The sequence below is a fragment of the Rhineura floridana genome, chromosome 3 (genome assembly GCF_030035675.1).
Source record: "Rhineura floridana isolate rRhiFlo1 chromosome 3, rRhiFlo1.hap2, whole genome shotgun sequence".
NCBI lineage: Eukaryota > Metazoa > Chordata > Lepidosauria > Squamata > Rhineuridae > Rhineura > Rhineura floridana.
This window is the reverse complement of record NC_084482.1, coordinates 88,607,615-88,742,549: the sequence shown is the minus strand read 5'-3', so window position 1 is coordinate 88,742,549 and position 134,935 is coordinate 88,607,615. Positions and strand designations below refer to the sequence as shown.

The 134,935-nt window shown below is 42.6% G+C and overlaps 1 protein-coding gene, 1 long non-coding RNA gene and 1 pseudogene across 6 annotated transcripts; 1 reads left to right on the top strand and 2 right to left on the bottom strand.

Annotated features, from left to right (window-relative positions):
- Positions 1-18,501: 18,501 nt before the first annotated feature.
- Positions 18,502-24,550, bottom strand: LOC133380151 (toll-like receptor 13; annotated as a pseudogene).
- A 397-nt stretch (positions 24,551-24,947) lies between these two features.
- Positions 24,948-117,926, top strand: ARHGEF37 (Rho guanine nucleotide exchange factor 37). Of its 4 annotated transcripts, XM_061616843.1 has the most exons (15): positions 24,948-25,083; positions 60,522-60,757; positions 60,832-61,013; positions 78,101-78,309; positions 79,403-79,526; positions 82,118-82,265; positions 88,821-89,020; positions 95,062-95,192; positions 97,546-97,650; positions 100,264-100,374; positions 101,758-102,087; positions 104,023-104,151; positions 106,196-106,391; positions 113,143-113,315; positions 115,248-117,926. In XM_061616843.1, the coding sequence occupies exons 4-15, from the start codon at positions 78,109-78,111 to the stop codon at positions 115,479-115,481; spliced, it is 2,082 nt and encodes a 693-aa protein (XP_061472827.1). In that variant the 5' UTR covers positions 24,948-25,083; positions 60,522-60,757; positions 60,832-61,013; positions 78,101-78,108; the 3' UTR covers positions 115,482-117,926. The 4 variants fall into 4 exon arrangements, with proteins under 4 accessions (XP_061472827.1, XP_061472829.1, XP_061472825.1 ...); XM_061616841.1 differs by lacking the exon at positions 60,832-61,013 and having other exon boundaries at positions 24,949-25,083; XM_061616845.1 differs by lacking the exons at positions 60,522-60,757; positions 60,832-61,013.
- On the bottom strand, positions 103,618-113,223 carry LOC133380154 (uncharacterized). 2 transcript variants are annotated; one of them, XR_009761373.1, is made up of 3 exons: positions 113,004-113,223; positions 106,959-107,110; positions 103,618-104,244 (listed from the first exon to the last, which is right to left on the bottom strand). It is a non-coding gene; the product is annotated as an uncharacterized LOC133380154 (long non-coding RNA). The 2 variants fall into 2 exon arrangements; XR_009761372.1 differs by having other exon boundaries at positions 113,091-113,223.
- Positions 117,927-134,935: the final 17,009 nt, after the last annotated feature.

Here is a 134,935-nt window from a genome sequence, read left to right as displayed (position 1 = left end):
CACAAACCTATCTCCATTTGTTCCTCACTTGAGCACAACCTAGCCATGTTGTTTATGGTGGTCCAAATGATGTGAGTGTGACTATTTCTGCTGATTGCCACTTGCAGTAGGCACATTTGAATTTCAACAACTCAAATCAAATCAAGATCAGTTATGAGGAGTTTTCTCAAGATCTCCAAAGTACATGTTGGGGATCTCCTTAGAGACTGCAATCACAGTGCATACATTGGGCTATAAAATAAATAAATAATAGAGAGATCTTTATCACTCTTGTGCAAGCTGGGCACATACCAGTTTTGCGTGAGACCTCAGCATTTCTTTTTAAAAGAAAAATAAATAGAAATGGTTATTCACCCCACTCCAAAACCACAAGCATCCATTTTGCCCATTGTGAAACATGTTTTAGATTTGTAACATTTATTCTGCACTTTTTCTGCACTTTCTGGATTTTTTTTTAAGTGCATGTGTACAGGTGCAGAAATACCTGCATGTGTGTCCAGAATGGGAATAGGGTAGTGGAGAGGGGGAGGAGTGATTGTGGAGGTTGTTTTTTTCTTTTAAATAGTTATAGAATATTTGAAAGTACAATTGGTCTGCATGCAAGTCAATGGAGCATGAGTTTGTGCATGCAACTGAAAGCTCGTTTTGGCCTGGGAGAAGGTCAGAGGGGACAATTTAAAAAGCAGCACCTCTTACTTGAAATCAGTAGCAGTTGGTATAGTGGAGCCTCCCTGCAGACACCAGCATCGCTGCAGTATATCAGAATGGGACTTTGGGGGCTGTGCTGATGCACCGGCAGGAGCTTCAGATGGGCTCCACCGGTGTATCTGCACAGCTCTGACCTTGCCCAAGCCCATGCCTGTCCAGGTAAGCTGTAGCAACACTGGTGTTAGGAGGGTGGCTACACATCACCATATTGAGTGTGACTGCCTGAAATATAGCTGTGGACTCCACTGCAGGGCTGCTGAAAACTGCTCTCTCTACATAGATCTCCAGCCTTCAGCAGGGGTATTAACAGTGAACTCTATGCTGCAGGTTTCTTGTTCTTAGCCCAACCTGCAATGTGGGATTAAAACAATAGACAACACTGCAGGGTTGTTGTTATCTACTTGCTCAGCTTTAGCCCAACCCCCAACCTATTATAGTAGCCTAATACCGCTGGACAAAACTGCAAGGTTGTTGTAAACCACTCAAAGCCTGACCTGCAGTATTCAGTGTAAATGAAATGCTGTCTCCTAGCCATAGCCCCATCCATCCTGCAATATAGGGTCACACCTGCAATTGCTTTGGAATTTGTTAGCGTGTTTTTTTAAAAAGTTTCACACTAAATCAGAGCGGAGTTAGAAAGAGCAGGAACTGGTCTCTGCTCCTATCTTTTGGGGGGCTCTTTTTGGGATGGGGTGGAGTGGACGTAGTGGTGCCCAATTACAGTTACTTTAAAATATTTAATTTCACCATTGATTTTCATGGACAGCTCTCACTTCTGCTTCTGGGGACATTTAAAAATACCTTCTCAGTACAAATCAGGAAATGACCTATCCAAATAATGGTTCTTTCTACCATATCTCTGTCTATCCTGTTCTAGCCACTCCATTCTAATCCCCCCTCCTACCTAGTTGCTAGATTTTTCCTCTCTCAGCCTCAACATTCCATACTATTATGGGACTCCTTGCCCCCTTATGGGTTTTTTTTATCTGTATTTCAGATGTTTTGTACTTGTGCATACCTCAGGATTACCCCAAGTCTACCAGTGCCTCTCTCATGTGCGCAGGTGGTGCAGGTTTGGCTATATTAAGCGTGGGCACAAGAAGACTTGTATGGATATTGCTATATAGATACTGATACATTTATTTTTCTGTATGGTGAGACGTACTAATTGTTAATCCAATGAAACTGAATTGTCTTGAAGCATAATCACACTGCTTCCTTCTTATCCTAAGTAATTAAATTTTTAACATTATGCACATCATTAACATCCTCTTTTTCTCACATGTGATGTGGCTCTTGAATAGGCAAAAACACCTGTCTGCTTGCACTTTGCTTTCTCTCTCTCATCACACAAGCATGAGAACACAGGAAGCATCTGCCTAATGAAACAATACATGCCTGGTGTAATGCACAGTAAACAATAAGTGCAAACAATATTTGGAATGAATATGCTAAGAAGCAAAATCTTAAAAGAAATGGGCCCAGTCCAGAACATTGGATCTAGGACTTATGGCCAAACTAAAATGTCTAGTTTGATCCTAAGGAGGAGGTCTAACACATAAAATGGATTTAATAGTCTCCTGAGATTTAAAAATGAAAAAGGTACAGCAGGCTACAAATATGATCAGAAGAAAAATAGAAGAGGCTGCTTAAACTTTTCCTGTCATTGTTGGGTTTTTTGTTCAAAATGACTCCCCAATGCATCTGTTGGTGAAAAGATTTAAGCCTGGGCCAAAATCCCCACCTCCCAGTTTCCTGAAAATTCCCTTGCTGAAAACATGGACCAATTTTCTACTGCTTTCTTGGGATGGAATAAATCCCCCCCTCAAAATGGGGGGGGGGCTGTCCTTACCTTAGTAAACTGTATGAGAAGGCCAAGTATTTTCCATGTGTCTCATTTTTCTAATAGTGCCACAGGGCTTTCTCCACAGGGTCTGCACTTCCTGGAATGTCTTTGGACCAATGCAATGTGACTGTGTCCTAGAACAGTCGGTCATGAAACCAACTAGAGAGGTGGCAACCTTGGACTTAATCTTAAAAAGCACCCAGGACCTGTTGTGAGATGTAGATTTTTTGAACTGATTAGGAACAGTAACCAGGGCCGGCTCCAAAGGACGGCCAGGTGGGGCCCTGGCTGAGGGGCCCTGGGGCTACAGGGGCCCCTGAGGAGCCCCTCTGCTAACTTTCTGTGATTTGCAGCAGAATCACTACCGTGGATTGCACAGCAAGAGCTCCAGAGCCCCCGGCATTCCCTTGCTTCTTCAACCTACTTTTCTCGGCTGAGGCAAGATGGCAGCAGAGGCTTCAGCCCCTTAGGGAAACCTCAGCTGCCATCTTGATTAAGGGCAGCACTGTGTGCACAACAGCCAAAAAAGGTAGGTTGAAGAAGCAAGGGAATGCCGGGGGCTCCGGAGCTCTTGCCATGCGATCCTCGGCAGCAATCCTGCCATGAATCACGGAAGGGGAGCGCTGGGGCCCAGGACATGCTTGTGCCCAAGGGCTACGGCATGTCTGGGGCCGGTCCTGGTAGTTTCCCTGCAAACAAGTTAGAAAGAATGCTGAGTAAATGGATAACTAGAAGCAACCTGTGTTGGACTTTCTTGGCAACTGCCGATATTGTTGATTTTGATATGGTTACTGTCAGCAGGGATGTGTGCACACATGTGTGCCATCAGCCAAGATGGCAGCAGAGGCTTCAGCCTCTTAGGGAAACTCGGGCACCATCTTGGCTAACGGCAGCGCTGCATGCGCAACCGCACAACAGCTGAGAAAGGTAGGTTGAAGAAGCAAGGGAATGGCTGGAGCTCTTGCCATGTGATCCGTGGCAGCAATTCTGCTGTGAATCGCAGAAGGGGAGCAGAGAAGCCCCTTGGGGCACCTGTAGCCCCAGGGGCCCTCAGCCAGGGCCCCACCTGGCCGTCCTTTGGAGCTGGCCCTGGAAACTACACAACATCGCATCAAGCAATTGTTATCTCTCAGTTCTGGTGCATTTGCAGCTGTCTTCATGGCAAAAGGTATATGGCAAATCTCTGTGCCTGAAACCTTTTTCTGGAAGGGACTCTGAGGAACTGAGGCAAGTAGTGGCCACAAGAAACAAATTTCTTAGTCTTAGTGACAAATTAAAAATTGACAGATCACCAGATGGCATCCATCTGAGAGTTCTCGAAGAACTCAAATGTGAAATTGTTGATAGTTTAACAAAAATATGTAACTTCTCTGTAAGATCAGCTTCCATACCTGAGGACTGAAATATGTCCAATTGTTATGGGCTGGCCCTGTATGTATTTCCCATCTAATATTCTTTATAATATATGTATTAATCCTAATGTATAGGTTATTATATGTCCAGAGATGCAGACCTCCTTATAGCCTTAAAAAGGTAAAAAGGGAAGAAGTTTTTCTGATCCCTTCTCCTTTGTCTAGTTTTGGGCAGCCAGCCAGTGTACTGATAATGGCTACAGCTGCCTGTGGACATGTAGGAGCCAGAGGAGAAAGCTCCTTATATGGTGTGAACAACACCCGTTTCTGGTAAAACTGACTAGTTGTTATGATGAAGTCCCGTTTTTTGTTGTGCAGGCGGCATGACAAGGCTTTTGCTGCCTCTGGCAGGAGGCACATAGAGATGGCAACTGATAAGAACACAACTGTGGACCATGATTCTTATAAAATGGAGAGGAGTTTCTTCATTCAGGATCAATCCTACAGACTGATCCAACGTACTGCTATGCTACTAGCTGAGAGGTCCGAGGCTTACACAAGGGTGAGATTATTCAGTTTCTTTAAAGATAGAAATGTACTGAAATGTACAAACAGGGAAATGTAATTGGAAAGATGTTGATCCCTTGCATTATGTTGATTCCTTGCAACATAACTTCACAAATATTGCAATGTCGTTTGTGTAATGTCTAAGTCTGAATTAATAGCACATTATACTGTAAGATTTGTTAAATGTATACTTAATGTAGACGCCTAATACTGTACAAACCTGATATAAGACTGAGCTGTAATATGTAAGAGATCTACTGGTTAAGGCCACTGTATGTCATTATGTGTGTATAACCAGTCAAGATTCTGCCCTGACCTATATGATTCTGATTTACTGGCTGAAGCCAGATACATACAGCATATGTATAAAGAACAAATAAATATTGTATGATGTATAAAAAATCTTCTGCTGTTGAAGTTCCATTAGTTTTCCTCAGATATCCCTAAACCGTAGTGTGTTCGTTATTTGGTGGAACTTTGACTGTAGTTCGCCCCTAGACCAGCCTTTCCCAACTAGTGGGCCGTCAGATGTTGTTGGACCACAACTCTCATCAGCCTCAGCCAGCATTGCCAATGGTCAGGAAAGATGGGAATTGTGGTCCAACAACATTTGGTGGCCCACTAGTTGGGAAAGGCTGGCCTAGACAGACCGAACTGCTGGCAAAAAAGTATGGAAACTCAGGTGACCATAACATTTGTCATATAAGTTGTCTGTGTAGGTATGTACTAGCGGAGTATGCAAGAACCCTCAATCCTATGCTTGTACAAGAAAGAGTTGGTTCGAGGCCATCTCACAATGTAACACCAATTTTTATAAAGGAATCCAGACAGAATCTGGGAAATTACAGGTCAGTTAACTTAACATCCTCCGTGGCGCAGTGTGGTAAGCGGCAGTAACGCAGCCGAAAGTTCTGCTCACGGCCAGAGTTCAATTCCAACGGAAGGAGGAAGTCGAATCGCCGGTAAAAGGAGTCAAGGTCCACTCAGCCTTCCATCCATCCGTGGTCGGTAAAATGAGTACCCGGTATATGCTGGGGGGTAAAGAAAGGCCGGGGAAGGAACTGGCAATCCCACCCCATATATACGGTCTGCCTAGTAAACGTCACAAGACATCACCATAACAGTCGGAAACGACTCGCACTACAAGTGCGGGGACACCTTTACCTTTTAACTTAACATCTGTTCTGGGGAAAACAGTGGAAAGTATTGTTAAAGATAAAATAACTAAGCATACAGAAGAACAAGCCTTGCTAAAGCAGAACCAGCATGGTTGCTACAAGGGTAAGTCCCTTCACATTAACCTTTTAGAATTGTTTGAGAACACCAACAAACATACAGAGATGTTCCAGTCAACACTATGTACTTATACAAAAAGCTTTTTATAAAGTCCCTCACCAAAGACTCTAGAATAAGCTTAGAAGTCATGGAATAAGAGGAGGGGTCCTATTATGGATCAGTAAATGGTTAACAGCATGAAGCAGAGGGTAGGAATAAATAGACAGTTCTCCTAATGGCAGGACATAGAAAGTGGAGTCCCCCAAGGATACTTAATACGACCTGTGGTTTTTAACTTGTTTGCTAATGATACCCAATTGTTCAGGGTGGTTAAAAAAAAAAGGATCGTTTAAATTCCAAAAGGATCTCTGCAGACTGGGTGAATGGGCAGTAAAATGGTGAATGCAATTCAGTGTAAGCAAGTGTAAAGTAATGCAGGCTGGGGGAGAAATTTTTTCACATATACACTAATGGGGTCTGAACTAGTGGTGACTGATGAAGAACGAGACCTTAGGGTCATAGCAGATAGCTCAAAGATGTTGATTCACTGTGTGGCAGCTGTGAAAAAGGTGAATTCCATGTTAGGGATCATTAGGAAAGGAACTGAAAATAAAACTGGCAATATCATAATGCCATTATTCAAATCTATGGTGTGAACGCACTTGGAATACTATGTACAGTTCTTGTTGCCACACCTCAAAAAGGATATTATAGAGCTGGAAATTGTTCAGAAAAGGGCAACCAAAATGATCAAGGTCAGAAGACACTTGCTGGGGAGGGGGAGCCACAGAATTAGCTTCCTGGCAGGTGGATCACTGTTGTTTATCAGGAGGGAGAGTAATGAGGCAATATAGAGGTTGGTGCCGTGCAAATTCACTGGTGGAGCCAGTTGGGTGTTCCTGCTAGTGCGTTTGCACCATGCAACTTCCCCACTGCCTTGCCCCCTCCTTCTAGGTAAGCAACAGGGACCCACCTGCTGGAAAGGTAGTGGAGTGGCTCCGCCCTGCCTGGCAAGCCACCTGATCAAAGGGCTGGGGCAATGCTCCTATGAGGAAAGGTCACAACATTTGGGGCTTTTTAGTTTAGAAAAAAGGCAAGTAAAGGGGGGGATGTCAGAGGCGTATAGAATTCTGTGTGGTGGGGACGCCTATGAGGAAAGCTCACAACATTTGGGGCTTTAGAAAAAAGGCAAGTAAAAGGGGGGCATGATAGAGGTGTGTAGAATTCTGTGTGGTGTGGACTGGAGAAAGTGGTAGGGATAAATTTTTCTCCCTCAATAGTAGAATCCAGGGCCATTTTATGAAGCAGAATGCTGGAAGATCCAGAACAGACAAAATAAAGTAGTTATTAATACAACATACAGTTAAACTATGGAGTTCTCTCCTATAAGATGTGATGGCCACCATCTTCAATGACTTTAAAAGATTAGAAAAATTTGTAGAAGATAGGGCTATAAATGGCTACTAACTATGAGGGCTGTTTTCTGCCTCCACTGTCAGGTGGTATACCTCTGTAAACCAATTGTTGGAAAATACCAGTGGGTAGAGCGTTATTGCACTCAGGTCCTGCTTGCAGACTTTCTAGAGCATTTTCCTGTCACTTTCCTTATCACAAAAAGTTATTTTGGAGGGGTGGGTTTGTTATGCGAGACCTCCCAGTTAACAACCTGAGTTTGCTGGTATGTGATTAAGTCCCACTCAAAAATAGCAACAGTCTGGAAGTGCCCACAGACCTTGATGAAGCGATGTGTATGTGTGTATATGAGTCCTTTTTGAAGGATGTGGCTACTTGAACCATTTGAGACCCAGTATGCAATAATTAGTTCCTCTGTGTGCTCTGACAGCTTAAGCACATTTACTTTAATGTATGTGTACAGGATACATGTGTGCCTTCAGATGTGTAAAAATATTAAGAACTATTGCATGCATATCTGCTTCGCTGCAAGAATATATGTTTTACTGACCTGCTTCTGAAATTCTGGTGAATGTTCCCATTTACAGTGGTACATTTGTTTAAAAAGTAAGATTGGAAGTGGAGCTCTGTTACTTTCTGTACCATCTTCCTTCTGCCATAATCTAGAAACACATATGGATATGCACAAAGCACTTCCATATACTTGTGGAGGGGGCTACTGCTTTTCCCTTCTAGAGGTAACCTCTCATACCTGCTAGAACGGGTGTTTGGGGGGTAGCTTTTGGGTGGAGACACAGATGCTGTGGTAGAAAGCAGTGGGCAGGAAGCTCCCATGCAGAGCCTGGATATCATATATACTGTAGATGTCTTTGGATCTCAGCCTATACTTACACCCTGTTCTTCCTAGGAAAGTTGAAGGCAGCTTACACAGGGCTGCCAGTGGTTTCCGATCCAAACACTAATCAGATCCATATCCACAGCTTCCAAAATTCTACAGTATCAGGTGCTTCCAAGTCATTATTTAAGACACTGCAGCAAATCCAGGCAAAGTGGAATGCACAGCAGGAAGTAGGTCATGCTTATATGGAAGTTCTTAATTTTTTTTTTGACACTTCAGCACTAAAATAGAAACAAGAGCAAAGCAGCAGAGGACAATTCTTCTGGCTGTGCAGAGTGTGATCACTTCTTTGGGCTCATGGTTCTTTCTATCTCCCACACAGATGGAGGGGGTCCTCCTCTTACAGTCTCACTGAACTGGTAACCAAATTGTGTACAGAGAGCCTAGACAGCCAAACTCAACGGCTCTTAAATATTTGGCTGCAGTTGTCTGCTTCTATGCAAGGAAACAACTGCTGGATTATGAATATATTTTTAAGGATACCTATAGCTAGGAAGCCAGTTAAATTAAATTGTTTCAATCATGCACTGATAAGGTACACAAACAAAAATGCAAGTTATCTCCTTTGGAATGTTTCTAGTGATAAATATGGATGATCTCTATTCATTTGTCATAATGTTTTGCCAGTAATCTGAGCTCATATATGTTAACAAAGGGTTTATTTTCTATGTTTGGTCAGTACTCCATACACATCCAATCTTGTCCCTTCCCACTACTGTTCTCTTACATGATGATTATATATATATATATTAGGTTAATATAATTTTCATTTTCATGTAAAATAAATAAATAAAGACATATGTAATAGAACTGTGTATATATATATCTGTCTGTGCATCTGTATACTTTTTAAAATGCCTTTATTTGCTTCCCAGTTACATTGTTTGGCTTTCTTTCTCTTTGTGCCTTGTCAGGTCCCCAGCTTGAGTCAAGGAGGCTCAGGCTGCGATCCTATACACACTTACATAGGAATAAGTACCTTTGAACTCAGTAGGGCTTGCTTCTGAGTTGACATGTCATAGAGTTACTTTGTTAAATAAATTAACGATATGTGTCTGACTTGAGCTTTAAAAATTGTAGTGAGTTATATTTGGCTCCTCAAATTGCCTGCTATTTTGAGACTGCTTAAGACCTTTATTGCAGACATAATGGAATGAATTATGGTGGTAGAGTGGTGGAGTCTTCCCCCCCGCCCCCCTGCCCCCACCCCCTGCCCCCTGCCCCCTTTTTTTGGCCAGTCTATACTAGTGTAATTTGATGTATCCTCACATCCTTGATCAGCTACCAACTTCTCTGAATTGCATTGGCAATATGTATGCAGCACTGACTTCTATAGATGATTTTGGTGCATTCCTTCTGGGAGTTCTCAAAGCAGCTGCTCTAATTTAGCAGTACATTGTGAAGCTGACAAGGACTTTCCAGCCCCCTTACACCTTCTTTTTTTAAATTTTTCCTCACTTTTGTTCTAATTCTCCAGCAATCTCTACCTCACATCCTCCTTTTGTCAGACTGGCTATTCAGAGAACTGCTCATTGCTCAGGGCTTAATATTTTTTCATGTATTTGTACTTCTGCTTTGCATGTGTGTTAACTCTCCCTGACTTCTCAGAATAATGATGGCATAAAAATCCAGTTTAGTAAATAAATACAGTTTCAAGAGTCACCAAAAATGGATTTTCAGGGATGGTAGCAACATCTTTAATATACAATCTCCAGTGGTAATTTTGTTGCTAAGCAGGGAGCTCTTTTACCATAATTTACTCTTGTCCATCTTTGGACCATGATGTGCAAAACGTTTATGGTTGAGAAGCACATAAAGCACTTATGGGTGCTCTTTATGAGATTTGGGCCATTTGAAAGTTGTTGTCGCTTGAGTCATGCCTACTTGGAGGATCAGGAAAAACAGGTCTTCACCTATGGGCCTGTAAGTAGACCATATATGGGTATTAAAAAGCAATCCAACTCACATGGCTGCTTCAGATTTACAGTCTTGTATAATACTGCCACCTAATGGATACTTGCATTATTGTTTAAATTATTTCTGTTGACACACAGGCAGAGGGATATAACTGCTACAAAACCTCTAACCCTACCCCTACCCTTCTTCCCAAAGCCACTTAACACCTTCTCCAGGTCTATAAAAAAATCTCTCCACTTTGATGTTTGTTTTGGTAAATATTGCATGATTAGCAGACAGAATCTGTGAAGAAGTTCAATATAGTAGAACCCAGAGCTTGGAAAAGTTACTTTTTTAAACTACAACTCCCATCAACCCAATGCAGTGGCCATGCAGGCTGGGAGTTGTAGTTCAAAAAAGTAACTTTTCCAAGCTCTGGTAGAACCTCCCTATAGCGCGTTTCTCTGAACTGCAGATTTGGATATACTGTGGGTATGAAAACGTCCCCCGAGTAAAATACTGTTTACAGAACACGGCTTTCGTTATAATGCAGAAGCCCTATAACACAGGCGTATCTTTTGTCCCACGACCCCCACATTATAGTGAGGTTCTCTGCTATATTAGGAAGCAAAGTAGCTTCCTAGTAAACATTGTAGAATAGTTAAGTATTTATATGTGGCCTTTTCCCATTTTATATTTTATTTAAGCATTTGCATTTTGCGTTGCTTACATTTATCTCAGAAACAAAATAACAAAGCTGAATCAGTAATGAACTGACATGGTGAAAGTCTTTAGTCCTCGCTAAAGCCCCCTCCTTTTTCTTGTGCATTCATGATTATTTGTGCTCATGATGGTATTGGGGCAGTTATGCACGATCCTGCTTTCAGTTCTCTTTGTGCCTGCTCTTGTTGCCTGTCCTGTAACTTCCTGCAGAAATGTTGTAAATACCACAAATGATCTGGTTTATTTTTTGTCCTACCTCTGTTGCACAGTAGTGCAAGAGTGCCCCTCCAGACTGTGGATGAGTGAGAAATGTGATAAAGGCAAACTGTACAACAGACTACCCCACAGTTTGCACGTTTGCTGTCTTTGTGGAGCGGTCTTGTTTGCTACATGCTTTTTCACCTTACCCCCCTTGGCGATACTGGATTTTTTTAAAAAAGCAGTGACTATGACAACATTGTTCTTGAAGACATCTTTGATCTGAAGTTCTGAAATAGGTATTCCCTTCAAATTCTGTGTCATCGATGTGATGAGGGAAGCCATTAACATTCATTGTTTGATTCTTAATCTGTCTCCCCCTTGTGTCTGTTTTGTAAAATCTTTGTGACTTTAGCTAAACTCACAATTCTTTACTAGACTGTTGCTTCGGGCAGGCAACTACCTCCACACTGAAAAACTGACAGAGGAATGGGAAGAAAGCAAAATAAGTTAGTTAACTGTAGGTCAAATAAGTTGGTTAATTGTTGGTCAAACAGGCTAATGGTGTAAGGTCAAGACAGCAGAACTCAAGGCTTGAACATAAATTGGGTTCAGTGTTCAGTTTTCAAAATTACATAACAAAACCAAGCTTGGGGGGGGGAATCAACTGTATAAGCCTCATTTATTTATGTGTGGGGAGACAAACTTTTGTCCCCTCTCCTTGAACAGACAGTAACCCTGAGGCAAGATGCCTACTTGATGGACAATTACCTGGCTCATTTAGTTTTGAATTTTAAAAAATGCAAGCCATTGTTAGAAAACAATAGTGTTATTTTTTGGCAATGGAAAATGACAAAGTGGGAAAAGCAGAAGACAACAAAGGTCTAACACAACAGGCTGTAACTAGTTGCCAGTTTGTCAAAATCAAAAAGGCAACTAAACTGGCACCAAACTGCAAACTATATCCCTGTTCTAGACAACAGTAACGCAGTAACACTGGGGAAGCATCACAGAACAGCTAATAAAGCAGAATGGTGTGTGGATGGTCCAATATAAATCTACCACTAATGCACTATTATTGCATAAATGGCATGCTGAAGAATCCAGATGCAAAATACAAACAAAAAAAGCTTAATGGCTTGAATAGGATCAAACTGAACGTCACAAATAGGGTTGCCAGGCTCAGGGCCTGATAATGATTCTGTATCTTTAAGAGAAGAGAAAATTCAGCCAAGTGCAGGTTTTCTTGCAACACTGTAATGGGAAAAACCACAAGGTGGAATTCTCCCTTCCCCCTGCACAACTTTTAAAGATACAGAAGAAGACCTCTTGGCTGACAGGCCTGGCCTCCCAGAGGTCTTCTGTATCTTTAAAAGTTGTGCAGAGGGAAGGAAGAATTCCACCTTGTGGTTTTCCCATTACAGGGTTGCAAGAACACCTGCACTTGGCTGACTTTCTCTTCTCCTAAAGATACAGGATCAGTCTCAGGCCCTGAACCTGGCAATCCTAAGATGGGGCAGGCCTCATTTCCATTTGTGTGGAAGCAAACAGTTGGGGCACCATTTTAACTATGGCTGCTTGCTTATGACATCTTTATCTTTGCTTATTTTGTTCTCCACACAACACAGGAGTGGGATACTGGCTAGTGGTGGCCCCAGGGAAGAAATGGCAGAAAGTGAAAGAGATCACATTAATTGAGGAAAGAGCCTCATTTACTATCAAATTGCAAAAAAGAGTGGGAGAGGCTTGTTCTACAGTTTGGGTTGTGGAAATATTACAATTAAGGTTCTGCATGCTAACTTTATTGCAATCCTCTGATGTGCTGTAATCTGATTCTTTGGATTCTTTAACGTGTATTGATACACTGCAATGTGTTTGTCTATGGGGCTTTTTGTGTGTAGGTATGGGCCCCAGAATTATTAAAACAGCAGTTCCACTGTGAAAGCTTAGCCACAGTGCAAGCTCACTTCTGTGACCTTGTTTACCCCACTTAATTCCTCTGCTTTCTCTTCCCTTTGCATTCTGTGAACAGGATTCTCAGAGATCACAAGCAAACCAAATTAGCCCAGAGGATAAAGACCCCACAAAGAATGTTGGTATGTAATGGGTACGTACAACATGCTTTTAAAAATATATCTGTGAACCACCTTTTTGTTCACACACACACGCATCACAGTCACTTGGTTCAGTATTAAAGCAGTACATTTTAATTACCACGTTTAAACATTCTTTGGAAACTAGCTCCGTTTTAAACATTTCCTACTTCATGCATGCTCATGCATGCTCATGCACACTTCTGCATGCAAAAATAGCACTGAATAACTTGTGGAAACGTGGATATGATTAATGCTTACTGAGTCAGTGAGGATTTACATTAGCACTCTATTTGTAGAAAGCCATTAGGATACAATACCTTGAAAGGTAAGCAACAAGAAGCTGTTATCAATCACTTTTCTTGGAATAATAACAACAATAATAGGAGGGTATTATTTCCTACCTTTCTAACTGTGGATCTTTTGTTTCTTTGTGTCGATGTATCTAGTCAGGCACTGTAGCAAATCCATGTTATAGGGCTTCTGTGATTTGATCCACCAACACCAAAAGGAGTTGAGGGGCAATTCCCTGTCTCTTAGACACCAGATGAGCCAAACACAGAAGGGACCTCTGTTTCTCTGTTTGTCTGGGGCTATGTACTAGGGATGTACTAGAATTCCGCCCAATTCGGATTTGGTGCCAAATTTTCCATTAATTCATTTATTCTCTATCATTGCAGATCGGATATTTATGTAGTGATTTTGCGTGGATGTTTTTGAATACAGGTGTTGTTGTTTTTTAAAAAACTGACTCTAAAATATTGATATTAAGAATTATAATTTTATTGGTATTTCCTTTCATTTATTGAGATTTCCTTTCAAAATATTGAGATTTCCTTTCAAAATATCAATATTAAGATCTATACATAATTTTTGCGAGGGGAAAAAAATGATAAAAGCAGTGGCTAGCAGACAAAGAATGAACTCAAATCAATACCAGCCTGTTAGGTTGATGGAATGCTTTCAAACTGGCACTGGTGATGAATCCCATCCCTGCTGTGTACACATTAACCTGCTTGTAGTGGATAAACATAGTTTTTCTCAACCTGGAATTGTTCATGCTCCTCCTCATGCTGCTTTAAATCTAGATTGATCCTACATCCTGTTCTCCACAAGGATGGGTGTAGTTACTTGATAGGCATTTGAAAACCTTCCCCTTCTGGAAGGTTTGGACATATTTGATTGTATAGATCAAATGATTAAAGCATGAAGAGTCCCAGGACATCGGTGTCTCTGGGGGCATGGTCCAGGACATTAAATAATGTGTTTATATGATCTAAGTTTTGTTACTAAATGTACTGTTCTAGGCAAAAGAGTCTCATAGTCAATTCACACATTGCACTGAAACATGATTTTCACTAACCGTAACTTAGAACCAAACCATAGTTTGAGCTCATGCAAGCAAACTGTGGTACAGAGCTGTTTGTCTGCTTTCATGATCCCTTTACTCAGTACTTCTGTTTCAAGGTGCAGTGGCTAGCTGTAACTATATTTTATTTATTTATTTATTACATTTATACCCTGCCTTTCTTTTCATGATAGAAACCCAAGGCGACTTCCATATGGTTCCCAGGCGGCCTCCCATCCAGGCACTGACCAGACGTGACCCTGCTTAGCTTCAGCAGGGAGCTGGCCTTATGTGCCTTCAGACCATAGCCTGGGAACTGATTTTGTCAGTTCGGACATCATGCCAAACTATGATTAGCATAAACCATTGTTTGCATACCTATTTCAAACCATAGCTTCCAATTCCTTTTGCTGGCTGTTTGCAAACCATGAGCTTGCAGGATGGCCATGTGCCCTACTTAAAAATACATGCCTCTGTCTGAAGAGCTGTTAAGACACATTTCTGTTTGAAGGGCTGTTTGATCCAAGACTAGTTTAAAGATAAAGGGTTGTATTCAACTCTGTCTATGGGTGAGTGGAGTGGACCTCTAGTTGTGCAATGAGGCCACCTTCCTCTCTTCCACCTGAAGGCCTCCACACACCCTCCAAATGCAAGACACATATATCTCCTTTGTTATCTCCCTGGGTCCAGTGCACTCCTAGCTGTAATTCAGTCAGCTCTGCCCATCTCCTGGGACTGTTCATGCTTTGATCATTCTGTCTATGCAACCAAATATGTTCAAACCTCAGCTGTATCACTCAGAGGGCTGCAAAGAGTCAACAAACCAAGTGGTCTATCATCTTTATAGAACAGCCCTGATAGCAGATGGAGTCAGAGAGGAGAAACCTGAAATAATTAATTCTGCCCGGATTCGGAACCTAATAAAAAGAGAGGCTTCCAGATTGGGACTTGCTGTCTATTATTTATTTATTTATTTTGTATCCTGCCCTTCCTCCCAGTAGGAGCCCAGTGCAGCTAGTTCCTCACTAGATGATGGTGGTGCTTAAAATCCATGCTTAAGATCTTTATCACAATGTGTGCAGTCATGGATCCAAATCCCTTCAAAACTCATATAGCTGGGTGGATTGGGTCAAAACCCACAGAAGTAAAATTGCATTTCCCATGCTTCTTCATACTTATCCAATTTGGGTCATTTTAAAAATAGTATATTTCACTTCTTTTTAAATTGGGTTGTATATCCAACACTACTGTTTGCTTGCACAACAGATTTCCATTTGCAGAGTGGAACTTCCCCCTCTTCTTTCCCCTGCAGTCCCCCGTGCACCCTCAAAAACCAGGCGCAGATTTTAGGGACACATGAGGAGAGGGAGGGGACATCCTATTGCACAAGTGGAATGCTGCTGGTGCAGCATGGAATACAACCCAGTATTTTTTAGGCTGAGTGCCTCTCCGCTCTACTGTCTTTGTTTTCATGAAACCCTTTAAAATAATACATTAAAAATTGAGTGAACCCAAGCAACTCTGTCACCTGTACCAATGACATCCCGTTTTAGAACCTTTTCTTTTTGATATGTGCTTGCATTTTTTTCCTTTGAATGATGTGTGTTTTCCATTCCCATCCCATGCACTGGAGCACATGGCTCCTGCACATTTTTGTTCAAAGGTGAGAGACAGCTATTTGGCGGGGGGCAGCAAAAGAAGCTAGCCCACCTGGACTGACACTCCTACAGTATATCGTTGCATGCTACACCTTACGTCTTCTAGTACCAAGAATCTCCCAGCTTCTGCATTGTTATGACCAGCAAATTATACAGCATCCTTGCTCAGTTTTGTAAGTTTTATCATTATGGAGCTGGCATAATTGGGTGAGCGAGAATTCAGTGCCACTGCAGCAACTTTGTTAACATCCACGTGCTTTTGCATGTGGGATGTTGTGCTTCCTACACAGCTTGCAGAAATGTAGTTCTTTATGTATAAAATTAGCTCTGGGTGACTGGATGTGCAAACTTGGCAGGATACTGCTGTCAAGATGCCCTGTGTTAACATGTACAAACACTCTCTCCATTCCTCCCTCTCCCCCACTTGCCATGCCGTTGTATCAGTATGATGCCCTTCATACAAGGTCACAGCCGGAGCTAATAGCTTCCATTCAGGAGTAGATCTGTGGCTTCTCCATGGCTTTGGCTGGTGCATTACTACAGGAGACAGAGGGTTGTTTATTGGGTTACTTTAGAGCTGCCAATTATGTTTTTGGCTGCAAATGAAGAGAAGCCTTTGTGCTGTTAGAAGTCAAATTAGTACTGTCTGCAGGGACAGAATTCAGAGATAGCTGAATTATAAAGGATGTTGGAAGGTCTTGCCTTGAAAAAGTGTACAGAACTTCACACTTTGTTCACTTTGGGTAAAGGTAGCATGTGTGTTTTGTTTTGCAAATGCAATAGACACGTTTTTACATTTAAACATAGAGGGATGGGAGAGAAATTTGGTTCAGTTTCATATTTGAATGTGAACCAACTTAATTTGCACTTCCCAAAACAATATGTGAATGGAAACACAGATATCCTTCAAAATTCACAAATATCTGAATTCTAAAATACAGTTCTCCCCCCACTCCCCAAAAATCTGTATGTTAGGGGAAAGTTTGCAGATGTTGCATATATCAATGGGAAAAGATGCAAAATGTATTATATTAAGGAAAATTACTTTAAAAATGTGTATATTAGGAGAAATATGCAATAAAATGCTGATAAAATTTTCTGATTTATGAAAAAGTATGCAAACTGATGCCCAAATATGGCAAACTGAATTTATTATTGGTAAATGAGAAATGGAGAGAATCCGAAATGGACAGATTCATCCATCCCTACAGTTTACCTTTGGAAGCAAGCCTTTAAAGACAGAGTTCCCAAACTTGTGATATCTGGGGTATTGTGTTCCCCCACCCCAGATTAAAATTAGATGCATAATTTGCTTGATGCTTCCACACAGCAGTTTACTGTGATGCGGTGCTGCTCATGCAAGCAAGTTTCAATCAGCATTCACATAACAGATGTCCTCATAAAAATGTTCCATGTTATTTTTTCCCATTAATTCCTGATTGAGGGCCTCCTGCAGATACCATCTTATCAGGAGGTTCATTCCGCACAATATAGGAAACGGACCTTTAGTGTGGCAGCACTTACCTTGTGGAACTCCCCCTTAAATATTAGACAGGCACCATCTCTGTTATCTTTTCAGTGCCTATTGAACACCTTCCTCTTTCAACAAGCCTTATCCCAGTCTGCTTTTGCGTTGGAATTGCTTTTTAATATGCTTTTCAACTTTTTTTTTAAAAAATATTTTTTAACCTTTCTTTTTAAAAAATGTCTTCAAAGCTTTTTTAAAAAAAATGTTTTTAAAGTTGTTTTGTTTTAATGTATTTTAATGTCTGTTTTTATGATGTTGTAAAGTGTTTTTAGTGCTTTTGTTTGCCGCCCTGTGCTCCTGCTGGGAGGAAGGGCGGGATATAAATCAAATAATAAATAAAATAAATAAATTTACCATGTCTGCAGAAACGTTTTTTAAAAACCACAGAAATGGTAAATCTGCATTAAAGCAGCAGGGGCGGGGGATGGAATATGCTGTGGTGGCATCTGATGAGAACAACATAACGGGGATGCTATGCAAAACTTACCTGCATGAGCAGTACTGAATCCACAATAAACTGCTGTGTGGAAGTGCCCTCAGGAAGATTTTTTTTTTCTTGATCAGTTCTGGCATGGGCAAGCATCCTCCTTGCAAGATGGTCCTGTTAATATTGTGTCCGAATGTCCTGGCCTCCCTTCTCTCCTTTGCCTAGTGATTTCTAGGATTCCCTCATGCCTGTCAGCTGTAGTGCACATTGCACCAGAGAATCCCACTAGTCCCCCCCACAACAACAAATGATGTTGCTGTGCAAACAGGTAGCGAGAAGGGAGATCAAAGCTGGATGTGACCTCTTATTTGAGGAGTGTAGCACAATGGATGCAATAGCTTAAATTTTTCACAGCACACTTCAGCTCCTGTCATAGTCTAATTGTTTGTCTTTGCACACAGTATGAGAGCCACTGCTTTAAGGACACAGAAAGAGATAAATAGATTCAGTCATGTGGGTGTGTGCAATTATCTTGCTTTTCATTTTTAAAAATTCCCAAAAAGGGTCACAAATTTAAAAATGCAGCACAATATAAACAGCAACAAAAATTATGTAGCAGGTAAAAATCAGTAGGAAACAGCAACAAAATCATGAAGTGGCAATCAGTATGAAAATATCCCAAAAGCACATTGGAATAAGTTTTTTACACTGCATATTATTCAGTAAGGCCAATGTTCTGTATTCAGAAACAATGTACACTGTGGGGTTTGGAAGAATGCAAATAACTATCCTAAATAAGCAGAAAGTGGCATGAATTATTGACCTTGCAAAACATCCCCGTCATCCCTGCTGATTAGAAATTATTTTTAGCTACAGATAAGCAGCTTTTAAGTCTCTTTGCCAATGTTTGATAGTTTTAAGTATAATAGTATAAGATTTTTGTCTTCCAGAGAGAGGCATCATGCCACAGAAACGGCAAATGTTTTCAGGTTCATGGCTATGATAGATGTTAAACCATTTTGTTGAAAATCACAGGAGTTAATCTCTTTACTATTGATTTCAGATTAGAAATAGATCTGAACAATAACAAAAGTCATTCAAAAGTCCTAAGCAATTCTCCTTTACCAAGACAAGGGTATTTTCCCACTCCTTGTTTACTTATTTCCAAACATGAATTTAAGAAATTCTAACAGCAAAGTTTGGTAAATAAAACTGTGCAGCTAAACATTTCTGAATCTATAGTTTTGGGAAAGGATTTATAAGAGCTTAACTGCCATTTTCTGTTTGTAATAATGGCATACAGAGATAGAAAGAATTTTGTTAATTTTATTTTGGTATTGCCAAGTTAGTTGGCAGTATGATTGTTTTTTAACTCAGACTTTCTGTTTTGGTCTTCTGTTCACTATTTTGTGTGTATGTATGGGTGTGTCTCATTATAGAACAAAGTGTGGTCTGGTTACATATGGCGCAATCACAGTTTAGGAATGTCATTGTTTTGATTTATGTACCCACCATTTACAGTCACCAGACTAGTGCTACACGTCTCCTTTTCTTGCCCAGAAATGTGCATTACAATCCTATGTATGTTTACTCAGAAGTAAGTCCCACTGTGTTCATGGGACTTACTCCCAGATAAGCATGCACAGGATTACAACCTGCAATCCTATGCAAATGTACATGCAAACTAGAACTAGCTAATATTACTTCTATGTAAACATGCATATGATAAGATTGTAAGTTTGACATCTAGAGTCTCCCAATTTAACTTTTTTCTTCAGATACACATAGTAAAACAAAGCATGAAAATACAAATCATGTACAGGATCCTGCACAAAGCAAATCTAAATCAACATGGGATCTGCATTCTAAGACAATGCTTTCCACTTATTTTCTTCCAGGAAAGAAAAATGTTCATCACAATTGGCCCTATGAAACATACTTGCTGGGGGCAGAATGGTGTCTGTATGTGCCAGTGATTATAGTTGTGATCTTTTTGTGATGCTACTGTATACAGACTTGTATCAATCAGACACATTATGGATAGACAATAGATTTCCCTACAAGATTCTTTATGGAACTGTACCAGGAACAAATCTAGGCAAAATAGGATGCTCATCCTCTTTTTCTTCACCGGTCTTCATAGCTATATTGAGCTTAAGCCAAAACAATGGAATTTCCTTCTCATCCTGTGGCCATCTGAGGTATGTTTTCTTTTTTATCAATTTTCTCATTCTGTGATAGGGAGACAGGTACTCACTGGGAATGTCCTCCAGAAAAATGAGAAGCAGTACATCCTTGTTCTCATCAAACAGGCGAAAACTTGCCACCTGGATCTCCTTGGAGCACCACTCACTTTCCATGTAGTGGCGACTTATGATACAAATGGTCTTCTTGCTGGCATAGATGTTGTTTACAATATTTTCCAAGATGGACCGTCCAGGCTCAAAATCTCGGTGATGGAAGCAGAGCTTCCAATGAAATTGGTCTTCTAGTACTGGCAGGAGGTCATTCATCACCCACTCTTCATTGTGTGCGTTGTAAGAAAGGAAAGCATCATAATCATATTCCATGTCTCGCTCCTTCCTTTTTTCCCTCTTGTCAATAAAGTATGCAAGTAATAGGTAGTAACTATAGATCATGTGCAATCTCCATTGATAAAACAAGCAGATAAGCATCAATAAAATGACCGCAATGGTATTTGTGATATACAGGATAAACGCATGGTCTATTATGCAAACAGAGGTCTGAAAGGTCCACAATTTCTGCCCCTTTTGTGCTGGAGGGGAACCACAGGTGTACTGGTAGAAATGGAGCACCTGAGTTTTAGGATCTTTTAGTGACCAGTTGAGGAACATTTGATTACTGCAGCAGCAGGGGAAATAATTTTGCCTGAGATCTAGAAAAAGGAGGGCAGGCAAAGCCCTTATTTGTTCTTCTGTGATAATGTCTATTTGGTTTCCAGCTACTCTGAAGAGGGTCAGCTTGGAAAGGTTACTATGGGAAATAAAGCTGAGTGAATTTAGTCCATTTTTATTGAGATGGAGTTCTTTCAGGTTTGGTACAGGCCAAAATAGTGTACTGGTAATAGAGTTAAGAGCATTGTCACTCAGATCAAGCTCTTGGAGTGTAGGGGTATATTTAAAAGTCCTGGGATCCAAGAAAGAGATTGCCGTTGCCTGCATGGATCTGCACAATGGACTCCAACCCTTGTAAGAAATTAACTGGAAAATTCTTGAATCCATTATGTCGTTGGCTGTTTATGTTTAATTTGTTCAAGGACTTCAGAAGCTTAAAGGGTGGGTTGGCAAGCATTTTGGAGGACTCATAATTGATATAATTGTTAAAAAGCTGGATGTCTACTAAAGAGCTTACCCCTTGAAAGACTCCTTCTTGGAAAGTGTCTTTGGTGACCTTGTTGCTACCAAGAACAAGAGTCTGCAGATTACTCAAACCTTCAAAGGCTCCAGGTTCTATAGTGGCAATCTGATTGTCTGCTAGATTAAGAAAAAGCAGAGAAGTAAGATTCTTAAAAATGCCTTTCCGTAATGAATCCAGTTTATTTTGCCTTAGTACCAGAGTTTCCAGCTTCTTTAAGCTTCCTGAATAAGGTTTGTTAATTTCTGCTAAAAGATTTTCCCCCAGATTCAATTCTTGCAGTCTGTGCAGATCGCCAAAGAGATTTGGGTGGACATGAGAGATATGGTTTCCGGTGATAGAGAGAATCTTTAAATTATATAGATGGGTAAAGTCATCTGGGAGAATTCTATGGATTGTGTTAAAACTAAGATCTAGGCTTTCTAATGATGTAATGTAAGAAGTAGCTTTCGGTACCATAGTGAAATTGTTGTTTGTCAAAGAAAGAACTTGCAAAGAATGCAGGGACTGAAACGATGTCATTGGCAGCATATTCAACTTGTTAAATGCCATATTCAGATACCTTAGATGGGTGCAGTTTTCAAAGGCTCCTTCTTTAACACTTGTGAACATATTGTCTTGTAAGTTAATAGTTTCAACATTTCGGTGCCATAAACATACCTGCTCTATAAGTCCATCTGATTCAGTCAAGTTTAACTGGTTTAGGTGGATAGCCTCTAGCAGGGAACAATTCATCTTTTGGATTACCTCTGATGTATCTGATAGTTTCATAGTGATTCCTCCTAAAAATAATGTCTTTAACCCTTTTAGGAAGCAAGGGTCTTGTATCAGCCATATAATGGAGACCTCAGGGATAGAGGAGGATAAATCGAGTGAAAAAAGGTTTTGTAAAACTGGAGTTGTAACCTCAATGAGAGAAATTGGATTCTGGGAAGCATCCAGTTCACGAAGCTGTCCAGGTACACTAATGATCTCTTTGGATGAGAAGCTTTGCAAACCATTGTCTTTGATGTGTAGCTCCTCCAGAGACTCCACATTAAAGACAGCATGAATAGCATTCAAGGCATGCAATCTATTTGAAGATAAATCAATTACCTTTAATTTATCCAAATGGGCAAAGGCAGATGGTTCAATCTTGTATATTTGGTTGTTCCCAAGCAGCAAAATGGTGAGATTTGTGAGCCCATCGAACATGGAGCTGGAGAGAAGAGTCAGTTGGTTTGCAGTGAAGTTCAAGAACTCCAGGTAGCTTGTGTGTATGAAAGCACCTTCTTCAATGCGATTTATTTTGTTCTGAGAAACATTGAGAACTTGTAAGTGACTCAAGTTGCTGAAATCACTCTTCCCCAGACTTGAAATTGTATTCTCAGACAAATCCAAAAAACAAAGTTTGCCAGGCAGTTTTGTTGGGACATTAGTCAGCTTCCTCTTGTAGCATAGAACTTTTGTTCTGTTACCTAAGGTTTCATGGACCTCACAGTTCTCAAATGAGTAAGGGGTCACCCCTTGGTCTTGATTGAATAAAAGGAGCAACATCGATACAAGCCTCAGAGAAAACATCCTCGTCATTGTTTTACTGCTCCCTGGAAGTATGAGAACAAAATGGGTTAATTTCTGCTGTGAAAGATGTGTGTTCCTATATCTGAAAGTGAAATTCAGCTACTTACAAAACAAGAGGAAATGTTCCAAATGAGGAACATAAAAGGGCTAGCTCTACAAATGACACTACGGTTTGCTAAGTTATTAGTAAGGATTTTTGTGTCTTGATTAATTAGTGAAATGGAATTATAGAAGTCTCCCTGATCTGGATCCTTACCTGGTTTTAAAAGTAGTATGATATGAGAAACCTTCCATAATTCTGGTACTGACAATCCACAATGCCATTAAGTATAGTTACCAAACTAGGTAGTAAAATATCTACATATGGCTTATAAACTTGTATTTTAACTGTAGGAAATTGCACAGTAAATAATCTCAGGAGATATTTCCTGCAACCTTATCTACCCCCCAGACTCTCAGATTTCTTCACCTGCTCTGCTTTTCTGCTTTTCTGGCCTTGGCACTTAAAAATCCATGGCTTTTCCTGGCTTTTCAGCTGTGTCCTCCATTTTATCTTTGACTTCATCAACACTTGTCTCAAGTGGTTTCAGGGTTCCCTACCACCACCAACCTTCTTCACTAATTTGATGTGCATCTTTGCCATTATTAATTTCCACCAACAGCTTCTGACCAACCTTATAGAGTTTTAAAACCTTTGGACCCATGCCAGGGACTCCCTCATTCTCTCTTGCTGGCCCATGGCTCACCTCATAGTTTTTGATGCCAAAATAATCATGCAAAGTTTTTTTATTTGCTTTGCAAATTTATGGAGGTTATGCCCCCCCTTTTTTCCAAAAAGTTACAGATTTAGATCTCATTTTCATTTAGGTACTATTTTTATTAAATTTTGCTAGTCAAGCCACCATCTTTTGGTGGTGACATCACTCTCCCTTTTGTGTCAATACAATTCATCATCATATTATTCCTAAATTATTTCAGATACTCATACTAGAACGCGGTTTGAAGAGGTGTGTCTTTGCTTATTGCCCAAAAGGAAAACAATGATGTGACTAGACACATCTGAGTAGAAAGGCTATTCTGATGATATTGCTTGATGGCAGGTATAGTAAAAACATACAGTAGATGAGCAGATGTAAGGCCTGACAGGCCCCATATTTGGGCATGGGAGGAACTGCCACGGACCCACCTCCAGGGTCCATTCCATATAGTGAATCTGCATAGTCTAGTAGTGACAATTGTGAGTTGTTAACCTGAAAGTCCCCAGTTCAGGGGACCTCAGCTAGGCAGTATTCTCTCATCCTCAGGCCTTCTACCTGCAACACTGGCCTATCTTACAGGGTTATTGTAAGGATTACAGAGATAGTGCATGTAAATATTAATTAGGCTTCCTAGAGCTACACTTCCAGTGGGCGAAAAGTTAGATATGCAAGCACCCACACTTTGCATTTGAAAGAAGTGGAATTACTATTATTTATTGAATTTATATCCTGCCCTTCCTCCCAAAGGCAACAAACACATGAAACAACAAAACAATTTAACAACAACGAAAGGGCTACCAGTTTATAGAGCCATTTCTTCTCTGCAACTTTGGCCAAGTTTTGAGTACAGTACTGATTTACTTTGGCTCAGCCAATTTTTTTTCTCCAGAAGTCAGAATACCTGTTTCCAGCTTTGCTGTCCTGAGAGTCCACAAGTACAATAGTTTTCCAGTTAAAGTAGGCTTCTCTGTTTATCAAACAACTTGCTTGATAGGTTTGCTAATTTCTGGACGCTGTCATACATGGGTGGTGCAATCCTATGTATGTCTACTCAAACATAAGCCCTATTGACTTCAAAGGGGCTTACATCCAGGTAAGTGCATAGAGGATTGTAGCCATAGTGAACCATTTTGTTCAAGGAGCACATTTTTGGCAAGAAACAATAATTTGTATGTACAGCAGGGACACAATATCTTGGGTCACAAGTAAACATATTTTAAATTGCATCAGCGAGAATGTTGCCTGTGGAGCTTGTGCTCTAACAGGCTCAGCAAGATTTTTTTCTCCTTCATAATGCCTCCTTTGCAAGCCTTCCATTCCAGACTTTTCAGCCAATCGGAAAACAGAGATCGGATACTGCAAACTGAGAGCGACTCCAGGAAGCTAGCCTTTTAGCCAATGTGGAGCAAAACATGGATGGTTAACAAGCGAAGGTATCAGAAAGGAGGAACACATCTAGGGTAAGCACCTGCCTGTACTTGTGTTTTCAGAACTTCAGCTGTAAATAAAATGCTCCAAGGGTGCTTCCAGACTGACACTGTTTTGAGGTGAATAAACTAGTGGCACATTATCTAATTCTTGTACTGCTGAAACTAAGCAGGTCTGGAACTTTAAGCTGCCTAGATGCAGTAGCAGATGCATGTTTCAGAGGAATACATATTTCACAGCAGGTATGATGACATAATTTCCTGCAGTTCTATGTGCTAATCTTCTGCCTGCAAATAAATAACTCAGGAAGCTTGTATTATATCAAGACAGACTGTTGGTACATCAAGCTCAGTACAGTCTATACTGACTGGCAGTGGCTCTCCAGAGTTTCAGGCAAGGGTCTTTCCCAGCCCTTCCTAGAGTCACCAGAGATTGGACCTGGGTCCTTTCATATGCAAAAGGTTTTCTCAGAGAAAAAGCCACCAGATAAACTTGGTAGAGGAAGACAAGGTTTCATTAGTATGCACAGGTAACTGTTTAACTGCCACTTTTATTTTGAAAAATTCCAAAGCCCACTTTATTATGACAATCCAAAATGTCATAAAATAGTAAACAAGGTTTTGAGCACTTCAGAATTCCTCATTGGACTGGATGTTAAGCAAAGCGAGGATTAGGAGAGGAGGAAAACAAGTCTTCTCATTGAAGCCATAATGCCTACTTCAGTCAAAAGTTTATTTTTGTGCAAGCAGTTCTCTGAGCTTCAAGTATATATCATGCAATTATTTGTTGATGTAGCAGACATACCTTAAGTATCAGCAATATGTAGGTGTACTGCAGAGCATGGAAAAGTTACTTTTTTGAACTACAACTCCCATCAGCCTAATCCAGTGGCCATGCTGGCTGGGGCTGATGGGAGTTGTAGTTCAAAAAAAGTAACATTTCCAAGCTCTGGTTGTAGAGATCAAGGTACAAGTGTGAGCACGTATCAATTTATAGATGGCAGTAACGTTGACAGATATCTATGTGCTGCTGTAACTGAGCATGTATGTTTCCTCAAATAGCTTTACCTACATCTGGCACATCTCTTGTGACTACAGAATGTCAGAATGATTTATGTAAGATGTTATATTTCCTTGTTAACTTACAAACCAGTGTCCTGTAAATAAGCCAAGCAGATGGAATTTGTTCCTTTATTTACAGTAAATTTGTTTTGCCCAACACATCCAAAGTACTTATGCACTGACCTGTGTCACATATATAGAATTGTTTATGTCATTCATTTGATGATCTCCATAAAGTCTTGAAATAGCTCACAGCCTGATTCCACCTTACCAGCAGGCATCAAGAAAATTGTGTTAAATCTGAGCATTTCAACCTTAAGTTCTTTCTTGGCTAGCAGAGGTAATTGTTCTCTGCCTTACTGATGTTGTTATATATGATGAGTAATGCAAATAATATTATGCCATTTGCAATTAAGCGTCATTCTTTCCAACAGTTGTAAGAAGCATGTGGTGCATAGACGTGGTTGGGCTGTGAGTGGGTGGCATAGATATAGCCATTGTGCTTTCCTTTGTGCATTCTTCATAGAAAGCAGTGCAAAGTGTTGAATGGAAGAAAGTGTCTTTGGTGCATAATTCAATACAATAGTAGCACAAGAACACAAGAAGTGGGAAGGCATGAGGGGGTCCATGTAAGCCTAAAGCCTCATAGGAAGAAATGTTATTAAATAGACAAGAGTGGATACACATTTTAGCTGCCAATATTCATCTTTCTAAATAGCATTATTAGCCTGGTTTTTAATACAAAAAGTTAGTCATCTACAACAAAGAAATGTAGCATTGATTGAATGTCACAGTGTTGAAATGTGTTCATCATATCCTGCAGTTTTGTTTAGTGGTTAAAGTATCATGCTACATTTAAGGTTGTTTGATGGAACATCTGAGTCATCATGTTCTGCATGCCAGGCTCTAGTTAATCTACAGTTTAGAGTGTTTACAGGAACAAACAGCATCAGTGGAATTCAAGGTCACTATTGGCATTTTGGATGTGTATAGGACACCTGTTATTAGGCCCATTTCTGTGCTGTCAAAGAATGCAAACTATCAAGTTTTTGCAGAGGCTTTTCTTCAGGAGGAAATTCCTGTTCTGTACAAAAGTTTATGAAGTTAAGAGAAAGTGGGGCTCTTTCTCAATAGAATCTTATTTCTTGTGCCAAAAAACTATCAAAATACCGTAAGCCTTGCCACAGATGCGCGCACATCCCTGTCATGAGCCAAGATGGCAGCAGAGGCTTCAGCCCCTTAGGGAAATCTCGGCTGCCATCTTGGTTAAGGGCAGCACTGCGCGCACACCCGCACAACAGCTGAGAAAGGTAGGTTGAGCAAGGGAATGGCAGGAGCTCTGAAGCTCTTGCTGTGCGATCCACAGCAGCAATCCTGCCACGAATCGGGGAAGGGGAGTGCCGGTGCCCAGGGCAGGCTTGTGCCCAAGGGCCCTGGCATGTCTGGTCCCGGCCCTGGTAGGAAGGTAATACCTGAACTAGGTCTAGAACCTGGTTCTCTCTCCATCTTATTACCTAACAGGGTTTTGTTGCTTTGAGTTGTATCAGTGATAGTAACACTGGAAGCTGTACACACAGTTTCCAAATCATGTGAAGTATTAGTTCCCCTCTGTTCAGCACTGGTTAGGCCTCATCTTGAGTGCTGCGTCCAGTTCTGGTCTTTGCACTTCAAGAAGGATGCAGACAAACTGGAACAGGTTCAGAGGAGGGCAACAAGGATGATCAGGGGACTGGAAACAAAGCCCTATGAGGAGAGACTGAAGGAACTGGGCATGTTTAACCTGGAGAAGAGAAAACTGAGGGGAGATATGATAGCACTCTTCAAGTACTTGAAAGGTTGCCACACAGAGGACGGCCGGGATCTCTTCTCGATCATCCCAGAGTGCAGGACACAGAATAATGGGCTCAAGTTGCAAGAAGCCAGATTTTGACTGGACATCAGAAAAAGCTTCCTAACTGTTAGAGCCATACGACAATGGAACCAATTACTAGAGAGGTAGTGGGCTCTCCAACACTGGAGGCATTCAAGAGGCAGCTGGACAGCCATCTGTCAGGAATGCTTTGATTTGGATTCCTGCATTGAGCAGGGGGTTGGACTTGATGGCCTTATAGGCCCCTTCCAACTCTACTATTTTATGATTCTATGAAAATATTTATATAAGCATGACTTTCAAATATGTTTATGATTTATACAACCTGGAAAGATATTTATAGTGCAATCCTATGTTTGTTTACTCAGAAGCAAGTCCCAATGTATTCAGTGGGGCTTACTCCACCAGGGAAAACTGTACCCTGAAGTGATGAGGAACTTGTTCTTTTAACAAGTCTTTTTTTATCCCAGTCTCTGTCTGTGCTGGAATTGCTTTTTAATATGTTTTTAAACCTTTTCTTTAAAAAAATGTTTTTAAAGCTTTTAAAAATGTTTTTAAAGATGTTTTGTTTTAATATATTTTAAAGTCTGTTTGTATGATTTTTAAAGTGTTTTTAGTGCTTTTGTTTGCCGCCCTGGGCTCCTACTGGGAGGAAGGGCGGGATATAAATCAAATAATAAATAAATAAACTTCATTCATTTTTTTAAAAAATCAGTATTAGTTTCCTACATAATAAAAACTGTGATAAACCCTTAAAAATAGGGTTGGAGGGAGAGATAAAGATTTACAACACAAACACAAGTCTGCGCTATGTTTACTCACAAGTCCCATTAATTTACAGCACAATCCTAACCATGTTTACTCAAAAGTAAGTCCTAATGGAGTTCAATGGGGTTTACTCCAGGTACATGCTTTACTCCCAGAAATGGCTTTTCTCCCAGAAAAGCAGATATTGGATTAAGTACTTTCATATTTCATAGCCCAGGGTCTGACTCTTGGACAGAAGAGGAAAAAAAACGTTAAGCCATATTACTTACGCAAACTGCAAAAATCTTAAAGCCACCATTTTCTGACGTTGAGCCTAGGCATGCCTGGATCAACAAGTCACAACTCTGGCTTCATTGGCTGCAATCCTGAAAGGGCAGGGTTACAGTCAGAGCTTTGAAAAGTTACTTTTTTAAACTACAACTCCCATCAGCCCCAGCCAGCATGGCCACTGGATTAGGCTGATGGGAGTTGTAGCTAGAGCAAGGGTCTGTAAAAAAAAAAGTTGCGTGGGGGGGCGATTTACGTTTTGGTGTGTATCTCGGGAACTAGACCACCTAGAAACTTACTTTTTTTAAAAATTGAAGCTGAGAGTCCGGAGATTAAGGGATGCTAGCCAGAGAGCCGGAGGGCCCCCCCAAAACCGGAGACTCCAGCCAAAAACCAGAGATTACACAACATGGAGGCAATTCTGGCTGGAGGTGAGAAAGGCAAGGGCGGGGCCGGAGAATACAGCCATTTGCCGGAGATCTGGCATCCCTAGTTATTACTGCTACTACTATTTCAGTTTGTATCCTGCCCTTCTCCCAAAGTCCCCCAGGGCAGCATTACACAAATTGTATGGGCTCATAGAATCATAGAATAGTAGAGTTGGAAGGGGCCTATAAAGCCATCAAGTCCAGCCCCTGCTCAATGCAGGAATCCAAATCGAAGCATTCTCGACAGATTGCTGTCCAGCTGCCTCTTGAATGCCTCCATTGTCGGAGAGCCCACTACCTCTCTAGGGAATTGGTTCCAATGTCGTATGGCTCTAACAGTTAGGAAGCTTTTTCTGATGTCCAGTCAAAATCTGGCTTCCTGCAACTTGAGCCCATTATTCTGTGTCCTGCACTCTGGGATGATCGAGAAGAGATTCCGGCCCTACTATATGTGACAACTTTTCATGTACTTGAAGAGTGCTATCATATCTCCCCTTAGTCTTCTCTTCCCCAGGCTAAACATGCCCAGTTCTTTCAGTCTCTCCTCATAGGAGTTTGTTTCCAGTCCCCTGATCATCCTTCTTTGCCTCCTCTGAACCTGTTCCAGTTTGTCTGCATCCTTCTTGAAGTGTGGAGACCAGAACTGGATCCAGTATTCAAGATGAGGCCTAACCAGTACTGAATAGAGGGGAACTAGTACTTCATGTGAATTGGAAACCATACTTCCGTTAATGCAGCCTAATATAGCATTTGCCTTTTTTGTAGCCACATCACACTGTTGGCTCATATTCAGCTTGTGATCAACGACAATTCCAAGATCCTTCTCACATGTCGTATTGCTGAGCCTAGCATCCCCCATCTGATAACTGTGCATTTGGATTCTTTTTCCTAAGTGTAGAACTTTGCATTTATCCCTGCTGAATTTCATTCTGTTGTTTTCAGCCCAATGCTCCAGCCTATCAATGTCCTTTGAATTTTGTTTCTGTCTTCCAAGGTATTAGCTGTGCCCCCCAATTTTGTATCATCTGCAAATTTGATAAGCATGCTCTGTACCTCCTCATCCAAGTCGTTAAAAAAAATGTTAAAGAGTACTGGGCCCAGGACCGAGCTCTGTGGTACCCCACTCGTTACTTCCGCCCAGTTTGAGAAGGAACCATTGATAAGCACTCTTTGAGTATGATTCTGGAGCCAACTGTGGATACACCTGACAATTGTTCCATCCAGCCCACATTTAGCTAGTTTGCTAATCAGAATATCATGGGGCACTTTGTCAAAAGCTTTGCTGAAGTTGAGATATATTATGTCCACAGCATTCCCACAGTCTACAAGGGAGGTTACCCAATCAAAAAATGAGATAGGATTAGTTTGGCAGGATTTGTTCTTCGTAAATCCATGTTGGCTCCTAGTAATCACTGCATTGTTTTCAAGGTGCTTACAGATTGACTGCTTTATAATCTGCTCCAGAGTTTTTCCAGGGATTGATGTTAGGCTGACTGGTCTGTAGTTCTCCTTTTGCCCTTTTGCCCTTTTTTGAAGATAGGGACAACATTAGCTCTCCTCCAGTGTCGGAAGGCAGAGCTGGGGTCACAATCCCGGGGAGCTGGATCCCGGAGAGTTGGGAGAAGAGTATTCGGATGGATGGCAGAGGGTAGGGGGAGGAACTTCCCCCCTTTGGAGCGAAGACGAAACAGAGGAACTGCCAGTGATAAGGTTGCTTAGCAACGGGGAGGCTGAGCCCTCCCTGGACATTCTCACGCCTCCCCCTCTTTCAGGCTCAGAGCAAGAGGGGAAAGAGGGAGGGCTGCTCACAGCTGAAAAGCGGGGAGGCAGTTTACCATCAGCCCCTCCCCTATCCCCATCCTGGAATCGGAAACTTCAGAAGAGGAGGGGGTGATGCTTCCCCCCTCACCGCGCACACGCAGACAGCTGAAAAGACAGGAGAGAAGGGGGGGAAGGCGGGCAGTACCTGAGGGGCAGTTAAGGAGGAGCGAAAGATTGCACGCCCGTTTGGCCCCTTCTTAAAGAACAGGCGGGAAGAAGTCCCTTGCTCTGTCAACTTTCTCCCAATGCCGCAGGACCTGTATCCCTGTATTGCTTCATGAGAAAACGCAGTCTTTGTTTGGACATTACCCTAATAAAACACGAATTAACTACAACCGCTGGTCTGGTTCCTGAGTCACATCCTGGGCCTGACAGCTTGACAGAGCCACCTAAATCACCCTCAATGCTCTCTTCACTTGACTGGGACAAGATGTCAAAGGGAGCAGCGGGGGGGACGAACCCCACTTCTGAGACGGAAGAAGTGAAACTCTTGAGGACTAAGGTAGCTGATTTGCAGATGGATGTTCAAGCCCTGCTAGCAGCAGTCAAGGCGCTGAAGACGGATAATCAAACCTTGAAGGCCACGATACACCAGATGCGAACAGCCCCTCCAGCTGCCATAGTAAAGGTTCCCATTGGATTGCCCCCAAAATATGCGGGACAAAGTGATCAGTTGGCAACTTTCGTGGCTCAATGTGAGTTATATCTGGATGTCAGGCACACGGAATTTCCAGACGATGGGGCTAAAGTGGCCTTCGTGATTAGCCTCCTGGAGGGAGAAGCTGCAAAATGGGTGACTCCGTATCTCGTGAGAAAGGATACTGTCTTAAGAAGGTACAGAGGATTTATACAGGAGATGACCGAGATGTTCCAAGACCCGCAAAGAGCTGAAACAGTAGCGCGGCAACTAGGCGCTCTGAAGCAAGCTAAAGGGACTGTTTCCAAGTACACTAACGCTTTTAAAATTCAGTCCCAGGAAATTGGTTACAATGACGCCGCCCTGATGTTTATGTACCGGAGTGGATTAAATGCTGAAATCCTGGATGAGTTGGCCAGGACCTCCCCCCCCGCTGACCTACCAGGGCTCATCCGGCTATGCCTACAGATAGATCACCGGATGGAAGGAAGGCGCCTGGAAAGGAAGCAGGAGGTCCCGAGATACTCAGCCTCGGCATCCAGCAGCAAGACCCTTCCCTCTGCAGGGATGGCAGGTAATGCAACTGAGGGACAGGGAGGGGCTAGGCCAAGACTGTCGGAAGAAGAAAAGGAAAGACGCCGTCGGGAACGTTTATGCTTTTATTGTTCAAAGCCGGGCCACGTGGCCAGAGACTGTGGACTGAAAGGGGGGAAAGCTGAGCCGTCGGGAAACTAGAACACCCAGTCCACGTGCAGGCCGGTGGACTGGGGGCAGCGTTGTATAAAGGCCCCCCAACGATCCAACCTCCCTCAAAGGGGGTGTTGGTCTTGCCTATTCAGATTACAACTTCCAGAGGAGTGGTGTTTAATTCCACTGCCTTAATTGACAGTGGAGCCTCCACAAATTTTATTGATGCAAAGTTAGTCAAGCGTCATGGAATTTCCCAGTGGAAACTGGACGCTCCCTTAGCTGTGGAGACTATCGATGGGAGACCCCTGAAGTCAGGAGGGGTGACACAAGCCACGGAGGAAGTGAAACTTCAAATCCCTGGGCACGAAGAGTTCATTTCGCTATACGTGTCAGATCTCTCGAACTTTGAGGTGATTCTGGGAATGCCCTGGCTAGCAAAGCATAAGTTGGAAGGAGGCGGTGGTGTGGTTCACCTCACAGTATTGCCAGGAGAACTGTCAACCTGAAGGAATCAAGAACACCTTAGCGGGGGCAGTGCAAGAGATCGAGCAAGTGACCCTGCCGCCAAAGTATGAAGAATTCAAAGATGTGTTTGATGAAAAAGAGGCAGAGACTTTACCCCCCCACCGCCCTTACGACTGTGCGATTGATCTAGTGCCAGGAGCCAGCATCCCATCAGGGAGAATCTACTCTCTCACAGAGAATGAGAGGGAGGCCCTGAAGGAATTCCTGGATAAAAACCTGAGGCGAGGATTCATACGCCCCTCACAATCCCCTGCTGGAGCGCCACTATTGTTTGTGAAAAAGAAGGGGTGGAACTCAGACCCTGTAACGACTATCGCGCATTGAACCAGATCACCATCCCCAACAGCTACCCGCTGCCCCTGATCTCAGAGTTGCTGGACCGACTGCGCTCTGCAAAAATCTTCATGAAGTTGGATTTGAGAGGAGCGTACAATCTGATCAGAATGAAGGAGGGAGATGAATGGAAAACAGGATTCTTGACCGCTTACGGACAGTATGAATACCTGGTCATGCCGTTCAGGCTTTGTGGAAGTCCAGGAATTTTTCAAAAATTCATGAACGATGTGTTTAGAGACTTGTTGGACATGTATGTAATCTGTTACTAGCTATTGCTAGTCGGGCGGTATATAAATTTAATAAATAATAATAATAATAATGATATCCTGGTGTTCTCAAAGAACCAGGAAGACCACGACCAGCATGTGAAGACGGTGTTGAAGAGACTGAGAGAAAATCACCTGTATGCTAAATTAGAGAAATGTGGATTTGACCTCAAGTCTCTAGACTTCCTTGGATATCGAATCTCAGCGGAAGGCATGGAGATGGACCCAGGGAAAGTAAGCTCTGTCAACTTTCTCCCAATGCCGCAGGACCTGTATCCCTGTATTGCTTCATGAGAAAACGCAGTCTTTGTTTGGACATTACCCTAATAAAACACGAATTAACTACAACCGCTGGTCTGGTTCCTGAGTCACATCCTGGGCCTGACATCCAGTCATCTGGCACTTCACCAGTCCTCCACGATTTTGCAAAGATAATAGACGCTAGGATGCAGTTTGGCCCTGCCAATTTGAACTTGTTCAAAGTGATTAGGTATTCCTTGACCATTTGTCTAAGCTCCAGTCCTGCCCCTTCTACTTCATGTTTCCCGGGAGGGTCACAGATCCTTTTTTGGGAGAAGACTGAGCCACAGTAGGAATTGAGGACTTCTGCCTTTGTCATCTGTTATCATTTTGCCATCCTCATTGAGTAGCTGTGCCACCATTTCTTTTCTGTCTTTTACTATGGATGTACCTGAAGAAAGCTTTTTTGTTGCTTTTAGCATCTCTCGCTAACCTCAGCTCATTCTCAGCTTTAGCCTTCCTGACACCATCCTTGCAATTCCGTGATACCTGCCTGTACTCTTCCTTTGTGGCCTGGCCTTATTTCCCCTTCCTGTATGTGTCCTTTTTTGTTTTCAGGTCATCTCTAAACTTTTTATGAAGCCACTTTGGTTTCTTCTGCTGTTTTTCCCGTTTTCCTTGTTGGAATTGCTTGCCATTGCGCTTTTAGAATTTCCTTTTTTAGAAACTCCCACCCATCTTGGACTCCTTTTCTCATTAGGGTGGCTTGCCATGGAACCGTACTTACAATTGTTCTGAATTTATTAGAATCAGATTTCCTGAAGTCCAGGGTGTGCGTATGGCTACTCTCAGCTTTTGCTTCTGTTAAAATCAAAAATTCAAGTATGGTGTGGTCACTTTCCCCCAGAGTTCCCATAACTGCCACTTCATCCACCACATCTTCTCTATTGGTTAGAATCAAGTCCAGGATAGCTGATCCTCTGGTTGTTTCCTCCACTTTCTGTAGGAGGAAGTTATCTCCAACACAAGTCAGAAATTTCTTGGAGGGGCCGTGTTTGGCAGAATTTGTCTCCCAACAGATATCAGGATAATTGAAGTCCCCCATTACTACTACATCATGCCTACTCCAAACATTGGCAATTTGCTTTTCAAAAGTTACATTCTCGTCTTCTCTTTGATTGGGTGTTCGGTAGTAGACTCCAAGCACCACATTCCTTTTATTACTTGCCCCATTAATTTTAATGCAGATACTCTCGGTGGAGCTACCAAGCTCATCTTCCTGTATTTCTGTCTAGGGATATATATTTTTAACATATAGCACGACTCCACCTCCCTTTTTATTCCGTCTGTTCTTTTTGAACAAGTTATATCCTTCAATTGTTGTATTCCAGTCATGGGAGTCATCCCACCAAATTTCAGTTATACGTATCAAGTTGTAATTACCCTCCTGTATTAAGAGTTCAAGTTTGTCCTGCTTGTTTCCCATGCTCTGCACATTAGTATACAGACATCGAAGACCATGTGATTTGTGGCTTGGCTTCCTTACTATATTTTTCTGAGGACTGTTACTGGGCCCTATTAGAGCCAATCTCTCTGTTCCCGTTACTGTGCACAAGCCTTCATCAGTTGTTACCACCAAGTTTACATCTCCTTCCCCCTTAGGATTCAGTTTAAAGCCCTCTTGATGAACTTTTCCATGCTGTGGCCAAACACACTCTTTCCAGTCCTTGTGAGATACAACCCATCACTTGCCAGCAATCCATCTTCCAGGAAGCATAGCCTGTGGTACCAGAATCCAAATCTCTCATGTCTGCACCACCTTCGTAGCCATTCATTCACATGGAGTATTTTTCTTTCCCTTTCTACTCCTCTTCTAAGTACTGGAAGGATGGATGAAAAAACTATCTGGGCCCCAAAGTCCTTGAGTTTCCTTCCCAGAGCTTCAAAGTCTGATGTGATTTCTTCATAGCTCCGTTTGGCAGTATCTTTGTTCCCACATGGATGAGGAGAAAGGGATACCTGTCGGTGGGCTTGATGAGTGATGGCAACCTTTCCATCACATCTCTAATCTGTCCTCCTGGTAGACAGCATATCTGGCAAGTCCATGGATCTTCTCGGCATACTTGGGTTTTGATTCCGCGCAGTAGGAAGTCTCCCACTACTAGTACTCTTCTCTTCTTGTTGTGGGGTGTGGTTTCATTGCCTCTGCTTGATTTAGCTTCAGCCTCTTGCTCGTTCTCGCATGGGGTCTCCTGTAATTCTTCTACCACAGGCTGTCCTCCAGTCTCATCCTTGAGTGGTTGAAAGTGATTCCCTAGTTCCACTGGTGAAGGGTGTCTTCTAGCTCTTCTGCTCCTGTCACTCTTTCCTATGGAGTTTCCTCCATTTCGTTGTTCCTCTCCAAAGCAGTCTCCTCTTCTGCTACCACATGCTGTTGCTCTTCCATCTCTACTTCTCTTTTCTGCTGTTTTTCCAGAGTACTGTCTAAGAACTCTTCATCTTCTCATAGTCCTTGTGTGGCCACCCGCTGTTCCAGGCCTCTTACTTTTTCTTCCAACAGTGCCACGAGCTTGCACTTGTTGCACGTGTACGCCATGTTGTTCTCAGGCAAGAAAACAAACATGGCACACATCTTGCAGGTCACAACCACTGGAGTATCCTTCCTATTCATACTCTCTTCTACCTTTTGTTTCTGACTACTTGTTTCGGAGTGGCCTGTGCTTTGCCCTGTCCTACTTCAGGGTAAACTTGAGAGTCCCACTGGCATGCGGTGTGCTATATAAGTAGAATTAGTAATTTTTTTTAGGGACCTCCCCCTTGACCTCCCCTGTCAAACTCCTTTGTCAAACTGTCGAACTCCTGTTTTCTCTCCCTGTTCCCTCAGTCTCTGAAAGCTGGCTTGCTTGTATCTCCTCTCCTGTGGACCAGCTGAGACAGCTCCCTCTGCTCATCTACATGGGAACATTTCTTCGTAGGAAATACACTTCTTTTACTTTCACTTTTTATTTGCATTTTTTGCATTTCCGGCTCAAAAGTTAGCTGTCAGTTGCTTCTTCCCATTCACACAAGCAGGCATTCCTCTGGGGAGGATTAGTCTCACCTTTCCTTGTGGCCCTGCCCTCTATTTATACATTTCCACTCCCTCTGGTTGATAGGTGACCAAGCATGCTTAGTCTGTTCTACCAAGTACAGTAGGTTCCTTTAACAAAAAAGCCCAGAAGTGTGAATATCATGTTTTCCTTGGTAGGATACAGCTGAAATACAAATTTTTGTTTCAGCAGTGATATATTTTGTGATAATAAAGGCTAGCAGAATGGAGGACAGCAACTGGAAGTTGCTTGTCAGCCTATAGGAAATAAAATGAATGAATGGAAGAGGAGGAAGTGGGTGTGGAGAGGGGAATGATTGACAACCCACCTAAAAGCATCAGAGCAAAGCATCTGCAAGCACTAGAGAAAGGGAGTGAAGATTTTTTTCCTTCCCTTTTCGTATTATCAGTAGATTGGGTTAGTACGGATTTACAGGGGGAAAACTGCATAATAGCTTCTGTTTGCTGGTAACATCATGTGAATTTAAAGGAGATGTGAGTAGACCAAACACACAGTAAACCACCATGTAGATGAGCCCTGCATCTCAGAAAAGGTTAATTGTTCTTCTCATGTTCAAATGTTCCCTAGGAAGAGGGATTGAATGTTAAACTACTCTGGGAATTGTAGCTGGTGGAGGGGAATAGGAATCTCCTAACAACTCTCAGCACCCTTCACAAACTACACTTCCCAGGATTCTTTGGGGGAAGCCAGGGCTGTTTAAAGTGGTATGACACTGCTTTGAATGTATAGTGCAGAGGGGGCATAATCTGAACATTGGAAATATGTCTCTCCTTTGCAAATCTTTATACGTCTCAGAGGTGTTGTTGAGAGTGCCCCAAGGGGCCTGATCTTTTGTGCTACACCCTAGATCTCCTAAGCTTTCCCACCTTTATTAAAAATATGATTTTATTTTGTTTACAGAGTTGATGGACATGTGGCAAAGCACAGACTGGTGAGACCTCAGGCACCCACCATTTGATCAGGGGCTAAATTGGCATCTGCAGATTTATATTATGCGCCTGAGCTCTGCTCTTTTAAATATCTAACAACACTCAGATATCAACACATCACACCGCTGTGTCTCATTTTAGGCAGTAATAAAGTTTTCCTATATCACTACCTTGCTATTCCACTTGATGTGTAACATACTTTATGGGAGGCTCCATTTCTTAGATGGCTAGATAATTTTCTTAAATCTTCAGAGTGGCTACTTGAACAACATCAACATTTTATTGGTTAAATTTTAAGAAGTTGTGTTAAAGAATCATATAGGGGGTTCTTCCCCCCACAAAGCCCATAAAGCTTTGAAGGTAAACAGAAGTGTGATATCAAATTGTCCAATTCTCCATTTCATATAGAATGGAGGGTACTTGAAAAGCAATGTCCTCTACCCAACCAAGTTTAGATTTAAACCAGTGTTGTGAAGATGAAGGCCTCTACATCTTCTTACCACTGGATTTAACTGCCCAGTCTTTGCATCTTTTTTGCCATGTCTCTGTCTGCCTTAAGATGATGTTAAAATCTGAAGGCACTAATCAGAAGGAACCCTTTTAACAATAGAGACACCTGCATCCTTTGCACTAAGAGGAAGAAAGATGGTTAAATCATACTTGTTTAGCATCTTTTAAAAATATGATTAAGGGATGCTGAGAGTTCAGCGGAAGTTCCTAAATAATATAATTCTTCCTTTAAAAATGCATAGTGAGAGAGAAGCAAAGCCTTTAAATGGGGAAGAGGTAGGGGAAAGATTTATCTTTGCCAGGTATTAATCATCAGGCTCTGCCTGTAATCCCCAGGCTTTTTGCTCATCATTAAACTCAGATTGGTTCTAATTTAACTGGACAAGCTGTCTTACTGTCTAATAATACAAGGCTCCATGGACTTTTCCAGGATGATCATCATTTTACTGTGCAATAAATGTGCACTTATTACAACATATTCAAATGTCTGTCCCCCAACTGGCACCTGGGTTGTGTGGAAAATCAGCATTTGCCAGCACTAACACTGCGTTGCTTAGAAAACCTCCATTTTCCCTCTAGCTAGGACATCTATTATGATAAGTTTTGTGTCAAATGTTACACTGATGTCACAGACTGCTTGTGCATGGCTTTTATGATATCATTGATACTAAGCAGCAAACACCCCTTCTTCTTCTTCTTCTTCTTCTGAATTATTTTTGTTAAATTTATGCAATAGCAGCACACAGAAATATGGCACTGATCCAATAACAGAGGAAATAGAAAAATACATTCATTTATTTCAGAAGTACCTGAAAACCATGTTCTATCCCATCAAATGAATTAGGTCAGATATAAATTAAACAACCCCCCAGCCTACCCCCTCCATGGCAAGTACAGGAATAGACTATATATAAAGAGAAATTAGCAAAAGTACAATTACAAATAAAAGTAAATCCTGGTAGTTCAGTTACTGTATTGGCAAAATTAATTTAAAAACAATTTAAACGTTCCCATATGCATTCCATATTAGGGGATATTGAGATGGAAGATCACAAACATTGTATTTTTGATTAACATATGTTACAAAAGGATACCACATTTTAAGAAACTTATCTTTTTTGGAAATTCTTCTCACTGCTCTCAGTTTTGCCATTAATTTCTCCATGAAAGCTAGGTACCATACTAAGGTTGGCACCCCCTCCAATGTGTTGCTATTGTTATTCTAGCACCCATTAAAAGATGTCATGTCTTATTATTCAAATCTTTATTAACACCATCAAATTAAAATTAGAATTTCTTAATTGTGGAGTCATATCTATAATGTGAATTACTCGCTGAATGCCTTCAAAAACAGCTGTCTAAAACAGTTGAGTCTGATTGCAACTCCACCTCATATGGTGGTATGAGCCATTTATTGTACAATTTCTCCAGCACTTAAGGGAATAATTATTGTTTATCCAGGAGAGCTGCATTGGAGTGAAGTAGCATCGGTGTGGTATTTTTAACATCATTTTACAATCTTCACTGGAAGAAGTATTGATCAGTAATTTGTCCCAGTGTTTAACCCAATCACCTTCATCTATTTCTATTGACTAATCTCCTTCCTGTACACTCTTAAGTCCCAGTAAAAAGTATCTTCTCCAAAATTTAGTAGCCATTCATAAAGTTGTGAAACTATTCCCTCGTCTCTATCCCTTGCTGCCAATATTATATGTTCAAAATGTGATGGAGGTGCAGTAGCTTGTGTTCTGATATTGGAGCAGTTTAAAAAGTCTGACACCTCCCTTCAGTGCAAACACTGCCCTTCCTAACCACCAAGTGCAGTGCAGAAAGCTTGTTGAGATATTAAGTTATTCTTAACATAAAAAATCCATCCATTCCTAGTCACTGACACTGAATCATCAACTGGAACACCAGTATAGCTCTCAGAGAATACAGTCTGGCAGGAGGTGGTCTGTCTGGAAGGTCCCTACATTCCAACATTTAACTGGAGTGGGATGTCCCAGAATCTGGAAGCAGATCTTAACATGTCCCAGAGTGCTCTAGAGAGCCATATATCAGGTAAGCATGGCGTAGGTTTCCCTCCTACCTGTAATAGAGGCCAGAACCCGGGGAAGATGAGCAGGAAGAGTTTTGGAGAAGGGCTGGGAGGTTAGGGCTTTTCCCAAGGGCTGAAAAATTCTGTTTAGGGAGTTGTACTGTGACATTAGTGTCACTCAACCCCAACGTGGTGCCTACAAGTGACAGACACGGTACCTCTTTGGTGCCTGCTGAGACCCCCTGCCCCTCCCAATTTTTTTAAACAATATTTTAAAAAATCCTTGGGTGGCACTGGGCCACCTTGAAAGCAAAGTACAGATTTCCAGCCGCCCCATTCTCTCCCTCTCCCTTTCCCCAGAATGCCTCAGGGCCTCATGTGGGCTGGTGGTACATACTGCTGTCAGCCTAACTTCTACACTTGGAGGGCAATAGGATTCCAGTTAATTCAGAAGCCAATCACAATAAGACACGAAAAAGAAATAGCATAGATGTTATATATCAAGAGACGCATGACATGGAGTGACATCATTGTCCCTAGGCCCACCGATCTGTGAGCATTCAAATGCAGAGATAGGAACTATGGTGAGAAGGAACACTTTGGACAAACAGAAAATAGCCAATGCTAACTGCAAAGTTGAAGTGGTCCATGAATGACACACCTCCTCTCAGAACATTTAAAGGCACCGTACTGCTGGGCTCAGGCACAAACACTTACCAGGAACCTCAACTTCACAGTGACAACTGGGCTAGCAAAGCCCAGGTATCCACATAGGTAAGGAAAAAGGAGGTTCACAAGGGAGTAGGAGCCCATACCCCTATCTCCTGACAGAGCTTGGAAAAGTTACTTTTTTGAACTATAACTCCCATCAGCCCCAGCCAGCATGGCTACTGGATTGGGCTGATGGGAGTTGTAGTTCAAAAAAGTAACTTTTCCAAGCTCTGCTTCCATCCATACCCCCAAGTACTCCAAGGTGTGCAGAGCAATCAGATACGCATAACTGCAGATTGTCTCCTTAGCAGTATAGAGGATCTGTCTTCTGGTTAAACAACCTTTCCCTTACTTAATAGGTTGTAGCAGTATTTCTCACATGAGGGGAGCAGGGTAGGGTAGAGCTCAAGCAATCACCCAGTTACAAGAGCTTTGGGTAGAGAAAGGCCCCCACTGACGTCCTGTCCCGGAACTCAGGCACATCCCCACCATGCACTAGGGCAGGCTGAACTCTGACATTCTGTCCACTATTGCCAACCAAAAGCTTGTTACTTTTTCTTCCTTATGGGATCAGAGCCAAAGCTGATACAGAGGAGAACAAGCAGTGACTCATGATGGAGAGTTTCAATGCAGCTCTGTATATTGAATGAATACTGTCTCAGTGACGGCATAATCTGCCCTGGCAGGTGAAACTCCAAACAGTATCAGGGGACAACCCATGGGCAGCACCGTAGGTGGCAGCAGCCTACCTCTAACATGCACTTGCCTCCCCCAAAGAAGCACCCAGTCACGATAGCTGTCTGTTGCAGCTGATCTCTGTTATTCTTTGAACATCTTGTCTTTTCTCCGCAGGCAATAATTGAGCCCACTCAGAAGCAAGTTATGTTTTCCCCCTCAGGGCCTTGTATATATCTCAAGTGAAGATTACAGCAGCAACAGCAGCCATTGGGAAATCAGCTGTTCTTATGTAAGGTTGCCACTTTTTTACTTCCCTGGGCTTCTGTACTTCTTGGAAGTGCATGTCAGGCAGTTGCAATAGTACCCAACATGGGTGACTCTTCTGTTTTCCATGCAGCTTTCAGAGGCACAGAAGCTCTACATGAACAAAAAGACTGGCAACATCATGTTTTTCATGATGCTGTCAGATCTCACTCCTCCTCAGTTATGGTTCAATAAAAGCTGTGATGGCATCAGCTGTGTTCCTGTTAGGGATGGACAGAACTGTCAGTTTTGGTTTCTCTTATTTTTCTAATCTTTAAGTTTAGGACTCCACATTTTTGCATCAGTTTGCAATTTTTCACAAAAGTCCTCAGGCCCGCTGAGAGCTGGCATTGGGCCCGGGCAAGATGCATAATCAGGCTCTCCTCCCTAAATCTTCCTACAAACCAAATGTCACTACTTTCTTTAAACAGGTTTTTAAGCAACTTAGGCTTAATTTAGGGCAAGAAAGATTAAAAATAAAGGAAAGAAATTGATCAGAACAGAATAGTTAATATGTGTATTAGAAATATCATTGTTCACAAACCCAAGTGAAAATAAATAAACTTAACATTTTTAGTACTACTGCATTGCTAAACTACTTAATTAGTAATGTTAACACAGATCTGTGAACTGGGGTCTGCTACTAATAGTTCTGGTCTCAAGGTATATGCTTCATTTGTTTTTACTTAACACTGATATACTGTTTCATTATAAAAAAATTCTGAGGCAGCAGCAATTCCTTGGGACAGAAAGGGTTGTCACGGAGGCCGAGTTGTCACCTTGCCTCCCAACTCTCTGGCCTCTGTGAGAGCTGGGATTTGTAGTTTTCTGGCATCTGGGGCTTTTCTGCCTTGGTGGGGCATCCTTGGGCCAAGTGTCTGCTTTTCCTGCAATATAGACAGAGTCCTTCTTTCCTGCGCTTTCCCCTCTCCTCCTCTGACGTGCGGTCTGGCCTCGCTGATTTGCACAGGCTCCTCCGCTGATGGAGTTGAGGTCCCCATGCTAGGTGGATTGCGCACGCGGGGGAGAAGTAACGATGCCTGGGTATGGGAGGTTTCCGTTCTATGCTCCAACTGACATCCTTTGAGCTGACTGTCTATTTGCATACACAACTGGATCAAGCCCTTCAGGGTGTTTGGTGGAGTGGAGTGTGCCAACTCGTCCAGTACTTCCGAACAAAGTCCATTCCTGTAAAAGTACATCAAGGCCGGGTCATTGTAATCTGTTTCTTGGGATAAGACATGGAATGCATTGATATACACCCTCACAGAACCCTTTCCTTGCTTCAAGGTTCCCAGTTGGCAGGCAACCATCTCCTTCCGTTGGGAATCACGGAACATTTCAGACATGACAGTCATGAAAGCTGTATACTGTTGCAAAACAGGGTTGTTTTTGATCAGGTAAGGGGTGGCCCATTTGGCCGCCTCCCCCTCCAGGAGGCTAATGATGAACGCCACCTTCGCATCATCTGTCAGAAACTCAGCTTGGCATACGCGAATGTACAATTCGCACTGGGCTAGGAACATGGCAAACTGGTCACTCTGGCCACCATAACGTGAAGGTAGCCCCACGGGAGACTTGACCGGAACTGGTGCTGCAATGGGCTGTGCTGCCATCCTCTGGGCAATCAGGGGTCGAAGGTTCTGGTTCTCAGCTTGCAGATTCTGGGTGATGAGTTGGAGGTTCTGGATCTCAGCATACAAGGTCTCAAGGGTGACTGGGATTCCCCCTGCTGCGCCGCCATTTTCCTCTATGTTATCAGTCATGGGAACATCAGAGAAGAGGGATGGTGGCTGAGTCAAGCTGTCCTGCCCAGAGTGCGAGTCATGAGACGGAGACGAGGATGAAATTAATTCTTGTTTTATTAGAGTAATTGAAACATCAAAGGCAGTGTGCTTCATAGACTTAGTTAAGCTAACTCACTACTGTCCCTAACTAAGCTACATAAGCATACTCTGCAGCGTGTGAAGAAAGTTGACTCAGCACTCAGATCAGGGGGGCGCTGCCTTAAGTAGGAAAGGTCTTTGCCCGTAATCTCTGACTCCTTCAAAGACTCTCCCTCTGACCGAAGCACTTCTCACGACGTCTCACGCGGGGTGAGGGGGGGCACCTCCGCCAGCTTATCTGACAGTACAGGCTCGATAGGTGCTGGCTCAGCTTCAGGAGGCGGGGAAGCATTTGAAGTGTCAGGAGGGGAGCTCAGGGGGGATGGAGTTGGCGTGCATGCCAGGACATTCCCCAGCGGCTCTGTTGGGGTGTCTGGAGTTTGAGCAAAGTCTTCTTCGGTGGGAGAACTGTCTGTGGGAACTGGCACAGTGTCAACCACACCCCCTCCCTCATTGTCCTTGAAAGTCTCAACACCCTCTGATTCTTCTTCTTGCCCTAGCTGAGGGAGCTGAAGCTCATCCAGCCCCCCTCCTTGATCCCCCTGAGGGAGCTGGGGCTCGACAGAGGGAGTGTAACCCCATCCAGAGCAGACCACAACTTATCCATCTGGTCTAGAGAACACTAACAGTGCCTCAGTCCTGTCTGGATTAAGCTTCAGTTTATTGGCTCTCATCCAGTCCATTACTGAGGAAAGACACCGATTTAGCGCATCCACTGCAACACATGCAGATGTAAAGAAGCAGAACTATGCATCATCAGCATATTGCTAACAATGTATTCCAAAACTTCAGATGACCACACTCAGCAGTTTCATGAAGATATTAAATCACATGAGGGATAGAATCAAAGCCTGAACCCCACTTTGAAGTTTTCACTGGGCCGAACAGTATTTCTCAAGCACCACCCTCTGAAGATAACCATTCAAGTAGGACTGAAACCACTGTAAAGAAGTACCACCCACCCCCAACTTGGACAGCTGCTCCAGAAGAATATCATGGTTTATGGTATGAATGAATATTTATTTGCGGTCATAGACCCGACTTGTTATGAGCATAAGATACAACAGGATTAAAATACAAAGGATAAGATAAAATAACAGTGTAAACTTTCAAATATATACATATATATACAGGGAATTTCAAAAATAAAAGAGTACTTTTCCTAGGGGAGCTTAGAACGGATTTGTTGAGCGGCATATAAGAAATTAGCGACTTTCAATGTGATTTCTCTGTTATTTCCTGAAACAAGAAAACGTATCTTGTTATCAGGAGTCAGCAAATCAATGCTCTGCAGCATGTTCTCTAGGTATTTAGAGCGTATGGAATCGTACATTGGGCAGTTTAAGATAACATGAACAAGTGATTCCACAGAATCTTTCCCACATGGACATAAGCGTTGGTTATAGGGGATCCCCTTGTACCTTCCCAGGAGTATTGCAGAGTGAAGAGAGTTGAATCTGGCTCTAGTGAAAGCTGCGCGAAGCTTTGGAATTTCAAGGAAATCCAAATAAGAGGCTTGCTTAAGAGGTTCAAATTTCAGTTGGAAATATATAGGTGAACAAGTTTTGGTAGCTTGTGTAATGGCTGTTTGGAAGTTTATATCTCTAAGCCGCGTACGGATGGCAAGTTTAGCCGAAGATAAAGTTTGGGACGAGAGGTATTCAGGTGATAAGCCTATCATGCGGAGTTTGTTTCTTATGAAATTATTCCAACTTGAGGAATACGTATCTCCCCAGATATGGGTTAAATAACCCGGGGGTGGATCGTACGATACTCTAGCCCAGTAGTTTGTAGTAAGGAGCCACGCATGACATTCCATGGAAAGCAAACCAGCTTCAAGTCTGAGGGCAGCATGGTTTATGGTATTGAAAGCCGCTGAGAGATCAAGGAGAACAGTCACATTTCTCCTGTCTCTCTCCTGACATAGGTCATCATACAGAGTGACCAAAGCAGTTTCCATGCCAAAACCCGGCCTGAACCTCAAGTGAAATGATCCAGAAAATCTGTTTCATCCTAGAGAACTTGGATTTGGTGTGCAACCATGCTTTCAAAAACCTTGCCCCCAAAGGGGAGATTGGTAACTGGTTGATAATTATTTAAATTTTCTGGGTCCAGGGAGGGTTTCTTAAGGTATGGTTTTACTACTGCCTCCTTTTAACAGGCAGGGACCACCCCCCTCTTGCAAGGAGGCATTAATCACCTCCCTGCCACAGCTAGCTATCCACTCTCTGCTTGTTTTTATTAGCCATGAGGGGCAACAGCGTAGGTGATTGCCCGGACCAAACCAAGCACCTTGTCCATGTCCTTGAGCCTTACTAACTGAAACTGATTCAACACAACAGGACAAGACAGTGTTCTGGACACCTCTTGAGACTCATGTGTTATAACTGTGGAGGTCCTGGTGGAGAGAAGTGATTTTACCCTCAAAATGCTTTGCGAGTCACTGCTGGTTCCACCACCTCCTTTTGGGCAGAGCATAAAAGACCTTGTATATAGGCTTGTTAATTATCATTTGAATGGCACTTTCTCTCTTCAATGGCTCTGTCCCTATCAAATAGGTTGTTTGCAGGCTGCATTTGGGCTATCAGGGGATTCAAGGCTCTTTCTATGGAGAGCCCAGGAACATGTGGTTGCAGGTGTCAGTTGTTGTCTTGCTAACCATTGAGCCATGGGAGGATCTGATAGGCCAGGTGCTGTGGGCTCTTCCTGGGAGTGTGCTTGTGCATTATGTTTGAGAGATGGAGTGAAATGGTTTCCATGATGTCATCATGTCACTGTTGCACATTAATTGCTGCCTCCCTTGCACATGCAATTTGAGGGTAGTGTGAAATGTTGTGATTAGCAGGTAATGGTGGAGTTACCAGGGATGCTGTGAGAGTGGCTATCAGTCTTGCTACATTATCTCATCATCACATTAATGTCTACTGGTTTTGCTGGCATAGGTATGTTGACCAACGTAGTGAGACCACAGGATTGGCTTCTAAGTCCCCCACCCCCATCATGCTGGATGTGAGATTTCCTGAGACAACCTTGGGGAAACTGTGGGGAGTCAAATAAATGGAAAGCATTGGACTAGGAAAGGAAGCTCCTGGAAAAAAAAGAAGTGGCTCTGTGCTGGAAGCAACAGACCATTGCAGTTAATTACAATGTGAAGATATGGTTTCCTGTCATCCTGATTAGCTGCATTTAAACAGCTCAGTTGTGAGACCCTTGGAAGGATCAGGGGAAGAAGGTTAACAGCAACCATTTCTGCTCTGGGAGAGAATGATGGGGCTTTCAGTTAAGATTTTCTATTCTTTTATAAAGTTCAAATGAGAGGGGAGAGATGTGAGACACAAAATACATTTAGACTACATTGAATTGTGTGGGTGGTGATGAAATTAGAGGAACGGTTGCTTAAAACCCTGAAAGATAATGTTCTGAGTGCAGCTCTGATCACCAAAGAAACCTTTATGATGTATTAAATGGGCAGACATCAGAACAGCTAGGCCTATTACAGGCTCTCAGCCCATAAATAAACCTCTTGGAACTACAAAGGTGGTATTTAATATGTTCTACTCACCTCAACCCCCCTACACTAATATCCATTGACCTTTCCCTTTCTCTCTCTTGCTGTCTATGCTGTGGCCCACACAATTAGGGTGGTTAGAGTGGTGGTAGGGATGGGAAGATCTGTCAGTTTAGGTTCTCTCTCTTTCTCATTTTTCCAGTCTGAAATTCAGTTCTCCACATTTCTGCAGCAATTTGCATTTTTTTCAAAAAAAATTCTTATGAAAATTCACCAGCATATTAGGGTGTATTTCTCCAAATAAACACATTTTTGCATGCAGTTTTGGCTAATGTACACATTTTTGCAAGCCGTTTCTCATCGTGTAATGCATTTTTGAAAGTTGTCACTTAATTTCTATGCATACTTTCCCCTAATATATGTATTTTTGTGACCATTGGTTACAAACTGCATCATAAAATTCGAATGTGCAAATTTTGAAGTACGGCTGTGTTTCGGTTCTCATGTTGTATCAGAAAGTGTGAATTTGACAAATTTGGCTTGAAATGCAAACTGAATAGAAATTCTCACTCATCCCTAAGTGGTGGTACCACAAGGCACAGTCTTTTCCCTAGACTTTCAGTGTATTTTTATGTGTGGAATAAGTGAGAATTCTTAGATCTGAGTACAAAACCCTTATTGTGCATTAATTAATCTTCATTAAAACAATGTAGTTGCATCCATTCATCCCTAAGGCTTCTGCACACAATCAAAATTCAAAAGCTTTAATCAGATTAATCAGTTTATTAACCATTATGCAGCTCAAGCCATATGCAGCCTTACTGAGGTATCCCATTGACTTCTGAGTGCTTAGGATAGTTTAAAGCAGGAGTGGATATGTTGTCAGACTCCAACTCTCATTAGCCCCTGCTTGCATGGCTAATGACTGGGAATAGGAGGAGCCTAGATCTGGAGGGTCACAGGCTAGTACCCCAGTCCCTGATTAAAAGCTTTATTAGCTCATTAATAGGCGGAAAACAACTGTTGGCTGAAAGTTAAAGGCATTGCTTTTCAAACTATTTTGATGCTGGTGTGGCACTGAAACAGGAAAAAGAAACAAAAATGTAAAATGTAAGAAGCCTTTTCCACAAAGTATCTCTCCATGGAAGAATAATCATCACGTTTTTAACATATTTTGCACAATTTTAACAACTGTCCACAACTGTGACAAAAACTTACTATTGTTGTGTATAATGCAATTGAACTTTGCCACTTCTTCCTGCTTACATTTTGCTTGTTTTTGTCAGAACATGGGATTGAAAACAGGTTGAATTTCCAATCTCAAAACATTTAAATGCATTAAAAATTGAGTGTATCAAGTGATCAAAACGCCATGTAGGGGCAGGGTATTCTGCTTTGGAAGAAAGTTATGAGTACTAGTCATTTAAGAGGGCGACATCATAACAGCATTAAATGGAACATCATCAAAGAGGTGTTAAGACCCTATTTACCCTGTTTGGACGTGGTGTGCTAATAATCTTGCTGCTGTGATTAGTTACATCACTTACATCACACTTAGTATGTACTCATCTCTGTGTTAGGGAGGTCATTTTAATGTTGGTTTTCACAGTAATCATTTTCAAAGCCAAGCCAAGTATCTCAAGATCTTGATGTTCTTTCAAATAGTTGCTTATGCTAGATCATGTGCACCACAACAGTTCGATCAAGCATGATTTGCTGGGGTATTAGTAATGTCGCAGAGACGGACAGATGAAATAACTGAACTTCATCACCATAACTTTGTTAAGGGTCACATTTTAAACTATGCATTTGCTGATGGACTTCAACTAGGTACTCTGAATAGCTGAATAGGGTGTACATGGACCAAAGCAACTAACTGGCGCATAGAAGCAGCCCAATACTGCTGGATTGATGAGACCAGCAAGATAGATATTAAGAAAAATGTCAGCACTGGATACACGTGAGAAAGAAAAATAATAAGAGAATGGGTTAGTATCGTTTCTGGAAGACTCAAGAGTATTTGAAATAATAGGAACAATCTCAGTAAAGCTGTAAAGGAAAAATATTCAGTTGGTGTTCAGCCTGGTAATGATGCATGATTCAGAACAGAGGGTGATGAGAAAATTGGACAAGAAGATTGATCACAGAGATGGGCTAGTTGAGGAAAATATTAGGAGTGAGGTGAACAGATGGCACAGACTATGAAATTAAACAGAAGAGCTGAGAATTCAAGAAAGGATCAATGGAGAACTCAACAAAAGAAGACTACATTGATCTGACTTCATAATGAGAATGGAATGCCAAAGAACCCCAAATCTGAGCTTTTAGACTGCATTGTGCATTAATAAATGGGCAAGGCAAAGACCAAGAAATATGTAGATTCTTGTGATTAAGAAGGCTTGCAAATAAAATTGGAAGGCACAAGACAAGCAAAAGCTGTAAATGTTGTTGCATATGGTTGTTCCTAGTGTAATTGCTAGACAGATGAATAGGATAGATAGTGGTGAGTGGTGATTAAAGAGGCAAAGAGTAACTTAGCTGACCTGCAAGAAAAAATGACAGTGATAGATTAGGTTGTAAAACCACTTTCCACAGAAATAGCACAAGCATCATTGGTTGGAAGGTTTAAAACTAGATTCTCACACAGCCTACTGCCTGCATAACCAAGGTCTCTTTTGAGCCCAAGGATATATAATAAGAAAATAGGCTTATGCAACAAACTACATTTATATCATGACTACCCTTACTTTGTCTGGTCATTTGTACTGACCATCCCAAGGCTTTTAAACCCAATTCTAGTACCTCATTCAGTTGCTGGCTACTGTCACCCTCTACACTCTCCCTGTTACTCTCTTCCTGTGACAAACAAGACCATTCTGATACTAAAGGTTAAGTGAACCAAACACTACTTCTTACTTTTGCTAGTTCCTATGGTCAGTCAAACTTGTTTACTAAGCATTCCTTCAATGATTTATTGGGTAAAAACCAGGTACATGCACAATCTGATCACCAGTGTGGAAAGCAATGTGGGCAAGCGGGGGGCAGGATTGTACTATTTCTGCACAGGCCTTTCACTTGGTGGTCTTCTTCTTTCAGTGTTGTATCTACAATAATACCAATGTGTAAGATACTAGATCAGCACAATGGCTGTGTATTGCAAAGTGTGTGGTGTGAGTTTCAGCAATCAATTATGCACAGTTAGCTCATCAGAGCCATTGTTTGGGCTATAAACACACTTCAATCCCTGTAATAACCTCCTGCTTCCAAAAACCAGGGGAGGCACTTAGCAAAATGATATATGTGCTGTGATCGCTAATAATCACTTCCTATTTCCCTTAATTCTTCTAGCACCTTTTGAACCTTGCTTTATTATGTGATGTTGCCAGATATTAGGGGATGACCTCTTCAGATAACTTTGTCTTGCATGAAGGACAAAAAGTCCATTTTGTCTTTTTTAAATGTATGTCATATACCACTAGTTTCATCGGGGCCCCTCTGGTTTTAATATTATGGGAAACAGCAAGTGTTTTTTCTAGTTAGTTTTCTGAACTATTCATAATTTTAATCTGGCAAACTTCTCAAAGAGGCTCTGGTGATCCACTGGTTGGTCTCAACTGACAAACCTGGGGATTTCTGATTTAAGGCCAAGCTATATGTGTCAGTGGGAATCTTGTCACTGGTTGTTGTTTTTGAAGGTTTAAAAAAAAAAATTAATAGCAGTCACAGGAGACCCAGTTGTCATCAGGACCTCGGCATAAATAGAGTTTAGAAATAAATAAATATTTTCCAACCCTGCCATAGGTCCCAATGAAAATTAACTCTCTGCACTTATTGTTAGCCCTGGAAAGAAAGTTCTCGTAGGCCCCAATGTGTGTGGAAGGGTGATTTGTATAATGCCTATTGCAGCAGGGGAGAAAAAGGTTACCCCCCCTCTTTTATGCACACTGCAGTCCTAATGGAAATCACCCTCTCATGCCTAGTATCAATTTTTTTTAATCACTGATGAAACTCCTAAGGACACATTTGTCTAGTTTGGCCCTCAGAATATAGTGATATGTAATAGAAGCAGACATGTACCCAAAGCAAAATGCTAGATAAAACCATCCCTGAATGTGTAGATTGACAAATCCTATATAGCAGGTACTTCAAGTCTTTAGACCAAGACTCGCCAACATGGCATCCATAGGCACCAGTGTGCCCATCAGTGTCTTCTATGGTGCCCACAAAAACCTCAATAAATATCCCCTCAAAAATCCACAATGCACAAGAAACCAATTGCTCTTCCTGGTCAGTTCCTATTTGCGCTAGTTACTCCTCCAATTGCATCAGCTACTCCTCCAATTAGCACATACCCCTTAGATATGGCCGTGTTTCATTGGATGCCAGGATTGGATACCCATCTATTATGAACAGAGAGGAGAGGTGCAAAGAGCATCTCTCTGTGAGTTGTACCTTTTCCCTATTGATGGGAACAGCTGGTGGGGGAGCATGCCCACACCATTTTTTGTGATCCTGTCTCTTTCTGCTCTTTAAGATGTGGCAACCATTATGCCATGCACCCATGGTAGCCATTTTGTGAACCAAAGTGTGCCCATTGCACTTTCTCAATTCCAAAAGTTCAAAATGTGACTACTGGTGCAAAAAAAGGTGGCAAACCCTGCTGTATGCCCTCCTTATTGCCCAGTCTGTTTTGCAATCCTTGCTTGGCTTTTGTGTGCTGTCAGCAGTATCTCCTTGTAGGCCTGTTTTGGGATTGTTTTTGCAAAACTAAATATTAATTCACTAATAGGCAAAAAAACTGCAGTTTAAGAATGTACCTATAGCCCACAGATATTTCTATCCAACTTTAAAAAGCAGGGAAATTGGGCAGCTATAGTGAATGCACCAGGGGAGCAGGAGACCTGACCTCCTCTCTGAGATATTGGACTGCCCTACAAATTGGTCAAAATGCAAACACAATTTGGGTTGGTCTTTCACAGTCCAATCCACTTGCTGTGTAGCTTGCAAGAATTTGGTAACATGTGCCTCTGAGCATATGGTGAGTGGTGGAAACACCTGCCATTTCCAAAGATGGAGAATTATATTCTTGTATGTTTGTTGGTGTTCTTCTTACTTTGCTTCTTTCCTGTGTTACTAATGTTTCTGCAGAGAATCTAAACTAGAAAATTTTATTTCCCTCATTATTCATCCTAGAAATCTGTGTCAAATTTATTTTTATTAATTTCAATGCCTTTTTATTGGTCAATGTCACATGATGGTGAAGACAGCCTTTTGTGTTTCAAATTGGAGGTTATGTTCTATTTCTATTTTGGGTGCATTAACAGTGGAATCTGAAACTGCAGTTTGATGTGAAATCAGACTGATTACAATATGTTGCTACTTCAGCAATGACTCTAGCTGTTAGAAAAAAGAGGATGCATGTTTTCAGCCTGCTATGTTTGTTGCTGTTATGTGCCTCCAAGTCAACTGCGACTTGTGGCGATCAACTTCACGACAGGCAGTAATTCAGGAGGTAAAGTTTAGCATCATCACCTGTTGCAAAAAGCTGTAGCTCCTGAACTTCCTTGTTGCACAGCTGTCAAAAGAACAAGAATTCTATGAATGTGACAAATCTTTGTTGTTGTTATGTGCCTTCAAGCCAATTACTACTTATGGCGACCCTATGAATCAGTGACTTCCAGTAGCATCTGTCATGATGTTCAGATCTTGGAAGTTCAGGTCTGTGGCTTCCTTTATGGAATCAATCCATCTCTTTTTTGGCCTTCCTCTTTTTCTACTCCCTTCCGTTTTCCCCAGCATTATTATCTTTTCTAATGAATCATGTCTTCTCATTATATGTCCAAAGTATGATAACCTCAGTTTCATCATTTTAGCTTCTAATGATAGTTCTGATTTGATTTGTTCTAACACCCAATTATTTGTCTTTTTCGCAGTCCATGGTATCTGCAAAGCTCCAACGCCACATTTCAAATGAGTTGATTTTTCTCTTATCTGCTTTTTTCACTGTCCAACTTTCACATCCATACATAGAGATCGGAAATACCATGGTCTGAATGATCCTGACTTTAGTGTTCAGTGATATATCTTTACATTTGAGGACCTTTTCTAGTTCTCTCATAGCTGTCCTCCCCAGTCCTAGCCTTCTTCTGATTTCTTGACTATTGTCTCCATTTTGGTTAATGACTGTGCCAAGGTATTGATAATCCTTGACAAGTTCAATGTCCTCATTGTCAACTGTAAAGTTGCATAAATCTTCTGTTGTCATTACTTTTTGACGTTCAGCCATAGTCCTGATTTTGTGCTTTCCTCTTGAACTTTCAATAGCATTCGTTTCAAATCATTACTGGTTTCTGCTAGTAGTATGGTATCGTCTGCATATTAATATTTCTCCCTCCAGTTTTCACACCTCCTTCATCTTGGTCCAATCCTGCTTTCCGTATGATATGTTCTGCATATAGATTAAATGAATAGGGTGATAAAATACACCCCTGTCGCACACCCTTTCCGATGGGGAACCAATCGGTTTCTCCATATTCTGTCCTTACAGTAGCCTTTTGTGCAGAGTATAGGTTGCTCATCAGGACAATTGGATGCTGTGGCACCCCCATTTCTGTTAAAGCATTCCATAGTTTTTCATGATCTACACAGCCAAAGGCTTTGCTGTAATCTATAAAGCACAGGGTGATTTTCTTCTGAAATTCCTTAGTCCACTCCATTATCTAACGTATGTTTGCAATATGATCTCTGGTTCCTCTTCCCTTTCTAAATCCAGCTTGGACATCTGGCATTTCTCGCCCCATATATGGCAAGAGCCTTTGTTGTAGAATCTTGAGCATTACTTTACTTGCATGGGATATTAAGGCAATAGTTTGATAATTACTGCATTCCCTGGGATCCCCTTTCTTTGGAATTGGGATGTATATGGAACGCTTCTAGTCTGTGGGCCGTTGTTTGGTTTTCCATATTTCTTGACAGATTTTTTTGTCAAAATGTGGACAGATTCAGTCTCAGGAGCTTGTAGCAACTCTATTGGTATGCCATCTGTTCCTGGTGATTTGTTTCTTCCAAGTATTTTAAGAGCAGCTTTCACCTCGCATTCTAAAATTTCTCGTTCTTCATCATACAGTTCCTCTGTGAAAGAATCTGTCATCCGGGCATCTCTTTTATAGAGATCTTCAGTGTATTGCTTCCATCTTCCTTTTATTTTATCTCAGTCAGTCAGTGTGTTCCCCTGTGGATTATTCAACATCCCTACTCTTGGTTTAAATTTCCCTTTCATTTCTCTAATCTTTTGGAACAGGGCTCTTGTTCTACCTTTTTTGTTGTCCTCTTCTATTTCTATACAGTAACTATTCTCTTTGTCCCTACGTACTAGTCGCTGTATTGTTGCATTTAGGGTTCTGACTGTGTTTCTATCTCCTTTTGCTTTTGCTTTGCTTCTCTCTTTAACCATTTTAAGAGTTTCTTCAGTCATCCATTGAGGTCTTTCTCTCTTTTTTATTGTCTTTTTGCATTCTTTCCTGATAACGTCTCTGACTTCATTCCATAGTTCTTCTGGTTCTTTGTCAACTAAGTTTAAAGCCTCAAACCTGTTCCTTATTTGATCTTTATATGCTTCTGGGATGTTATTTAAATTGTATTTTGGCATTATGATTGCTTTGTTGTTCTTCTTTAGCCTTACTCTGATTTTCGATACGACCAGTTCATGATCTATAGCGCAGTCTGCTCCTGGTCTTGTTTTTGCAGAAAGTATGGAACTTCTCCACCTTCTGCTATCAATTATATAATCAATTTGATTCCTATATTGACCATTTGATGTCCATGTGTACAGTCGTCTTTTCAGTTGTTCAAAAACTATGTTTGCAAGAAACAAATTATTGGCTTCACAGAATTCAATAAGTCTTTCTCCTGCTTCATTTCTGTCTCCTAGGTCCCATTTCCCCACAATTCCTAATTCTTCTCTGTTCCCTACTTTTGCATTCCAATCCCCCATGATTATCAGCACATCTTGTTTTGGTGTGTGATCAATTTCTTCCTGTACTTCTGCATAAAATCTCTCCAATTCCTCTTCTTCTGTGTTTGACGGTGGAGCATAGACTTGGATGATGTTATGTTGATAGGTTTCCCATTTAATCTCATTGATATAACTCACTCAGACCTTGTGTTGTAGCTCCTAATTGCTCTTGCTACATCACTTCTCACTATTAAAGCAACCCCATTTCTTCTTAATTTCTCATTTCCTGCATAAAATATTTTGTAGTTGCCTGATTGAAAATGTCCCATTCCTGTCCATTTTAATTCACTCACACCAAGTATTGTAATGTTGATGCGTTCCATTTCTTGCTTGACAATTTCTAACTTTCCCTGGTTCATGCTTCTCACATTCCATGTTCCTATTGTGTGCGTCATACAACTCCGGACTCTCCTTTCGCATCTATGTGCATCAGCCTCTGGGCTTCCTTTCGGATTTGACCCAGTGGCTTCATTAGTCACATGTTTAAACCACTTCATTTAAGGCAAGATGGGCACGGTCAATTAAAAACATAGAGCACATCTAGAATTTTGCTAGAATATATTTCACCTCCCACTGTTTTATCTTCTGCAAATTGAGACGCTCCTGATATCCACTGGAGACTATTCTGCAGAAGTGCCATTATTCCACAATTATGTCTGGAGTTTTTTTAGTGTAAATTTTTGCAAAGTGTTGCTGTACTTCACATATTCAGAGAAATAGAAACAAAAGAAAATGATTTCCTGTAGAAAATTCACTAAAATTGCAAAGTAAATCAGACATATTTAAAATGACCATCTGAACTGTATCAACTGTCTTAATAATGTTGCTTCCTCCCTGCTGAAACAAGATCAGCACAGCACATGTCTTCTTTCTATTATTTGGGCTGATTGCAGGTGTTGCCACCACTCACCATATGCTCAGAGGCACATTACCAAATTCTTCCAAGCTACACAGCAAGTGGATGGGACTGTGAAAGACCAACCCAAATTGTGTTTGCATTTTCACAAATGTGTAGGACAGTCCAATATCTCAGAGAGGAGGTCAGGTCTCCTGCTCCCCTGGTGCATTCACCATAGCTGTGCAATTTCCTTGCTTTTTAAAGTTGGATGGAAGTATCTGTGGGCTATAGGTACGTTCTTAAACTGCAAGGTTTTTTGCAGGGCCGGCTCCAGGAATGCCGGGGCCCTTGGTCATTTGCCTGCCCCGGGCCCCTCCGCTCCCCTTCTGCGATCCGTGGCAGGAGCCGTCCTACAGATCGCAAGACAGGCCAAAGCTTTCGAGCCACCCGCCGAGCCACCAGCCATGCCCGCCATCACCCCCTTCACCTACCTTGCTCTGTTGCTATCTGCGGCTGTGCACGCTGTGTGTGCAGGGTTGCCATTATCACATGCCAGTGTGCGCATTGCTGCCATCAACCAAGATGGCAGCAGAGGCTTCAGTCCTTTACTGAAACCTCGGCCGCCATCTTAATTGATGGCAACCCTGTGCGTGCAATGCGTGCAGCCGCAAAGAACAGCAGAGCAAGGTAGGTGAAGCAGGGGGATGGCGGACATGGTGGGTGGCTCGGTGGGCGGCTCCTATCCTGCAATCCGTGGCAGGGGAACAGAGGGCCCCTCAGGAGCTCCTGTAGCTCCGCGGCCCTCGGGTCAGTGCCCAACCTGGCCGCCCTTTTGAACCGGCCCTGGCTTTTTGCCTATTAGTGAATTTCTCTGCTTTTTAATCCAGGAGGGAAGAAATGGGATCCTGTGCAAGTTTGCTGAGAATGGATTGATCATTTGCTTATTGAGTTCAGTGAGATTTACTACCCTGCAATCATACTTAGGATAGGTGAAACTGACCACAGGGGATGGGGAGGGGAGGAGGAGGAGCAAGGAGGGGAGGAAGGGCAGAGGGGAGGAGGGGGGTGGGAGCAGGCAGGAGGGGGAGGGGAGAAGGTCAGGTTTGATTATTTGCATGTTTATTGAGTTCAGTGGGATTTACTCCCATGCAATCATGTTTAGGATAGGTAAAACTGACTGGGGGGAAGGGAGGGAGGGCTGGACTGGGCAGGGGAGGAGGAAGAAGGAAGAGGGGAGGGGAGGAGGAAGGGAGAGGAGAGGGGAATGAAGGGGTAGGAAAAACTGACCATGGGGGAGGAGGAGGGGGAGGGGGAAAGGGAAGGAGCATATTGGAGGGGGCCAAAGGAAGGGGGAGGGGAGGGCAGGTTTGATCATTTGCATACTTATAGAGTTCAATGGTATTTAGTTCCGTGCAATCATGCTTAAGATAGGTAAAACTGACCATGGGGAGGAGGAAGGGGAGGGGGAAGAGGGAGGGAATAGGAGGGACAAGAAGGAAGGGAGGGTTTGATCATTTGTATACTGTACTTTTTGAGTTCAATGGGATTTATTTCTGTGCAATCATGTTTGAAAATGGAAATGGACTGCCTTGAAGTCAGCTGGACTTATGGCGACCCTTTGAATAGGGTTTTCATGGTAAATGGTATTCAGATGTGGTTTTACCATTGCCTTTCTCTGAGGCTGAGAGGCAGTGACTGGCCCAAGGCCACCCAGTGAGCTTCATGGCTGTGTGGGGTCTCCCAAGTCATAGTCCAACACTGACCAGGGGGAGGGGGAGGGGAGGGGAGGGGGAGGGGATTGGATGGGAGGGCACTGGGCAGAAGGGAAGCCCCTTTCCTTTCCAAAAGGAAAACATTGTGTATAGTATCATTGCTTTTCAGCGTTTCCCCCACCTTTTTATTCTACAGCAGGCACATGTAGCCTCCCACACAAATTTAAACCAAAGCTGTCCCTGGCCACATCCACAACAGACCTTTATTTCACTTTGGACAGTCATGGCTTCTCTCAAAGAATCCTGGGAAGTGTAGTTAGTGAAGGGTGTTGAGAGTTGCTAGGAGACGCCCTGTTCCCCTCACAGACCTTCAATCAGAGTGGCTGACTGTTAAACCAGTCTGGCCACTGGAGCTCTGTCAGTGGAATAGGAGTCTCTTCTCAGCACCCTTCACAAACTACACTTCCCAGGATTCTTTGAGGGAAGCCATGACTGTCTCACTGAAATCAAAGTCTGGTGTGGGTGTGGCCCCCTGATTAGGCAAGCCCAGCAGCTTTGAGTCTGGCTTTTAGAACACTGACAGTTGGTTCTTACGGAGCATGCCTGACATTATAATTGGGTTCAAGCCAAAATTTCTTAAATTAATTAAAAATCAGCCAGGCATTTTTTAACTTTTAAACTGCAGAAGATGAAGGTCAGAGCATGGGGCAAGGTCCTTAACAGGATTACAGGTACTCTGTGAACATGGCTGATTTTTAATGAATTTCAACAGATTATGAGAACTCTGAGAGAAAAAAGTCCAAAAGGGCTCTGGGGTTTCATAGAATCGTGTATCGCCATGAAAATTGAGAGTGCTGTTAAGCAAGTGTTTCTGAGTTCAGGACTATAAGTTTTGTAAGGTTTTGTTTTGAAATGAGCTTATGGAAAGCATCAGAATGGCATGGCGGGTATTTTCAATTTAACATTGCAAACTGTGAAAATTCCACGCTGGCTGTAGTATACAGCCACTCTTATGGCTGTATAATCTGCAGTCCTCCATTTGCACTATTCCAGTGTCCAAGAATGCATCTATTGCTCAAACTTTGAAAATGTCAAAATCAGTATGTTCTTATTAGTTGCCTTTCTCCATAAACCTATGCTTAAAGTGAATCATCAAAATAAAAAAGCAAGCAGAAGCAACAATATAGCTAAAAACCAACAGCACAAAACATAAAAGAAAAATAATCAAACCAGAGAAAAGCAGCTACATATGACAAAGAGCAGTGTCGGGCTAACAAATCCCATGAAAATGATAAAAGTTTGTTAAGTGCTGACATTAGATTTCAGATTTCATTAGTTTTCAGTGATGATAACACAAAACAGGGAAGATGAAAGGCAAATTCAGCATAAGGCAAATGTGCTGATATCAGTGAACAGGTCCTCCTGTAGTTCACAAAAGGCCATCACTGGAAGAATTCTGGGATGTGATGCTAGTCCTTCTCTTCAATCTTCCTAGGTCACCTTGAGGAAACCTTCCTAGAGGGGCGGCCAGGCACACTAGCATAAAACCATTGAGAGAGCCAGCTAGACCATGATAAAACTGTGCAATCAGATCAGAGAACCTTGGCTGCTCATTTTTAGAGTCACCCTCCTGCCCCTGATTATCAAGATGTGAAAATTTAATAAACATGAATTAAACATGAAAACTTCCCCCATCCACTGGTAAATTTGTGCTCCTTCCCAATCAAATCTGTTTTGATTTGGGGCTGTTATGGTGCAAATACCTGTAATTACCAAATGCTCAGAAATCAACCTCTGGGGAGAGGTTATATCCCCACCTGTAAGGCATGGCAGCAGGAGTACAGGTCGTTTATTTTTTAGGGGTAGTTAAAAAGCGAACCATGTTAGTTCATGGCTGTCATAAAGCCCCAGAAAAAGGCTTGTTAATAAAAGTAAATGAAGCTACCCAGGGATGTTGTGTCACGGCTGGATCATGCTGAGAGATTGGTTGCCAGTTAGTAAACAGGCTTTGGGGGAGTGCTCTGGACAGACTGCCAAAGCTTGGTCAGCTCAGCTGAGTTGCAGTGTGCGGCCCATACCACTGGTGTCTGATCCCCACCGAATTTTCCTACTTTGTGTGAAGGTGTTTGTTATTTCCTCTACTCCCTATGTCAGGCCTAGTTATTGGCTTCCCAAGACATTTCACTTTTATCCAGCAATCTGTAGCTGGCCTGCTGCCGCTGAGGCAGCTGTTGCCTTGGCTGCGTTCCTTTTTTGTGTTTTTTGCTGCATAGGGAATCCTGTGAGCAGAAACACTCATCAGACTCTCTCTTGGACGTCTACAGCCTTGTGACTGCAGCAAACAGTGCCCGGAGAGAAAGAGAATGGCAGCGAGGGAACGGAGCTGGGCCTGCTGCACAGACACTTGCACACAGCTGAGTGGGCCGGTTCTGTCGACACACACAAGGCTGTGTTGCTGCAACTGGAATGCAGCGGGTTTATCATTAACTCCCTGAAAGGCAATGGCGGCGGCAGCTGAGGCAGCTTGAACAGACTTGAGAAATCCCTGGCTAATTAGCAGGTAAGAATTAAATAGGCAAGAAACCAAAGAACTCGACAGCAATGGCTTTGCTGACGGTAGTTATTCTCTGACAGGGCAGGGGCCAAGTCCTTGGAAATGTGTGTGGCTCGCAAAATCTACAGGGCAGCCATTAATCAGGGATGGCTGTCTCTTCCTGCATGGATGAGTGGAAAGGCTGCATAACCACATTCCAGATTCTGCACGTTCACTGCCTTCTGGGGAAAAAAAGAGCAGGCATCTGTCACAGGAAGAGGAGGTAAAAAGGAAAGCTGCTGTTTCTATGATTTGCATAGAGTCAATAGGTTTGCCACCATTTACTTTTAGGCTGGGCTCTTGTGCGTTTAACAGCAGCACAATATGCAGAAATTCAACAGGTGCAGTTGAGTCATAGAATTGCAGTGTTGCGGAAAGCAGCACCTGTTTCTAGTTCTTTGCCCCCTGTCAATTATTAACGACATGGAAACCCTGCCAGGATTGGTAATCCAACTTTGTCTGGTAAGCTACCATAAGGAGGTATGGTTACCAAATGGATGATAACAGATTCCTTCTGGCCTGGTTTCTGTGCAGTGCTTGTACATGTTCACAAACATCATGTGTTGCAGCCCTGTTGGCACTGGAGTGGCATGTTTGGAAAAGTGAGGGATGGCATGTTTGCATGCTTTCCCACATTAAGAAGTCCCAGTATCAGGAAAAATAGTACGTGTGAGAGGACTATATTCATACTCCCTGACACACTTGGGTTTTGCAGGCAGGTGAAAGCACTCGGTCATGAAATCCTCTGAAGTGATATATTCCCAACAGGGTTGAACTACATGCTTTCTCTAAACATGCTGATAGAGTTTGTTATTGGGCCCAAGGCAGAATACTAAGCTTACTATTCAGCTGTGAAAAGTGTTTATACTGGACCTTCTCGCCCTCCTTTTTGCCATATGTTGATTGAAGCGGCTGGAATCCATATCTAACAGGGTGGCTCTCGGGCATACAAAGGGCTATTAACTGTGACCAAAATAACAGAACAGTTAAGTAGGAAAGGTAGTACCAGTCTTGTATTGACCAACGTTCCATCCACCCTGTCCCATCTGCAAGGGCACAGTTCTACCAAAGTTACACATTTGCAAGTCCTCGTAGATGCCTTCAGTGAAAGAACTAGCTGGTTAGTTCAGATCAATATGTGAAATTCATCCCCCACCCTTCACATCTTTTTTGCCCTTGCTACTCCCGTATTGCGTTGCCGGGGGGCGGGAGTTCTGTCTCCACAGTTGGAGGCAGTATGCCCCTGAACACTGGTTGCAGGGAATCGCAGGTGGTGATCATGTGCTCAGGTCCCGCTTGCTGGTTTTCCATAGTCATCTGGTTGCCTGCTCTGATAACAGGATGGTGGACTAGATGGCCCTTTGGCCTGATCCTGGAGGGCTTTTCTTATGTTCTTTATGCTGCAGTTACAGTGGAAGCCACAACTGGAAGAATTCCCTTTCGATGCAGCAAAGAGAGTTGCTCTTTAGGTCCAGATTCGAGACCCAACAACTCTTGTTTCCCTTGTTGAGAACCCAACAAAACTGTATTTATCTTTTCACTTTCTGCGCCTTTTGTCCTCCTTACATCAAATGTGAAGTTTTGGGCAAGCCCTAATGTTTGTCTTATTTCCCCTTTTCTTCCTGTCCCACCACTCATAGTTTCCCTATGTGTAGGAAAGAGATTTCTTTATATTCTTGAACCTTCTGTGGGGAAATCCAGAACATAAATGGTGTCCCTTTGGGAGGAAGAGCAGGATATAAATTTAATTAATATTACTAATAATAACAATAAATCTTCATTTAAAGAAAAATATTTTTTCAATGTACTCTAAGGGTACAAAGAGTTCCTACAAATAAGAAGACTCCATAGTCTCCACGGGTCTTATTGGTGATCATCAAAATGATCCCTGACATGCATGTGACCTGTAAACAAACGCAAATTCATTTTGAGTTTAATTTTGTCCTAATTCCACAACTAGATTGTTAAAATTCCGGCAACAGTTCCAAAATTTCCACTGTAAAGTGTCCCATTTAGCTTAGAATACTTTGGTCTGCTTGACTCTCGCCCACCCCCACATCTTCCTTGTACACATCATTTGGCCTCCTTCGGCCCAGCACTTGACAATGGCTTCAAAATTAATTGGTGTTCCAGGTAAAAACAGTTCCATACTCTGGTGAGAGTTGATTCATGTTAGACTTTGTTTCTCTTGATGATCTTCTTTCAAGAGTCTTGCCTTGACAACGTGATTCTGGTTGGAACATTTTGTCTGTGCCTCTCCCTCTTTCACTTTGAAAACAGCATTATACAGAATTCAAGGAATAAACTGTCTGATTCATTTCCTTCCATTTTCTGCCAGCAGGAAGGAAACAGGACAAAGGGAGGAGGCATGTTTCTTGCAATAAACAAATGTTCCCACCTCTCTCTTTTTCTGTAACAAACAACACAGATTTTAAAATCAACCTCTTACTTCCTCAGAAATGTCTTTCAAGAGTTGATGGAGAGGCAGCCTCTGAACACTGCAGCTAAAGTCCTTATGAAGCAACGTGATTATATTTTCAGATTTTTTGATGTTTTTATTAATTCCTCCCACACACCAAACTGCATATCTTATTTGCTCACATGACAATGATGACAAAAGGCACAATCAAATAAAGCAGTCGCATTATCATCATTAAATGCCCACAGGTTACCAAATTAGTTTAATCAGACATGTAGATCTGTTGACTCCTAACGTACTATGCACTTTGGTAGTTATTAATACAGTGGCAGCATTTGCACATCACATTAAACCATAGTTAAACTTAACTATGCTTTAAAGGCAAATGTGCAGTGTGCTGATACACAGAATGGAAACTGTGACCACTTTATTCCTCCCCTGCTGCTAATGCTATTAGAAGCTAAGCCATGGTTTGGCTTAACATTATGTCCAAATCCAGGCATCAGGAGTGTAGTCGTCCAGGGTTCCAGGGTGTCTTAGACCCCTACCTTTTTTGGGAATAGAGTCAGCAGGGTCCCTAAGTCTTCAATGTCCTTTCCTGCTGATTGGAGCCAATCAGAGTGAAAGGAGGCGAGTCAGTCACTGAGAAGACTCTTCTCAGTAGCTAACACACTCCCCTTTCATGTTGGTTAGCTCCTAGAGACCTCTGTTGAGAAGGCACGTGTGGGAAGGACTAACGAGTATGGAGGTGATGACGGAGAGCAAACAAGCAAGGGAAAGTGGAAAAGGAGGTGGGGGAAGAGAGAACTTGGGCTGAAGCAGGGGGGTGCTCTCTCTCTGCAGCATGACTTCCAGTTTGTTTGCTTGTTAACAAGGTTCTTATTTTCAGTCTAGTAAAAGGAGGGGGGGAAGATGTGTAGTTTTGTTCCAGCCCATAGCCAGGAGTAGTAGGGGGGAGGAAGGAAAGAGAGGAAAAAAATACATTCAAGGAGTGGGGGAAGTGTGTGTGTGTTTGATGATGTTTCAGCTTTTAATTTTCATGTGTGTGTCGTGCATGGTAAGGTGAACTGCAAATGAATATGCCTAAGTGTGTGTGTGGTGCAGCCAACACTAAAGGTTAGATCCAGCAATTTCCATGATTATGTTTCCTCCTAAAACTCATAAGCTCTGCCCAAATGCAATTACTCTGAGTCTTAGTATGGCAAACAAGAAGGAAAACTCAGCAAAGGAAGTTCCTTACCTTACATTTGCCCATGCATGTGCACATAAAATAGTAGATCCAGCTGAAATGCAACACATGAAGATCTGCATTGATTGTTGCAACGCATCGCTAAGCGCAGCTACTCCATACAAAGTAAGAGACTGAAAGCTCATTCTATTGTATAATAATCATAGCAGGTTGCATAATCTTAGAAGGGGGTGAGGCTGTGCAGGGGCATCGTTGTGAGGGGGCATGGCGTGACTGTCATGAAGGGACCCTGCTTCTGAATTTGCTACTACACTATTGCCAAGCACGTGGTTTGTCTTCCTCAAACAAACCATGAGTGGTAAGCCAAGAACAAACCTTGGTTACAAGCAACCTTTTTTTTCCTTAGGCCATATTCACACCATACAATTATTCCACTATTATTTATTTATTTGCGTTATATCCTGCCCTTCCTCCCAGCAGGAGCCCAGGACGGCAAACAAAAGTACTAAAAACATTTTAAAACATCATAAAAACAGACATTAAAATACGTTAAAACAAAACAACGTTAAAACATTTTTTAAAAAAAGCTTTGAAGACATAAAAAAAGTTAAAAACATTTTTTTTAAAAAAAGGTTTAAAAGCATATTAAAAAGCAGTTCCAACACAGATGCAGACTGGGATAAGGTCTCAACTTAAAAGGCTTGTTGAAAGATGAAGGTCTTCGATAGGAGCCGAAAAGATAACAGAGATGGCGCCTGTCTAATATTTAAGGGGAGGGAGTTCCACAGGGTAGGTGCCGCCACACTAAAGGTCCGTTTTCTATGTTGTACAGAACGGACCTCCTGATAAGATAGTATCTGCAGGAGGCTCTCACCTGCAGAGTGCAGTGATTGTGTATATAAGGGATAAGATGGTCTTTCAGGTATCCTGGTCCCAAGCTGTATAGGGCTTTCTACATCAAAACCAGAACCTTGAACTTGGCCCGGTAGCAAATGGGCAGCCGGTGCAATTTTTTCAGCAGCAGGGTGACATGCTGGCGATACCTTGCCCCTGTGAGCACCCTCGCCACCGCATTTTGCACCAGCTGCAGCTTCCAGACCAACCTCAAGGGCAGCCCCACATAGAGTGCATTACAGTAATCCAGCCTGGAAGTTACCAGTGCGTGGACGACAGTGGTCAGGCTATCCCGGTCCAGAAACAGCCACAGCTGTCTTACTAGCCAAAGCTGGTAAAAGGCACTCCTAGCCACTGAGGTCACCTGGGCCTCTAGTGACAAAGATGCATCTAGGAGCACCCCCAGACTATGGACCTGCTCTTTCAGAGGGAGTACGACCCCATCTAAAGCAGGCAACTGACCAATTATCTAAACTCGGGAACCATCAACCCCCAGCGCCTCCGTCTTGCTAGGATTCAGACTCATTTTATTGGCCCTCATCCAGCCCACCACCGAGTCCAGGCAGCAGTCAAGGGCTTGCACAGCCTCTCCCGATTCAGATGTTACAGAGAAATAGAGCTGGGTATCATCAGCATGCTGCTGACACCTTGCCCCAAATCTCCCGATGACCACTCCCAGGGGCTTCATATAGATGTTAAACAGCATGGGGGACAAGATGGTGCCCTGTGGCACCCCATAGCACAACTGCCAGGGGCCCAAAAGACAATCACCCAATGCTATTTTCTGAAAATGACCCTGGAGATAGGATCGGAACCACTGTAAAACAGTCCCAGAAGGATACCATGGTCAATGGTATCAAAAGCTGCTGAGAGATCAAGTAAGAGTAACAGGATCACACTCCCCCAACCTTCTCACGATAAAGGGCAACCAAGGCTGATTCAGTCCCATAGCCAGGCCTGAATCCAGACTGGGATGGGTCAAGGTAATCTGTTTCATCCAACAGTACTTGCAATTGCTGCACCACAACCCTCTCAGTCGCCTTCATTAAAAAGGGGGTACTTGTGACCAGTCGGTAATTGTTGCAGACCAATGGGTCCAGGGTGGGCTTTTTCAGGAGCGGTCAGATCACCACCTTTTTCAGGGCGGCTAGAACCACTCCCTCTTGCAATGATGCATTGACCACACCCTGGATCCACTCACTCAAACCCTGTCAGCAAGCTTTAATAAGCCAAGAAGGGCAAGGGTCAAGAAGACACGTTGCTGGCTGCATCATAGCAAGCACATTGTCTACGTCATCAGGCCACATCAACTGAAACCGTTCCCAAGATGTTGCAGCAGACATTGCACTGGACACCTCATTGGGACACCTACAGTAGATGTGGATGGGGCATCAAGACTGCTATGGAAGTGAGCAACTTTACCCTCAAAGTGCCTTGCAAACAATTCACAGTGGGCCTCCGAAGGGTCTAAGACTCCATTTCCTGGAGTTGATGTCAACAGACCCCTGACAATATGGAAAAGCTCCACCGGACGGCTACTTGAGGATGTGATGGAGGCAGAGAAGTGGGCCTTCTTCACCGCTCTCACTGCCATACAGTAGGCACGGTTATGATGTTTTACTCGTGCCTGATCAGCCTCACAGCACATCTTTCGTCAGTTGCCCTCTAGCTGTTGTCCAGCCTGTTTCATTGCCCTTAGCTCACTGGTGTACCAAGGTGCAAACTGGGTTCCACAATGCCAGAGAGGGCACTCTGAGGCAACCATGTCAAGAGCCTGACGCGCCTCTCTGTTTCACAGCGTAACAAGGGCTTCAACAGGGACACCTGCTCTATCTACTGGGAACTCCCCCAGGGCATTCAGGAATCCAGTGGATTCCATTAGTCTCTGGCAGCGGGCCATCTTAATCTGTCCACCACCCCTGCAGGGAAGGATCGGAGCTACAAGTCTAAACTTCACCAGGAAGTGGTCTGACCATGACAGTGGGGTGATATTCACCCCCTATCTCCAGACCACCGCTTCCTCCATCTGGAGCAAAAACCAAGTCGAGGGTGTGCCCTGCCCTCTGCGTCGGGCGGGTGACAACTTGAGACAGCCCCATGGTCGTCATGGAGGCCATGAAGTCCCGAGCCGGAACACTAGAGGCAGCCTCAGCATGGACGTTGAAATCACCCAGAACTAAATCACCAGTCACCAATACCACAGCCGAGGTGGCCTCCGCCAGCTCAGTCAGAGAAGCTGCCGGGCAGCAGGGTGAACAGTACACCAGCAGCAACCCTAGTTTCCTCTCTCCTTGGCCCAACACCAGGTGCAGGCCCTCATAGCCAGCTCCAAGTTGGTTTCCTGGTGACAGAGATGGAAGTTCTGTAGACCACAGCAACTCCTCCCCCCCCGTCCTTGCAGCCTGTGCTGGTGTTGCAAGGAGTATCCAGGTGGGCAAAGCTGGGTCAGATCAACTCCTCCCAGCTCACCCGCCCAGGTCTCGGTAATGCACACAAAATCAACACCTTCATCCACAATCAAATCATGGATATGGCCTTATTGTGTACCGATCTGGCGTTAAACAACAACACATACAGGCGAGTGAGCACAGCAGATGTACAACAAGGAACCCATCCATGAGAGTAGTGGGAGGGAGGAACAAGGCGTAGATAGCCTTGTTTTCGTCTTCTATGGTATTTCACCACCTCCACATGGCTATACCTTCCTCTACCCATGATCACTTAAATTAGGGTGGCATCACCCATGTTCCTCCTTACTAAGACTCCTCGAAAACACCTGATATGGTCCCAACATGAGCACGCCAACAAAGCCTATCTGAGCCAATTATCCCAGTAGGCCTCTGTGAGAATTGGGAACAGACAGACTCACTCAATATTTATCACACAGGGCACATCTCACACCCAGGGAGGGCCAGCCTTCTGCCAGTTACAGACTCTTATTCTGAAGACATCTGACAACTCTCTCCTATCATTCAGTTCACCCTGCGCAGGAACTACACATGAGCCATATGCCTTCCCCACTACCAACCTCCCCCAGATTGGTTAGGGAAAAAAAGAAAGAAAGAAATAGATGAGGGTAGTGCCCTTGCCCTCGGGACTCCCTAAGGGGCTTTTCGGTGGTAACCCCACCAGCGGCAGACCCGCCGCCCAAGGGCAACAGGGCTTTTATGCCTCCTGACCCAGCCAGGAGCTGATGCAAGAGGCTGCAAGATTAACTGCAGCTTCTCTCTGGAGCCAGAGTCAGGCAGGGGGTCCCAGTCATTGCAGCACTTACCAGGAATGTCAACTGTCTAAAACAACAGCAACACAGAGGAACAAGCAGCAAGCACCCAGATGCTCAGAGACTCACTCCCAGGGCAGGTCTTCTTCAGTCCCTCTAGCACTGCAGCTGTTCCACTTTCAACAGTTATGGCTTTTCCCAGAGAATTGTGGGAAGTGTAGTTTGTTTAGGGTGCTGAGAGTTGTTAGGGGACTCCTATTCCCCTCATAGAGCTACAATTGCCAGAGTTAAACCACTCTGCAAACTGCAGCTCTGTGAGGGGAATCGGGGTCTTCTAACAACTCCCAGCACCCTTTACAAACTACACTTCCCAGGACTCTTTCAAGGAAACCTTGATTGTTTAAAGTGGAATAAATGTATGGTGTGAATATGACTTTAGCAGTGCCCCTGTGCCTATATATCAACTTCATGACAGGCAGTAATTCAGGAGGTAAACTTTAGCATCATCACCTGTTGCAAAAAGCTGTAGCTGCTGAACTTCCTTGTTGCACAGGTGTCAAAAGAACAAGAATTCTATGAATGTGACAAACCGTTGTTGTTGTTGTTATGTGCTTTCAAGTCGATTACTACTTATGGCGACCCTATGAATGGGCGACCTCCAGTAGCATCTGTGGTGAACCACCCTGTTCAGATCTTGTAAGTTCAGGTCTGTGGCTTCCTTTATGGAATCAGTCCATTTCTTGTTTGGTCTTCCCCTTTTTCTACTCCCTTCTGTTTTTCCCAGCATTATTGTATTTTCTAGTGAATCATGTCTTCTCATTATGTGTCCAAAATATGATAACCTCAGTTTCATCGTTTTAGCTTCTAATGATAGTTCTGGTTTAATTTGTTTTGACACCCAACTATTTGTCTTTTTCGCGGTCCGTGGTATCCGCAAAGCTCTCCTCTAGCACCGCATTTCAAATGAGTGGATTTTTTCTTATCCGCTTTTTTCACTATCCAACTTTCACATCCATACATAGAGATCGGGAATACCATGGTCTGAATGATCCTGGCTTTAGTGTTCAGTGATACATCTTTGCATTTGAGGACCTTTTCTAGTTCTCTCACAGCTGCCCTGCCCAGTCCTAGCCTTCTTCTGATTTTTGGACTATTGTCTCCATTTTGGTTAATGACTGTGCCGAGGTATTGATAATTCTTGACAAGTTCAATGTCCTCATTGTCAACTTTAAAGCTACATAAATCTTATGTTGTCATTACATTAGTCTTCTTGACATTCAGCTGTAGTCCTGCTTTTGTGCTTTCCTCTTTAACTTTCAATAGCATTCGTTTCAAATCATTACTGGTTTCTCTAGTAGTATGGTATCATCTGCATATCTTAAATTATTGATATTTCTCCCTCGAATTTTCACATCTTCATCTTGATCTAATCCTGCTTTCCATATGATATGTTCTGCGTATAGATTAAACAAATAGGGTGATAAAATACACCCCTGTCTCACACCCTTTCCGATGGGGAACCAATTGGTTTCTCCGTAGCCTCTTATGCAAAGTATAGGTTGTGCATCAGGACAATTGGATGCTGTGGCACCCCCATTTCTTTTAAAGCATTCCATAGTTTTTCATGATCTACCCAGTCAAAGGCTTTGCTGTAATCTATAAAGCACAGGGTGATTTTCTTCTGAAATTCCTTGGTCCATTCCATTATCCAACGTATGTTTGCGATATGATCTCTGGTGCCTCTTCCCTTTCTAAATCCAGCTTGGACATCTGGCATGTCTTGCTCCATATATGGTAAGAGCCTTAGTTGTAGAATCTTGAGCATTACTTTACTTGCATGGGATATTAAGGCAATAGTTTGATAGTAACTGCATTCCCTGGGATCCCCTTTCTTTGGAATTGGGATGTATATGGAACGCTTCCAGTTTGTGGGCCATTGTTTAGTTTTCCATATTTCTTGACAAATTTTTGTCAAAATTTGGACAGATTCAGTCTCAGTAGCTGTAGCAACTCTATTGGTATGCCATCTGTTCCTAGTGATTTGTTTCTTCCAAGTATTTTAAGAGCAGCTTTCACCTCACATTCTAAAATTTCTGGTTCTTCATCATACGGTTCCTCTGTGAAAGAATCTGTCATCCTGGCATCTCTTTTATAGAGTTCTTCAGTGTATTGCTTCCATCTTCCTTTTATTTCATCTTGGTCAGTCAGTGTGTTCCCCTGTGGATTATTCAACATCCCTACTCTTGGTTTAAATTTCCCTTTCATTTCTCTAATCTTTTGGAATAGGGCTCTTGTACTACCCTTTTTGTTGTCCTCTTCTATTTCTATACAGTAACTGTTGTAATAGTTCTCTTTGTCCCTGCATACTAGTCGCTGTATTGTTGCATTTAGGGTTCTGACTGTGTTTCTATCTCCTTTTGCTTTTGCTTTCCTTCTCTCTCTAACCATTTTAAGAGTTTCTTCAGTCATCCATTGAGGTCTTTCTCTCTTTCTAATTAGAGGTATTGTCTTTTTGCATTCTTTCCTGATAATGTCTCTGATTTCACTCCATAGTTCTTCTGGTGCTTTGTCAACTAAGTTTAAAGCCTCAAACCTGTTCCTTATTTGATCTTTATATTCTTCTGGGATGTTATTTAAATTGTATTTTGGCATTATGATTGTTTTGTTGTTCTTCTTTAGCGTTAAATCTAGGGTCACTATATTTTAAAAAGCACAGAGTTCCTTTGAAGAACCCCAATGAAGGGTAGCATTCAGTTGATGCTGTTTTGAGGGGTGGGAGGAACAGCACCTATGGAACTTCTATCTCCCTTAGAGCTCTTAAGAGACCCTTTATAGTCTCTGTGTAGACTGGGAACTCTCAAAATTTGTGATAGTGAGTTATCTGATTACTTGAGGCACCCCAGGGGTCTTCTGGCCTCAGGCCTAGAAACCGTGGACTGGTTGAGCCCCTGGACAGACAAAGCATCAGTATTGAAGCATTCTGAGGTTTCTGGTTTTATCAAATAGGTTAACTGATTAATTGAGAAATGGACATTCTCAGTGTGACCATCTCTTTTTGCTTTTGCTTTTTTATTCCAATTTCATCTCTCTAAAATGTCCATAAGCATAATGGGGTACAAATAAAACAAGAGGTTCTAGGCCTGTTCTGCAGCTATTCTCAGGTGAAGCTGGCTTCTTTGTGGTCATAATCCTGGAGGTGATAATGATGATGACAAAGTTTCCAACTTTCTATTTGCTGCCCCTCTGTTGCATTAATAAATAGTATTAAATTATTCAAGTGAAAAGAAGCTTCTATATAAGAGCCATCTGTGGTTTTCCCTGTTAGATTCAATGGGTCTTAAAATGTCTCTTGCAGTAGCTAGCCTGCAGTGAATACAATTGATCAATAGCAGCAATCAGATAAAAATAACTCCACATTATAGGTGTACAGCACAGACTGACACAGAGTTTAGAATATAATACTGTAGTATAATGACATCGTCATGTGGTTTATGGTTAAAGATAGAAATCTTCTCTATGGTCTATTAATTTTCACCCAGTTCTTAAGTCTTCTAGGGGTTTTTGTTTGCTTGTTCTTTGTTTTGCAGGGTGGGAGGGAAGCTGCACAAAAAATATGCACATGTTACTAATCTGCTATGGGATATCCAGGCATCTTTTTTCAAGGTAGTGCTTTAGTTGCAAGGATATTGCAGTTTTGTCAGCATACAGAGTAAATACAGAATGCTGCAATATGAGTGTTTACAGGAGTTAGATCCTGTCTGCTCAGAGATCTGTAGTGGCTGCCAATTTGTTAACTGGACCAAACTGAAGATATTATCATTAGAACATAAAGCCCTCAACAGATTGGGACTGCCTTACTCCACATGTGCCCACTCAATTGCTTTGATCTGCAGAACTGGCACTTTTACAAGTGCCACATAATGTTTATTCCACACTTGCAAGGAATACTTCAGTGTGACAGCTCTTGCTTGGTATTGTACAGCTCTTGCATTCTGGAACTCTCTGTACATTAATCTTAGACAGGTACCTTTGTTGTATTGTTCGTAAAAAAATTGTTTAGAAAGCCTACCTCAACGTATAATTTTAACATTTTATTTTATTTTGTTACGCATTTTTATTTTAAAACTACTGATTTTATTTATATTTTGATAAATGTTAGGTCAACATGTTTTTAACATTTGATTTTATTGGTATTTAATGAATATTTTATATTGTTTTATGTAAACTGCTTAGAGATTTTTGGTGATTGTGGCATATAAATCCGTTAAATAATTAAAAAAAAAAAAAAGCATGGAGCCATGTCAGGCATGCAACAACTTTTAATGGTAAATGTGTAAATTGTAGGAAAGCTTTCAAAAACTTTTTAGGTGCTTCTAACAATACACAAACACAAAAGTAATGATATTTTATAATAGGCAATGTTAACTTTGTCCTGTTAAATATTCTCTCCTCCCACTCCACCAAGATGAAGGGTTAAAGGTGGGTAAATGAAATACAACTTTGTTGGCTTTCTTGGTGGAATCGGATTACTCCTATTCCCAGAACAAGATGGTAACAAATACAATTTAGTAAGTTGTAAGGCATTTGTTAATGTGAACATCTGTGGTTACCAGTCTTGGCTGGCAGGAAATTGTATCTGGAAAGAGGGGACTTGTTTTGCTATCTAAACTGCCAGGAATGGTATCCTGAAAATGAAACAGCACATAAGGCAGAGCGAGGACTGATGAGTAGCTCACTTGGGGGCGCGGAAAATCCATCTGTCAAAACATCCTGAAAGGTTATCTCACAATCCCAGGCAAATAACAAAATCTGCTCTTTATTGATTTTAAGCATATATATATATAAATTGTAGCTTCACCCAAGGATACAGACCTATCATTTTGAGCAATGCAGCTCAGCCGCTTCAGGGGCATCTCAAGGAAATATTTTGTATCCTTTAACCATGGCCACATTTTCATGGCAATTTTATAGAAGTTCTGTCATATATGAATATGCAATGCCAACTGCTGATGCTAATCAGCTTATAATACATATTCTAGACAAGCCTCTGTGTTGTATAAGCTGCCTAATACAAATTCTTATGAGAGCTCTAGATTGTTCATTGTGTTCCATTCTAGATGTTATGTGACACCACATATAACTTGCCTCTGATTCAGTAGCCCCTTCATGAAGGGACTCCTCATATTAAAGGGGCTGGGCTTGATCCTGAAGCTGTGTTGCATCCTTCCCATCCATGTGCTGAGCATGGACAACTGCAAAAGAGAAGCCTATGTATGTAGACTTCCAAAGCAGGGGTGGGAAACCTCAGACCTGGGGGCTGAATGCAACTCTCCAAGCCTCTTTAATAGCTCCAGGCGCTATTGGATGAAACTGATTATCTAGATCCATTTCAGTCGGGTTTCAGACCTGGTTTTGGCACTGAGACGGCCTTGGTCGCCCTGTGTGATGACCTATATCGGGAGAGAGACAGAGGGAGTTTAACTCTGTTGATTCTCCTTGATCTCTCAGCGGCTTTTGATACCATCGACCATGGTATCCTTCTGGAGAGACTTGCGGAGTTGGGTGTTGGAGGCAATGCTTGGCAGTGGTTCCGCTCCTACTTGGCGGGCCGTCTCCAGAAGATAATACTTGGGGAACATTGCTCGACCCCGTGGGTTCTCCAATATGGGGTCCCGCAGGGTTCAGTCTTGTCTCCCATGCTCTTTAATATCTATATGAAGCCGTTGGGTGTAGTCATCCGGAGTTTTGGAGTGCGTTGTCATCAGTACGCTGATGACACGCAGCTCTACTTCTCCTTTTCATCTTCTTCAGGTGAGGCGGTCAATGTGCTGAACCGTTGCCTGGACGCGACAATGGACTGGATGAGAACTAACAAACTGAGACTCAATCCGGATAAGACTGAGATGCTGCTGGTGGATGGTTTCTCTGGTCAGATGGTGGATACATACCCTGTCCTGGACGGGGTTACACTCCCCCTAAAGGATCAGGTTCGTAGTTTGGGAGTCGTTTTAGACTCTTCCCTATCACTCGAGGCCCATGTAGCCTCGGTGGCACGGAATGCGTTTTACCAACTTCGGTTGGTAGCCCAGCTACGTCCCTATCTGAGTAAGGAGGACCTTACATCAGTGGCTCATGCTCTGGTAACCTCACGTTTGGACTACTGCAACGCGCTCTACGTAGGGCTACCTCTGAAGACGGTTCGGAAGCTACAGCTAGTGCAAAATACGGCGGCCAGACTGCTAACAAGAACTAAGCGGTCTGAGCATATAACACCTGTTCTGGCTCGCCTGCACTGGCTTCCAATATGCTACCGGGCCAGATTCAAAGTGTTGGTATTAACCTATAAAGCCTTATACGGCGCGGGACCACGATACCTGCAGGAACGCCTCTCCCGTTATGAACCGGCTCGTACACTACGGTCTACTACGAAGGCCCTCCTCCGGGTCCCGACCCATAGGGAGGCCCGGAGGGTAGTAACAAGATCTAGGGCCTTCTCAGTGGTGGCCCCCGAATTGTGGAATAGTCTCCCCGAGGAGGTACGCCTGGCGCCGACACTATTATCTTTTCGGCGCCAGGTTAAAACCTTTCTCTTCTCTGAGGCATTTTAATCTAAGTTATTTATGTAAATGTTGTAATTGGTATTTTAGATGATGTACTTTTATATTTGTTATATTGATCTTGTAATTTTATTATTGTATATGTTTCTATGTTTGCCGCCCAGAGAGCTGTTTGCTAGTCGGGCGGGATATAAGCTGAATAAAATAAATAAATAAAATTTAGCCCTCGGGACTCTCCCCAGACCACACCTTAAGTGTTTTTGCACTGAAGCTAGCATAGCAGCTCCACCCCACCCAGCAAACCTCTTCTGCCACCACCATGATGGCTTAAGACGACAGCCTTCTCTGAATACTTTTAATCAGAAAAACAAAACTTGGTGGAAAGCTGCTTGCAGCTGAGTGTAACACATAATTTGACCCTCATTAGTCCTGACAGCAACCCAATAGCTGGCTATTATAATCTATTTATTGTAACTCTCTTTAGGGAGAAGATGTGACTGGCAGAAACAGGGGTGCATACAACATAAATACAAAATTCCAAATCTGTGAAAATGAGAATGCCATCTTTATACTACTATTGATATACAAAACAATTAAAAATACATGGGTAAAACTGAAATAATGCAACATCGTACATGGTGTCTACACCTGTTAAAATGGTACATACTGTTATGGGTTTGGGGGTTGAGATAGATTATATGAGTTCCCTTCTAGCCTCTGATTTGGAACCCTGCACCTGGAGGTGGGCTCTGCAGCGGAGTAAACTGCTTTGCTGGTCAGATCTCCTTTGTTAGTCTAATAGAGTGGCCAGGTGAGCTAATGGGTCTATCAAGTGCCCATTAACTGGGCCACGGAGATCCCATTGTTACTGAAACTCTTCAGGAGAGCCCCCCCCCCCAAGAGAGGCTTGTGTTTTTCAGCTGAGTTTGAGGAAAGGTTGGAAACGGGAGACATGCAGAGAGGCTAGCTCCCTGCACCATGGCTTTATGATGCCTCCTGCAAGCCTGCTGGAAAATGCAAGATCTATTGGACTGCTGATGCTTTGAACATCTCCATCTTAAGCACAGGTTGGAATATGTGTGAATAAGTAAGCCATATTTCATAAAGACACCATAGTCTCCGCTGACCTTTCCAAGGAAACCAAACCCTGGGCAAGCACAGGGACCCCTGGAGATCTCTCACCACTCGGAGATTGGGGTGGCGTGCAACAATGTATATACCATGGTGCAGTGGAAAGGAACAAATCAATAATGCAGTAGGGCCCCGCTTCTTGTCGCCCTGCTTTTTGGCGTTCCGCTAATACGGCGCCAGCAGGGCGATCAGCTGGAGGTGGGGCTGGAGCTCCCCGCTCTCCAGCTGATCTTGCCGGAGGAGGGGAAGATCAGCTGTAGAGCGCTACAGCTGATCTCCTCCTCTTCTGATGCGATCAGACTCCCGCGCTGGATCTGATCATGCTGGAGGAGGGGAAGATCAGCTGTAGCGCTCTACAGCCGATCTCTTCCTCTGGCGGGATCAGCAGGTTAGGTTCCCCCGCACTACAGCTGATGTGCTTTTTGGCAGTTTTCACTTTTCGGCGGTCTGGAACCTAACCTGCCGTATGAGTGGGGCCCTACTGTATTCATAAGATGTATATATTAATAAGAAACCAGTTGACAAGAGTCTAGGTAATACCTCCTTTTGAAAACCAATGTTGAATCAGTAATGTCTCTCAGTAATAATATTATACAGATTGAATTATCATTTTCACACATTTGGGGTCTTCTGTTTGTTTTGTGCTGTCTGTGGGGCCTCTTCCCCATTCTAGTGTTGTGAAAACGAGGATGATGAGGCAGGATAGAAATGGGACACGACCTGTTGTAAGGACTCAGACCTTTGCTTTGCTTGCAAAGTGCTGGGAGAAAGTGACTTTCTTCTTGCCCACAACACAGCTTTGGGCAAAGCTTTGAGAATTTATTTCTTTATCATTACATTTATATCCCACCTTTCCTCAAGGAACTGAAGGTGCTGTACAAACATGGTTCTACTCCCTCTCCATTTTTTCCTCGCAACAACCCTGTGAGGTAGGTTAGGGTGAGAGGCAGTGACTGGCCAAAGGTCACCCAGCAAGCTTCAAGGGTGAGTGGGGATTTGAACCCTGGTCTCCCGGGTTCTAGTCTGCCACTCTAATCACTACACCACACTGGATCTCTGTGCACTACCCCCATGCTGCTGAGGGAAAACCAGCTTCTAGGACTCAAAGCCTGCTGATTTCTTCCTTTTAGCCCCACAGCAGCAGCAACAAAGAAACAACCCTGGAAAGATAGGGGGACTTTGCTCAACCCAGTGATAGTAGCATGCCTGGTGAATTTCAGGGCCCAGGCAGGTTCTGAATAAGCAGCTTCCTGGTTCCCAACTGAAACATGTAATCTCTGGAGGGGAAAAATGAGCATTCTTCCTCCCTCTCTCTTTCATAAGTTCCTCATGGGTCCTTGCTTATTATCCCCATATTATAAGCAACGAGGTTAAGGCTGAGAGATAACTTGCCACAGGGCCTAAACATTACATACAAATTCCTTTAGCAGGTGTTTCTGTGTAACATTTAGTTAGTTATAGGCTGGTACTCTAGCAGACTATCTCTGCTCCCACCATAGGGCCATCTAAGACCTGCTCTGTGGGAAAGATGCTAGCTGCTGCTAGAGTCGGCCTAGTTGTTTTGCTGCTGTTCTTGTTTTAAGCCTGTTCTGTTGTGTGTTTATAAATGCTGTGAGCTGTTTTGAGGACTGTCGTTGAAAAGTGGAATACAAATGTCCTTAACCATTTAAGCCACCTGGTGACTTTCAGGGCCTAGGCAGGATCTGAATAAGCAGCTTCCTGGTTCACAACTGAAACATGTAGCCTCTACCCTACAGAAGCTCTCTACCAATGGTTTAAGCATCTATCCTCATTGATCCTTGTTGTTGGTTAGATGAGTATACCCTGTGGCGATTGTCTTGCATTTGCAAAATGTAATAAACATTCGAGCCCGTCTTTTCTTCTCTCTCTCTGTCTCTAGCTCCTGATATGGCAAATGACAGCACAGAAGAACTGCTGGTCAAGGAAGCACCCGAGGCTGAACACATATATGACACAGTGACATGCCTCGACAAAGCAGAGCAGAACCAACAACTGGCTGTGGAAGAGCTCATCAACACAGAGACTAGTTATGTACAGAATCTTGAGCTGTGCATTTCAGATCTCCGTGAACACCTCCAGAAAAAGCAGGTGAGAGAGATCCTCCCTACCAAGGGTAGCTAACATGGTGCCCTCCAAATGTTGCCAAACTCCCATCAGCCCCAGCCAGCATGATGAATGGTCAGACATAATGGGAGCTACAGTGCAGCAACATTTGGAGGGCACCATGTTGGCTACCCTTGCTCCACATATTTAGTGACTTGTGCACCAAAATGTTTAAAATCCACCACAGGCAATCTCAAGCTATATAAACAGCAATGCATTAGGGGACTTAAGAAAAATAAGCATTCATTGCTAATAGTGAAAGTCAGCACTTGGTGTAAACCGCTGCATACACACCATACATTTAAAGGACATTTCTCCCCCAAAGAATCCTGGGAACTGTAGTTTGTGTGCTGGGAATTTTAGCTCTGTGAAGGGCAAATTACAGTTCCCAGGGAAGGAAAAGTGCCTTAAAGGTATGGTGTGTATGCAGCTTAACAAACTGCCATGATGATAGTGTATAGCAAGTGGACTGCTGCAGTGTGAGATGCTTTAGGTAACCCTAGATGGCCTCCATTTGTGAAGATACTGTACACTGTAGCACATAAGCTGGTGCTACACCCTTCTCCTAGTTCCTTCAACAATGGGAATGCCTGGACATTTAGAGGCCTGCCTATAGGTGGCTACTGCCAGCAAGTTGGTAGGCAGGGACTTTTAGGTTGCATTCACGCCATACATCTAAAACACAGTTATACCACTTTCAACGGTCATGGCTTCCAGCAAAGAATCCTGGGAACTGTAGTTCATCCCTCACAGATTTATAACTTCTAGCACCCTTAATAAACTACAGTTCCCATGATTCTTTGTGGGGGGAAGCCATGACTATTTAAGTGGTATAACTGTGTTTTAAATGTATGATGTGGATATGACTTTAAGCACTGTATTTGGTATATTTATTTGCAACACCATGCTCTTATCTTTCTGCAGGCACAGAATGCATAGGTGTTATGGATGTAGCTTTAGAAGCAGTGTAGAGATGAAGAGAGAGAGAGAGATCACTGTTCAAATGGTAGTGACTTTCTTGCTCTTAGATGCACAGAGAAGGAACTGATCCATTGACCCAATCTATTGTGTCTTTCAGCTGCCTGAAATTGACCTGGAAGGACTGTTCTCTAATATAGATGATATCCTGCATGTCTCCAAATGTTTCCTAAAAGGACTTGAAGCTACAATGAACCAGGAGGATGAGCAGCTCTCTCGTATCAGTAAGTGGGAATATGACAATCGGTACTATACATGGCCATTTGGAACAGATATTTTTAAATCGGTGACATGCTTTGTTTTTAATGTATTTTAAGGTCTGTTTTTATGATGTTTTAAAGTATTTTTAGCATTTCTGTATTGTACAGCTAGAACAGAAAGAGAAGAGCTAAAAGGTTAGGGAAAGCATCAAGGTTGCAACCACTTAGCAGAACATAGAGAGAGTCGCCCAGGCAACAGCTACCTGAGCCATGGATTCATTTTCAAATTTGAATCCCTCCTGGACCTTTTCCTGAACTTCTAAGCCATACTTTTGTGAAGAGAAAACTGATGACATATTTCTCAGCTGAATGGGAACTGCTAATGCATGAGCAGTTCCCGCATGACTGTGAAATTTTGACTGGCTCTGCCATGTCTAAATGATTGATGCTCTGAGAGGAATACTGGGAGGCTGGGGTGGGGAATAGGTGATCAAAACCTGTCCACGTGGTGGGGTCATAAACATTCCCCCAGCTGTACAGGAGTTGCTCATGGATAACCGAATCCCACGTGGCCAAGAGAATGTCTAAAGGGAGCTATAGTCCAGCACTGATTAATTAGATCATCACATGTTTGCATGGTAGCTGATCCTTCCTTTCACTTTTTAGCGATGTTGATGGGATGCAAAAGAGTTCCGCCATCTGTATAGTTTGAGGGAAAGGAAAGTTGACCATTTGGCAGGGATTAAGGGTTCATCCAAACAGAGTGGGATATTCCACGTTTTCCATATTCAGTTTGTCATCTGACAGTCCTCACTTTGCCTGTTATTCGCTCTTTCCTGATAAAAAAACTATGGTATTTGCGATATTTTGCAAAACCAACTGTATGCTTTTCTACCTTTACGCATGTTAATGTTTCTGGAGATACATTTTAAAAAAGAAAAAACCTGCATGAAATAAGAGCTTATATCCAGCTACTATTTGGGTTCCTATTGCATTGTACATAACTATATTTCCCTTTCATGAATTCAAGCTGCCATAAGAGTTAAACATCGAGCAGCGAAAGAGAACATTAGTTCTTGCATGAAGGGATGGGATCATTATACTTTGCAACCTTTTCCACTTCAATGTGAAATTGACAAGCAGTAGCAGCAGCAGCTCCTCTGCAGAATGCACGTAAAGGGATGGGATCATTATCCTTGGATACAATGTTTCCGCTCACTCCAAAATTAACAAGCAGCAGCAGCAGCAGCAGCTCTGAGGAAGGCACATAAGGGATGGGATCATTATCTTTCCACTTCAATGTGAAATTAATAAGCAGGCAGTAGCAGCAGCTCTGTAGAGAGAGAAAAAACTTCCTTCTTTCATCCTTAAGAGGGGCAAAATAATTTGAAAGGGAAGAAGGGGCGGGAGAGAGAAAAGGAAAAAAAAACCCTAAAAGATCTTAAAAGCCCAGCAGAGTGTGGTGTTCAGGGCCAGATCTGTGCCGATCTCCTTCCCCCTGGAGCCAGCATGAAGCAAAGGAGGCTTTCTTGTGGCTACTGCTGCTTGCTGCCGGGGCAGTGCAGCGAACCGATCAGCTGTGAGGCGGCTGGCGATCAGCTGGTGGGCTGTTTGGCGCCCCCCCCAGCCTTTTGTCACGGCTACTGCCCCTGGCTTCCATCAGCCTGGGCAGTGCAGTGACCCGAGCTGCGGCTGACGACGAGCTGGCCAGCGGTCCACTGCGACCTGCCACCCCTCGCTAGCTTGTGCAGAAGTGGAAAGATGAATTAGGCTGGCAACCACCACTTCTTTCTTCCCTACCTACAACAGTGGCTGCGTAAACTGCAGTACCTCCTTGTGTGCAAATGCGGAAATGCACATTTCTGCATCTGAGAAGTACAACGTAACATCCTGTGGCTCTGATTGGTTCAGTTTCCCGGGCTTTTCCAAGCACATTCGCGCACATGCGCACAAGTGAAAATCCATGATTGGATGGTAAAGACGGAAGGGGTACTGGGACACGCCCAAGGTCCGCCTATGGACCGCCTACAACTCTATAAACCACAGTTTTGCATCCAAGCCCCTAATGTTGCAGCGGATGATTACCGGCTTAAAAAAGCAAATAGCATTTTTGCCAGTATTGGAAGGAGCGGATTTAACCCGTGAAAATGTGTGACACCGCGCGACGTCATTTGGACAACCGAAAAATAATAAACACACATAGCGCGCGTGTCACACATTTTGCAGTCGTCTGGATGAGCCCTGAATCTTTCCACAGTGACAACCTGAAGACTAAGGAGAGGACCCAGATAAAAGCAAAGGTAAAGGACAGGGAGCCCAGAGGGAAGGAGGCTGAAGGTGATGGATCAGCTAGGTAATTTTAGTCCCTGGACTTACTGATCTTACATTTTGATTTGAACTAACTAACCAATTCTGGTTGCAGGATTTTAGTCTTTTCAGTAAAATGAGAAGTAGGTGTTGTAGGTTCCATATATATGGAAGAGTGATTAATTGTTCAGACTTGAGGGTGAGGATGATTACTACTACTTTGGTGGCTTTGAGTGTTTCCTCAGGCACTTCTCTTGGAAATCTGACTGTCACTGCAGCATGCCTATCTTGTACCTTTGCTATGGTAGGCACCTTATTCCAAGAGCTCAAAGAGGAGATGGAGAATGCCTATAAAATTTATTGTGGTGACTACGATCAAGCTCTTCTACTGCTGGAAATTTACAGGAAGGACTCAAGACTGCAGAAAGAGATTGTAGATATCCTGACTACCACAGTGTAAGTAGTTCCCTTGACAGTAAGAACCATGTGACTTTAAATGTGTTAAACCTCTTGAAAATTAGAATGGTGCTAGAAGTTGTTTTAACAGTGACAGGGATGACTCAACTGAACTTTATCTGCAAATCAAAGAGTAGGCATACCCAGCTTTCTTCTCTGGAACCTATTTTATTGATTTATGAGAAGTAGAATACAGAATAGTTTTTCAACAAACAAAATTATTTTATTGAATACTCAACATGTAATACATAGTATTGTACAAGAACATATTTGCACTATAAATTTAATACCCACAATTACTGTTGCTGATGCTGTTTACCTGGCTACAAAACCCTAAATGGGTGGGATCCTGTACATCGTAGAGCAGAGATGTGGAACCTGTGTCCGTTCATATGTTGTTGGGCTACAACTTCCCTCATCCCTGACCATTGGCAGTGTTAGCTAGAGCTGATGAGCTTCGAGTCCAGCAACATCTGGAAGGCCACATTTCCCCCATGCCTGCTGTAGAGATGTACAACCTGTGCTTGTTTACACAGACTTAAGTCCCACTGAGTTCAATGGGATTTACTCCCAGGTAAGTGCATAGCATTTCAGCCTTAGAAACTTTTTCATTTGGACAGAGTTTTGATGACTGCAGTTAAGGAGGCATGGATGGCTGATGTAGCTTCCCCCCTGCTTTATTATATCATAATAAAACCGAGACAGCGACTTAGCTCACAAATCATCATGGACAAAAGAAAGCTAAAGTAAAGAGAAGATTTCAATCATAGACAGATACGATGTCAAGTTCAAGTCAGAATAATTCTCAAGCAACCATGGTCATAGCAAGTCAAAGCATTGTACAATGAAGGGACCAACCAGAAAGAGAAATAAATCAATCTAAAGACTTGCTATATTTCATATACCATATTTACGCCCTGCACAGGAATGAAAGGAGTAGGCAGGCAAGCTTTTAATGTTCAGGGGGTATTTGTTTTTAGTTTTATGGCTTTTGCTTTTGAAGTATTCTTATCCCTCATGAGTGCTTTGGTTGGAGCAGGTTAGATTGCTACAGACATACACAGAGATATATAGGCATCTATACATTGCTGCAATGTATTATTTATTTATTTAGTATATTTGTATGCTGCTTTTCATCAACAGGTGACCTCAAAGCAGCTTCCATAGCAAGAATAAAACAATATAATGAAAACAATTCAGAACATAATAAAAAACTTCAACAGTATCCATAAATAACACCACAAAATATCACAAAACAAGCTCAAATCAATCTAGTCTGCTAAAGCTAGAGAAAACAGAGGGGGAGAGAGAGAGATACAGTAGAGCCCCATCACTATATGACCGTCCATGTCTCCAAGAGGAGAAAGTTACACCACTGGGGCACCATTACAGAGAAGTCCCTTCTCCAAGTTCTTCTCCGGAGAGAGTGATGTAGCCACCGATGCAGCAACCCATCTGGTGCTGGAGGAGTTCCTTCAGGCATTCTAATTGTTGCAGAGTAGCGAAATTAGGTATTTGAGCATCTGAGTGAGCCTTTGTGTATTTGAATCTTTGCTAAAGATTACACCTTCCCTGGAATTAGTCAGACAGAGACTTTAAGCTTTAAAATAAGAAAGAACTACTTGATTCTGGAAGTACATACTTGATAGGAAAGAGTTCTACATCTAGCTAAGTAGCTAAGTTGGAGATGCAAGCACTAAGCGTAGTGTTTGCCCTCATGCTTGGAGGAGAGGGAGAGACAAAGGGAATATGTCTGTTCTCCCTCTCAAGAGAAAGAAGAAAGGAGACCAGAAGATGTGGTCAACATCCTAAGCATATCGGCCTAGCAGAAAGGGAGAGTCAGCAGGAGATCAAAGGATAGGTATTAGCCTAGCAATCAGGAGGTCTCCTCTCTATCTACCCTTTTAACCTCATGCAGCCTCAAAGAGTTCGAGCTGAACCACATATTCCAACACTAATGAGCGCACACAGCAGCCATCTTGCTTCATAGTGGCCACGCCAAGAAAGCTTAACCTTAAGTCCTTACTGAGACCAAATGGGCAGTGTCCAAGGCCACTGCCTTGGACTTCTACAGCTAAATATCTTGCTGGGCCACATCTCTTGAGAGCTGCAGGTGGAGACAATTCTGCTGGCTGGCTGGCTGGCTGGCTGGCTGGCTGGCTGGCTGGCTGGCAAGGATAGTTCCCAGAGTCCCACTCCTAGGATTGCAGCCTAAGCGCAACTCCGTCCTGAAAAAAGAAAGCTGGAATGGAGGAACATGGGGAGAGAAGAACAGATACGCCGAGCAACGGGACGTTGGGTTACTTCCATTTCTCAGGTCTTGCTCAGTGCAGCTCATCCACCGCTCCCTCCAGCAACAAAGGAGCTCTCAGCAGCCTTCTCCCACTCAGCTTCATTCCCGCCTAGAATAATAGGGGCTTAGAGTGGGCAACACTCAGCTGTAGGTGACCAAGGAAGAAGATGAGGAGTGCAGATGCTTCTTTTTCATGGCTCTCCCTCCCGTGACCAAACTTAACGGGGCTCGAGTGGCCCTAGAGGAGGGAAGGAGAGAGCGAGTACCTTTCCCTGCTGCCCATGTAGAAAATGAATGCCTACTTAATGTGGTGCCCTCCAGATGTTGCTCATATAGAAACCAGGTTTGGATCAAGATGAAGGAGGTGTGAAAATTGGAGGGAGAAATATCAATAATTTAAGATGTGCAGATGATACCATATTACTAGCAGAAACTAGTAATGATCTGAAACGGGTGCTGATGAAAGTTAAAGAGGAAAGCACAAAAGCAGGACTACAGCTGAAAGTCAAGAAGACTAAAGTAATGACAACAGAAGATTTATGCAACTTTAAAGTTGACAACGAGGACATTGAACTAGCCAAGGATTATCAATACCTTGGCGCAGTCATTAACCAAAATGGAAACAATAGGAAATCAGAAGAAGGCTAGGATTGGGGAGGGCAGCTATGAGAGAACTAGAAAAGGTCCTCAAATGCGAAGATGCATCACTGAACACCAAAGTCAGGATCATTCAGACCATGGTATTCCCAATCTCTATGTACGAATGAACGAGTGAAAAAAGTGGGTAAGAGAAGAATCAACTCATTTGAAATGTGGTGCTGGAGGTGAGCTTTGCGCATACCATGGACTGCAAAAAAGACAAATAATTGGATGTTAGAACAAAGTAAACCAGAACTATCACTAGCAGCTAAAATGATGAAACTGAGGTTATCATACTTTGGACATATAATGAGAAGACATGATTCACTAGAAAAGACAACAATGCTGGGAAAAACAGGAGTAGAAAAAGAGGAAGATCAAACAAGAGATGGAATGACTCCATAAAGGAAACCACAGACCTGAACTTACAAGATCTGAAGAGGGTGGTTCACAACATATGCTATTGGAGGTTGCTGATTCAAAGGGTCGCCATAAGTCGTAATCGACTTGAGGACACACACAGCCAGATGTTGCAGACTACAAATCCCACAGTCCCTGATTCTTAGCCATGCTAGCTAGGGCTGATCAGAATTGTAGTCCCAAACATCAAGAGGGCACCATGTTGGCGAGTCTGTTTGTCTTCCACAATTTTATACTGTTACTCCTCACACTCTTGTCTCTGCTGCTGGCAAGGTTTTTACCTGAGTCATCGTTGATGGCTAATCCAAATGTCCATCAATGGCAATGAAGAACTGAGCCAGGAATTTCCATTTTTCAACTTATTTGGCAGTGTATTTCTATATGTGGCTAAAAAAATTGCCAGCAATGCTATGATACAGTACCCACTCAGAGGCTCTGTTGCAGGCACGTATTCCCAGGCTCTGTTACTTCTCACTCCCAGTGATGTAGTCGTCCAGGGTCTCAGGGGGTCTTAGACCCCTTACTTTTTTGGGAGCAGGGTCCAACAGGGTCCCTATCTCTTCAGCATCCTATGAGCCAATCAGCATGAAAGGGGATTGTGTTAGCCACTGAGAAGAGTCCTCTAACATGCTTCCTTATCTTTTCCTGCTGATTGGAGCCAATCAGTGAAAGGAGCCAGCCACTGAGAAGATTCTTTTCAGTAGCTAGCACTCTCCTGTTTTGTGCTTATTGACTCCTAGGGACATCTGTTGTTGTGGGAGAAGGCATTAACAAGAATCTCATTCCCAACCCAGCAGCAAAAAAAGAGGTGTGTGGCTGTGACTATCATGAAGGGACCCTGCCCTTCTGAATTTGCCAGTACACTACTGCTCACTTCCATCTGTTAGTGAAGAATCCATCCCAGAGTGAGTTTGTCAGCTAAGCAAACCAGACACTGTGTGTAACGAGGCAAGAATATCAGTCAGTGGCTGGCAGCATCTGTGTCCTTTGTGTCACTCCATCAACTTCAGCTGGCTGAAACTGTTATCTGAGTGACTGAACATGGTTGTAAGAGGTGACAGTTCTCTTTTGCAAATGCGCAAGGACAAACTCCCCAAACCAGAGAGTGTAAATCTGACAAGGTCCACACAAGTCAATGGAACATGGTGCACACCAGTTAACACCACCTACTGTCTAGCTCTGAATCTGGAGGAGTTTTACTGAAAGAATGAATAGTGGACAAGAGCAGAATATAAATTGGATGTGCAAATACTGTCTATGCTACGTCGTCCCACTGAGGTTCCATTAATTTGCTGTTCTATGATTCTAAAAATTTCCAGCATCCATGATGTGCCATGCACGTGTGGAAGCACTCAAGGCTCTAGTCCCTACTGTGGCCTTCATTTGCCAAGAACTGAGCCCTCTTGACCATCCTCATGTTACTCATCACATAACATAATTAATTTATGGAATTCACTGTCATGAGGTGTGATGGCCACCAGCTTGGATATGGAAATGGACTGCCTTCAAGTCGATCCCAGCTTATGGCTACCGTATGAATTGGGTGTTCATGGTAAGCGGTATTCAGAGGGGGTTTACCTCGCTCTGAGGCTAGTCCTCCCCAGCTGGCTAGGGCCTGCCCAGCTTGCCACAGCTGCACAAGCCAGCCCCTTCCTTGTCTGCAACTGCCAGCTGGGGGGGCCAACTGGGCTCCTTGGGACTATGCAGCTTCCCCCGGTTGCACAGGTGGCAGGGCACGTAACCCCTGAGCCACTCTCTGTGGGGGTGACCTTTAGCTGGGCCTTGACACCCAGGAGACACGAGCGGGGATTTGAACGCACAGACTCTGGACTCCCAGCCAGGCTGTCCTCCCCGCTGTGCTAAACTAGCTATCTTAGGTAGCTTAAAAGAGGATTAGACAAAAACATGGATACTTCTATCAGTGGTAATTAGTCATAATGGTTACATGCTATCTCCATCTTCAGAGGCAGTATGCTATGGAATACAGTAGGGCCCCACTCATATGGCAGGTTACATTCCAGGCCCCCGCCGAAAAGCGAAAACCACCAGAAAGTGGGGCCCTACTGTATTCCAGCTGCCACGCTCTAGCTGACAGCGATCAGCTGTAGCGCGTGATCAACTGGAGTGCGTGGAGCTCTAGCTGGTGTGCTCCAGCTGACAGCGATCAGCTGGAGCGCGGGAAGCTCGCGTGCTCCAGCTGATTGCTGTGAGCTGGACCGCAGCAGCTGGAGCTCCCCGTGCTCCAGCTGATTTCTGTCAGCTGGAGCATGGCGGCTAGAGCTCCCCATGCTCCAGCTGATCACCCGTGCTCCAGCTGGCACCGCCGTATTAGCAGAACACTGAAATGAAGGGGGCCGAAACACAGGGCCCCACTGTACCAGTTGTTGCAGATCAGCAACAGGAGAGGACTATTACCTTTATGCCTTCCTTGTGGGCTTCCTAAAAGCATCTGGCTGGCCACTGTCGAAGCAGGATACTGGACAGTGAAGCCTTGCTCTTATCCAGCAGGATCCTTTTTGTGTTTTTATGTTCTCCTTGCCCCTGCTCCAGTTTGTAAGTTCTTGGGATACAGATACAGTGGTATGGATGACCTCATTTGCAGAGTCAATGTTACAGCAGCAACAGAAGACTCCAGGCCCTGCTACATCAAGTATACCAGTCAACATGACTGTTTTATTATGCTTATGCTTTAAGTTAGATTCCTACACTGAGTAGGGGGTTGGACTTGATGGCCTTATAGACCCCTTGCAACTGTGCTGTTCTATGATTCTATGTAATCACCATGCACTATAACTGAATCATTATTGCTGTGCACCAGGGGCCAGAGGCCTCAAAAGCCCTAATCCAGATCCATTTTAGATCAGAATCAGATCCTGATGGTGTGAGGTCCAGTCAAAAATGGATCTGTAGGTGATAGGATTCCCAATTCTATGTGTAAAATCCAGGTTCAGCAAAGTTTGCTGCCATCTTCAGGAACTTCCGGTACTTTGAGACACTGTGAAATGAGGCTACTTTGCTTGTGCTCCATATGGACATGGGACTAGTTTTCTTACAGGTTTCAATAAACAAGCAAAAGCAAACAACAGAGTAGAGCCTATTCTGTCTGTTACAGAAATCTAGGGAGTCATTCCTCCAGTTTGGGAAAGGCCAGAAAGTTCTGAAGCCTCCTTAAAGCTTAATATCCTTATGCATCTCTTGGACAGGCCTCATACTGGTGCTTCAGACCTGAGCTTCTTCCTGGTGATGCCAGTGCAACGAATCACAAAATACCCACTGCTACTGCAGAAGATATTGGAAAACACTCCGGACAGTGACAGCGCCTACGGAGCCCTTCAAGCCGCAGCTGCTGCTATGACTGACGTCAATGCCAATATCAATGAGTACAAAAGACGCAAGGAAGTAGGTGAGGGAAATAGATGGGCTCTGGGCATCTTCTGCTGTAGAACTCCAGTAGCCCTGTAATGTGTGCCTGGTTTCAGCCACTTAGATAGATTTCTTCTGCTGGAACCACTCTGTGCACATGCTTAATATCTCTGTGGGGCACTGGTCTAGATTGTGTAGGGTACCCTGACGATGGTTCAGTCTTAATCATGGGAACAACAACAAAAAAATACAGAGCACATAGAAAAGAAATCAAAAGATTTTTTTAAAGAAAACCCTCTAACATCTGTTCTGCCTCTGCACTAGGGATGGAAAGATCTGTCAATTTTGGTTCACTAAGTTTCTCAATCTTAAATTTAGTTTTCCACATTTTTGCAGCAATTTGCAATTTAAAAAAATACTTACGAAAATTCTTTAAGATTTTACTGTTAATTTCTCCTAATAAACCCATTTTATGTTCGGTTTTGACTGATGTACATATTTTTGCAAGCAATTTTTTCCTAATATAATGCATTTTATGTTATTTTCATTAAGATATTTATTCTTACGTATACTTTCCCCTAATATATGCATTTTTGTAACTTGGTTGGAAAACTGCATTGCAAAATTCAGATAAAGAATTTTGAAGGATTTATTTCTTTATTTGATTTCTATCCTGCCCTTCCTCCCAGCAGGAGCCCAGGGCCCAGGTTGGCTTTGTTTCGGTTCTCATATTGTTTCAGAAAGTGTGAATCTAATAGATTCACCTTTAAATGAAAACTGAATTTAATTTCTCCCCCATCTCTATGTTACACTGAGAGTAGTTTACCAAACCAGCACTTACAAAGTTAATAGGCTAAGAATTAGGAAGCACTCACAAGTGGACCTGGAGCACGCAGACGCACACATACACCACTCATGAAAACACATCAGGAAAACATTTCTTGAAAAGAAGATGCTTTTGGAGGTGGAATTTTGCTTTGGAGCTGTTGGCCATTCATGCCTGAGTTGGGTTGGTTCGGTGTCACTTGTCAAGCTGGAATCAATCAGTAGCAAAGGTAGCATTATAGCAAAAGGGGGAGGAAAAAATGAATTATCAGGGCATTCCCTTTAGTTAGCAATGTCAGAGAATTCAGGGGGGAAAATGGAAACAGGATCAAAAATTGCTAATGATCTCTTATTTGTCCCATATCTGGAGCAGAAATCAATCCAATGAATGCAGTCTGTATTTCCTGTTGTTGCTTTTAGTACGCAAATGTTAAGTAATTGATTACGTTTCCCCCCCACTTGCATTGTGTTTCGTTTGAACTGAAATGAATGGGGTAGAATAATGTAATGACAACATAATTTATGTAATTAATTATTTAAATTATGTAAGTTATGTAATTTTACCATAGTGGAAGTGAGATGAATAATGAGTAATTATTATTATTATTTAAATTTCTATCCTGCTCTTCCTCCCAGCAGGAGCCCAGGGCGGCAAACAAAAACACTAAAAACACTCTAAAACATCATAAAAACAGACTTTAAAATATATTAAAACAAAACATCTTTAAAAACATATTAAAACCAACATCTTTAAGGATTATAATCTATTCAGCATAATTAGACAATCCAAATTTGGGTTATCACACATCAAAATCCATTTTATATAGATATGACTTCTTTCTCCTCTAAAACATTAATTTCATTTATAAAGCTCTTTAACTGGTATTCTGATCCAATTTAACTTTTGAGTGAATCTTCTGTGACTACAACCTTCTTTTTGTCTCTTTCTTACACACACACACACACACACACACAGAGAGAGAGAGAGAGAGAGAGAGAGAGAGAGAGAGAGAGAGAGAGAGAGAGAGAGAGAGAGAGACTCTTTAACCATAATTTCTAGTTTTGCTTGTTGGGCATTTACCAGATCACCATACTGTAACAGTGCTTGAAACTGGTTATTTTTTGTGAATGTGATTATTTTCAAAGCCACACCGAATTTGGAGAATACTTGGTGGAGAACATCAAGAGTTACAGGATAATTCACTAATAGGCAAAAAAAAACCTTGTGGTTTAAGAATGTACCTATAGTCAACAACATATATTTCTATCAAACTTTAAAAAGCAGGGAGATTGGGCAGCTATAGTGAATGCAGCAGGGGAGCAGGAGACCTGACCTCCTCTCTGAGATATTGTACTGCCCTACAAATTTGTCAAAATGCAAACACAATTTGGGCTGGTCTTTCACAGTCTAATCCACTGCTGTGTAGCTTGGAAGAATTTGGTAACATGTGCCTCTGACCATATGGTGAGTGGTGGCAACACCTGCAATCAGGACTGCATCTCCAAAGATGGAGAATTACAGTGGTTTTTTTTGGTTGGTGTTCTTCTTACTTTGCTTCTTTCCTGTGTCACTATTGTTTCTACAGAGAATCTAACCTAGAAAAGTGTATTTCTCTCATTATTCATCGTAGAAATCTCATTATTAATCCTAGTAATCTGTGTCAATTTTTTTTAATTAATTTTATTAAAGCTACACAAGGAAGTGGATTGAACTGTGAAAGACCAGCCCAAATTGTGTTTGCATTTTGACAAATTTGTAGGGCAGGCCAATATCTCAGAGAAGAGGTCAGGTCTCCTGCTTCCCTGGTGCATTCCCTATAGCTGCCCAATTTCCCTGCTTTTTAATTTCGAAAGAAATATCTGTTGGCTGTAGGTACATTCTTAAACTGCAAAGTTTTTTTTTTTGCCTGTTAATGAATTTCTCTGCTTTTTAATCCGGGAGGTGAGAAATGGGATCCTGTGCAAGTTTGCTGAGAATGGATTGATCATTTGCATGCTTATTGAGTTCAATGGGATTTACTCTCCTGCAATCATGCTTAGGATAGGTGAAACTGACCATGGGGGAAGGGAGGAGGAGGGAGGGGAGGAGTAAGGGCAGAGGGGAGAAGGGGGATGGGGGCTGGCGGGAGCGGAAGGGGAAGAGAAGGGCAGGTTTGATTATTTTCATGTTTATTGAGTTCAGTGGTATTTACTCTGGTGCAATCATGCTTAGGATAGGTGAAACTGACGATGGGGGAGGAGGAGAAGAGGGAGGGATGTAGAGATGTAGGTCAGAGTACGGGGCAAGGTTAGTAATAGGATTACAGGTACTCTGTGAACATGGCTGATTTTTAATTAATTTCAACAAATTATGAGACCACTGACAGAAAAAAGTCCAATAGGGATCTGGATTTTTTTCTCTTGTTTTACACTTTGAGCTCCTGATTCTCTCTGAGTGTTTTGTGTATCACCATGAAAAGATAAAGGGTTGTTAAGCAAGCGTTGTTGAGTCCAGGACTATAAGTTTTGTAAGGCTTTGTTTTGAAATGAGCTTATGGGAAGCAGCAGAATGGCATGGGAGGTATTTTCAATTTAACATTGCGGAATGCAAAAAATCTATGCTGGCTATAGTGGCTGTATAATACATGTTATCAATAATTATTCTAAGGACAGGACTCTGAGCTGGAGTTACTGCACTCTCACTAACTGTGGTTCCATTTATGGAAGTATTTGTTGTCTGTACTGCAGTCACTGCCTGTAGAACAACTTGAGCTCGCTGATTCAGTGTATTGTCAGTCTTTAATTCTTTATGGTTTGAGTACTGGATATAAATGGGTTGATTATGAACGTGAGGTGTCACAGCAGAGTAATAATTGACCATAGTGATTTCAGTTTCTTCTGTTGCCAATTCCAAAAAAAACCTGGTTCTTTCTTTCTTTCTAACTAAGCACATAGAAGAACAAGCCTTGCTGAAGCAGAGCCAGCATGGCTTCTGCAAGGGAAAGTCCTGTCTCAGTAACCTATTAGAATTCTTTGAGAGCGTCAACAAGCATATAGATAGAGGTGATCCAGTGGACATAGTGTACTTAGACTTTCAAAAAGCGTTTGACAAGGTACCTCACCAAAGGCTTCTGAGGAAGCTTAGCAGTCATGGAATAAGAGGAGAGGTCCTCTTGTGGATAAGGAATTGGTTAAGAAGCAGAAAGCAGAGAGTAGGAATAAACGGACAGTTCTCCCAATTGAGGGCTGTAGAAAGTGGAGTCCCTCAAGGATCAGTATTGGGACCTGTACTTTTCAACTTGTTCATTAATGACCTAGAATTAGGAGTGAGCAGTGAAGTGGCCAAGTTTGCTGATGACACTAAATTGTTCAGGGTTGTTAAAACAAAAAGGGATTGCGAAGAGCTCCAAAAAGACCTCTCCAAACTGAGTGAATGGGCAGAAAAATGGCAAATGCAATTCAATATAAACAAGTGTAAAATTATGCATATTGGAGCAAAAAATCTTAATTTCACATATACGCTCATGGGGTCTGAACTGGCGGTGACCGACCAGGAGAGAGACCTCGGGGTTGTAGTGGACAGCACGATGAAAATGTCGACCCAGTGTGCGGCAGCTGTGAAAAAGGCAAATTCCATGCTAGGGATAATTAGGAAAGGTATTGAAAATAAAACAGCCGATATCATAATGCCGTTGTATAAATCTATGGTGCGGCCGCATTTGGAATACTGTGTACAGTTCTGGTCGCCTCATCTCAAAAAGGATATTATAGAGTTGGAAAAGGTTCAGAAGAGGGCAACCAGAATGATGAAGGGGATGGAGCGACTCCCTTACGAGGAAAGGTTGCAGCATTTGGGGCTTTTTAGTTTAGAAAAAAGGCGGGTCAGAGGAGACATGATAGAAGTGTATAAAATTATTCATGGCATTGAGAAAGTGGATAGAGAAAAGTTCTTCTCCCTCTCTCATAATACTAGAACTCGTGGACATTCAAAGAAGCTGAATGTTGGAAGATTCAGGACAGACAAAAGGAAGTACTTCTTTACTCAGCGCATAGTTAAACTATGGAATTTGCTCCCACAAGATGCAGTAATGGCCACCAGCTTGGACGGCTTTAAAAGAAGATTAGACAAATTCATGGAGGACAGGGCTATCAATGGCTACTAGCCATGATGGCTGTGCTCTGCCACCCTAGTCAGAGGCAGCATGCTTCTGAAAACCAGTTGCCGGAAGCCTCAGGAGGGGAGAGTGTTCTTGCACTCGGGTCCTGCTTGCGGGCTTCCCCCAGGCACCTGGTTGGCCACTGTGAGAACAGGATGCTGGACTAGATGGGCCACTGGCCTGATCCAGCAGGCTCTTCTTATGTTCTTATGTTCTTATGTTCTTTTCAGCATGAGAATGTTGGTTACCTTACCAAAAGGTAAGCCTAAAGCAATAACATCTGTCTCTGTCACTTCCTCTGGTAATTTCCTGATATGAAGATGAACTGCTGTGGAACAAAAACTGTTCTGCGTGCGACAAATAAAGGCTGGAATGGAAAACTGTGCCTTCTTACATTCTTACCCTTAACTGGGTATTTAGTAGTCTATAGCCTTGTAAGATAGATACTGTATATGCGAATAAACAGGCAGACATTTCCTCTCATTAAAAGAAATTGTAAGATCCACATTAGGGCAATGCCTTTATTAGGCCAACCAAAATGTCACAAAATAGTTTGCAAGATTCTCACATAAGAGCTTCGGCTATGGGGCGGTATATAAATACAATAAATAAATAAATAAATAATCAGGTTTGATGGTAAACAAATCAGAGTGGAGGGGAAGTATACTTTGAAGAGATAATAGGTATGTGACAATACCTAAACAAGCTAATCTTTCCTTGCAGTCTTGGGGCCAGTTTTAATGTAGAGATAGCTGACATATTAAAATACAGTAGGGCCCCACTCATACGGCGGGTTATGTTCCAAACCCCTGCTGAAAAGCGGAACTCCTTCAATAAAATGGCGCCCGATCCCCTAAAATGCCATAAAAGCAGAACAAGCACCATATGAGTGGGGCCTTACTCTAATTTTAGCTGCCATATTAGCGGAACGCCGAAAAGCGGGGCCCTACTGTAGATCAAAATAAGGAGTCTCTTCAGCTCAGCCACGCCTCAGAAATAAATTCTTCTTTTTGTATTGGGACAATGCTGTGTATCACCAAATGCCTAGGACATTCCTTTCCTTGTATAATGAGTTCCCTCCCTGTGGTTTCTACCTTCTATTCCATGTGACTGAGAACAGCAAACAAATATAACAAGGCTGGGTATCTGACTCTGCGGGAACGCCTGGCTCGCCTCAACACCCACTCCATTACCAAGAAGACCACACGTCTGAGCCGCCTCTTTATGCAGGAGGCTGGAATTGCGTCTAAGGTGAGTGCCCTGTTTTGTCTTGTCTCCTGCTACCTCAATAACTTCTGGACTGCTTGGCTGGCAGTGTCCTAGACTGACGAGGGAGGGTGAACTGAGGACAAACTACCAGAGACGGGTGGTTTTGGGAGAGCTTTCTCCAGGTGTGCACATACCACCCATAGTTTCCATTTCATGAGACTGAACTCACTGAAGGGTGTCTTCAGGTTGCTTCATAGATAGCAATAAGCCATCACATTTTAGCTTCTCTGAGCTCATGCAATCAGTTTTGGGACCATGACATCAATCTTGAGGAGATCACATAACAGCCTCCACTTGTGACCTGGCTGGGGATGTTTCTTTCATATTTAATGGCAACACTAGTAATCCATGCAGTGTGGAAAGCATGCAGAGCATTTTCCTGTCCTCATCACACCCCTGTTGAGGTATCAAGCTCAACACTGTTCCTGATTTACAGAAGCTGAAGCATTTTGACTTGCTTAAGACTAGCCTATCAGTTATTAACCTCAATGGGAAGCTGGTTTAGCAATCTGAACTGATGATTCTTTACTCCCAGTCAGTAGAAAAATGAGCAATGCTTAGGGCATTGCAACCAGGTCTATGTGGTTTCTGAAGTGCAGAAATGAATTGAAAGAATCCTAAAAAAGCCAAGAACTGCAACAATTCTCTCCCTGTTGGCCTTAGTGAATTTTTATTTCATTTTTAATTTGTATAGTTTTAAATTTAATGTTTTCCCTCCATGTCCTAGCAATCATAGGAACATAGGAAGCTGCCATATACTGAGCCAGACTGTTGGTCCAAATACCTCAGTATTGTCTACACAACTAGCAGTGGCTCTTCCCAGGTTTTCAGGCAGGGATCTTTTCCAATCCTACCTACCTGGGGATGTCGGGGATTGAACCTGGGACCTTCTGGATGCAAAGCAGATGCTGTACCACTGAGCTACAGCCCTTCTCCATAGCTCTTATTTTTAATCTTGACTTTCAGTTTGTATAATTTGAAAATGAAATGAATTAATTCCTTTCAATATCCTACCCCAGCTGTTCATGCAATAGGTATACAACAGGGAAATGTTATCGGTGAGGCATCAACTTCAGAGTAGGGATCGGTGAGAGGTCCACTGAATTCAGATTTAGCACCAGATTTTTCAATAGTCTGCATATTCTCCATCTTTGTGGAGTGATCCTGTTTGTTCCAAACTTCAACAGTTTTCCCCCGGCACCAGATTTTTTTCTCCTCAAACATTCCCTCAGATATATTGTTCTTTTATTGATTTTCCTCACAGCACAGCAGCACGTTCATCTCTCTCTCTCTACTACCCGCCTCCACTCAAATAATCCAAGCTTCAAGTGAAAGGAAGCAAGCCAACTCTTGACCATGTTAAGGACTCAGGGAACTGAAAGCATCTTTCCTCCTTTCCTTTCCAAAATGAAAACAGGCAGTCTCTGCTTGCTAACATGAAAAGCAGAGCTTGGAAAAGTTACTTTTTTGAACTACAACTCCCATCAGCCCAATCCAGTGGCCATGCTGGCTGGGGCTGATGGGAGTTGCAGTTCAAAAAAGTAACTTTTCCAAGCTCTGAAAAGTTACCAGCCTCAGTTACAACAGAGGAGGAAGAGGTGACAAAGCCATGTTCCTTTATTTATATTTTGAAAGAAAATATTGGTATGTTAACAGAAAATATTGATATCAATATCAATATTTTTGGAAAGGGAAAAACATTAGACTGGTAAAATCAGCAGATAGCTGAAAGAATGAACTCAAATTGATACTGCCTATTAGGTCGACAGAATGCTTTCAAAGCAGCACTGGCCAACAAATCCCATTGCTATTTCAGAGGTACAGAAGAATTCACATAGCAAGTCCTGTATTGGTTGTTTAGCTTCCTGTTGATCTAGGGTATGCATATATCAGGAATGGTATTTAATTTTGTGTAAAATTCCACAGGTGGCAGGTGTATTATTATTACTATAACTAATATTAGTATTAATATTGATATTGTGCACAATAGGACTTCTCCTCCTCTCCCCCACACACCCCAAAAATCTGTTGGGTCTCCTAGGCCTCTGGAGTAGATTTTGAGGGTGCACAGGGGGCTGCAGGGGAGAGAAGGAGAAATCAGTACAAGTGGAAGTCTGTTGCAAGAGTGAAATGGCAGGATTGGATACAACCCATTATGATTAGTTTGCAATGTGTATTTAAAGCAATGATTCACATGAACAGACATCATTATCTGCTATTGGTATCATGCAAACACATTCAGTTTCTCATTTTCTTTCATAACATCCTATAATTTAAGACTAACTTTTTACTGCCCCATGGGCTTATATTGTAACTTCCTCTCTGTGGTCTTTAGACAGAGGACAAGGAATTTGATTCGCTGGAAGAAAAGTTCCAATGCTTGGCATCGGCTGTAGCTGATCTGAAGGAGAATGTGGCATCTTTCCTGAGCAATACAGAGGTATTAGTATTCATTTACCTCATGCCTGAAGCTAGCTCATGGGTTGAGTACACAGAGTGGAAGCCTGAGCAGGGATTTCCCAGTGTAGCCTTGACAACTCATCATTGTCTATAACAAACATTCAGCAGCTGGTCAGAAAGAACTTGGAGAATCATGACTAAACATATGCCCATTCATATCAGAGTTTAAATCTTTTAGTTGGAATACAGGTACCCTGGCTCTTTAGCTCTGATTTCTGCAAACCACAGAGCAACTGCACTAATCCAAACTTGATTAAGGAAAACACGTGGATAGCATAGTCCATATGGAGTAATGCACTACAGTTGCACTGTGACTCCTTTTTATCTGGGGTCTAGTTTCCTGCAAATTAAGCAGACCAACACTTTTGTCACCTTACATTTCATTCCCCTTTTGTTCATTGCTTTTCTTGGAAATAATCTCCATATGTTTCGCATCTGTACGAGTGCATTTTTTTCTCATTCTTTTTTGAATTTGTGGGATGGGGCAAGGGTTTAAAAAGGAGGTACTTGAAATACGAACTCCCCCCCCCGAATAAGGCAAGCCCAATTTGGGCCTAGCACAGCCTCCTTCAAGCTTGCTTAACTTGAACTGAGGCTCACATCCAAGCATCCATGATCCTTGGCTGCAAATGACAGATGCACATGGCCGAGGAGAGCAAATAATGGGGATCCTTTGCCACCTGTTCCCCACTTAAAAAACATGGGGCCATTTCTGATATCATTTGCTAAGATTCTTATGTTCTTAAAATGGCTGTGGCTGCAGTGCAGAAATTTTCAGATGCGAGTCTGACACAAGCATCTGCCTACACCTTTGGGGTCTTCCTTGCCGTTTGCACATTTCAGGTGTTATATTAACAGGAAATTGAAAGGGAAGGAGTAAGTAAAAGAAATACTCTTTTGAGAGAGAAGCAGTAAATCTTCTTGCAGGAATTGGGGTAGTCCCAATGAGTAAAGTTTTGTAAAGAAGATGGGAACCAGACCTTAGAAAGTACACCACTGAAATGTTCCTTCCACTGCTCCTGAGTAATGGGCTGTGTACAGTTTCACCTTTCATTGTGGCATTATCGCTTTATGCCCCAAGCCATGGGAAACTAGCCAAGAGGCATCCAGAAAAACAATCTGCTCTGCTTGTCTGGCTGGCAGGAAAAGGAATCAGAAAAAGTGTCCTCAAAGTTGTTAACAGTGGTTGGCACACACTGAAATCCCTGCTCTTGAGATTCAGCACGTTGAACATGCTCAGGCTCCATGTCCTAGGGGAAATCCTGCTGGAGGTGGGAATAAACTCCTGGAATGATACAAACCAAGGGCGGAAATGACTCGACCTCCAACTGCATTGTTTGGCAGATTGGCAATGGCTTTTTAATTGCTCTGCTCTGCTCCCCTTCATACATCTGCACATATCAGTCCTTTTGATGCAAAGAAAGAGCCTAAACTTCATCCTCAAGCACTGTTGCAACATTACAGAGCACTCCCTAGAGTTCAGAATGCACCTCTTGAAAAAAATTAGAGTGTTCAGAAAATCTTTCCACTTTCCTTATTCTCACTATTGATTCTGATCTTTTCTTTTACAAGACCCTCTTTTCCTTCTCAACCGAAAAATACCTTCCCACACCCGCATCAGAAGTATGCCAGAATGAGGTTTTGGAGCACTATCTAAAAACACAACTGCCACTGAGAATTAGGGCTAATGGCCCCACACAATGCACTGTTTTAATTATTATCTTTATGTTTTTGAAGCACAACCAGGCTAAAATCAGCAAAGTGAAAACTATACAGTTAGCTAGGCAAAGCATTGATCTATGTCACTATTCTCTGCTTCCCAAATTCTATGGTTTGGGACTCTACAATAGATTGCAGAGGCTTTTATTGGTACACATTCAGACTCACAGCAATGAGTTATGAGACTTCTGAGGATTATCTAAAAATACATTTATTGCTGCTAATAGCCCTATGCAATTGGGTATTTCACCGATTGTCTATGCAGGTTATGTAACCAGGGCAGAAAGAAGAGTAACGTTTGGACCTGAAGATGAGACCACCCAGTGTATTCTGAAAAAAATGTCATCATGGACCTCTCTTTACTGGATCGCTATCAAAATTCTCTGCTTCTCTCTTATTTAGTAATTTTATTCTGTTAGCTACTCTGTGTTGTGGACAAACTGGTCAATTAATTAAAAATTAACTCCCTACTCTCGGAACATAAGAAGCTGCCATACCACATCTGAACAATGGTCCATCTAGCTCAGTGTTGCGCACACTGACTGGCAAATAGCTCTTCAGGATTTCAGACAGAATGTTCCTGGCTCTACCTGAATATGCCCAGGATTGAATCTGGGAACTTCTGCATGCAAATCAAGTGCTCCTACAACTGCACTATGACCCTGTCTTCCCTTCTTTCCTCCCACTGCTTGTTCCTTTGTCTGACTGAAAATGAATAACCATGAGGCATTTATGAGCCTTCTGACATGTTTTCTATTTGGCTTTTCTGAGTGCCCAAGAGAACCTGATCTAGCTCTTGTCACTGGATATGTCCTCAACAGAAACATAACTGAATCACCTCTTTATGTTATCAAGCTAATTTTTTGTTTCTTAGATGTTCCTCAGCTCTACACCACATGAGAACAAGCTGGAAATAGAAGGAGGGACTACTCAACAATATTGCCACCTTGCAGGAAAACTCCACAGCACTGTCTTTCCTGAGTTTGTAAGTACTGTCTTGGTTCTAGTTAAGCCTGGATGCAGAGGACCTCCCTAATGGGAGGAGGGTGTAGTTGATTTGCCTCACCTCCTGCCTGAGAACCTTTCAGTTTCCAAGTAGTACATTAGGTGGCTGCCTACCTCTGAGTAGGGATGAGGTCCATTGGCTGGTGCCAGTTCAAAAGCATTCTATTGACCCAACAGGCTGGTATCAATCTGAGTTCATTCTGTGTCCACAAAGCCATTGCTTTTAGAGATCTGGTTTTTTTCCTTGCAAAAAAATTGATGTTAATATTGATAATTTTAAAGGAAATATCAATAATTTTAAAGGAAGTATCAATATTTTGAAATATCAATAAATGAAAGGAAATAGTGATAAAATTATTGTTCTTAATATTGATATCTAGATATATATTTTTTTGAAAATGTTTTTGAAAATAGCCATAGGAAATCACTACATAAAATTTGATCCACGATGATAGATAACAAGCAGATTAATGGAAAATACAGTACCAAATCTGAATTGGGTGGAATTCTAGCGTATCCCTATCTCTGAGTAGGGATGGAAGGATCTGTCACTTTCCATTCTCTCTGTTTCTCATTCTTTCAATTTCAAATTCAGTTCTCCATGTTTCTGCAGCAGTTTTCAACGTTTTTTAAAAAGCTCAGGAAAATTCTGTAGCATTTTAGTACAAATTTCTCCTAAAAAAACACATTTTTATCTGCAATTTTGACTGATGTACACATTTTTGCAAACAAATTCTCCTAATATAATTCATTTTTGTATGTTCATTTTAATAATATTTTCATTCCTGTGCACACTTGCCCCCAAAACATGCATTTTTGTAAACAGTTTTTGGTTGGAGATGTGCATCGCAAAATTTGTATGTGTGAATTTTGAACAGTGGCTGTATTTCAGTTCTCATACTGTATTGTTTCAGAAAGTATGAATTTGATGAATTTACCTTTAAATGCAACCTGAATTGAATTTCTCCTCCATCCCTACCCTACCTCTCAGTCTTCACGTATGTTCTACTACCCTACAATATCTGCCTTGATTCCACAAACAATGAAAGTTTTATTTTGAACTGTATTCAGACTTGCGATGCTCGTTGCTGTAAAATGCCGCTGCAAATCTTTGTTAGGAACTGGGTTCCTTTGGACAGTTCATGTTGCATGGCAAGTGAGAAGGGAAGTCTGTTAGCTGATATGCTGCAGGGACCCAAAAGTAAGTTCCTTGAGTTTTTGAGCAGGAATTCCTCAGATCTAGTGCTTCTGATGTATCTCTAAGGGTGAAGAAGCCAGTGAGCCTCATTCCCAAAGACCTGTGTTCAGAGAGGTAAGAGGATACAGAGATTCCAGAACTGTCTTTGATTTTCCTCCCTTACAGAAGAAAAGGCTGGAACACCTGGTGTACCTTCCACTGTGCAACTTGTCAGAGACTCTGAAGGGGCCTCAAAAATTGATCAGGAAGCGCTTGGACAAGCAGCTGGACTATGAGGAATTTGAGGAGAAGAGGAATGAGACAGGCAGCTTGACATATGAAGAAGAGGCTGCCATGAATACTTATCTTGCCATTAATTCATTGCTTGTGTCTGAGCTCCCTGTGTTCAACCAGATGGCCCTGCAATGGCTAGGGCATATTCTCCGTAGTTTTGTGGCTCTCCTGCGGGATTTGGCCAAGCAAGTTCTCCAAAAGGCAGAAGGGGAGATTGTCCAGGTAAAGGATTAGAACAGATGCAGATGGTTATGTGGGGTTGTGGTCTTTGTGCCTAGAGCCAATAGCTACCTGTATCACCGTTCAGGCTTAGAGGTCCACATGAAGAGGTTGCTTGCAAACCTGTCATCTCTATTAAATACCGTTTGTTTGTTTGTTTGTTTATTTATACACACACACACATGCACACATACATACATATACCGCCCCATAGCCGAAGCTCTCTGGGCGGTTTACAGCAATTAAAAACAATAAAGACAAATATACAAATTTAGAACACAAAAAACAATTTAAAAACACAATTTTTTTTAAAAAACGATTTAAAAACACATGCTAAAATGCCTGGGAGAAGAGGAAAGTCTTGACCTGGTGCCGAAAAGATAACAGTGTTGGTTGCTGGGTTCTGCCTCAAGCATTGAGAAGAGAGCTGGAGCCCAAATTTGGGCTATAACATTTGATATATTATCAGCAAGGCTGCTGGGGAAAGAGCAAGAATTGCTTCCTCTCTCCCCTCCCCTCAAAGAAACAGCACATTAGGGAAAGGGAGTAGATATAACCAGCTGACCACTGCCCTTTAGAGTGCACAGAACGAACTGTCCCATACAACATCTGGGTAATATAAATGCACTCTCTTTTCCCTGCTTTTTATGAGCATTTTGCTATTATCTAATAAAGGGATATAGTTATTCTCCCATTTCTATTTCTAAAGCCATAGGTCTTTTTCTTGGAGAGGAGAACTGATTCTGTTCCTCCTGCCTGGCCAAAAATACATGCTTCAGCTATTTCAGCATTCTGCCTGAGCAGTGACCAAAACAGGATTGTTCTGAATCACTCAATTTCTCAAGTTCCCTTTCAGAGTTTCAGATCCTAATATGATCCCCTCCCCCCCCATGTCCTTTCCGTGCCCTTTCCCTGCGATACCAGCATCTGTGCTTGCTGCTTGTTTCCTTTCATCCAAATCTGGTAGGCTTCCCCACCAGCTACTCCACTAGCTACAGTTGCACATATTTTACTTAACTATTTCTAAAATGTCTTACTTGCCTTTCCATTGTGTGCTCAAGGCAATGCACTATAACGTAAACCTGCAATAATATCGACTTTAAACTTGCAAAACCACTAAAACCAACAAGCAAAATACAAAGCATGGTGCTTTTACCAACAGCTGAAAATATGCAATGAAGGCGCTTGTTCAGGATAGGTTCTTCCATAGCATGGGTCTACCGCTTGTTAATCAGGAGATCCAATCAGGGCTCATGCACCTATATCATGCCAAATCTTGGCCCATCCACTAACCCCCATTGGATCCTTCAGTCATGGTTCATTTGTTCAGCAGCAACCCAGCGGAAGAGGGAGTGAAGCATAACCACATATCAATGAAAAACCACAGACTTGTAAATGAAAGGAATAAGCCAATTTATTGATATACAAAGCTTAATGGTATTATAGGACTGATAGAAAATAAAACAAAGATAATATTTGAAACTACAGCAACTTAAAGTAACTTTAAAAATAACTTAAAACAGTGTGATATATACTTGCATGAGCTAATTAATGATGAACTATTATATGAACTAACAATAAAATAAAAATATGAACTAATAGCATTGAAAAAATGATTATAGATAGCAATTGTGTTATTCAGAGCACATACACTGTCATGTAACTCTTTACATTTAGCACAAAGTGCAGATCTATCCTATCTCCATCTTGACCTTGTGTTGAAAAAACATGTCTCACTACTGAGAAAGCTTCCCTCGGTATATTAGAAAAACTAGTGCAGACTTATTGAGTACACAATGGGATGGATCTAGATTGCAAACCTACAGCAAGCTCTAGCAAAACTTTGTTTGTTACAAATCTCATCTTTATTTTTTTTAATAAATACTTTCTCCCTGCTTTCCAAAAAGCTCCTTCTAATTCTACGGTTCTTCTTTACAGCTGCCATACAGGCATCTTCCTGCAGCTGATTTTTGGAAGATGGTGAAGGATACATTAAGCCAGGCTGATGATCAGCTGTGTTCCTACTGCAAGAAATTTGAGACTGTTATGCCAAGTCCTGTTGCAGAGGTACGATACTCAGAAAGGCTAGAGGGTTTTTCCTGCAGCACTTCTTCTCTGCCTCCCCACATGCATGATGGCAGGTTGAGACATGGATATTCACTAATAGGCAAAAAACATTGCAGTTTAAGAATGTACCTATAGCCCACAGATATTTCTATCAAACTTTAAAAAGCAGGGAAATTGGGCAGCTATAGTGAATGCACCAGGGGAGCAGGAGACCTGACCTCCTCTCTGAGATATTGGACTGTCCGACAAATTTGTCAAAATGCAAACACAATTTGGGTGGTCTTTCACAGTCCAATCCATTTCCTGTGTAGCTTGCAAGAATTTGGTAACAAGAATTTGGTATTATGTTCCATACGCCGCAGAGCATGTGTAGAGTTTAGTTAGGGACCTGAGTGAGTTAGCATAGAGACATGTATGAAGCGTTCTGCCTTTGATGTATCAATTACTTTAATAAAACAGGAATTACTCCCACCTTTGACTCCGTCTTGTGGCTCCCGCCCTGGGCAGGACCGTGGGATTTACTTCCATGCAATCACACTTAGGATAGGTAAAACTGACTAGGGGAGGAGGGAGGGAGGGCTGGAGTGGGCAGGGGAGGAGGAAGAAGGAAGAGGGGAGGGGAGGAGAAAGGGAGAGGAGAGGGGAAGGAGGGGAAAGGCAGGTCTGATCATTTGCATGCTTATTGAGTTCAATGGGATTTACTCCTATGCAATCACAGGGGATGGGGAGGGGGGAGGAGGAGGAGCAGGGAGGGGAGGAAGGGCAGAGGAGAGGAGGGGGATGGGAGCAGGCAGGAGGGGGAGGGGAGAAGGACAGGTTTGATCATTTGCATGTTTATTGAGTTCAGTGGGTGTAGGCATGAGTTTCAGGTTCCCCAGCTGTCAGAAGGCACGGAGGAACCAGTAGTTGTTGAATCTTCTCAAGACCTTGGGGAAGGTAGTGGGTTTTACGTCATGCCAATTCCCACGGAAGGCGCTGCCTCCAAAGAGGACAGTGCGCAGCCCCTGGACATGCCAGGAGAGCAGTTGGGCGATGTTTCGGAGTGCGCGCTCACTCCCCCTTTGAATGTGAAAAATCTATGCTGGCTATAGTATACAGCCACTCTTGTGGCTGTATAATTTCACATGGCATACAAGGGGGAAGTCACTCATTCCAGTGATGTTGTGGATACTATTCAATAGGTCCCCACATCACTTGAATAATCATATTCTTCACAATAGTTGTCCTAGCTTGGGCCAATAATTGGATTCCCCGTTGCTAAAATATTGGAATTAAAGAGGGAGAAGCACAATAATCTCAGAGTCGAAATTGGGGCTAGCCCTACCAATGGGGAGGATGAGGCAGACATCATTAGGTGATAGATTTTGGGATGCCTTTAAAGGGCAGCAAACTGTCAATTTTGCATGATTTATCACCCTTGCATGCTTAAACGTAGTGTGAGGTGTCTCTGAGGAAAGGTGTTTGCATTCCCTGCATTTTGTGAGTAACAGCTGTGCATTTATTGTTCTTTGAATAAATGTTTATAAAGGCCTTAGCTCTAGGTTTCCATATCCTTTATCACCAGACGATCTCTGTGGAAAGAGTGCAGCTGAGAGTGGCAGAAGCGAATGTAAATTTCCTTCCGCTTTTTTCCCACTGCTTATCTTCCTAACCTGTTTTTTTACCCACAAAATGAATACTTCCTCTGTCGTTTCCAACATTACATGCTGCCATCCTCTCTCTCTCTCTCTCTCTCTCTCTCTCTCTCTCTCTCTCTCTCTCTCTCTCTTTCTCTCTCTCTCTCTCTCTCTCTCTCAAATAAAAATAAAATAAAATAAAAAATATTCAAGGGAAACATATTTCCTACCAGGCTAATTGTGCAAATTATTTGTTTAAATGCAGAATCTGTTTGATTTGTAGGATTTATTTCACCATATTCTAAGTTATTTTAGTTCAGATGTGGCCACACCCTGCTTATTATGACTCATTCTCCAGTGTACCAATGTGGTAGCATAATCTACTGCAGGGAGATGTTTCTGACCCACTTCTTGCGCCTTTTCAACAGCCTCTTAGCCCTGAAGAAGAGAGGAGGGTCCTTTCGCTTGTGAGCAAACATGGCCCAGAAAAGCTGTATCAAGTGACAAGCAACATCAGCGGCAGCAAAAACATGGACTTGACACTGCAGAGGGGGCATATTGTGGCCCTCCTGCATGACAAGGACACCAAGGGCAACACTAACCGATGGCTGGTGGATACTGGAGGTACTGTAAGAGTTATAACAATCAATAAACCTTTTATTTGATACAACAGGCCAGTAGTTATGACACAGATTCTCCAACCCTGCCTTAGGGGCATGACTATTGCAGCTGTCATAATGAGCTCCTGCATTTCAAAATGTACCACCAATGGTGGCTGGTGCCCACTATATCGGGTGAGGCTGCTAAAAGATCACGGGGGTGTGGCCAAGTTGTTCTGGTTTTCTCCCCATCCTTCCTTGCAAACATGCATTGCTGTTTTACATATAGTTAGCAGAGCCTGGCTGGGAGTCCAGAGTCTGTGAGTTCAAATCCCTGCTTGTGTCTCCTGGGTGTCAAGGGCCAGCTAAAGATCACCCCCACAGTGTGTGGCTCAGGGTTACGTGCCCTGCCACCTGTGAAGCTGTGGGCAAGCTGCATAGTCCCAAGGAGCCCAGTTGCCCCCCAGCTGGCAGTTGCGGACAAAGAAGGGGCTGGCTTGTGCAGCTGTGGCAAGCTGAGCAGGCCCTAGCCAGCTGGGGAGGACTAGCCTCAGAGGGAGGCAATGGGAAACCCCCTCTGAACACCACTTACCATAAAAACCCATAAGTCAGGATCGAAGGCAGTCCATTTCCATTCAAACTGGAAAAAAAGTCTTACTTTGGTTCTGAAGAGGTCTCTGCTGGTATAGTTGCTTCTTTGCTGCGAAAAAAGTTGTGTGGCCTCCACCTGTTCTTATCTTCCTCCTTTGCAAAGAAACAGTAGAAACTTAAACACTGCAGTTGATTGTATTAATATTTAGCACCTAAGTGTCTAATCTCGGTTCAGCAGAGGCCCTGCTGTCACAATTTCTAGTGTGAGTTCATTCCACAATAACTGTACATTACTCAGAAGTTAAATCCCCACGGAATTCCATGGAGATTGGTCCTTGGTAAGTATGCACAGGAGTGTAGCCTGAACTGGTTAGTCATAGAATAGTAGAGTTGGAAGGGGCCTATAAGGCCACCAAGTCCAACCCCCTGCCCAATGCAGGAATCCAAATCAAAGCATTCCCGACAGATGGCTGTGCAGCTGCCTCTTGAATGCCTCCAGTGTTGGAGAGCAGTGTCGGAGAGTCAGAATGTTGCCTCACAGGACTGTTAACAAGGGACCCCATACATTTCCAAATCTATGAGAAAATCTGCCACAAACACCAACTTATTCATTTCGACATCTTTCCAGAATATGGAATAAATTGCAGGTAAATTAAGTGGACTAGGACCTGGGAGACACAGGTTAAAATCACCACTCAGCTGTGAAACTCTCTGTGTAACCTAGGGCCAGTTGCTGTCTCTCAGCCTAACCTACCTCATAAGGTTGTTATGAGGATCACATGAAAAAGGAGACCTATGGATGCTACGTTGAGCTCCTTGAAAGAAAGGTAGAGTGGATATAAATGTAGTTCTGATAAATAAGGAATAATCAAAATAAAATAAAAAACGATCTCCAGCCTGCAGGTTTGGAATCATGAAAAAAACCGCCTAAAAACAGGCCCTAGTGCAGTTTCCAAAAAAGGGCCTCCTCCTAGAAAGGAACACATGAAATAAGGTACCACTAAATAAATATTGTGCTATCTTCAAGTCTGACAAATTTATTATGATATAAGCTTTCATGGGCTATAAAACGTACTCTAAGCACGTGCAGTTTAACATTTATAACTCATTGTTTTTGCCCGGTTACCAACTCTCAGCCTTATCCTCGACAAACAAACGTACAGGGGAGGAAGGCAGCAATCCCCCCCCCAAAAAAAACATGGGGGCAAACAAATTTCCAGAAGAGGAAGGTGATATGACATGGGAGAGCAGAAATTCATGACCACAATATTCTTCCCCTTCCAACTTTTCTAAAAGTCCCTGTGAGCAAACAACCTTGCAGAAAGAAGAGTCCAGGTGGGACTATAGGAGATGTATTTACTGCAACCTCCTCTTAACTTGCCATAGCAACATTTTTGGATTAGGATTGGCTAAGTGGTGCACAGAGCTGATTGGCCAGATAACAGGAAACTGTTTGGCCAAAGAACAGTAGATTGACAGAAATGTTTGTAGAGCCTCTCTGAGTTCCAATAGAAGTATAAAATGTATATGGAACAAGGAAGTGTGTGTGGCTTTGAGATGGGGGACATAAATATTGCTTGACATTTTCCTTGGGAGGGCTGTGCCCCAGTGGACCAGTCTCCACTGTGTACAACTATGCTACTGCTGCTGATTGTGGGTTGCTGAGGCAGAGGGATGGGGTTCATTATAAAGTAAGGAAGCCGAGCCCAGTGACCTAGTCAGAACCATTGTACGTACCATATAGGGATGCGGGAGAAATTTGATTCAGTCTGCATCTAAAGGAAAACTCACAACATTTGCCCATTTTTTTTAAAAAATGCACTTTTTAAAACAATATACGAACAGAGAAAACAACCATCCTTCAAAATTTGCACTTCAGTGAATTTTGCAGTATAGTTTTCCAGTGAAGTAATGTGTACAAAAATGCATGTTCACTAATAGGCAAAAAAACTTGCAGTTTAAGAACATACCTCTAGCCCAGATATTTCTATCAAACTTTAAAAAGCAGGGAAATTGGGCAGCTATAGCGAATGCACTAGGGGAGCAGGAGACCTGACCTCTTCTCTGAGATATTGTACTGCCCTACAAATTTGTCAAAATGCAAACACAATTTGGGTTGTTCTTTCACAGTCCAATCCACATCCTGTGTAGCTTGGAAGAATTTGGTAACGTGTGCCTCTGAGTCATATATGGTGAGTGGTGGCAACACCTGCCATCTCCAAAGATGGAGAATTACATTTTTGTGTTTGTTGGTGTTCTTACTTTGCTTCTTTCCCGTGTTACTACTGTTTTTACAGAGAATCTAACCTAGAAACAGATTAAAATATGTTGCTACCTAAGCAATGAACCTAGCTGTTGGAAAAAAACAAACTTGGCCTGCCCAAGATGTATGTTTTCAGCCTGTTATACTTACACCACTCCACTTAAGGAAGGGTGGGCATGGTCAATTAAAAACATAGAGCTCACCTAGAAATCTGCAAGAATATATTCCACCTTCCACTGTTTTATCTTGTGCAAACTGAGACACTCCTCATGTCCATTGGAGACTATTCTGCAGAATAGTCAGTGCCATTGTTCCACAACTGTTTTTGCTGAACTTCACATATTCACAGAAACAGAAGCAAAAGAAGATGATTTACTATAAGAAACTTCACTGACGTTGTAAAGTAAATCAAACATATTGACACTGACTATCTGAACTATATTATATCAACTGTGTTAATACTGTTGCTTCCTCCCTGCTAAAACAAGATCAGTACAGCACATGTCATGTTTCTGTTATTGCAGGTGTTGCCACCACTCACCATATGCTCAGAGGCACATGTTACCAAATTCTTCCAAGCCAAACAGGAAGTAGATTGGACTGTGAAAGACCAACCCAAATTGTGTTTGCATTTTGACAATTTTGTAGGGCAGTACAATATCTCAGAGAGAGGTCAAGTCTCCTACGCCCTTGGTGCATTCACTATAGCTGCCCAATTTCCCTCCTTTTTAAAGTTTGATAGAAATATATGTTGGCTATAGGTACGTTCTTAAACTGCAAGGTTTTTTTTGCCTATTTCTCTGCTTTTAAATCCAGGAGGTAAGAAATGGGATCCTGTGCAATTTTTCTGAGAGTGGATTAATCATTTGCATGCTTATTGAGTTCAATAGGATTTACTCCTCTGCAATCTCCTCTGGGATTCAATGGGATTTACTCTTCTGCAATCATGGATTGCATAGGTGAAACTGACCAGGGGGGATGGGGAGGGGAGGAGGAGGAAGGGCAGAGGGAGGAGGGGGATGGGAGCAGGTGAGAGGGGAGGAGGAGGGCAGGTTTGATCATTTGCATGCTTATTGAGTTCAGTGGGATTTATTCCCATGCAATCATGCTTAGGATAGGTAAAACTGACCCTGGGGAAGGAGGAGAAGAGGGAGGGAGGGAGGGCTGCAGTGGGCAGGGGAGGAGAAAAAAGGAAGAGGAGAGGGGAGGAAGAAGGGAGGAGGAAGGGAGAGGAGAGGGGAAGGAGGGGAGGGGACGGAAAGGGGGAAGGAGAGGAGGAAGGGGAAAGGCAGGTCTGATCATTTGCATGCTTATTGACTTGATTAACTCCCATGCAATCATGCTTAGAATAAGTAAAACTGACCATGGAGGACGGGGAGGGGAGGGGAAGGAGGGGGGAGGGAATTGGAAGAGGATGGGGAGGGAAGGGGCAAAAGGGAGGGGAGGGGAATGGGGAAAGATGGGCAGGTTTGATCATTTGTATGCTTATTGAGTTCAGTGGGATTTATTCCTGTGCAATCATGCTTAGATTAGGTAAAACTGACCATGGAAGAGGAGGAGGTGGAGGGGACAGGGGAGGGAAGGAGGAAAGGAGGGGAAAGGGATAGGAGGGAGGAGGAGAGGAGGGCAGGTTTGATCATTTGCATGCTTTTTGAGTACATTGGGATTTACTTCTGTACAATCATGCTTAGGATAGGTGAAACTGACTGGGGGAGGGGCAGGGAGGGGAGGAGGGGGAAGGGTACAGGGAGGGGGAGGGAAGGAGATTACATGGGTGGGCACTGGGCAGGATGAAAGCCACTTTGCTTTCCAAAAGGAAAACTTTGTGAACAGTATCGGTATTTTTCAGGGTATCCCCCACCTTTTTATTCAGCAACAGGCACATGTAGTCTCCCACCCAACTTTAAACCAAAGCTGTCCCTGGCCACATCCACACCAGACCTTTATTTCAGTCTAGAAAGTTATGGCTTCCCTCAAAGAATCCTGGGAACTGTAGTTCGTGAAGGGTTCTGAGAGTTGCTAGCTCCTTATACCCTCACAGAGCTACAGTCCCCAGAAGAGGGGCTGACTGTTAAACTACTCTGGCCACTGGAGCTCTGTCAGGGGAATAAAGGTCTCCTAACAACTCTCAGCACCCTTCACAAACTACACTTCCCAGGATTCTTTGGGGGAAGCCATGACTGCCTAAAGTAAAATAAAGGTGTGGTGTGGCCCCTGATTAGCCAAGCCAAATAGCTGTGAGTCTGGCTTTTAGAGCACTGACAGTTGGTTCTTACTGAGCATGCCTAATGTAATAATAGACTTCAATGTTAAATTTCTTAAATTAATTAAGACAGGCATTTTTTCAGCTTTTCAACTGCAGAAGATGAAGGTCAGAGTATGGGGCAAAGTCAGTAATAGGCACTCTGGGAACATTGCTGATTTTTAATTAATTTCAACAAATTATGAGACCACTGACAGAAAAAAGTCCAACAGGGATCTGGATTTTCTCTCTCTCTTGTTTTACCCTTTGAACTCTCGATTCTCTCTGACTGTTTTGTGTGTCGTCATAAAAACCTAGAGGGTTGTTAACCAAGCGTTTTTGAGTTCAGGACTATAAGTTTTGTAATTAATAAAAACTGAATACAAAAATACATTTATTAGGAGAAATTCACACGAACATGCTGACAAATTTTCATGAGTTTTTTTTTAAATCTCAGATTGTTGCAGAAATATGGAAAATTGAATTTAAGATTGGAAGAATGAGAAGATGAGAGAACAGAAATTGACAGATTTGTCTATCCCTATATTATGAGAGGGAAGGGAAAAAGTCTTAAGGCACATGTGGGGTAGCTAGTCTGAAGCATGCTTGATGTCCCCAGTGATTTTGTGTCTTGCATAATGCACAAAAAAGCAGAAGGAAGAAGTGAGCTCATGACTTCCCTGTCTTAGCAGGCATACTGCTGCAGTTGCTAGGGTCCTGGTGACAAGAAACAGGATGACCAGCAGCCTGTGGCTCCAGGCAGGCAAACCAAGCCCATCAACCTCAAGGGCCAAGAGGATAGGTGGTGGCTGGCCTACAAACTGTCTGCTCCTTGTTGATGCTTTATTCAGAGCAAGATCAGAGAATATATTTTCTTTCTTCCCAAACCCTCCTTTTTTGCTATGTGTCCTTTTTCTAAATGCTGCTCTTCTCTCTGCCCCTTTTTCTCCTTTCTCTTCCTGCATTTGTTTTCCTTTCATTTCCAATCCATTTTTCTTTCTTTGTCCTTTACAAATTAAATTCCTCCCCCCATTTAATTTTGCTTCCAGTCTCTCCCTCTCTTCCCATATCTTGTGTTGGAATTGCTTTTAATATTTTTTTAAAAAAACCTTTTTTTCCTAAACAATATGTTTTTTAACCCTTTTTATTGAAGATGTTTTAAACATTTTTTAAAAAAATGTTTTTAAAGTTGTTTTGTTTTAATGTATTTTAAGGTCTGTTTTTATGATGTTTTAAAATGTTTTTACTGCTTTTGTTTGCCACCCTGGGCTCCTGCTGGGAGGAAGGGTGGGATGTAAATTAAATAATAAATAATAAATAAATAAAAATCTTGTTCTGAGTCTCTCACTCTCCCCCCCATATATATAATATTCCCTAAATCATTATACACCTCATCCTGCACTTTTTTATTCCTCTCCCCACTCTGTTCTTCTTTCCTTTCACTAGTACCAATCACACATTCTCTCTCCACTGCCCCAAGACTGCCTTTCTGTCCATTCCTTCTTTTTTGTTCAATATAAACTTTTCCAACAATACCAAACCTCTTAATTCCCTTCACTGTACTGAGAGTGGTCATCCGTCCATCCGTCCATCCATCCACAGTGATCAATAAAAGCAGAAGGCTGTACCTTGTGGCAGAACCCTGCCAACTTGACCACAACTGTCTTATGTGCCATGCAGGACCAAGGGGTTATGTCCCATCTGAGAAACTCCAACCATATCATCTAGTCCAAAACGAAAAGCCCAGAATGCAGATGATGGCCCCTGGAGGTGGTGTTAAGAAGATGCATCATTCTTACAACTTGCCTCTGACTCCCAGCCCACCAGTTCATTTCAGGACACCAGCTTTACAGGTAAGTAGAATATTTCGGCAATGAATCTTCCTTTCTTTTCTTCCATTGTTGCTAGCATATTGTAGGATATATACATGCAATGGAAGACAGAAGACATTCTCTTGTGCTGTTGTGTAGATCTGTATTTCAGATACTCAAACCTGTGCAATCTTTCTAAGAAACTTTTTAGGTATTTTGTTTAAAATATTATCTTGGCTGTCGGGATATAAACCATATCAAAATAGCCTTGGATTAGCCCAGCTACATGTGTCTGGGCCAAGACACTTTGCTGCTTGGGGCACAGCAGCAAATGCTAACAGGCCCCCTTACATACGCACACACAACAATGTGCATATTACCTTATACCTGTCAAGTTATTTTACCACTTGAAGCAGAAAATGCCATAAGTGCCTCTCCCTTGGAATAACCCCCCCAACAATAATAATTAACAATTTGTTGTCCTTTCATGACGCCCGAAACCAGCTGCTTGATGGCACTCTGCCTAATGGTAGGGCCAGGCCTGTACTTGAGGCATTGGATACAGTTGAAATGAAACTGGGTCAGATTTTGGAGTAGGCAAGATACAGGTAAGCAAAGGGAAAGATGCCATTAGCAGTGAGTCAAAACAATGACAGGGTAAAGCAAGGTGACTAGCAGACAGCAGTATAGGAGTGCCCCTTCTTTTCACATTCAAAAAGGCTGGCTAATGTGGTTAAAGCCTTGTGTGCACCCAAATGCCTGTGTGAGGCACACTTGCACATTTCTACCATCTGTACAAATATACAAATCTGGAATTTTGCACAGGGTTGAAACCAGGACTGCCTTCATTCTGTGTTTGAAGAAACAAAAACATTCTGCGCAAGAAAATCTAAATTCTGCCCCATCTATAATGTTGTGCAGATGTGCATATATTTATATATTTTGAATCAATTAATCTGCTTCTGCACTGAAGCTCCTCCCCAAACACTTCAAGGGGATCTGTTCAGCTTTATCCCCACCCACACCAGTTTTTAAGGTATCATCAGACATCATCTCTCTCTAGACACTTTCAAACCTTTCTCTGCCAGTTCTGTGCCTAGTCCCAAATTTCATAAAATAGTGGCACACGTGCCCACACACAGACACACAATTATAGCCAACCTAGGATTTCCTCCTGAATGTTCATCTTATTTTCAGGATTGGTACAAATATTTTTGCTGCTCAAGGCAAACGGAAATTTTCTTCACTCATTTTCTTGTTTCTTATTGTGTGCTGAGCAGCATACAATAGCACATTGTTAACAGAACAATTTTATTGTTAATAACGAGCACATGATCAAGAATTGACTGGAATACTATTTTCTTATTTTCTTTCCTAATATCTCTCATTTTTGTCCCTCCTCTTTGCAATCAGCTTAGACTGGCTAGTAGAAGTCAAACGGTTCTTCCTCATATTCCCTGCAGGTGATACAATTCAGTCATGTGCATCCCCTCCAATAATACAGGCAGTGGTTTGCTTTTCAAGATCAGTGTATGGCACAGCATGACCTAACTCATCATTCCTCAACCTTTTGCTTCCAGATATGTTGTACAATAACTCCCATAATCTCAGATCATTGGCCATGCTGGCTGTGGCTAATGGGAACTGGATCCAGAGCTTGGAAAAGTTACTTTTTTGAACTACAGCTCCCATCAGCCCAATCCAGTGGCCATGCTGGCTGGGGCTGATGGGAGTTGTTGTTTTAAAAAAGTAACTTTTCCAAGCTGTGACTGGATCCAACAACACCTGGAAAGCACCAGGCTGGGGAAGGCTGGCCTAGCCACTGCAGTGCCATAAACTTCAATATGCCTGCCTCCCTCTCCATGATATCCACACAGCTGAGACAGGCATCACACATAGTAGCCTAGTTTGCCCCTGTGGTTGGACAGCTTCTGTTTCTTCTTTCCTTTAATTACATGTCTTTGCTTTCCTCAGGTAGTTGCTGGGTATCCATTCACAGCCAGGAGCAATCATGAGGTCAGCTTGCAAGCAGGCCAGCCAGTGACTGTCTTGGAACCTCATGATAAGAAGGGATGCAAAGATTGGAGCTTGGTTGAGGTGAATGGCCAGAGGGGCTATGTGCCTTCCAGCTACCTGGTAATGGTGCCTACCCCAGAACCACCTGGATGGGGCTCACCTGTTTTGCCATATCCAGCTCAGCAAACGTAACTGTAAGGAGGTACTCAATTTCAGAATCTGGCCATACTTTCCCTTCCTGCCCTTTCCATTTCCTCCATGGGACTTGTCATGTCATGCAGTAAACAAAGAGGCAGGTAAAGGGACCAGCAGATCTGTGGATTGGCATGAGTGCCAAGAGTAGATTCATTGCCGCCCTGGGCTCCTACTGGGAGGAAGGGTGGGATGTAAATAAATAAAATAAAATAAATCAATGTCATGTATGTATTGAAAAGATGGGAATGAATATGGGTGTGCAGCTGCACAGGGTGCCCTGACTTTTTAAATTTTATTTTCTTGACCTAGCACCTTCCACAAGTTCTCTGGGGGAAGCATCTAATACTGTACAAATCTAGGCCTAGGCTCAAGATCTCTGCATCACTGGCCTTAACTGATAAATGGATGTTCCCAAACCAAAGGTCCCTGTGAAATGTGGCAAGTGCATTAGAGGGATAGAAGATTGATGTATTTCTTTCCATGAAAACCATCTCAATCTGCATCGATAGGCTTCCTCAATAAAGAGACCATGTGTCATAGGTTAGTGGGAACACCCTTTCTGTTTTCATTGAAGTAATGTTCTCCTTTTGATACTATGTCAGCAGGAAAACAGCCAAAGAAAGTGGCTCAGTGTTTGCCACTGATGTACGTGGCCCACTTCCAAAGTTGCTGCTAAGCCCAGTTTTTTTCTGTGGTAGTAAATCCATTTTAATAAACTAGATAAAAGTGCTGCAACATATGCTTGCTGTAGGTAGAATCATAATATATTTATTATGTAGCCCGGCTCTGATAGGCAAGTTGAAGTATCTGAAGCAAAGATAACTAAAAGTCAAGGAGGAAAAAATGGTCAGCAGGGCAGGTGAGAATGCAAGACTGCAAAATATTACAGGAGTTATGGAGGAAGTAAAATGCCAGACTCTAAGGTCTGGTTCACACAATCGATACAACACAAATATGGCCCTTTACTTGTTTTTGGTTTGCTTTCCTTCGGAAAGGAAAGGGGGGAAAGGAAAGGCACAAAGAAACAAACTGAAGTCCTTCTCCAGGCTTATGGATCATATGATGCTACAGCAACTAGAAGTAGATCGCGGGGGGGGGCAGAGCCTCTATGTTTGCTTCCTGCAGGTGGGTTGCTGTTGCTTACTGAGGGGGAGGGAAGAGGCAGTCGAGAGGTTAACATGGTGCAAATGTGCTGGCAAGGATGCCACATTGGCTCTCCTGGTACGTTTGCACTGCTGCCTCCCCCCTCCCCCCCAATAATAATGACTTACCTGCCGAGAAGCTAGCGTGGCAGCTCTGCCCTACCCAGCAACCCAATTCTGGCAAGGACTACTCTGATGTGCTGTTTTATCACTAATGCAGAAAAGAATAAATTGAAAATAATGGTAAGAACAGTAACATCCATTTCTTTCTTACCCGCCCTTCAGCATAAATTCCCAAGGTGGGTTACAGTGCTTTAAAAATGAAAGATTAAAATCAGTTTAAACAATTTACGATCAGAAGAATAGGGTGGGTTTTTACAATTCATGTACCAGGTGTCAAAGGCTAGGATTAATGAGGTGCCTGTTCCATAGAAATAGGAGAACTTTGAGTGAGGGGAGCCATAGCTATGAGATCACCATGGTCCCAGGTATGCCTAAATATAGATGTACATTCAATGCTACCAGTCAAAAGAATATACTCATCTTTCCCACACTCACGTACTCACAATAATCTCAGAATGGTTTTGGCACCAGCATCAAAAACCAATGTCTTCATTTACCTGAAGGATCAAGACTATGTGAAACATTTAGATGTACTAATGCTCCTGTATGTGGCTGATAATGCAGCTCATGCCATTTTAAAATTTAGCAGGGCTCTTCAGGTGTAGCTCTTGAAAAATACATGGGTTTGCTCTTTGATGTACAACATTTGATGTGAGCTGGAGGACAAAAGATGTGGATAACATTATGTTGTAATTGATCCTCTGGATCAACACTGCACATCCCAACACACAGGTTGAAGTTGCTTCGCTTTGTGAGAGGCTGGTGGAGCAGCAGCCAAGTGAGGATCTTGCTCCCCAAAGCTTCTTTTGGCTTTTATTTTTATTGTAGAGTTTTAACTCTGAAATAGCTGCTACTCTGTGTCTGTATAAACATTGCCAGAAGAAGAAGTAAGGTTATCATCGCACCACTAATGTCAATAACGTGGGCTATCCCAATCATGTGAATTGAGTATGAAATGTCTGACTCCTCTTATGTGTGTCAGAGAAAGGACACTGCTGCGTATTGCAATCTGTGGATGCTCCTATAAAATGCCTTATTTAATTTGATACCAGGAACCACTGATGACGATGCTGTGATTCCTGTGTGACCATTCCGCTATGTTTCAGGCTCTTTATAATTGCTGTTTTGCACTGCATTAACTGTGAGAAGTAAACAGTATTGATCCTCCATTCAAAAATGGCTTTGAATTATGTTTTTAAATTGTGAACTTATAATGTATTACTTGAATTGCATACACGCTTGCAAAACTTTTTCTTCTCATGTCTTACATGCCTTATGTACCTGCAAGTTCACAGTTTCACCACCAGATGTCTCAGCTAACTTATTTGTCTAGTGAATACATGCCAGGCAGTCCTAGAGGTGGCACCTTACGCTTTAGGCACAGATTTATAGAGAGGGTGAGGACTACATTCGCTGCTTGTTCTCCTGTCTCCCATAGGCAGGGTTTCATTCCTTCTTGAGAGATCCAAACTTGCTTCTAGTGAACCACTTCTCAGTTTAGCTTCAGGGTAGGTTTGCAGCTAAATAGTAGTTAAACAGGAACAGAATATTGTGCTGCTGCTGCTACATGCAAGCTCTAGGAAAGCGGTACTTCTTGCAACATGATCTGTCAAGCATTTAAATTAACTGAAAGGGAGAGTTGGGGTAAGATTGAAGAGAGATGTAGTAGCCATCATAGCTGCTAGTAAGGTATGTGTGAGAGAGAATGGAGGCGGGATGGTAGTAAGGGAGAAGCAGAGGAGGCGAGCGCTACATATGTATAGCCACAAAGTAGATGTTTCCAGTAGGATGTGGCATGAGGATTCGGTATGTATTCCACTACGTTGTTCTTCAGTGTGCCCCTGCCTCACTACAGCAGGATTAGGGTACAGTATGAAGTCATCCACAAAGTAACACTGGGCATGCCAGATATGGAAGGAAGGAAGGAACCAATCAACCCACCACAGAGACAGGAGAGGAAGTCTGGTGTTCAGAATGCTCCACCATAGGTAAGGTCATAGCATCCTTCCAAGATGCAGGATGTCAGGCTAGGATGATTTATGCTGAAATGAGGTTCATTTCAGGACTATGTTGCCAACTCTGCTAGGTTACTGTTCCCAATTGCCACTTCATTTACCTTTAGGATGAGCAGACAGTAAAGGTTATGTCCAGCCAGTGTCTATTATCTTTGCAAAATCGTGGAGGATGGGTGAAGTGCCTGATGACTAGAGGAAGGCTAATGTCCCTGTCTTCAGAAACGAGGAACTGGGAACTGTAGACCAGTCAGTCTGACATCAATCCCTGGGAAAATTCTGGAGCAGATTATAAAGCGGTCAATCTGTAAGCACCTTGAAAACAAAGCAATGATTACTAGAAGCCAACATGGATTTATCAAGAACAAATCATGCCAGACTAATCTTATCTCATTTTTTGATCGGGTAACCTCCCTGGTAGACTGTAGGAATGCCCAATGCTATAATATATCTTGACTTCAGCAAAGCTTTTGACAAAATGCCCCATAATATTCTGATTAGCAAGCTAGCTAAATGTGGGCTGGATGGAACAACTATCAGGTGGATCCACAGTTGGCTCCAGAATCATACTCAAAGAGTGCTTATCAATGGTTCCTTCTCAAACTAGGTGGAGGTAATGTGCGGGGTACCGCAGGGCTTGGTCCTGGGTCCAGTGCTCTTCAATATTTTTATGAATGATTTGGATTAGGAAGTGCAGGGAATGCTTATCAAATTTGCACATGATACAAAATTGGGAGGAATAGCTAATACCGTGGAAGACAGAAACAAAATTCAAAGGGATCTTGATAGGCTGGAGCATTGGGCTGAAAACAACAGAATGAAATTCAACAGGGTTAAGTGCAAAGTTCTACATCTAGGACCAAGAAACCAAATACACAGTTATCAGATGGGGGATACTTGGCTCAGCAATATTACATATAAGAAGGAACTTGGGATTGTTGTTGATCACAAGCTGAATATGAGCCAACAGTGCGATGTGGCTGCAAAAACGGCAAATGCTATTTTAGGCTGCATAAACAGAAGTTTAGTTTCCAAATCGCGTGAAGTATTGGTTCCCTTCTATTCGGCACTGGTTAGGCCTCATCTTGAGTACTGCGTCCAGTTCTGGACACCACACTTTAAGAAGGATGCACACAAACTAGAACAGGTTCAAAGGAGGGCAATGAGGATGATCAGGGCACTGGAACAAAGCCCTGTGAGGAGAGACTGAAAGAACTGGGCATGTTTAGCCTGGAGAAGAGAAGACCGAGGGGAGATAGGATAGCACTCCTCAAGTACTTGAAAGATTGCCACACAGGCTCTCTTCTCGGTCATCCTAAAGTGCAGGACACGGAATAATGAGCTCAAGTTGCAGGAAGCCAGATTTCGGCTGAATATCAGGAAAAACGTCCTAACTGTTAGAGCGGTATGACAATGGAACTAATTATCTGGGAAGGTGGTGGGCTCTCCAACATTGGAGGCATTCAAGAGGCAGCTGGACAGCCACCTGTCGGGTATACTTTAATTTGGATTCCTGCGTTGAGGAGGAGGTTGGACTCGATGGTCTTATAGGCCCCTTCCAATTCTATGATAAGACTGAATCTACAGCTCCTAGAGTCAAACAGATTCTTGGACCCTCCCTGACGTAGGTATGTGCACCTTTGAGGCTTGTGACAAACAATACAAAGGCTACCAAGACAAGGGTGTAAGTGAAACCAAAATCTCATGTTTGTTTCAGGGCAAGGGCTGCCTAACAAATACAGGGTTTAAGTTATTGTGTTCATTTGTCATTTTGGGGAATCTGATCAGGTCCCACATATATACACACACAGCTGTCTCTTCCACATGTGTATCATACTTGGAGGGTTTCAAATGAAGTTGGCTCACTCTATACTATATGCTAAATATGTGTAGGATTTAATTTTTTTTAAAAAAAATCTCATCCAATTGGTAGGGATATTATGAGGATGTAAGAAATAAAGGGTGCATTTCTGTTCCTATTGATGCCAATGGAATAGGATTATCGCCTGTGAATGTCAAATGTGCTATGTAAATAAATAACATTGACATATAAAGCTGTAAATGGCTTGGGTTCCAAACATCTGAAGGAACAAGTCCTCCCACATTGCCCTGCCTGGCTTTTAAGATCAGCAGAGAAGGCCCTGTGGATAATGCCACCACCTGCTGTGGTTCAAGAGGTGATGGCACAGGAGACTTCCTTCTCTGTGTTGGCCCTCAGGATGTGGAATGGCATTCCTTCTGAGGTGATTTGTGCTATCACTGTATGCTTTCTGACGATTTGTCAAGGCACACCTCTTTACCCAGACCTTTGGTTGAGTGGGTGTTTTCCCTCCTTCTGCATTGCTGTTCTTTTGTTAATGTTGTGATTGGTTTGTGCTTTTTTTTGGCCTTGGCCCTTGTCTTAATTGCTCTAGTTGTGACATTTTGTCACCCCTCCTGGGACCATTTGGTGAAGAGCGAGCTATAATAAAAGCAATGGGTTGCAAGCTGCCAACCCTTAAAAATAGGAGCAAGGAACTGTGTGTGCTATTAACCACAATTTGGGAAACAATCACTGGAGTGCTTGCTAGGACACTAGGTGTGTAGAACAAATTTCTGCATGTTGCATTAATGGGGAAAAGGCCCTCTGACAGATCCCTTTAGTCAAGAAGATGACTTGCATACATTTCTCTGCAGTTCCCTCAATAAGGACTGACTACCAGAAAAGGAGCAGGACAAGAATGAAAGAAGACTTTTCAGGTCCCTCTCAGGGTGGCCAGCTCCTCTTGCCTTCTCTGAGCTGGTTACAGGTCTCAGGCCTTTCCCAGCTAAAACGTGTGGATGAATAAAGGGCAGCATGCATGCCTTTAAATAGCTTGGCAAGGACATACCCTTTCATCAGGAATGCTCTGGCGGACTTACTAGAATGTGTTGTGTTTGTATTTTGGAGGGCAGGGGGTGGTGCAAATGGCACTGGAGGGCTGGGATGGAGCCTGGCCCAGCTGGTCAGTTTAGCTCACGGCCATCAGGACAAGGTTAAGAATCGCTTACTTCTTCACACTTAGCAGCATCTGTTGCGGCTTTCGTTACTGGGAACCTGTCCCCATCCAGCTTCTGTGCAAGGTCAGAGCAAGGGTGAATCAACACAACTTTCTGTCTCCCTCCAGTACTGTAGATTTTTAGCAGCCCAGAACCTCTCCAAAGATACTTCCAAGCTACACAAAGCCTCCCTATACTTGTCAGCTTGGATTTGCAGCTTCACTCAAGGGCACAACCAGAGAATACATCCTGATTTTATGCCAGTTATGGGATGGCACATAAGGCCTCACAAAGAACAAGCCCACAGCTCTTCATGGGACTTGAGCAATGACCAGGGTGCTGATACAAAGAAGGTAGCATATGGGAAGGTGGGGTGGCATCTCATTGTGTAGATGGCATTAGGTCAAAGAGGAAGAATTATGGAAGTACAGCAATAAGGCTGGATTGCCAATGCAAAACATATGTCTCTTAAAGGAGGTTAGCATAGATCTAGTAAATTTATGAGGTATTCAACTTGATGGACCATGAAATCGCTTCCAGCCATGTGAATTTTGCATGTAAAAAGGTACACACATCACTTTCACAGTGTATGGTTTCCTTTGCAGACTTTGTTCACATATTATGGTTCATAGTGCAAATTTGGTCATTTTTCTTAGGATGCTTCCAGACAGTTGTTTATTGTGGTGAAATGGGTGCTCCTCATGTGTACAGTTTTTTTTTTTTGCAATGTCCACACGATGTCATTGGCATCAGTCAGATCAAAATGCCAGCACGTTTTCCCCATTTAATCCAGATTTACCCTTTCCAGATAAAATTGGATGTTATTTAAAAACCTGTTGCCAATGACCATCCTGCAATATCTGAATGACCCACTTAGAATATTAAATCCCTATTTGGAAGGACCCTTAACACACTGACGAGCACATAAGCTATGCTCAACATTTAGGGTCAATATGAACTGCTGGCAAAATTGGGCAACTCCTATGGGCTACACCTTAGCAAGGAGTATCTCACTGACCAGTGTCTCCTGTTGCTACTCCCCCACTTGCTGCTTACTTGCCCACCCGCTATACTGGCCAAGTGAGTGAGCAGGTGGCAAGGAAAAGGACCTCTGTTTGCTTGCTTAGTTGCCCTCTCCCCCGAGATATGGCTGCATTGGGGCAGATAGGTCATGGCTAAAATGTAGATGAGACTCATTTTTCAAACCTGGGGGATTCATATTGGCTTTGTCTTACATCAGCCCTCTGCATTCTTTTTCTGTCTCTGCATAAAGTTTCTTAATCCCTAAGAAGTCTATTTGGATCCCTTTCTTAATTGGAAAAAAGGTCAGTCTGCCCTCACAAAGGCCTTAGTTGACTGCTTTGGGGTTTGGTGTGAGGCTGTGTTCTGACTTCAGTTCACTGCACAAGCGAGGCAGCAGCTCACTGGGTGGCTACATTACATTCTAGAACAAGGCTACCCTGGCATTTCCTTTTAGTGCAAAAGTGGCAACATCCCAATGCTAATGTTGCTTGGAATGCAGCTATGGGCAATGTAAAAGCTATAGGGAAGAGTTTCTTTGCACCTCATGATCCATAGATAAAGATGAAACATCCCTATTTATTCTCTTACCCACTGCCCATATTTGTAGTTCAGTAAACAGGCGCAAGAGGGAGTGAAGTCAAGGGAAAATGATGAGTTAGTTGTAAAGAATTAGAGTTAAGCCTGTAGCATCAAGAGGACAAAAAGTACTTTGGCACTTTAGAGGCTAATTACTTTATTGTACCAATGAGCTTATGGGTGGCAGTTTGTACGTTCCAGGAGAAACTGATGGCATACTATTCTATTTCAGATGCAGACATTGCCTCTGATTCTCATATTTTCACTTGGATATTACCTGTGCATTTTATTTTTACAATGCATGTATGGCATCAGTAATTATGAAATAAATACTTCAATGTATGTATGGCATCAGCAGTCCACTTTTTTAAACCTTCTGACTACTTTCCTGTATGATGTTCCTCTGAGGGTAAGGGGTGATCTCAGCAAGGCAGGAATAGGAAAAAAATGACTCAAGTGAGCAGAGGTAGCTGAGCAAGTCTAGCAGGTAGCAGTGAGGAGAAGGTAAGGGGTTTCCTGTCCCTTGGTGGCCTGGTGTTCAGAGTGAAGGGCAGCAATAGGTCTCGGGGTTCTTCATGGGCATTGTACTCCACATCCAGAAGGATTCTGGCTAGAGGCTTCTTGTCCTGTTGGTTTGAATGACCTGAAATGTCCCTCAGACCTTGATTCTGTAGAATTGCGGCTCTAGGTGGCCAGCTGGAAGCTGGAGCATGATGTGTAGCAAGCGAGTGGTACTACTCTGTACCTCTGATGGGCAAAGGTAGAAAACAGCTGAACCTAAACAGTGTGCTCTTTGTGAAAGCTTTCACACATACCCCTGTGTAAAGCACCCTCTCTGAATTATTAAGGTCGTGGACACAGGGACACAAGTGTTCCCTCATATTGTAGGGGTTAAGTGTCAAGGGGCAATGAGAGAAAATGCGTCCCCATGTTGTCAAAGACACTCCCTGTCTTCCCAGGCTTCACTGCAGTGATTACATTGCTCCCCCTTGTAGCATAGTGAACAAGGAGCACTGCCCAGTTGCTTTGCGACTGCAGAAATGCATTCCTTGTCCTGCTGTGCTAGGCTGCAAGATGAAACTGCTTCTGCACAGCACAAGAAGACAGGAACGTGTGCTCTCATTACTGATGGTCCGCAGTTTCCTGGGATCATGTATTGAGAGATAACAAAAATGGTGCCAGGCAGAAGAGTGAGGGAACACTGGAGCTGGTGAACTGTTATGGAAGTGCAATTTCTAATACTAATGTAATTTTCAGCAGCATCCCCATGGCAAATATAAGGTGTTATCTGATTCTGCAGTCATTTTGGTATGCTTGCATAGGCACTTTCGGTGGATTGTCCCCTAAATATGTGTCTACTTCAGGACAAGGATGGAAGGGGATGAGTAACTGAACAAAACAGCAAAGTGAGGAAGGAGGATCCAATGAAAGGAGTCGGAGTGCTGGAGGATCAACTTCCCAATTCAAGTGCTAGAAGTGTACATGTCCCTGCATTCTGAAATCTATTGAAAGTTCAGAAACATAATGAAAACTAGCTTTTATCAACATAGTATAATGAAATTTCACCTTAGGTCTAATTCACACATGCATGTACATCATTAGAAAACGTGTACTTCAGGACTTCCGGGAAGGGTGACTTAGCCTGTGCCTGCTTTTGAGACGGGCTCCTGCCTCAAAAGAAGCTTATTCAGATATATCAGTCAGTTTTTTCTTTTTTTTTTGACTGATTAAACTTCTCCCGGGTAGGGAGAAACGAAGAGATTAACCTCAAAGCCTATTTTTGTTGGGACGACCAGATCTCATTAATTTATGGGACGAGGTCCAGCCGACGAAGGTGGGACGGATTTTCAACAGCAAGCTCTATCTGTTAAAGCGAACGTTCATCTTATCTTCTAAGAGAGAACGCACTAACAGGCAAGCACCCTTCTTTCTATATTTTTCTTTTACTTGACTTAAATTGTTGCTGTTTAAAAGAGATTTGCCAGATTGATCGGTTTTTGACATCTCACTGGGGAGCCATAACTTCTCTCTGCTACGCACTAATTAATAGCTTATCTCTGTTTTTGTTGCAAAAAGCTGTCCTGGATTTGCATTCTAAAGATATACACAGAAGAGGGATTTCTATTCCAGATTTTTATTTTGAAGAATATTATACTGTCTGAGACTACTCTCTTTTTGGTCTATTTTATTTTGACGAATCTGTTTCTTGACGACTGCCATTAATTGTTTCGATCCTGGGAACTGCATTTTGTTTACTTAACTATGGAGAGATAAGGCTGTCTGCTCTGTTTATACTGTGATGTCACCAAGTTTGGAGTATTAACCCAATTGTTGCTGAAATAAGAAGTGGTTTTCCTATATTTTTCTTTTAAAATGGCAATTAAGAAAGTGGCTGAGAAGCTGGAAACAACTATGTTTCAGAAAATAATGGATGAGATTGAGATAACGAAACAAAACCTGCGACAGGGTTGTAAGGAGCTGAAAGTTGAATTGAGTAAAATGAAGCAGGAGATTAAAGATATAGGGGTCCCTGTGAGAGAGGTGACCCTGGAAGGGGTCCCTGTGAGAGAGGAGACCCCGGAGATTGGAACAAACGTGGAACAGGAAAAAGATTTGGAGTCTATGGACTTTAGAAACAAAATCTATTGTTTGGAGACACAGGAGATTAAAGACATAGGGGTCCTTGTGAGAGAGGAGACCCTGGAGACTGGAACAGGGGTCCCTGTGAGAGAGGAGACCCTGGAGACTGGAACAGGGGTCCCTGTGAGAGAGGAGATCCCGGAGATTGGAACAAACGTGGAACAGGAACAAGATTTGGAGTCTATGGATTTTAGAAATAAAATCTACTGTTTGGAACTCAATGTTATCTCTGAAGAAATTAATGAAGATTCTAGAGATAAAGTTATTAATGGCATGGATAATCTTCTGGACTGGAATGATGTGATGGAGCCCAATATAGAGAAAATCTATGGAATTAACTGCAGCCATGTGACAATGGAAAAACTTTCAAGAGATGACCCAGTGTATTTTGAAAAAAAGAACAGAGATATGATTTTACAGCTGTATTTCAGCAACCTATTCAGAATGGATGGCAAGAAAATATTTGGGATAGAGGTAATTCCCATTAGACTCTTACTATATGACTATGGCTTTGACAGCAAGATTATTATGGAATACTGATAATGGAAGATTGGATACTGAAATTACTGGACTTAACAAGACTACTGAAGATGGAAGATGGAAAATGGAACTAATAGGGATAATAGAACAATGGCTACTGAAATTACTGAACCTAACAGATTCTGATGTGATGGATTAATTGAAATGTTTATTTTGACTATGGTTATGACAATAAGATTATCATAATTAGTAATGAGATGGATTAATCGATATGCTTATCTGGATAAAAAAATTGATAGATATATTTCTTAAAGAATTGAAACCTCTCTTTGACTTTTTGTGGAAAGAATAAAGTAATGTTTATGAGATTTGATGATTAAGTAAGATAACTACTGGAGGAAAGTGATTTTATAATATGACTTAAGAGACAGGATTGTTATATATTATAGACTTATAACTGATTTGATCTTTGACAAATGGGAAGTCAATATTTTACTCTTTATTTTTTATTTTTGTTTTTTTTTTCTTTTTTTCTTTTTGTTTAACTATTTTTGATTTTGTTTTTTGTCTTTGAATGTTTTATGATTTTGTCTTGTATGTTTTATGAAAATCTGAATAAAAATTATTGAAAAAAAAAAAAGAAAACGTGTACTTCATTAGATAACATATACCTCAATGACTCACAGCTGAATGTGTGAACTACTTCCAATGAAAACTATCGGTTCCCATTTTTAAAAAAATGTGTGCATAACTAGCAATGTGTAGGTAAAAACCTGGAACAATGGTGTTAGGGAGCTTCCAAGGTGTTGCTATTTTGGGGTGGGATTCAAACACATACTGATAAGTTCAGGTTGCACAATCAGTTGATTTAGAAGTCTGGTACAATGAACCCGCTTTGCCCCAAAAAGCAGACTTTTGCAATAAGGAAAATGACAGGGAAGTGCACTGGAAAGTGTGGGATAACACTTCCTTTAAGGCAGTGTTATCTAACCTCTCCACAAACAAATCAGAATGAGTGCTCATTAAATAGCGGTTTAACGACTAATACATTTCTCATGGTATAAGCCAAGGACAGCTAATGTGGTGTTCTCCAGATGTTTTCGATTACAACTCACATCATCCAATGATTGACCATGCTGGTTGGAGCTGATGGGAGTTGTAGTCAGACGCATCTGGAGGGCACCATGTTGGCTATCTCTGGCATAATCTTTAATGAGGTATGAAATTGACTATATTCCCTGAAGGCTCATGCCATGATAAATCTGTTAGTCTTTAAAGTGTCGCAACAAGACACTTTGTTATAGGTACATGAGTTTTCTAACCCAGCATCAGAACTATGTGCACACTCCTGAATGCTGACTATAAGCATCCAAACAAGAGTTCTATATATTTGTCATCCTGTTGCAGGCACTGATCTCAATCTACCAAGGAGATGTGTGTACAGAAGCATACCTCACTTGTGGATTTTCCTACCTGGATTGGGGTGACCATGTTTCCACTGAAGTGAGGTGATATGAAAGGATTGTGCTTGATCTGTGAGAGCTGTTTCACATCCAGGTAATCACAACGTTGGAAATAGCAATGTTGCTATTTCCCCCTGCTATCCTGGGTATGGGATTGCTTGGAGAAATATGAACCAGGCTGTACACAGATGCAGCCAGCAGAGGCCGCTAGCAATTCCCATGACTGCTGTGGCTGAGAAAAGTGCTGCCATAATCAAGGAACTGACCACCAGCCAGTACTGCCTTTATGCATATGTACAGCTTGGTTCATGTTGATCTTTCCCCATTCAATCCTTGAGCAAGGCAGCTGGGAAGAATTGGGGAGGGATGGGCGACAAATTTGATTCAGTTCACATTTCAAGCTGAATCTATCAAATTCACACTTTCCACAACAATATGAGAACTGAATACAGCCATCCTTCAAACTGAGAAACAGAGAACCAGAAATGACAGAACTTTCCATCCCTAATCACATGGAGAAGAAAAAGCAATAAGCTTCCATGTGTGAAGAAAATGTTTCTTTTCAAAACGTTGATTGTTATCCATTGTACCACAATATGGTCCAAAGTGAGAGGCAAGAATGGGGGCGCCCAATGATCAGCGAATGTAACTGATAAGATAATCATACCCCTTATGTACCAAACAAATACTTATAGCAGAGAGTAAGAGTCAAATACCTAGAGCTGGAGCTTCAATAGGGGCACATTAGTTCATCACAAGGTCTCTCTCATCCCCTCTTTATATTCCTTCCCAGCTCTGATTTATTTATTTATTTGTTATTTGATTTATATCCCGCCCTTCCTCCCAGCAGGAGCCCAGGGCGGCAAACAGAAGCGCTAAAAACACATCAAAACATCATAAAAACAGACCCTAAAATACACCAAAACAAAACAACTTTAAAAACATTTCTTCCCACAAACCCTTCACCCCTTTCTTCTCCCCCTACCACCATGGCTACCAAGACTCTAATTTTCCCCCACAACAGGCAGGATCAGTGAACAAGCAGAGCAGAAGGCAGAGGGCTCTATCTTAGTGCCATCGTTCATGCAGAGATGGAGACTGGTGTCCCCAAATGAGGATCTGGAAGTTAAATCCTGTTCCCCCCCCCCCAAAAAAACATGGCAAGCTAGGCTAGGCAGCAAAACTAGCGTGCTTGTGGTCCAGCAGTACAGCTGCAGTAAAGATGGTATTAAGATGCAAGGGAAGCGCTGAACTCTAAGCTCAGACTACAAATGCTGATGTACTGGCCCTTGGCCAGGCAACACATTAACTCAGCATTGCCGGCTGATTTGTAAACCAGAAGTTCCCTTTTCCTCCTTCCTCTTGTCTGTGGTTGGAGACACATTCTTGCACATCTAAATCCTTGTAATAAAATGAGGTTTGAAACATCAAAGAACAGAGCCAGTGGGATGTAGCAGTGTTTAGGGCAGGGGTAGCCAATGTGTTGCCTTCCAGACATTGTTAAACTGTAAATCCCATCAGCGCCAGCCAGCATGGTGAAGGATGATGGGGTTTGGAGTCCACCACCATCTGGAGGACACCACGTGGACTACCCCTGCTTTAGGGTGAAGGGTTTAGATAAGGAGAGAGCTGGGCTTAAATATCTGCTCATCTCTGAAACTCACCTTGACACTTGAGCACCAGCATATGAGGGTATTTATTCCATTTTCACCTTCCTGAGCAAAATCACATAAAATATGGGGAAGGATGCTGTTACCAGTACATAAAAGATTTGATCTAACCAGTCCAAATTTCCTACATTGCACTTCCAACCAGGTGTGTCATCCCTGGGGTCCCGCATAAGGCACTAACCCCAAGAAGCCACGGGAGGCACCAAAGTTACTTGCTGTCTAGTAGCCCAGCCTGTCTGCTGCATCCAGACTAGGTATGGGGGAGAAATTCAATTCAGTTTGCATTTAAAGCCAAATCTATCAAATCTGCACTTGCAAAAACAACATGAGAACTGAAACAGCCATTCTTTGAAATTCACATGTCCAAATTTTGCAATGCAGTTCTCCAGATAAACAATGTTTACAAAAATGAATATATTAGGGGAAAGTGTGCATAAAAATGAATATATTGGTGAAAATAACATACAAACATGCATTATATTAGCAGAAATTGCTTTCAAAAATGTGTATATTGGTCAAAAAATGGAAATGGACTGCTTTCAAGTCGATCCTGAATTATGGTGACCCTATGAATAGGGTTTTCATGGGAAGTGATATTCAGAGGTGGTTTACCATTGCTCTCCTCTGAGGCTGAGAGGCAGTGACTGGCCCAGGGTCACCCAGTGAGCTTCATGGCTGTGTGGGGATTCGAACCCTGGTCTCCCAGGTGCAAAAATGTGTTCATTAAGGAGAAATGCTGAAGAATCTTCATGAGGATTTTTTTGAACCAAAATACACAAACCGCTGCAGAAATGTGGAGAACTGAATTTGACATTGGAAAAATGAAAACCTGAGAGAACCCAAATTGACAGATCTTCCCATCCCTCATCCAGACTCACCATAAACTTATCCAAACTGCTGCCCCCATCTACTGAACAATGGAGCAACAGGACTCTCCTTCAAATACGTGTGGCAGTGCAGAGAAAGGCACCAGTGCGGGGTGAAATTTATTAACCTGAAATCTACCCTAACCCATCAAGTATTTGAACCATCTATTATTGTCTTTACTTAGGGGACATGACAACCAGAACATGCAGTCATTCAGTAAAGAACAGGGCATAATATTTCTGCTTAATAAACACCCAGATACCTGACTCTCCTTTCTGCCAGCTCCCTTCACTGCCACCAATCTTTTTACCTGGTTCTTTTCAACTGAGTTCTCCTCCTCAGCTGACCTTTCCCACCTGTCACTCACTCTGACTCCACCCACCATGCCATCTCACCCTCCTGCAGCTCTTCTCCTCCCTGCTCGCTCCTTCTTTCCTTACGCTCAGCCCTGAATGTCCTAGGTGAGCTTGGGTCAGTAACTGTGTTTGCTCTCTTGCAGAGCTGATGTAAGGGTAAGATGGGGAATGCCCTGTGCATTGCTGCTCCCTGAGTTCCTTGGAGAAAGGGAATAATGCAGATTTATTTATAGCATTTATATGCTACCCTTTTGTCAGAAAAGAGCTCCCAGAGCAGCTTACAAAAAAATATTAGTAAGACAGTCCCAGTCCTCAGCCTTACAATCTAAAAGACAAGACACGCAAGGGGAAAAAGGATGGGGAGTGAAAAAGCAAGCTCCGGCACCAGTGCTTAAAGCTATAGTTCTTATAAGGCAGTTGTATCAGATGTGGGGAACCTCTGGCCCGCCAGATGTTGCTGAATTACAACTCGTATCATCCCTGGCCACTGGCCATGCTTGCTAGAGCTGATGGGAGTTGTAGTTTAACAGCATCTGGAGGGCCAAAGGTTCCCCACACCTGAGTTATATGGTTAGTCTATGCAGATTTCCTCTGTTTTGATGAGCAGCCCCTCCTCAGAAAACCCCTCCCCCGTTCCAGATCAGATCTGGGGGCAGAGCAGGTGACAATGTCCAGGCTAGGAGGGCATGACAGCTCCTGCCAGTCAGTTCTCCCCTCAGACTTGACAGATGTATGCATATCTTACATAGGAGATCATGTGCCAAAGTCACAGACATGTTTACAGGCAAAATGCATATTAACATGTACAGTCTGCAGAGAAAGACACACCAGTTTCCTATCAGTCTGGCACACTGAGATGCACTATCCCAAGCAAGATGGTGATACTCAGAGAAACCCCACCAAGAAGCTACATTTGCAACAAAATCCTATCTATGTATAGTCATACGTAAGTCCTGTCCCACTGAATTCAGTGGGGCTTACTCCTAGGTAGGTCTGTATAGGATTGAAGCTTTACAGTCTAAAACAAAACACCTTGGCCATCATTCAACACACAGAGTGAAGCATGCTTAAGCCCACTGAAACCAAAGGGCATAAGCACACCTGACTGTGACCCTTAGGTGGAAATTGATCCAATGCATTTGGATGAACTACTTCAGTTTCACGGCACATCAGGATATTAGGCTGATACATTTGCTGGAAGCCTATTTCCTCTGAAAAAGAATGATTCCAGGCCCCAACCCCTTTCCAATCACTTTGTATGCACTAGTCAATTTATCATTGGATCCCATTTGGGAATTAAGCTCCTAAAGATGAATTCTCAAGTACCCTTTAATGCTGAATTTTAACTGCAACAATAGTTATTTCATGCAACGGTGTGCTAAGTCCAGGCTATATATTCAAGTTGGCTCTATATCTGTCCTGGCTTCCTCACTCTGTGCTCTTCATGTGTTTCAGTTCTTTGCAGAAGCAATTAGTCTTCACACACAAACCCTGCTTTCCCCTCCTAACTGCACTGACGTCTAGAAAGCTATCACACACACACACCCAGGTGGATATATCCTCCAGGGTCATGCAATTATAGACAACGAGATGTGTGAGCTATGAATTTCTGTCTGTGTGGATAAAACTAATTGGTCCCTACTGGGGGACCATCTACACTAGCTTGCGAGCAGAAAAGCACTGCAGGGAACACTCAAGTAGTGCTGGAAGTACAATCATGGCACAACTAGGAACATTTTCCAAATTACATAACGGAGTTAAAAGTGCAGGAACAGCTTTTTATAAATGCAGCCTATGTAGAAGGAATGAAGTAACGCCACGGACACCACTGGGATAAGCCTACTTAAAGGCAGGAAGATCAAAGGGAAAGGAAGAAACCAGTCCCCGGGGCTGCTTTTAAAGTTTCTGGTGAATGCAAAATCAGAGGCTGCTTCTTAGGCTGGCAGAACTGTCAACCAGCCAGTGGAACACATTGTGTTAATATTTCGCTGAGTATTAGGTCCAACGCTCACATTTAAATCACCCATTACAAGAATATGGGCAAGTAGGTATTATGGGGATTCTAACCCAATCAGATAGCCTCCTTACTTCTTCCACCTACTATTTAGTCACTAAGGGCTGGTTCACATGGAGGTTTAGTGTGAATCCGGCGCTACTTGTAATACACAGCATTTACATGACAGATAAGGCAAGGCAAAGGTAAGCCGCTGCTTTTCCCTTTAAATCCGCATCAAATCAATCCAATTCTAATCTGAAAAGGGAAGGAAAAACTGTCTGTGCTTCGTATCTCTAGGGCAGTGTTTCTCAACCGGTGTGCCTCCAGATGTTGTTGGACCACAATTCCCATCTTTCCCGACCATTGGCAATGCTGGCTGAGGCTGATGGGAGTTGTGGTCCAGCAACATCTGGAGACACACTGGTTGAGAAACACTGCTCTAGGGCTTTGCAGACACTTAGCTCCGATGCTTTTGAGAGTCCATGCCCACTCCCTCCTCCTCCCTTTGTTCATGTTATTTCCTGCAGGCTCCCATTCTGCATGCCTGCTGCAAATGGTGCTTTTTTCCCCTTTCTCTCCTGTGCAAAAAAGCATAATACTGTTCAAACAAATATTTGTATTTCTGCTGGATTCTGAAAATACAAATAACTGCACTTCAGGATTGTTTCTTTTTGTAAAATGAAACTTACTCTGGAACAAACTGAGCATGCTCGGTTGCCAAGTGGTAGTTTGACCTTAAGAGAGCGTGGTCATTAGGAAGCTGCGTAATGACCCTTTCCCTTCAGTGGGGACTGAAAACAGCGGATTGGAAGGTAGGAGTGTGAACCTTTAAACTCTATCGCGATGGGAAAAGCTTCATCTTCCAAAGGGAGTTCACCTCCTGTGTGAATGAGCCCTTAGTCTTTAGCAGTGGTGACTGGTGCCCTCAAAAACTGGTGGGGCTGCTTTGAGGTCACAGAGGCATAGCCAATGAGGTCACGGGGGTGTGGCCAAGGTCTGGTTTTCTTCTCATTCTCCTGCATTGAAAGATTCTGCGGATGCTTCAACATTTTAAGTTTTACAAATAGAACGTAAAGAAACTGAGAAGTGCCTTACTTTGGTTTAGAAGGGAACCACAAAAGACAATAAAATTAACAATAAAACAAAACAAGTATTTATATATGTATAAAAACGCAATGGTTAGAGCATTGGACTAGGATCTGGAAGATCTCCCCCTCAGCCATGAGCAACACTAGAAACTCTTTTAAACAACGCTTTCCCTCCGCCTGCCTACATACACACACATACACAGAGGCCACTCTTCATTCGAGCTACATCTGTTAGATGCAAAATATCAATCCCCACACATTTAAAGCAATCCATTGTGATCCTGCTTTTCCCTCCTCCTCCTCTCCCTCCCCCTTCAACAGTCAGCAAAAGACCCATCGTGGCCAGGACCAGAGCCAAGGCCTATCCTCCTCCTCCTCCAAAAGTCAGTAAAAGCCCCATCAGGACCAAAGCAAACCCCTCACATGCCACTCTGTGGGTTTTTTCCCCTAGCTCCTCCTGCAGCAACATACACCCATCCACCTACTCACACAATCAAATACTGAACTGAACTCACACAGAAATTTTGCTGCTGCTTTCAAAGTGTGGCTGCAGAAAAAGAATAATGCTTCCTGCTGCTTTAGCCTGCTGCTTGCAAAAACGAGGGAATAGCAACGCAAACTCAGAGAGGAGCCAATGCAGATTGCAAATGCATGCATCTGATTGACTCAGATAGAAATGTATTAGGGAGGCTCTTCATAGTCCTGCCCTAATACTATGGAACTTCCCATGTATTTCTGAGGGACTCCTCCTGATTGGTTAGAGCTTATTCTGTGGGAAATAAAATCAAAATGGGGTTCCTGGAGGTGCTGAGGGGACCCCTGTCCTCTCTAATCCACTCCTACTAGAATTTTACCCCTGGAGACAGGGGTGGGACCATAACAATGATTGTAATTGGCTATGATATCCAGAGATGATTGTCCAGAACAGAAAATGGACAGAAACAAGTCCAGAGTGTCTCTAAATGTGAGGTGCTGTACAAAATATGAATGTAAGGAA

Bases quoted from the DNA above. Each gene is read 5' to 3' on its own strand.
- ARHGEF37 (XM_061616845.1), top strand. From the start codon at position 78,109: ATGGCAAATGACAGCACAGAAGAACTGCTGGTCAAGGAAGCACCCGAG. The intron at 95,193-97,545 runs GTGAGTGCCCTG...TGTGGTCTTTAG, and splicing joins AGGCTGGAATTGCGTCTAAG to ACAGAGGACAAGGAATTTGA. The intron at 106,392-113,142 runs GTACTGTAAGAG...TGTGCCATGCAG, and splicing joins ATGGCTGGTGGATACTGGAG to GACCAAGGGGTTATGTCCCA.